The following is a 144,179-nucleotide window of genomic DNA, read 5'->3' as shown; positions in this document are numbered from 1 at the left end:
ATTTATTTTGTGTACTGTAGTGGCTTCCTAAAAAAATATGATTTAAGATGTACAATGGGAGGGAAATATACAGAATACAGTCACTGTAAGGCTGTCAGATTGGGGATTTTGATTCACAAATGTAAAAGGATGAACAAAAGAGAAAACATGGAAGTAAAACATTTATGCATATAACTCATATTTTATATTTTATATACAATTAATATAATTATAATTAGCATAATTTATATACTTTATAAAATATAATAATTAATATAATTATATGTAAAAATATATAATTTTTATCACAGTTAAAATATTTAATGGCAAAATTAGAGTTGCTGTAAGGGTGAATCCTAGAGCAGGTGTCACTTGTCTCTGAAAGAATAAAAATTATATTTGACATCTCAGAGAACTCCTGAAGGATGAATAACTGTACAGCAGACATCAACAGTGATCCATTCTAAAAACTAAAAGCAAAACCGATCTTTACCAGCCCTTATTTAGGCCACTCTGTAAATATTTTTGCATAAAGGAACAACCTTTATGAGCCACAAAGTAGTGTTAAGACAGATTTCACAGCAATTTTAAGTTTAAGACATAATCTTTATTTTTTTGGACCTTAAAAATAGTTAACTACTGATCTCGTTACATTTCACAAATACCTTCGTTAATATGACACATTAACCTGAATAACTGTGTACTTCCTGTACACAGATACCTAATAACACTTGTGAAGAATACCATATATATCCATATATATGGATGCATATTTTTGAATTACATAATTTTATATTTAATATTTATATTAAATATGTACTATTTATATATTTATATACCATATAAATATATATTACTTTATATATAATATTTGTATACATATATAATATTATATAAATATATTACAATATTATTTATATAAATATATAGTACAATATTATATATAATATGTACATATTTATATACTATATAAATATATATTACAATATTTTATACATATATTTACATATTCATATAATACTATATGAATATATATTACAATATGTATTCATATAATATATAATGTAATGTAAATTACATATCAAGAACAAATAAATAAATGTTATATAAATATAAATATATAATATTTATATATAGATACTAATATAAATGCTATATACTATAATACATGTTTAAATACTATATGCTTATACTATAAATACTATAAATATTTATAGTATATAAAAACATGCATTTTATATATTTATGTATATATGCATACATTTTATATATATTAAATATTATACATAATATGTTTATATAATACTTTGTATGATACATACTATATACTATATATAATATATATCCTTATATATTAAATATATATTTTAATGCATCTAATATATAATATATATGAATAAATATATCTTTTATTTAATGTATGTAAAATACAACATATTTTATATTTTAAAATTATATACAAAATAATATATAAATTTATATACAATGTAATATATATAAATTTATACACAATACAATATAATATTATTTGTTATATATATAAATGTATAACCTGTACTGACTCTGTGGGGTAAAAGCAAACTGCCATGTCTATGAATTCTTTTGCGGGAAGGGGAAGTGAAGAGAAAAGGCACAGGAATTTCAGGGACTCTGTATTCCATACCATAGCAAAGTAAGCAAAGACTGTTTGTGCCAGAGAATGCCTCTGGGAACTCCCGTGGCCTCACATGTTCTTCTTAACGGGGCCTGCTCCTTTCTTCTCTGCCCGAGAGTCTAACTTTTCCATCGGTGGCGCTGTTGGCAGGCAGCACACCTCATTAGCTGGTGGGAGGCAGCTCGTTCTCATTAATTCAGTTCTCACATCATTTGCTCTGCACACATTCATAATTAGCTTCCAAATAACTTAGGTAACATCCATAGATTTATGACTACAATTTTACTCTACATTTGCTTTTTTTTTAAACTCCCTTTTTTGCGTTTTTGATATTCCATAGAAGTTAAAATTTACAAGGACAGAGCCACTTTAGGGAGTGATGGGATGTTACCATTTTTGGCATTCAGTTGTCTTTTATGATTATATATACATCTTATATTTTAGTAATTTTCCTACCTTGGAAACTCTAATGAAAAGTCAGACCATTGATTTTCTTAAATATCTGTTGAAAAACCAATTACAAATTCAAACCAAAAAAATATCCAAGCCTCGGACCATTTCAGAATCCTGCATTTATTGCTTCAACCTATATACAACATGTTGATGTTATGTTTTGGAAATGCTGTTTACATATGGGACTTATACTACACCAACAAAATCAAGGCCAGGAGTTGGTACTGATGTTGTGATAGATTCGAAACAAATAAACAAAAATAATTACAGTAATTTGCAGCTCCTTCCATATAGAGGTAGTATCTCCTTCTCTTTCTCCTGATCTGAGCTCAGCCGTGTGATTTCTTTGGCCAAAGATCCTTAGCTAACACTGGACACAAAGAAACACAAAGACACAAAAAATTCTTCTGGAGTGTGTCCTTTCCTGTGCTTTAGACAAAGTGTCCTTTCCTGAGAAGAGTCCAGGCTGGCCTCCTACAGGGTAAAGATATATGACCCAGTCACTTTGGCCACCAAGCCAACTGCCACACTTATGAGCAATGCCATCTGGCACCAAGCAGATCCCAGCTGACCTGCTGGTTGACCACAGCCATGGAAGTAAACTCAGGCCAGATCATCAAAAGAACTGGACAGTTGACCCCAGCCCAAATTGTCAACCCACTATTGATAGTTTTAAAACCAAGTTTGGGAGTCATCTATACCACAGCCAAACCTACTGACACAGTTGATATTTTTAAAGCATCAAAATAAAAGTCATGTCCTCTGCTTAATAATGACCATAATTTTAGAATGAATTAATCTATGAAAAATGTAATTAAAATACCCATGCCAACTGCCCTATGATACAACTTGAATGAACTCACCCCAAAGCAACTAAAATATATTCATTAGATGCCAAATAACACATAACATGGTAAATATAGTAAGAAATGGGGGGTCAGTAAATAACCAATGTAGCTGCTGTGCTTAAGAAGTTTACACTGCGAAACCTCGCTTTTACAGGAAAAGGCCACCAAGAAATCTTACAGCTCATCAATAAGAAACAAAAGGGAACAGTACGTTTGACATTGTAAACTCCATTCAGTAACGCTCCTTCTCTTTACCTGTAGGTAAGTCTCCAGGTCTTCACAAGAGCTTACTGAGTCTACATTTATGCATAACTCTAACAAATTAGATCTTTTGGTTTCCAAGAAAAAATATCTACTGAAGACACCACATTAGAAAGAACAGTTCCTATAGACAGGCATGGTGACACCAAACAGAAGAGCTGCTACAAACAAAGGAATTAATAGGAAACAAATAAATAACACATTCAATAAGCCAGGTTTTTGAGACCACTGGAAAGTATCATCCTTCTCAGGGGTTCCCAGTGCATCGTACACAGAGTGCATCATAGACACACTACATTGTACACACAGTGCACATACACACAGTGCATATACACACATACACACACAGTGCATCATAAACACACTGCATTACACATACAGTGTAGGTGCACACAGTGCATCATAGACACACTGCATTGTACACTCAGTGCAGGTGCACACAGTGCAAATACACACAGTGCATCATTAGTTCATGTTCCCTGTGATGACTTAGCCTTCAAAAACCTTTTGGGTACTTGCTGTTTAAAAGGTCCTTCCCCAAAACAACAAGAACAAATCCAATTCAAAAACAAGCAAAAGACTTGAATAGACATTTCTTCAAAGAAGATATAAAAATGTTCAAGAAGCATATAAAAGATACTCACCAGCATTCTCATTAGGGAAGTGCCAATCAAAACCACAATGTGCTACCACGTCATATGCATTAGGATGGCTGTGACCAAAAAGCAGAGAAGAACAAGTGTTGTCAAGGACCCAAAGAAGCTGAAAGCACACATTTTGCTGGTGGGAGTGTAAACAGTGCAGCAATGGTGGAGGACACAATAAATTAAGCATAGCATGATCCACATTCCACTTCTGGCTTACACACAAAAGATTTGACAGCAGGGAGTCAAACAGTTACCTGAACACATATGTGTATAGCTGCACTGTCCACAATAGCCGAAAGGTGTAAACAACCCAACTGTCCATCAGCAGACGAATAGATGAACAAAATATGGTCTACACGCAAAGGGAATATTATTCAGCCTTAAAAAAGGAGTGGAATTCTGCCCTATGCTACAACATGGATGAACCTTGAGGACATTATGCTGAGAGAAATAAGCCAGTCACAAAAGTACAAGTGTGGCATGATTCCACTTACATTTAGGGACTTAAAATAGTCAGATGCACAGGGAAAGAAAGTGGAATGGTCGTCAGGGGCTGAAGGAGGGAGGCATAGGGAGTTATTGCCTAAAGGGTTCAGAATTTCAGTTTGGGAAGATGATATCTTTCAGGAGATGGATGATGTGATGGTTGCCTAGCAATGTGCATGTACTTAACGCCACTGAATTGCCCACTCAAAATGACAAGCTTTGTTACGGATATTTTACCATAATATTAAAAAGGTCAGGGGTCCGTTAGTTATCAGATGCATAAAGACCACTGGCAAAGGAGGACTAGAGACATCATTTTTGGGGCACGTTTTCAGATAACTTGGATTGGAAGCTTCAAGGGCAAAGAAAAAGCTGGGTGGTTCCTGAGGGCTGGGTGGGGAATGTGGGGTTCAAAGACCAGTAGGAGGTCCCAGAGAGAGCCAAAGAGGGCCCCAGTCCCAAGGCGTCTGCCTGCGCCCTAATCACTCACGTCCTGGAGACACATACCAGAAAACACAAAGAACAGTCCTCTCCCAACGTGCAATTATTGTAGCCCAGCTAACAATTCTGTGGGGCTTTTTTCTTCCTATTTATTTATTTTGATGGTTCCCTATTAACCTTACAGAGAAACATAGGTCAAAAACACATCTGTGTAAGCATGGCTTCTTTCTACAGTGCTCACAGTTTATTCTGTTTTTAGTAATTTAGAAAGCATGGCTTTTAATGCATTTAACATTTATGTGTTACCAGCCAGGATACTTGGACTCTCCAATCGGTAGAATTTGATGAGAGGCCAGATGGACCTTGAGTTATGACCTAACAAACCCCCTCCCAAACAAATCCCTCAAGGGTACCAGACCACCTACTTCCCCCTAAAGATAAACAGTACCTTCACCAGGCGCACAAACACACACCCTTAAATAATGATCGGCTAACATCTGGAAACCTTCAACACAGCCCCCTTCTTTAAAGCACATAGATGGTCAGGCCCTTCCTTATAAAAGGCTCCAAGAATCTGCCCTCGGGGCACACGGACACCTCCCGTCCAACTGCCTGCTGTTGCCTGTAGCAGCGTTTCTAATGAACTTTTGTTTCTAGTAAATCCTTTTACTGCCTGCGCTGCGGCCTGCCTGGTCCCACAACAAGGAAGATGCAGGCTTGTTGAGGATGAGGGCAAACATAGGTAGAGGGGCCAGAGCAAACACGCCAGCAGAAATCCTCCTTCCTGGAGTGAAGCCAACACACCAGGGGGCAGCTACGGGTGGGGAAAATGATCCTGTTGTAAGGAACCATCTAAGCAAGGAAAGAAATTCAGACATGATATAATTGTAGTATTTCTCAACCTGCAGGAGTTCGCTTCTGTTGATGAGGGGAATGATGTGATGTTTAGGGGAAATAATTCTTGCAAGAAGTTGCCCATCCAGTGGAAGGGGGGAGATCTGCTGACAGATGCCCACGAGGTGGTATCCAGTAATTCTCACGTGAAGTGACTCTATGCCAAAGAGGACTTATGGTGTTAGAAGAGCAAGAGAAATGAAAAGTTTAAAAGGTATTTCAAAGGGAAATAATGGAGTTGGAGATTCACTGGAGTTCAAAATAAACACTAAAAGAAAAAAAAAAAAGACACAAGTGAGCTTATTTACAAATCAGAAACAGACTCACAGACATAGAAAACAAACCTATGGTTACCAGGAGGGAAAGGGGGGTGGGAAGGGGTAAACTGGGAGTTTGAGGTCTGCAGGTACTAACTACTATATATAAAATAGATAAACAACAAAGTCTTACTGTACAGCACAGGGAACTGTATTCAATATTTTATAGTAACTTGTAATAAAAAAGAATATGAAAAGGAATCTAGGTATGTATATGTATGACTGAAATATGATGCTGTGCACCAGAGATTGACACATTGTAACTGACTATATCAACTAAACAAATAAAAATACAAATACATAGATCTTATCCCACCTTATTGTCAGTGCCAAGTCTAAATATAGAATTAAGAATTGAAAACAGTATAATGAGAAGCCTGGAACACTGGGGAGGAAAAAAGACCATAGATCAGAATTTAAAGCCAAGACTTTGCTGTTGGTGAGACCCGCGTCGCAAGAAGGAAGAAAAACTCCCAGCAACCAGACGCGGGGAGCCCCCAGTCTCAGTCCCTAACAACCAACAACAGGGCTTTCTTTTTTCCTCCACCCTTTACAGGCGACAAAACCGAGACTAAAGAAAATCAGGGACTTGTTGGTCATCCTTCAATCAGCGGGGAGGAAAGCATGCTGCTGCTTCAGGAATGAAAGCGTGCAAGTGAAATAAACCGCGCTTCCAAAAGACATTTTCGGTCAAGAATGGAAATTTTTCTCGGCGACCAAGCCCCAGACTGCTCCAGAATAGAATGAATTCTAAATTCAGTCTGTGAATACGGACTCGCAGCCTCCGGCGGTGCGCGCACGGTGTCCGCCGTCTGAGGCGCGGGGAGCTCTAAGGTGAGGTGACCAGCGCGCAGGGCGTCGTCCAGTCCTGCGCACGGCGCACCCGAGTCGACCGCGCTGCAGGTCCTTGCTGCGTCTCACAATGAGTCAGCAAAACATAGAACTGTACTCCCAACCTCACTAGCAAAGCAAGTCGCCTGATCTCTGAATCTGTAACCTTACGTTCCGAAACTGAAAGTGCAATCTGGAGAACCAGTCGAGAGGCTGCGTTTTAATAGCGTCGACCAATTGCTTCTCAGCGACACCGTCTCCCTCATCCGTCATCTAATCATGACACTCATTCATATGCACGAAGTCAGTTCAGAAGTCTTACGATGAACCCAGACTGTGGAAACAAAATTGTATTTGTGAGTATCAGTCAGATATATATGTTTTTGTTGGCTTGAATTAGATGCACGCTTCTTTTAAAGAAGATAATCATGGTGATTTTGAAGCTCTGGAGATAAGGATGACGTGGCTGTCCTCAGACCGCACCAGCCTGTGAAGAGAGAAGAAGCTGCATTAACAGGTACCCTGCAGTGGGGAGGGCATAGCTCAAGTGACAAAGCGTGTGCTTAGTATGTGTGAGGTCGTGGGTTCAATCCCCAGTGCCTCCTCCAAAAAAAAAAAAATAATAATTACCTTCTCCGGCCAAATAAATAAAGTTTACTATTTAAAAAAGAGTAGACATGCCAAGCTCACTGGGTCCCTGTCCCTACTGAGTCGTGGAGGAAGGACTCCGGTCCTCAGAAGGGTGCCCTGCCCATGCATTTCGGGGCATCCGGGGCATCCCTGAGGAAGAAACACTGAATCTACTGCGTTGTCCACTCCAGACTGTCCCTTCTAGGGGTTGCCTTCCTGAACGGAGCCCTCTAGCCATTGCTCCCTGTGCCCTAGGAGATGTCTGTACCCCGTCAAGGTGCCACCTCCCTGTGTCCCCAAAGCGGTCAGTTTCCGAGGAGTAAGAGTGATGAGCGTTTGCTGTCTGAGGCTGGAAAGAAGTCCCTCACACCCTCTGTGCAGTGATGGATGTCCTTGTCATGTCCCTCATACATGTCGTCCCACTTCTCAAGAAAGCAGCTCCTTCAGTTTTTCCCCCCATACCTCGCTCTATTTGGGCTCAAAAAATCCAAACAGGCTGCAGCCATCACACTCCCACCATCAGACCCATTTCCCCACCCCACCCCAGGTGCTCCTGCAATTAAAAAACTTCTTTCTGGCTTAGCATAAAACAAAGTCTCTTAAGCGTATCGATCCGTGCTAATAGATGTCCTTATGAGTCACAGCTCTCGGGCTCAGCAAACGGTAAGATGCTTCCTTCCAACTGGCCCACAGCTAGGATCCACTTTAAATGGTCATGGACGGGAAATATTTTCATAATTTCAATGGAGCAAAACAAATACTCAAACCAGAAGTAGAATATCATTATAAAACATTGGGTGCATGCCAGCACCCAGATATTAAGTATAAGCCAGGAATACTTCTCTGTTGATTTAGCCATTCCTATAACTTAAGGAAAATGAACGCCTGTCTGGAGTCACCTGAAGGAGGGCCACTGGCTGTCTCAAAAGCATGGTCTCCAAGTGAGAAGCTGACATATTGAAGAAACTTTTTTATTCCCTGAATTTGGAATTCACCTCCCCGCTTGATTAGCTGGTCTCCTATAAATCCTCTTTTCTTTGGATTTGCTTCCTGAGTAAATTCTGGCTCCTTCGTGTGTGAATCTGAAAGCTTTTAGCTGTGCTTTGGGGATAAAATATTAAAAAGTCATTATTTCCTTTAAATTCTTTTTTTTATAAAAAAGACTATGGTAATTTGTTTAAAATAGAAAGTGGTATTTTACCATGAGGCAAATGACAAAATTATTGAAGTGAGTTGTACTGTGAGTGTGCATATAGGCATGTGTAGTAACAACTAAATAAAAGCCTAAAATATAACTTTCTCAAAAAAAATTGGTAGCTTTCTTCCTATAGGTTGTAACGGTATATATATACACATATAGGTACATATATACATGTACATATGTATTTATATATTCAAAATCAGGGGTAAGAGAAGGTTTTCTTGAATGGCTGTACTTCAGCAGTAGGGTTTACACAGAATTCTAAAATGAAAGATATTAGTCACCTTTTCTCATTTGGGTTAATGGACTCAACTTCAGTAAATTCAAATATGCAGCATTTTTCATTAATTGGGTCCTTTCAAGTATCTAAATGTATGTTTGCTACTTACAGGTTTAATAATCTGTCCTCCAAATAAAAACCGTTATAATGGCATCTATAAAGTAATAAAATATTCTTCTAGGAAAAAATAGAGGTTTTTTAAAAGAAAAAAATTAATAATAAGGTTCAAGATATTCATCATGCAACAAAATAAGACTGTGGACCTATTTTATTGGAGATGAGTTTCAAGGAATTGGGAAAAAAAAGATTTTTTGAGTCCAAAATTCTAGAACCAAAAGGAAATAGAGCTTGCAGTCAGACGCTCATCAAAACTGACTAATATGCTGCATTAAAAATAAAAAGTATTTCAAGGGAACAGTCCATTAAGGAGTTTCCTATTGGAGATAGAAGTCGAAACACTGTTTAAGGCACTGGAATAGACACCTGATTAGACAGTGAACTTGTGGTTAAGAAAAAATTAAAAATTAAAGAAATTTTCAATGTGCTTAAAATACAGATTCTCCTGAAAATCCTGAGCCAAAAGACAAAGAGAAAGTGTTTGGGGAAAGTGACAGAAAGGCCCCACCTGTCCTAACCCAGGAACGAGAGGTGACACATCGTGGGGCTGCCCGGGGCAGAGGCAGCCGTAGACAAAGCTTCCTCTATCACCAGTGACTCCCAGACAAGCGCGAAATAATTACTCCCATTCCCCTGGGGAAGCCAGTTGAGATGACCAACAAGTAAAAGGTAATGAAAAGTATGCCAGTCTCTACTCAGTCTCCCCAAAGAAAGGCCCAAGGCTGACCTACTTTCCTAACTCACATCAAATCACCTTTAACGGTTCGCCACTGGCCCCATCCATCCTCTTCCAATGGACAGCGCTCACTTCCTGAACCCTTCTCTTTCCTCCCTGTGCTTCCAACCCTCCACATCCCCAAAACCTTCCAAAAGGGGCCCTCACCTCCTCAACCCCCTCCACACCATGCCCTCCGTCCTGACACCGTGCCAGCCCATCTCATTCCCGGGCATGAGCACAGGGATTCTCACTGGGAACCAGCGGGCCCAGAACTGCCAGGGAGAGCTGGACCTCTCTCTCCCGCCCCTCGTACCACCCCCAGGTGCCCCTGGGAGGAAGCTCAGAGAAGCCCCGCGGGTAGAGTTGTTCTCTTCCTGTGACTGCCTTCCCTGGGGAAAAGTGTCACGAAGAATGCTTGCGGATTAAATTTCTTGTCTCATCTCAGAATCAGACATCTGCACTGAATTATAAAAGAAGTGCTCAAAAGGAACCACCATGGGAGGGTGGATATGGCTCAGTGGCAGAGCGCATGCGTCACATGCACAAGGTCCCAGGTTCAATCCCCAGCACCTGTTTTAAAACAATAATAATAATAAATAATTCTAAATTACGCCCCCTACTATAAAAAAAAAAGTAAAAATAAATAAGTTTTTAAAAATTAAATAAAAAGAAGAAACCACCAGCATTCAGTTGCAGGGAACTCCTCTCCCCACTTTTATAGGGTAGAGTGCAGGAGAAAGTTATGTCACAAAAAAAGCCTAATTAATGTTACACACCTCAAAGGAAGAAAAGTCTCTACTGAAGTGGGAAGGGATTCAGAAGTGGGTCACTGGAGAGCAGGAAACAGTCTGCTGCAGGATGCATAACCCTGTCTAAAAACCTGCATGTTACCTGGAATATCTCTAGAGAAAAAGAAGCCGTTTCAAGACGTTTCCTGTTAGATTCAGCTGGACATGCATAGAACGCCATTTGAATGATTGATGAAGATTCATTGTTGCTATTTTTAAACACAGACCTTCTCCGAGAAAGCAGCTAGCTTTTAAAAGAATCTGTTCATCAAAATACCATCTTATTTATACACACACACACACACACACACATACACACACACACACACCCCCCTACTCATTGTGTTTAATCATGTCTAAATCTTTTTAAGGTTCAGATCCCCCTTGGGGATGGGGGTGGAAGGTGGCGTGTAGATCCAGATGAAGATAAATGAACAACTGGGGCTGAAAGACACATTGTTGTCACACACCTACCCATAAATTTCATAGTGACTACATGAATACATATGTACCCTTCTGAATTATTCAATGAGCAGTTGATATTTTAAAGAATTGTCAGTACATGTGCTTTTTTTTTCTTGTATGGAAAGCTCTTCAAAAAAATGAAAAAAGAAAAAAAAAGTTCAACTATTTATCAGTCATGTAAAAAAGCATAACCCTTAGTTACAGAGCATTCTAATAAAACCTGAAGGCACAGCCACAGGAATAAAAAGATTGTAGTTCCCAGGGGTCTGGGGAGAGGGAGGGAGGGAGGGACGCATAGATGGAGCACAAGGGACTTTTAGGGCAATGAAGTTATGCTGTGTGATGCTATAGTGGCGGCTACATGTCATTATGCATTTGTCAAAACCCATAGAATGTACAACATCAAGAGTGAGCCCTAATGTAAACTATGGACTTTGGTTGGTAATAATGTGCTCATGTTGGTTCATTGATTGTACCAAATATGCCGCACTGATGAGGGAGGCTGAGGGTGGGGGAGTGTATTGGGGGGGGCGGCTGCGTGCGAACTCTGCATTTTCTGCTCAATTCTGCTGTAAATCTGAAACTGCTGTAAAAAAATAAAGTCTATTTAAAAAAAAAAAAACCCGAATGATGCTTCTAAGAATACTAAATCTAAGATTTCACCTCTGTGAGGCCCATCTAAATATTCCTTCTAGCACAGCGGTCGTCAGTCTGGGGAGATTTTGCCTCACCAGGGATGCTTTAGTTTGTCACACTCGGAGAATCCTCCTAGCATGTATCAGGTAGAGGCCCGGAATGCTGTTACACATCCCACGGTGCACAGCACAGCCCCTGCAAGAATTATCTGGGCCAAAATGTCATCGGTATTGATTCTGAGAAACCTTCTTCTAGGACAATAAATGCAGGATGAGTTGTGAATATTCTTTCTTTTTCCCTCCCCATTTTCCCATCTTACTCTAAATCCTGTCAGAAATCTTCATTCAGAATGTTATCGTCTGCACAATCGAACATGATTGCTTTGCATGATTTCAGTTTGCAGGGTCATTTTTATGGTCCAAATCTCCCACACAAAGGGAAACTGCTGGGTCTCAAATTTCAGGCCATCTATGTCGGGCAGGGTGAGTGGGTGGATCTGTGCAAAGAGAAAAAGCAAAGATTTCAAGAAGCCAGACACAACTTGCCAGGATCTCATTCTCAAGGAACAATCAAACTCGTTTTAAAATACTGAGCTGGAGTACAAATTAACCAAAAGCAAAAGTCAAGAATAGACTTACCCTAAGACCCAGCAATCCCACTCCTGGGCATATATCCAAAGGAAGCTCTAATTTGAAAATATACATGAACCCCAATGTTCACAGCAGCACTATTTACAATAACTAGGACATGGAAACAACCTATGTGTCCGTCGACAGATGACTGGATAAAGAAACTGTGGTAGATTTATACAATGGAATACTACTCAGCCATAAAAAAGAATAAAATAGTGCCACTTGTAACAACATGGATGGACCTGGAGATCATAACTTAAGTGAAGTCAGCCAGAAAGAGAAAGAAAAATACCATATGCTATCACTCATATGTGGAATCTAAAAAAAAGAAAAATGTAATTATTTACAAAACAGAAACAGACTCACACAGATAGAAAACAAACTTATGGTTACTGGCAGAAAAGGTGGTGGGAAGGGATAAACTGGGAGTTCAAGATTTGCAGATACTAACTACTATATATAAAATAGATAAACAATACATTTCTCCTGTATAGCACAGGGAATTTTCAATATCTTGTAGTCACTTATAATGAAAAAGAATATGAAAAGGGTTGTATATATGTATAAATATGACTGAAACATGATGCTGTACACCAGAAATTGATACAACATTGTAAACTGACTATACTTCAATTTAAAAAAGCAAAGGTCTGTATTAAGCTTTGTTTTAATGGAAATTTTTAGAGCAGTTTTAAATTCACCACAAAATTGAGAGGAAGGTACAGAGATTTCCCATATTCCCCTGTCCCCACAAATAATCACCGCCACTAGTATCATCGTCCCCTACAAGATGGTACATTTGTTACAACTGATGAACCTGCACTGATACATCATTGTCGCTCAGAGTCCATAGTTTACATCAGGGCTTACTCTTGGTGTTGTATGTTCTATGGGTTTGGACAAAATTTAGTGGCATTGGTACACCACCACTGTAGCATCAAACAGAGTATTTTCACTTCCCAAAAAATCCTCTGTCCTCCACACCTATTCCTCCCACCCCATCAAACTCCAGGCAACCATTGATCTTTTTATTGTCTCCATAGTTTTGCCTTTTCTAGAATGTCATATAGTTGAAATCATAGACTATGTAGCCATCCAGACTGGCTTCATTCACTCAGTAATGTACATTTAAGTTTCCTCCATGTCTTTTCATGACTCAATAGTTCAGTTCCATTGTCCACTGAATAATATTCCATTTCTAGGATATACTGAGACAGGAGGGAAGGGGTCAGGTCACAGTCATAAAAAGAACGACACAGCCATTGAGGATATAACATCAACTGGTTAGAACCAGTGGGGCCCAAGACAATGGAAAATTCAACTTCCAGTAGACCTTGAGCCCCATTATACACTCATTACAATAAAATTAGCCTTTCAGATTAGAAGTACTCATTATGACACTTTCAATCAAGACTAAATAAGGACAAAAATCCCTCCTCCCTTAGGAAGGTGGACTTAGAATGAAAATCAGGGAATGCAACCCAAAACCCCTCCCTCCCCAATGAATATTCTTCCCATTCATTTTTTTAAAACATTTTTTATTGAGTTATAGTCATTTTACAATGTTGTGTCAAATTCCAGTGTAGAGCACAATTTTTTAGTTATACATGAACATATACATATTCATCGCCATATTTTTTTCTCTGTGAGCCACCATAAGACCTTGTATATATTTCCCTGAGCTATACAGTGTAATCTTGTTTATCTATTATGCATATGCCTGTCAGTGTCTACAAATTTTGAACTCCCAGTCTGTCCCTTCCCACTCCCACCCCCTTGGCAACCACAAGTTTGTATTCTATGTCTGTGAGTCTGTTCCTGTTTTGTATTTATGTTCTTTTTCTTTAGATTCCACATATGAGCGATCTCATGTGGTATTTTTCTTTCTCTTTCTGGCTTACTTCACTTAGAGTGACATTCTCTAGGGACATCCAAGTTGCTGCAAATGGCATTATGATGTTGGTTTTTATGGCTGAGTAGTATTCCATTGTATAAATATACATCTTCTTTATCCAGTCATCTGTTGATGGACATTTAGGCTGTTTCTATGTCTTGGCTATTGTAAATAGTGCTGCTATGAACACTGGGGTGCAGGTGTCATCCTGAAGTAGGGTTCCTTGTGGATATATGCCCAGGAGCGGGATTCCTGGGTCATATGGTAAGTCTATTCCTAGTCTTTTGAGGAACCTCCATACTGTTTTCCACAGTGGCTGCAGCAAACTGCACTCCCAGCTATGTAGGACGGTTGCCTTTTCTCCACAGCCTCTCCAGCATTTGCCACTTGTGGACCTTTAATGATGGCCATTCTGACTGGTGTGAGGTGATACCTCATTGTAGTTTGATTTGCATTTCTCTGATAATTAGTGATACTGGAGCATTTTTCATGTGCCTATTGATCATTTGTATGTCTTCCTTGGAGAATTGCTTGTTTAGGTCTTCTGTCCGTTTTTGGATTGGGGTTGTTTGTTTTTTTCTTATTAAGTTGTATGCTGCCCATTCATTTTTACACCCTATGTAACCAACTTGCCAAAGACACTCAGGGCAGCCGCTCACCTGAGCCTGCCCACCTCCTTTTGAGAGTGTGCTCTCCATCCCTTAATAAATCCTCACTTTACTTTCTTGACCTCTGTGTCTTGTCTGAATTCTTCCTGTGACAAGAACATACCCTCCAGTAACAATACTGCTGTTTATCTATTCACCTCTTAAAGGACATCATGGCTGGGTTGCTTCCAAATTTTGACAATTATGAATTTTAACATTTGACTTTTGAAAACAACATATTAATACAAAGTCCTTGAGAAAGAACAGTCATTAGAAGTTCAGTAGAAGGAAACATGTGGTCTTATTTTGTCAAAGAATTTATCAAGGACTCTGGCACTGGTGTACTTTCTTTTGTCTCCCCATCTGAGCTATAGCGTACAGGAACCACATAATATCTGTTTTTGTATCCCTAACATGTAATACGGTGCATGCACATAGTAAGAAACCATTGGATGAACAGATAAATTAGGACTGAATGATCAGGGGGCAGATGGTGAGTCCTAATTTAGCACCACTCGGCTGTGTGACCTGCGGCAGGTGAGGTCTTCTGTCTGAGTTTGTTTCCTCTACTGAAAATAACTAGATCTGATGAATGCTATTTTAAAATGCATTAAGTCATTTAGAATTGGCAATTCATTTGCTAGGAATGAAAGACAAAGGTACTAATCTCCTCCCCATTCTAATTGAGAATATTCTCCCAGCCGCATCAGTAAACCAAGTCCACAGAAAAACTTCACATCAAAAGTTAAATTAATTTTATATCATGCCAAGCGTAAAAGGAGGCTTGGTTAGAATACACACTGAGAAGGTGAGGAAAATCCTGCAAAAGTCTAGAGAAAGAAATGAATATTTTATTAAGCTTTTATTTATTGCCAGACGCCGTACTGGGACAAACAAAAGATGAATAGGGCACCATCTTCTTGATATGCAACCCACACAAGCAAACCAAGGGACCACCGGGATGAGGTGAGCCGGCTTTTCTCAAGGAGCGAGTGGACTGGAGGAAATAAGGACCACCACATCCTCCACCCTCTGTTCCTCTTTTATTTTTAACACCTTTATTGTGGTATGATTCCTGTGCAGTAAGCTACACATATTTCAGAGGTACAACTGGATGAATTTTGATAGATGTCTACACCTGTGTAACCACCACCACAATCTAGATAGCTCACATTTCCATCACTCCCCAAGAGGTGCAAATTTCAAATTCCTAATTTATCCCTTCCCACCTCCTTTACCCACCAGTAACCATAACTTTGTTCTCTCTGTCTGTGAGTCTGTTTCTCTTTTGTAGATGAGTTCATTTGTGTCCTTTTTTTTTTTTTTTTCCAGACTCCACATGTAAGGGGTATCACATGGTGTTTTTCTTTCTCTCTCTGGCTGCACCCTCCTCTCTTCACTCTCCCCTCCAGTTTCTCCTCGTCAGATGATGGCCACACTAGGCCACTCACTGAGGGTGCAGGCCGTGTTCCTTGGAACCAGGTCAGGCTTGTTAACAGGCTGAGAACCATTACTAGATTGAGCTGGAGAAAAGAACCAAGTAAACAATGGACAACTTCTTTTTTCCATTTAACAAGATGCTGTTGGAATAAAGGAATGATATTTCTCAGAGCACTATAAATCATACCCTACCTACAAACAGATTTTAAGACTTAAGGCTGTGGTGGTTTTTAAAACGTGGTTCTCACACTTGGGTCTGTATCAGAATCCCTTGGAAAAAGTGCAAAGGCCCAGGGCTTGCCTTACCTGTCAAAGTAAAAATGTACTGGTTATTTTTTAAAAATAATAATATGATTTTCTTTGGGCCACTGCCGTAGAGGAGAGAGATTTCAGTATAGGAATGGGCTCAAGTCTGCTGAGACAGAAGGTGAGAGGGGTTTTTAAGCATTAGGATGAGCCGATGGAAAATTACTGAAAGGTGTTCAGGAGGGAAGTTGATCAAGGTGGTTACAGCATCTGTGTGCTAATTGTCTGTTGCTGAAGGTGGACCACCCCCTCAACACACACACACACACACACACACACAGGGGCTGGGAGGAGGGGCATCAGTTCCTTCTATGATTATATTTCAAAGGGATGACTCCCAGGTCATTGGGAAGACATTGTTATGAAACTGGCAAGAGGACTGGAGAAGTTTTACATCTCAAAGGAGCAGAGAAAAAATTTGCAATTGCAAGTTTTCAAACACAAATCCTCCAAGAAAGAGGAGATCAGGGACTTAGGGTCAAGAAGAAGCCTGATTTAAGTTTAGTTAAGCTGAGGGGAAACATAAAGTCTGTCTTGATCATACCTCGATGACTTTTATTAGTTTTCCAGGTAAAAATCTAATAGGGACTCAGGCTTGAAATATTTTGAAAAATTCTGAAAACTTCCCAAAACTAACTTAGATGGAATTGTTACCGACTTGGTGGACCAGACTCACACCCAGGTCCTAGCCTGGGCCGAGACCCTTCATCTCAGCTGGCGAGGTTCCTTTTCCACTCAGATTCACGGAGCCGATAAAGACCCTGACACTGACAGCGTACCAGCATGGGCTTTATTCAATGGCCAAAGAACGGAGGAACAAGAACTTAGTTCACAAATTAACTTCTCAACCCAATTCAGACAAAGACACCACATGCACAAGGAGGGTCGAGGAAAAGGGAGGGGATTGGAAAAAGTGGGAGGCATATTCATGAGTCATCTGAGAACAGGATGTGGACTGGGAACTGATGCAAGTCTCCTTTTCTGTCCTTGTGTGGGCTTTCCAGCTGTTGTCATGGCAACTGTAAACTGTCATGGCGCTGGTGGGTGTGCAGTTCAGCAGCTGATACATTACAATGAGTGCTTAACGAGGCTCAAGGTTCCCTGGAGGTCAGATCCTCTGCCATCTTGGGCTTTGGTGGTTCTAACTTGTTCTTATTCTTCCCTCTGCAGCTTCCTCCTGAAACTTAGATGAGAATATTGGCTTCCATTCATGAAATGGGCAAAGGTATGATTCTGGAGCAACAGCCCTGGTGACAGAATGTTGGCAAAATAACATAATGATATCAATTTGACTTAATATTTGTGCTATGTTCGTGAATTCTCCCTTTACTGTCTGTGACAGGAAATAAATGTAACTTCTACGTGAGATTTAAAAAACAGAACTCAAATGCAGGATCTCCAGATAAAACACAAAGCACACAGCACGTGCTTGTTTTCTGAAATTCACAAGTAACTGGGCATCGTGTGTTTCTGTCCCTAAATCCGACCACCCTGTGATGGAGATGGTGCCTGTCTGTCTCCCTCACAGCACACAGAAAGCTCCTAATTAAAAATCTTAAGGCTACTGCTGCAGTGTTTTCAAAGAGAAGAATTTTTTCAATGAGCCAAGGAAGACAGGAATCTGAGCCTGTAAGCACAGTCACCTTTCAGGAATTGCCCGTTCCTGAACATCCTTCCCCACAACTTAACTGCCTGAACCAGGCAGCCTGCGTTGTGCCTGCAGCCAGGAGTTTCCCGGTCACTGTTTGGCAGATAACCTCTGCCCCCTGGGGTGCCTTGATTTGTGGAAGCCATTTATCCTCTTTTAAATGAGAGGAGCCCAGCAGGTCGAAATATAAACATTCTTTTCTCAGCCAGGTTCAAAGAACATGAGCAATCTACAAAGGACATAATCAAATACCGTCCAGATTGCCAAGCTGTAGGTTCTGGACCCCACCGGATTTCAGTTTTGTGAATATTCTATCAAGCATCTGAACAATAGGGAGCAGCTGACCTGCTTGGCTGAGTTATCAAAGGGATCTGTTGTTCTCCTGTAATGACAAAAGTGGGTCTGCATGACAATTTAACAGCAAAAGCCATTTCCTTCCATTTTATCCTTTAAAAATCTGCCAGGTGATTAACTTCCCAGCAGTTTTGTTGGCCAAGTAATACTACAGATAAAATGAGGCATTCATTAATAACCAACTGTGAATACTGTAGTTAAATACTGTTGAGCTTAATGTAATCACTAACAGAAGACAGAAGAATGACAGGAGACTCTGGAAAATAGCAGTAATCACAGGAATGTTCGCTCTCCCAAGGGCTAAAATAGGAAAGCATTGTGAGATCAAAAACAAAGGGTGGTGGGGTAGAGCTCAGTGGCAGAGCACATGCTTGGCGTGTGCAAGGTCCTGGGTTCAATCCCCAGTGCCGCTGTCAGGGGAAAAATAAAAAAAAAAAAACAAATAAAGAGGGAAAAGCATTATTTACATGATTTACAATTATTTACAATATTTTTATATATTTATGAGCTAACCAATTGATTATAGTGTTCAAAAGCCCACATAAAGTCTTCTTTAAAAGACACTTACTCACTGGCTCAGAAGTCTTTCGCTTGCGTGAAGACTCAAATAAGTAATAGAGCCCACAGGCGGGTTAGCTAACCCAAAGCCCATCACTGCACGGAATGAAACACCCAGTTAAGTCAGGGATAACTGTTCACTCAAAACGAGCACTTAATTTCCACTTTAAGGCTTGTATCTTGCTCATTTTACCGTCCTTTAACTATGTGCTTTTGACAAGGATGCTTTCCAGTTCCAGGGTGACCGTCCCCGCCTGTACACAACCTTCTAAATAACTTGGGCCAAAAAAAAATGATGAGTTCAAAGGAATCTTGGATAAATAAAACCTTTCATCTACAAAGTATCTGTAAGTCCTTTTATGCAGAAAACGAAAAGCAAAGAAAACAAATTTCTCGCCTGCTCGAATGGAGGCGTATTTCCACTTCAGTATCTAGGTTACCCAGGTACTCAGAGCCAAATCAGAAAGAGAGCGTGGAGAGGCGTACCTCACGCTAAAGGTCGTTTCGTAGTGTTTACGCTTGTATGTTGTTAAAATGATGCACATTCACATCATGTTGATCTGAAGATCGCTAAATACCATCAAGTCTTTCCTACTGATAATTAAGCGTCTTTGAGGAATAAATAGTAATTAAACATCTATTTTTTTTGTTGCAGAGAGACCCAGGTACTGAACTTGCTACTAAATTGCTATGGGCAACGCTCAGAAACAGAAAATAAAGTTTTCATTTTTGTTAACCTGTTCTGAGTAGCAGACCACATTATATCCTTGGGAATTATTTTTAATAAGTTCTTTAAAAGGAAAAAGCAATGATATTGCAGAAAAGGGACACAGGGCAAGGATATAGTCATAAACAAAAATCTCCATTACAAAAGACTTCTGCTGCATCTATGGTGACATTAGGACGTCAACAATCTGTTTTGAGCTGGCCCATAATTTCTGGTGCAATTCAGGAATAACTGCTAATGTGCCTTTTAACTTGCAATTTTCAGAGCCATAAACCTTAAAATTCGCTCTGAAAACACTGGGACTCTGTATTTTAAAATTTGAGAAAGGAAATGCCGGATGTCTTTTCCGTGAGTTCTTGTTCAAAGACAAACCACTCTCTGGATCTTTCAGAAGAAGGTCTGATTTGGCCCATTCACAAAGAACCAAGGAAGGGAAAAAAAACAGACAAGTACTTGGCTGCCATTCCTCAAATTAATACACACACACACATTTGCTTTTCTGATTCAGGTATTTTAATCACCCTTGATTCGTAAGTGACAAGAACAATAAATAATTGCTTTAAGTCAGGTATAGCCCAGTTATTTGGCTTTAAGATGAAACAAATCATCTTATTCTTTAAGCCAAAACATAATTTATCAAAGAAGATTTCAGGTGAATAGCTTAATGCCCAAATTCTAGGAAAGAAAATTATGATGGATAGTTTGTAAGGTTTATTTTAAAGAACACTAATAATATACATTATTGCATATTGTTTTCACTATTTAACTAACGACGCTATTTTCACAAATCTAAGCAATTTTGGCCATGATTATGCCATCTTATACATAAGCTTAGAAAGTTTACACTGATTAAATTTAAAATAAATTTCTAAAATAGATACTAAAAAAAAAGTAAAATATTTTGCAAATGACCAACTATCCATTTCCGGTCCAATCAGTTGTCATTAACGCAAATGGCCTGACTTCAGCAAACTGTTACATCCCTGGCCTCAACCACGAGTACAGCCAGTTACCTCCCTGGGGATCCAAGCCTCCTTCCACTTCTAGGCTGGCTGATGGCTGACAGGCGGGGGGGGGGGGGGGGGGGGGCACCTCCTTCCCACTTCCGGTCCTCCCGCTACAGCTGCGCCCCGGGAGCATGCCCGGAGGTGCCTCCTGTTATAACCACCCCCAGTCTGAGACCCCCACCTCCAGACACCTACCCACTCACCCACACACACAGACACACAAACAACACACGGACACACAAACACACAGACACACAAACACACATAGACACACACACTCACAGACACACAGACACACACACACTCACATACAGACACACAAAAACACAGACGCACAAACACCAAATCACACACACACACAAACACATAGACACACAAATACACAAACACAGAAACACCAACTGACACACAGACACACAAACATATATGGACATACAAAGACATAAACACAAATGCACACCCTCACACACACACACACGGACACACAAACACACACACAGGTTCCTGTGCTTCCATCGCTGTACAAGACACAAGTACACTTCCTGCCTCTCCTGCTATGAACTTTTCACATTAGAATGAAGAATCTGGGGTTTTATGATCAATATATTCAGTTAAATGCAAGCCCCGCAAACGCCAGGCTCTCCCTGCTGAGTCTGCCCTGCCCCCTGCCCCCTGCCCCCTGCCCCGCGTCCGCACACATCTCCCTCCAGGCAGGCCCCGACACGTGTCTGTAACCAGACTCTCACATGCCGACGGGTTCTTGGACGTGCCCGCTGCCTTGTGTAGAGGGCTCCGGCTTTACCATTTTGACAGTGTAAGAGTCTGTAAAAATATTTCCCTTAGCTTGTAAATGATTCTCTTGAAAAATGCTTTATCTCTAAATATTGCTCTACTTTGAATCATTATCTCCCTTGCTTCATCAAGGCTGAATAATGTCACTATTTAACAAGTATGATTCAAATTATTGTTTCCAAAATAACTTAAAAAACTCCTTAACCTTAGCTACACATTATTTCAGATTACAAGTGAATCCTACAAATCAGTTTCTTCCTAGAAAATCTATTACACATGTTAGTGATTCTAAAACTTAGCTTTTCCTACAGACGTATGAACTTATGTGCTAAACTCAAATACCATCCCAAGGAAAAGGAAATAGCTCAGTGGTAGAGTGTGTGTGCGTGTAGCATGCATGAGGTCATGGGTTCAATCCCCAGTACCTTCATTAAAGAAAATTTAAGGTGAAAAAAAAAATCCTTTGCAGCCTTTTAGATACAACTGGATAATAGTTTATGCACTGATTTCCACAAAAGATGATACATTTCTTGAAAATTTTCATGTGATTAATATAATTCATAGAACAGATTTTTCCATTCCATGGAATTAAAGTTTGAGATGTATTTTACATCAAATTATTGAAATTAATTTTGAGCTATCACTGGGTTCAATAGACCAAGTTTCTAAATTCATGTATTTATTTCCCACCATAATAGGCTTCCCAATAGGCTACAATTTTTTTAAGTTAGATACAATGTTATGTAACAAAGGAAGGACTGATGAATATTTTTAGGGCCTTCCTTAAGCCATTTTTTAACTTGCCCAGGAAACAGACAACTGATCTTGGTGGCTGGGTCAGGATTAAAGGATAAAAATGAAAGAGAGTAATTCCTATTTCCTCACCTGTCCAGAGTTCTATGTAACTCACCTGCACGAGGCTCAATTGTAAAACTAGGCTACCTCCCTAAAGGCTTAATAAAAAATCATTTTGTTTGGTTTCTGTAAAAAATACTGTGGCCTGATGAGCATACTAAGTATTTTAACAGGAACTGCATGTCGTGTGTTCACAAACAAATATGCACTAGGGGACCACACTGTATTTATTTCTGCATCCTCCATACCTACAGCGTTTATTTATCATTGTCAATGACCACAATGTGAGTCTTGTAGATTGCCAACTGTCAAACTTGTCAACTGTCTACAAGTCTTACATTACCAATTACAGAGACGTCCAATGCCAGGACTATGCGAAATTCTCAGAAACATCTCCCTCCCGTCCTGAGGCCAATGTAACTACTAATTTCACCCTAAGTAGAGCAGCTGCTGCTCCCCTCCCCACCCATCACCCACAACAGATACCAGCAGCCAAGGAGAGACCCAGCAGGCCCACGGCCACCTCATGGAACAGAACCCCAGAAGAAGAGACAGCTATCGGATCCAAAAAAAAAAAAAAATTACGCAGACAGAAGAAACTGGAAATTCATCATGACAGTAATAAACAACACAGTTTTCAAATTAAAACTTCAGTAAATGAATTTAAGAAAAGAATGGACATTTTTACAAAATCTCTTGGGCCACTAATTCAGGTCCCCAAAGGACAAGTACCTGAAAATCTTCAGGGAGAAGAAAAGGGAACTCAAGTGCAGATCACAAAGGCTAGGTGGTTCAGAGAGGTAATGACATGGGTAAGTACACAGATAACAGATAAAACTGCTCCGAGCGGAAGAAAAACTTGAGTCCCTGAATTAAAAGGGCTCACCAAATTCCAAAAATGTTTGACGTATACTTACCCACATCCTGGTAAAATGACTGATTTTTCAAGAATGAAGGGGAAAAAAATCTTACAATGTTCTAGGCAAAGAATACATGATCTTATACAATATAAAGTAAAGCTCACTCAACTCAGATCAGCACTTCAAGGCAGAGCAGAGGAAACAATAGAAAAGGAAAAATATAACAATATATAACATAACAGTATAATAAATGTAACAATAATATAATTTATAGGACAATATTACATGATGTTATATAATAACAACATATAACAATATAGTAATTAACTTGAGAGATAGCAGTAAGTCACTGAAATTGCTAAGCATTCTCGTTAAAACTTACCAGTGAGGTCTGTAATGTGCAAGTCCAGTTGTCCCTTGAGCAATGTGGGAATGGGCCACCCATCCCCATGCAGTCTCGAAATTCCAAGTATGACTTTCCAGTCAGCAGTCCACATCCATGATTCTGCATCCCAGGATTCAACCAACCACAGATCTGCATGTATTTATTGAAAAAATCCATGTATAAGGGAACCTGTGCAGTTCAAACCCACGTTGTTCACAGGTCAACTGCACATGCTTTCTAAAACACATGGCATGGTGGCGCTGGGTTCCACCGAATTCAAAGACTTACGACAATACTAGTATAATCTAATTCATCATTTAGCTTTGGGATTGTATGTGCTGGACCACTGGCCTTTGAAGAATCTAGAGGTATTGATTCGATGCTAAGATGACGGTCAGTGAAAGAAAGACAAACCTCAGCTTCTATCCATCCTCTGAGACTTAGACCCAGGGCATCCCTTCCTTGGTCTGCACTGAAGTTCTCACTAGTATACACACTGTATTATTATTGTTGACTATTTGGAGCATCTGTCGGCCCTAGGTATGTCACTCATTCTTAAAGACAAGGAATAAACAGGAATGAATACAAACATTTGGTAACATAAAATAAAAAGGTGAGCATGTCACATGAAACAGAAGTCTGTCTCTTTATGGCCTCGTTTTTTTTTTTAATGGCAATAACTGCAAAAAGAGAGGCGATCAAAGCTGAACTGATAAGAAAACAATCTGAACTGCAAGGCTATCTTGCTGAGCAGTAGAGAAACTGGATGAGATAAAGAAAGATTTGAAAGACATAAAACCCTAGTCATTGAATTTAAATTGAAGGTCTTAGAAGCACTGAAGATCAGAATCAACAGTGCAGAAAATCTAATTGGAAAAAGGCTTTAGAATTTTACCTATTCTGCAGAAAGAATAATTAAAAGAAAAGAGTAGATTGGTAGGAAAGTGATTCACCATTACGTATAATTGGAGCTACTAAAAAGGGGGAAAGAACAAATGGACCCAAAATAGTATGGAAAGTTATTGTATAAGAAAACTTTCCTGAGCTTAGAAAATACATATGGATCTAGGTATTAAAAAGAACTTACCATAATTAAAGCAAAAATAATGAAAATAGGCACCATCTGAACATACCTTGGTAACTGTTATCTATTTTAAAAATAAATAATAATCCATACGTACCCATGAGGAAAAAGAATAGATATGAAAAAAAGGTAAAGGAAAATCAAGCTATCCTCATTAAAGAGTAAGACATAATGGAGCAGGATCTACAGAATTTTGAGTGAAAAAAAATTGAACCCAGAAGCCTGTGCTTAATCCTGCCGATATTGATGTATGAAATCAACAGAAATATATTCTTCAGATACACTGTGGACTCAGGAAATACTCTACCATATACACTAAAATCAAGTTCCAGTATGTTCAAAAGTCAAAAGAACAGCAATGAAATCAGAAAGTGCCGAAAGAAAATGTTCATTTCTGTTATTCTGATCCCCTGATAAGGAAGACTTCTTAAGTGTAAACACAGAAGCAGAAAACATAATGAAAGAGGTTGACAGAATTTACTTGCAAAAATTAACTTGTACCTTTAACAATCAAGAACCCAAAGCAAATAAATTGAAAACATTAAGCCCGTGTATAAGCCAGCTGGGGGGCTTGATATTATACTTAATATAACAGATTTCTCACAGTAGTGTGAAAAAGAAAAATTCAATTAAAATGGGTAAAAAATATAATCAAATAAGTCACTAACAGAAAAATGTAAGGGCACTAAACATGAAAAATAATCAACCTTGCTTTCAAGCAAAAAAAAAATGAGGGTGTGGGAAGAGATAAATTTGGGAGTTTAAGATTTGCAAGTGTTAACCATGATATATATATATATATAAATAGATAAAAAACCAAATATCTTCTGAATAGCACAGGAAACTATATTCAATATCTTGTAATAGCCTTTAATAAAAAAGAATATGCAAATGAATATATGAGTATACATATGCATGACTGGGACCTTGTCCTGTACACCAGAAACTGACACATTGTAACTGACTACACTTCAATAAATATACACACAAGAATTAAGACTAATGGAAATTTTTTTTATTGACAATGTTGACTAAAGAACAGGGAAATGGATACCTTCATAGACCATTTCATGCAAAATCACTTCACACCACTTCCCTGGAAAGTTTTTGGTGACATATACTATTATCTTCATTATTATCTGCATTATCTTTAAAATATGTACACACTTAACAGAGTAATTCCAATCTCAGAAGATCCCCCAGCATTGTTTATAGTGACCCAAAGTGGCGTCACCGGAGAAGACCACCAGTACCTGATTGCTTGAACAGACCACCAGGTCTCCAGAAAATGGTGCACCATGCAGCCACTAAAAATGGGGCAGAACAGTTAAACCCCTGAGGATTTTCAATAAATATTTATAAATGAGTGAATAAATGATGAATTGATTCAGTGAAAAACAATAAAATACAGTGCATCATGTTACTAATTTCATTTAAATTGCCGATATATGTGCAGAATAGGCACTGAAAAAATACTTGAACAGTCTATGCCGAAGTATTTATCATGACTGTCGCTGAGTGATGGAGGTTTCGGTGAGTTTTGTGATCCTCACTATACTTTCATGAAATTTCCAGTGTGCATTAGCTGATGTAATAGGGGGAAAGGTGCACAGATTTTATTTGAAGTACTGAGTACAGAATAATAAATAAATAAATTGCTGCTATTTGAAAGTATTAATGTCAAAATGAAGTAATTATTTCGCTCTTTATGAAAAGCAGCTTATCCGAGCTGAAGACAAAGACAGCTAATACTACAATTAACATTTACAGAGCACCTCTTTGTTATATTGAACCTCATGATATTACTTTAGTGTCCTTTCCATCTTGCATAGAATTAGTACATTATATATGAAAATTATTAGTGCCCAGTATTTGAAACCACCCTTCCAGATTCTTCAGTCAAGTGCTTGGATGCCAGTTCCTTTACTGGGATATACTCAGGGCAGAATATAGTACCACTGGGTCAGAAGACATAGGGGTGTTCAATACACGTTATTTTAAGTGAACTGATCTGCTGAATGAAATTTACCCCAGTCATGTGATGGCACGGGAATTGATTTTTCACATAAAATATCACCTTAAAACAAAACAGATGAAGCTTTAAGAATTTTTTGAAGCTATCAACCCAAGATTAAAGAGGATGGAGTAGGGGGAACTTCCCTGGTCTCCGTGAACCCTTAAAACTCAGGCTTTCTGTGCACTGAGAGCATTTCTTCCTTGTGCCCAAACTATTTGTTTTCTAAAGGTGAGCTTGCAGTCCCATTATTCCTGGGGAGTTCTGCAGTTGTAATCCAACTTCCTTGGCAGATCTGGTATAAAAATAATTAGTTTTACAGAGCAAAGAAGATCGAGTATTAAAATGTGGTGTATTTATACAATAGAATACTACTCAGCGATAAAAAAAAAAAAGAATGAAATAATGCCATTTGCAGCAACATGGTTGGACCTGGAGATTGTCATTCTAAGTGAAGTCAGCCAGAAAGAGAAAGAAAAAATACCATATGGTATCACTGATATGTGAAATCTAAAAAAAAAAAGAAAAAGAAAAAAGAGGCCACTAATGAACTCATCTACAAAACAGAAAAAGACTTGCAGACATAGTAAACAATCTTATGGTTACCATGGGGAGAGGGGTGGGAAGGGATATATTTGGTAGGTTGAGATTTGCAAATGTTGACCACTATACATAAAAATAGATTAAAAAACAAATTTTTTCTGCAGAGCACAGGGAACTATATTCAATACCTTGTAATAACCTTTAATGAAAAAGAATATGAAAACGAATATATATATATGTATACACCTGACTGGGACATTGTGCTGTACACCAGAAACTGACACATTGTAACTGACTATACTTCATTAAAAAACATTTAAAAATTATATGGTGGTAATAATAGCAATCAGAGTGATCACAAAAGCAAGAATACATCAGACACAACATACAACATAAAATCAGCCACTATCTTGACAGATGTATCTAGACTTCCCAGACAAGACAAATGACAAGGAAGTGTAAGGGAAAGCTGTTAGGAAAAACTGCATATCCATCAAGGGGAAATATCTGGAAAGAGGTACAAGCGGTTAAAATAAGCAGGTAATTGTCTTTCAGTACCACAGAAACATCCTTTATCTTCCTTATCCGTGAGCTCATTCCGTTACATCGAAACTGATATAATCTGTGTTCTGCCATCCAAGGTTGAAGTCTGTACTTCCTGTACCGTGAGCCTGGAGACATCGTAGGAACCGGGGGTTTGCCAGAGAGGATGAATATGCCTGTCAAGAAAGAAAGAAAAATCCGTTTCTCCCCATCTCTTGGGCTTTAAAGTAAGTGGATTTCTTCTTTCAGTGTGCTTAAGACACCTCTGTGTAGGTACTGCGTTATCCTATGAAGCGTATGTTTACAGATTAAACGCTCAGATCAGTTACAACCTCTACCTTGGATGACGACATCCAAACACACAAAATTCTTAAAAATAACAATCAAAATGTCAATCTGTGTGGGCACATCAGATAGAAACATTTACATGCATTTCTCTACTATAAATTAAGAATTGTGATCCTTTTATGAAAACATAAGCCTGATGACTAATATTTTTGAATAAATCCAAGATATTTTAAAGTACTTTCACTTTATTTACACTAAGCAAAGCAATTTTATTAAGTGTAACTTAGGGGTTACTCTCCCTCACTTAATTTTTAGATAAACATTAATATTACTGTAATATATTGTCCCTTTTCTGTGTACCCTAAATGAGCTAGTTTTCCAAATGACATATCCTTGTCCAACACAGGAAGTTTGGTATTTGTATAACCTTTTCTGCAATTATATATAAATCACCAAATGTTAAGAACATTAGAATTTCAACAGTGCAATATATAAAAATAAGTATCATTCAATTAAAAACTAGAAGAAAATTGCTCCAACTCTAGTTATTAGTATGTTATTAAGAGTAATGGAGCCATAGTTGGTTTGTTCTCTTTTCCAAACTTAATTTGGTGTCAGCTTACTGTTTTTGAGTAACAATAATGATGGCAATAAAAAATTTTTAAATATATATAAGAAAATGAATATATGCATGTATATGCATGACTAGGACATTGTGCTGCACACCAGAAATTGACACATTGTAATTGACTATACTTCAATTAAAAATAATAATAATGATGGCAGTAATAATAATAATAGTTCAAGTAAGAGGGAGGGTATAGCTCAGTGGTGGAGTGTGTGCTTAGTATGCACGAGGTCCTGGGTTCAATCCCTAGTAGCTCCATTAAATTAAATAAATAAAACTAATTACTCCCCTCCCCCAAAAAATTTTTAGAAGAATAATAGTTCAAGTAATTTTGAACAATGTAAGGTGACAAAATAAATCACTAACACAGTTGAAAAGAGTCCCAAAATGCATCTAACTCAAAACAAAGAAGATAAACTTTGAAGCAGTGCAGTCTGAGAATATTTCAACCAATACAACAACGTAGGAAATAGAAATGAGTGGTGTGATTACTGTAAAGATAAATCCTCGCTGTGTTTCAGAAGTTCCAGCCAATGCAACGTAATTGGAAACTCTTTGCTTTTGAAAAGGACAAAATGATCACTATTTTTACATATTTTGGAAAATATATGTGAATTAACTGAAAGAGTAACTCAAAAAATAAACTACGTTAGACAAATATACAAAATCCAACAGCTTTCACATGTTCTTGCAATAACTAATTAGAAAACAAGATAGAAAAAGATCCCACTTGCACGACGTCCTGGGCTCAATCCCCAGTACCTCCATTAAAATAAATAAATAAATAAATAAACCTAATTACCCCCTCCCCCCCAAAAAAAAAATTTTTAAAAAAAGATCCCACTAACATAATGAAATAGAAAACCCTTAAGGAATCTCCAGGATCTACATAAAGAAAACTGCAAAACTATATTGGGAGAAACAGATGAGGCTTGGACAAATAGACCTACGTACCCATGTTCTTGAATGAAAAAGTGAATATTACAAAGATTTTCAAATCTCCCAAAATTAATATGTAAACTTAGAACCTAACAAAATGATTTTAAGGTTTAGCTGAAAGATTAAAAGACCCAGAAAAAAAAGAATCGTGATTGCTCCAGTTGCTGTGTGGAAGGTGGACAGAGGTCGTCAGGGTGAGAGATGAGATGTGTGTTCCAGGGAAGGGATGTTGGCAGGTTTTATAAGGGCACCTCTTGTGTGGGAAGCTGGGAAGGGAGACGGTACCAGCTACTAAGTGGAAATAGAGCAGACCTGAGGGATGGAACTCAGGAGTTCAGGCCTGAACATGTGATATGTGAGATGCTTGTGAGAAATATGAAAAGTACAGAAAGTGTAATTTAAGCATTAGGAGCATGGAACCCTAGACTGAGCTGGAGATAGGAATCTGAGATGTTTGCCTAAGAAAGGTACTGAAAGCCATGCAAATGCATGAGATTACAAAGGAAGTGTGCAGCCAAAGAGAGAAAGAAGGCTATGACAGAGCCTTGGGGACCTCAGCATTAGAAGTCAGTAGGCAAATAACCAGTTCTACCTAACTAGTCCCAGAGGACACCCCTCAGGGACCTGGAGGTCGTCATTCTAAGTGAGGTAAGTCAGAAAGAGAAAGAAAAATACCACATGATATCATTCACATGTGGAATCAAAAAAAATGACACAAATGAACTTACCTACAAAGCAGAAACAGACTCACAGACACAGAGAACAAACTTATGGTTACCAAGGGGGAAAGAAGGGGGGAAAGGATAAATTGGGAGTTCGAGATTTGCACCTCTTGGGGAGTGATGGAAATGTGAGCTGTCTTGACTGTGGTGGTGGTTTCATGGGTGTATATACATCTATCCAAATTCATCCAATTGTACATCTGAAATACGTGTAATTTACTGTACAGAAATCACACCATAATAAAGGGTTTGTTTTTAAAAAAAAAAAAACCCTCTTTCTGATCTGTCTAGCTTACCTGTATTCTCTTATATGTGACCTTTCTATCTCAAGACATCTTTGGCCACCTTTTAGCAAATATTCCATTTAGAATGTTCAGAATCCGGTCACCTATTATTTTCGGCATTGAGTTTCCATCCTGACTCCTAGAAAACAAGACCCTACCCATTAAACAAACCCTTTGTTATAGATGATATTATCCCCACTTTCCAAACACGCCCAAAGAGAGTGGCCTGCCCCAGGCACAGAGGGACAGAATTTGATCTGCTCATGAGAGGCAGTGAGATCTGTCCCAAGTCCAGTTGAAATCCCAAGTCGTTCCAATCACACCGCAGTGATCCACATTTAAGAAATGAAGCCAGATGGAATATAATTTAGAACGTACTCTCCCTATTAATAAATTCGTTAGTTAATTTGCATATAACAAAGTAAAGGAGTAAGGGGGTTGGGGTGTTTGTTTTGCGAGGGAGAGGCACGGATTAGAACCACTTTTTAAAACTGTGGATTATCAAAACCCCAATCCCAGAACTCTGATTCAAAAGTTGGCGACAGTATTTGTTCATCTACATCAATCTTCATTTTTTAACGTGGAAGTTCCTGGGTTTAAACTTTCAGCTTTTATGAAGTATGTTCTTCACAATTGTCTAGGGCTTTTAGTGAATAAGCTTGTTAAGAAGTCTGTTAACCTCAGAACGAAAGCAGAAGAGGGACATTTGTTTAAGAGAGAATGGAGAAGGAAATTATATCATTGGAGTGTACATCACTCAGGCACACAAAGAATAAGGAGGGCTCCTTCCGTGAGCAAATTACAAAACCAGCACAGAGGCATCAAAGCAGTGATTATAGACTTAAACCAACCTGACATCTGCCCGAATTCTGCATGAGTGTGATCAGAGTATGGCGACGGTAAACCCCTCATTTGTCCTGCTCGTGATTTCCTCGCTTCAAAAGCAAAGGAACAAACAGCAGGATTCTTATTTAAAATGGTGCTTGTTAACGCCCCCTAATACCATCTCTCTTTATCTTTTCACGAAAGTACTTATAAAGGCACAGAAAAAGGCGAAAACACACCACCACCCAAAATGAAGACGGGCAGACACTTACACCAATGTCTGGAAAGGCTTTCCACAAGCACAGGAGAGTTGAGTTCAGTTTGCCCTGAAATGGAAGCCCGAGTCCTTTCTTTTCTCAGCCTGTCCTCCCAGAGTGACTCTGCGAAGGGATTTGGTCATGACGCAAGTGAAATATGTACAAGATCTTGTGGTAGCTCACAGCGAAAAAGAATGCAGCAATGCGTAAGTGTATGTTCACGTATAACTGAAAAATTGTGCTCTACACTGGAAATTGACACAACATTGTAAAATGACTGGAACACAATAAAAAATAAAGTAAAATAAATTTTAAAAAGAGACAGGAAAAGGCAATCCAGCAACTCGTCTATTGAAAACTGTAGCCTGGATACATAACGTCTCTTTCACAAGATGAATAAAGTGGAAAACAACCAACAAGAAACCTGCAAAATGTTATTTCTTAATAAAGTCATTTAGGGTCATGAATGTGGTATTTTTCTGAATACGAATATATCCTCACCCCACAAGTTTTGATATGTACTTTCATTACTGTTTCGTTCTAAAAAGTTTGTTATCCAGGAGTTATTTGGGAACTTGTTTTCAAACGCATCTTTTATTGGTCATTTCTAATCAGATTATTTTCACATACAGGAAAGTGTTCCACATGACATCTATTTTTTGAAATTTGTTGAGACGACTTGTGAATCAATACCTGGTCAATGTATACTTTAAAAGAATATGTTTTACCTTGTGTGTATGTGTGTGTGTGTGTTTTGTGATTTATCTTAGATCAATATTATTGACCCACACCCAGTCTGGAGATACATAAAGCAGAAAAGTTACAAAATCTCACACTACTAATCACCAACAGGAAAGTTCGGGACCACAGTCCAGACAAACTTGGTTTCCAGACAGAGAGTGAGGCTATTGGGTGACTACAGGCTGGGTAAGGGGACCAGTGTTTATGATCTTCTAAGTCCCACAGATGTCCCCAATAACTGAAATCCTCTCCTGCAATACAATTAGATTGGCTTCTAAAAATTAAAACCACGTGTGTTACCTTTTCTAATAGATGTTAATATTTTATATCTGGTCCAATGAAGATATACAAATGGCCAACAGGCACATGAAAAAATGCTCAATATCACTAATTTTTGGAGAAATGCAAATCAAACCTACGATGAGGTATCACCTCACACCAGTCGGAATAGCCATCATTCAAAAGTCCACAAACGATAAATGCTGGAGAGGCTGTGGAGAAAAGGGAACCCTCCTACACTGTTGATGGGAATGCAGTTTGGTGCAGTCATTGTGAAAAACAGTATGGAGATTCCTTAAAAAAACTAAAAGTAGACTTACCATATGATCTAGCAATCCTATTCCTGGGCATACATCCAGAAAGAACTCTAATTCAAAAAGATAAATGCACCCCAATGTTCACAGCAGCACTATTTACAACAGCCACGACATGGAAGCAACACAAGTGTCCATCAATAGATGACCGGATAAAGAAGCTGTGGTATATTTATACAATGGAATACTACTCAGCTATACAAGTGAATGAAATAATGCTATTTGCAACAACATGGATGGACCTAGAGATTATCATATTAATATAATATATAATAAGTGAAGTCAGAAAAAGACAAATAGCACATGGTAACACTTGTATGTGGAATCTTAAAAAATGATACAAATGGACTTAGTTACAAAACAGAAATAGACTCATAAACAGAGAAAGCAAACTTACTGTTGCCGGAGGGGAAAGGGAGGGGAGGGACAAATTGGGAGTTTGGGATTTGCAGATACAAACTACTATACATAAAATAGATAAACAACAAGGACCTACTGTATGGTGTAGCACAGGGAATAATATGCAGTGTCTTATAATAAGCTTTAGTGGAAAACAATCTGAAAATGAATGTCTAGCTATCTATCAATATACATACATATATATATATATATGTATGTAATCACTTTGCTGTACACCAGAAACTAACTCAACATTGTAAGCTAACTACACTTCAATAAAAAAGGTTAAAAAAAAAAAAGAATGTCCTTAAAATTTTCAGCTTTTAGTGGGGAGGGTGTAGCTCAGTGGTAGAGTGTGTGCTTGGCATGCATGAGGTCCTGGGTTCAATCCCCAGTACCTCCATTAAAATAAACAAATAAATAAAATAAAACTAATCACCCCAGCAAAAAAAATTTTTTCAGCTTTTATGAAAACCTCATATTAACCAACATATTTCCAATCATACTTCCAGACAGATTAGCATTTGTAGCAGGAACTGTTCTCAATTTTTATTAAAAACCTCATTTGCCAGCAGCCTCACATATTCTTTAAATGTCTGGCCTAATTTCTCCAAATCTGCATAAATCAAATCGCATACTTTTCTTGTCTATAATTAGCCACTAAGATTTATTAGCACTGGAGTAGCTCTGAGAAAGTCTAAATGACAAGTCAACATTGATTTTTGTTGTTATGTTTTTCTTGATTCTCCGTATTAGATTCTTTTCCTGGAATAAGCCACCACATTTATTTTCCTCTTTTTACCCCTTGAAGACTAGCTGTTATTATTAGAAGGGAGCAGTAGTATAAATTCGTAAAGTAACACATCAGAAGGATCCATCTGGGTTTAAGCAGTCTCTCAGTTCTGACTCCAGTGCAGCAAAACTTCCAAACATCAAGAGAAAAGCAACTTAAAACAATCTTACTGGGGGAAAGGGGGTGGGAAGGGATAAATTTGGGAGTTTGAGATTTGCAGATGTTAGCCACTATATATAAAAATAGATAAAGAACGCATTTCTTCTCTATAGCGCAGGGGACTCTGTTCAATATCTTGTCGTAACCTTTAATGGAAAAGAATATGAAAATGAGTATCTGTATGTACGTGCGTGACTGGGACATTGTGCTGTGCACCAGAAATTGACACATTGTAACTGACTATACTGCAATTTAAAAAAAAATAAAACTCTTTACCAGCTGCTACATGGGAGGAGGTGGATCAATAACCCTAACTCACTACTTTTCATATGAAATTCAAGCAGTCTGAAGTTGCTTTTTTCTAGAATATCTGTTTTCTCCACCTCAAAGGACTACGTGCTGCAGAGCGAGGAGAGATGGTAGACACACACACACACACACACACGCGCGCGCGCAAGGCCTCCTCTTCTCTTTAAACCGCTCCACCGCGCAGTTCTGGGCTCCTGGCCATGATAAAAGGCCCAGGGCTCTGACTGTTTACCCGCCAATGGGGAGGGCAGAGGAGCGCATGAACCACGGCACAAGCTTCGGGGTCAAGTGCGGCTGGCTCCAGCCGCCACTCTGCCGCCTCCCGGTCTTGTGTGCGACCTTGACCAAGTTACTGAACCCCCTGAGTGCCTTCCTTCCTCATCTGTAAAATTCATATTCTAATACTATTTCTCATTCTTGGCTGGTAGGAGAATTACGTGAAGTATATCCACTGTGAAGTCCTTAACCCCAAACTTGAGTTAATCAGGTGAGTGATAGGGTTGTATTGGCACTGATAAAGATTTGGAGGATGGAGTAAATAGAGGCAGAAGCAGAAGGCACACATGAGGTTGCTGAAGGGTAGACAGGAAGCGATGGTGGGAAAGGCAAACTGACTAATTTGTCTTTCTCTTTCCTAAGTGCTTCGGCCACACAAACCCTCCCGTCCTGGTAGCCGCACAACCCACAGACCTTTATGGCATCAGGATCCACTGCCTTTCAATCCAAGGTCGCAGACAAGAGTCAGGGAGAAGCACTTCCCTGGGCCTGAAGTCCCCGTCACCCCCGTGGATGCCCAGGGTCACAGATGCGCTGCGCCGTGGCTGACACGCGCTCTTACAGACTCTCTTCCCTCGGGTTTGTGATGCAGGCCCTCCCCGGCCGGGGCCCCTCTGCCCAGCCTCTTAGGGCCACCTTGCTCAGCACCTCGGTTACTGCTGTTTCCTCCGAGAGAAACTGATTCGAGTGTGCGCCTAAGTTCCGGTGTGTTTCACGGGGAGAACCGTCTCCAACGCGGACAGCCGCCTGCCTTTCTGTTAATAACTATGCAGCAGATTCGGTTGCCTGTAAGGACACGGCTGCTGTGGGCGGAGACCCCAGTGTCTACACCCGCAGCTCCAGCCTAGGACGCAGACCCGCCCGGGCTCGCGGGACACACACGGGGCCTGGGGACATGCCCCTCACCCGCAGCCTCTTGCCCGGTGGGCGGGAGTCCTGGGCCCGGAGCAGCTGGGCGGGCAGTGTTCCCCGAGTGGCCCCGGACCCCCTGGGCGCCTGGCTGCTGAGGTGTTGCAGCCCCTCCTCCAGGCAGACCGCCGGGATTAGGAAGCAGGCGCTGAGGGCGAGACCTGGCCAGGAGAGGGCTTCTTGGAAAGACACGACGTCCACCCAAAAGTGGTGTTAGTTACTATTCTGGTTGATTTCATTATGAAGACACATGTAAGATGACGCAGAGTGGAAATGTTAAAACTTTGGAAGATCACGTAATTGGAAGCAACATATTGAGCAATAATTGGAAATTAAGTGAAAATATACAGATGCATCGTTGGGTTCTGGAACATTCGTGGAAGACGTTTTCTTGATGTGGAAACACAGATACAGCAGTAAAATCAGCAGTCCGAAGGAAAGGATACCCACCCCAGGTCTAAACAATTGAAACTAACCCTGTGAGATAGGTCGGCACCAAGATGTATATTTAATGAAGGAAACAAGAGTCCACCACGATTGAAGCCTGAAATTAAGAGGAAAGTGGTATGGAAATGTCACTGTGGTAAGAGTCAGGCTCCTGTCTCCTGCTTCCAAACCCGCTTGGCCTTAAAGGATGCATTTTGTTGAGTGGTGATGAAGACAGTGACAGGATGAATAAAAGAAAACATTATTTCCTGGACTGGATGATTCAACGTGCCCTCCCCCAGCACCAGCCCCTGGAAAAATAGAAGCATCACTAACTGGAAACACCTGCAGAATAGAGCGTGAACGATGATGCATTCCAGCAGATCGAGGGTTAAACACAGTTCCGTTACCAAGGACAGCAAAAAGACGGACCGACTGCTTGGATGAGTCTATCACCAACAGACCTCTGAAGTGTCATAAGGGGAGAGGGTACAGCTCAATGGTAGAGTGTGTGCTTAGTATGCAGGAGGGCCTGGCTTCAATTCCCAGTCACTCTGTTAAAAATTAACAAATAAAAAATACAAATGAACTTATATATAAAACAGAAAGAGACTCACAGACATCGAATACAGACTTGTGTTTGCCAGTGGGGAGTGGGGTGGGAAAGGATAAACTGGGAGTTCGAGATTTGCAGATACTGACTGGTATATATAAAATAGATAAACAAGTTTATACTGCATAGCACAGGGAACTATATTCAATATCTTGTAGTAGCTTACAGTGGAAAAGAATGTGAAAATGAATACGTGTATATTCATGTATGACTGAAGCATTGTGCTGTACACCAGAAATTGACACAACATTGTGAACTGACTATAACTCAATTAAAAATTATATAAATAAATAAACAATAAAATAAAATAAAATAAATAAGCCTAATTACCTCCTATAAATAAATAAATAAATAAATAAATAAATAAATAGCAATTAAAAAAATTAAGTGTCATAAATTATCTCACGGAATGTTAGCTGATCTTATGTCTTAAAGCTGGAAGATCCTTTGAAGTAACTTCTAAACTGAGGAGGTGGGTGGACCACTAGGAACACTCTTCTGGCTGTTAATACAGTGTGCAATTTTTTTTGGTGGAAATTTTTCTCAAGATACAGAAGAACCAAGAAATGATCCTGTGCGTATTTCTTTAAATACCTCTGGTCTAACTAAATCTGAATGATGTAATGTCTGAAAATGACCAGCAGTGTTTCTACGGACGGTACCAGCAGTTTATAAAGGCTGAGAATAAGCCTGCGAAGAATAAGTTTGGAATCATTACACAGGAATAAATAAGTTCACAATTCTGGAAGAGCAGCATATGATTTGAATTTTTCAAACTGGCCTTCCTTGATCTTCTGGCAAGTATGCTGTTTGAAATAATCATGACGAACATTTATACAGGGAATAGCGTTTCTAATTTTTCTGTGAAAATTCCCTTTGAAGACGCCCATAGCAGATGCGTTGCCTGTAAAGGGTGCATCAAAGGAAGGTATGTGTGTGAAAAGAAAACAAAATTGGAAATGCGTCTTTTGAATCTGAAACATAACTGAAATGAACCAGAATTCCAGTGTTTTGATGAGGAAGAACCAAGAGAGAGCCACACCATTTCCATTGGTCCCAGGAAAAAATCTGACAGTCTATCCAGCACCTCCAACTAAGGGAAGCATCTATTATTAATAAGGACATGCACAGCCTCATCGTTTGAAAAAAAAATGTGCAAGAATTTCTTAATGGTATTATCACAGATTTTGATTTGAAGTAAGTCCATTTTCACCAAGCTTTCAGCAAGTCTTTAGCTTTCTTTCATATCGTATATACAGCTGAGCCTTGAACAATGAGGGATTCCGCACAGTCAAAAACCCACATAGAACTTTTCAAGCTGCCCTGCGTCTCACCTGCCCTGCATCCGAGGGCTCAGCCACCACAGATCGTGTAATACCGCAGCACACAGTTGTTGGGGAAAGTCCATGCATAAGTGGACCCACAAGGTTCAAACCCACCTTGTTCAAAGGTCAACTGAATTTCTTCCTGTGTCTACTGTAATCTCTAGTTTATTAATGTTGCTCCCAAGTAACTTTCAGCTTTTAACCTTGATTGTCTCATTTGTGAAAAAGGGGATGATAATAGAACCTTCTTAGTGTAAAGCTGGGATGATTTCGCTCCTGCAAAGAGCTTAGAACACTGCACAGCCCAGATTCAAGAAGAGGGAAATAGATTTTTTTTTCTCTCAATGGAGAAATCACGTTGTAAAAGAGCAGGGAGAATGGGAGATGTTATGGCTGTCTTCTGAAACACAGTCTGCCACAGAAAGAATCCACAAGAAATTTATGAAAGTAATTAACAGAAATGGACGAACACAGGGATGAAACGGGAGAGTATGTAGAGAAAAGGGAACCCTCCTTCACTGCTAGTGGGAATGTAGTTTGGTGCAGCCATTATGGAAAAGAGTATGGAGGCTCTTCAAAAAACTAAAAATAGACTTACTATATGATCCAGTATTCGCACTCCTAGGCATATATCTGGAGGGAACTCTAATTCAAGAAGATACATGCACCCCAATGTTCATAGCAGCACTATTTACAACAGCCAAGACATGGAAACAACCTAAATGTCCATCGACAGACAACTGGATAAAGAAGATGTGGTTTATTTATACAGTGGAATACTACTCTGTGATTAAAAAAAAGAAAAATTAATGCCATTTGCAGCAACCTGAATGGACCTGGAGATCATCATTCTAAGTGAAGTAAGCCAGAAAAAGAAAGAAAAAATACCATATGATATCACTTACATGTGGAATCTAAAAAAAAAAAGAAAAAAGATAGAAAAAAGAGGATACTAACGAACTCATCCACAAAACAGAAAAAAACTCACAGACATAGTCAACAGCCTTGTGGTTACTGGGGAAAGAGAGCGGGAAAGGATAAATTCAGGAGCTTGAAATTTGCAAATGTTAACCATTATATATATATACACAGATTTTAAAAATAAATTTCTTCTGTATAGCACAGGGAACTATATTCAATATTTTGTAATAACATTTAATAAAAAATATGAAAATGAGCACATGTATATACATGCATGACTGGGACAGTGTGCTGTACACCAGAAATTGACACATTGTAACTGACTATACTTCAGTTTAAAAAAAGACAATGGTGGAAAAATATGTAACTTTTATACACTTTTTAAAATTTTTTGAGTCAACTTAAAAAACTGGCTTAAAGAAGTCAAATTTTCTTTTTAAAAATTGAAACAAATATTGATTAAATGGGCTAATTTTTCCTTGGGTCCATTGGCTGCATTATTTATGCTCCCTAATCTCCAGGCCCAGAGAACATGTCACTGCATCTTCAGGCTTATGTTTGCCAACTCTATGGCTGAAAATCGACCAACTCATCTTTGTAAGTTTAGTCCATTCCTTCAGAAACACACCATACATCAACTGTTATGGTCATCCTAATATACTTAGCATATTTTGTAAATGTAAATTGAGGTGAGAATTTAGAAGCCTTTAATCATCTTCTTTATAAATGTGTCATATAAATTTTTATAGTGTCATATTTTTAGATATTATTAAAATACTGGCATGCTTAAATCAAATGTATTCAAAAACAAACACACTGCCACGTATCTGAGAAGATTATGCCTCGCTGGCTTTACTCAGACAAAATTGTGAAAAAGATGCCCATTTTACATCTGAAGAGTTTCTACTAACACGCATGCTTCAATTCTGCAGAGCTCAGGCAACACTTGGTCCTTGCAGGTAACGGAACAGCCGAGCCTGCTCATTCTCCCTGGATCGCACTGACTTCCACTCTCCTAAAGTGGCTTAATTCTGCCTAGTTCTAGAATCCACCACTGTGTCTCTTCCAGTGCTGCCCCCAGGCTCTGCTGCCTGTAACCAAGCAGGACCCTATTGTCATCACTGCTGACTTCTGATTCCTGCAATGGCATTTGTAACTGCAGATACAGGATTAGCTCCAGGAAGATCGATTTACAATGAAAACCCACTTTGGCTCTTTTAATAAGGTTTGAAGACACACACGTGCATTCCTGACTCAAATGACATCATTATCTCAGAGCAGCACGACTTTAGTATATTAAATGGGAATAAAGCCTTCCAGGGACAGTAGCCTCTAAAAATATAGACCATGTCAATCAGCATGATGAGGAAGAGATTTTTTTGGTTTTGGGGGGTTTTGGTTTTTTGCCCATTAAGGCTGCTCTCTCAACACATGCAAAGTGTGACCATTCCACAAGGAAAATAATATCAGTGTAGGAGACCTGGGGCCTGGGACCCTGGGCTGCAGTGTTGGCACTGGAAAAAATGTCTCCTAGAGCAACAGAATACAAAGGAACTATAGGGACTAAAAATAACTGTGCATGTGCAGTTGGGGCCAGTCACGAACAAGATACAAAAAAGCCAAAAGCCCAGTTGTCGCTTCTGAGGTGTTGGGAGCAAAAGCAGGGGACAGTGCATGATCCCTGCACACAGCCCCACGAAGGGGGTGGGCACACCACCTCAGCCACCCCTCTGGCCCTACTCTCGGACCTGCCCCTGCCCTTGCACCCCATTCAAGGACCAGCTCACCCCCACTCAGGGAGTGAACAATCTGTTACTTATTTTTATTCCCTCGTGCCGCAGCACGAGGCCCAGTAAAGCCTCGCCTGAATTCCTCTCTGGCCTCATATCAATTTCTATTAAGGAGTCCAAGAACTCAGGTTGGTATTGTATGTGGCCAAAGCAATCTCATGCTTCACTTCGTGAAGCTGCCATCCCTTCTGTAGTATCTCTCTGTTTTAATACTTGCTGTAAAGGAAGTCTCATTATGTCCAGTACCTTGGCCAGATCAACCATTGCAGTGCATAGTAATTTTCCCATGTTTTTCTGACAGATGCATTTTACAATTGCACATACCGCATCTCCCGTTCAGTTACAGCATCTGATAACCTAACAATCTTTACACCACAGTCCAAACCAATCTAGACGCCTAGTGGCTTTTTAGATACACGTTGTTGCAAGATCACAACGTCTCAATAAGCTCATACAGTAATTTCCTCCCTTCTCTTCATTTCTTCTTTTCTTTTAAATAATAATAAGCCTCAAAGTTAAACCTTGTCCCCCCAAAAAATCATCAAAGTTCTAGAAAAAGAGGCATGTTATCAACCATGTTAGTTCTAAAGAATATGTCTCTATTACCCTCCTCGTCTGGAGAATAGACCCTTTAATAAAGACAAGAGGAAAAAATAAATAGGTTAACCAAGAAAGGCCATGCCTTGTCTGATGTAACACAGTCTGATCACCCAAAGTGAGTGACTCTGTAAATGAATCCATACCCACAACTCTTTTTTTTTAGCATGAAATGGTTTTACTTCTGTCACTGACAACATGCACGACAATGCAACTGTGTCATTACTTTGTTTGGTTTCCCTTAAATATTACTTAAGTATGCATTTAAAAATACACGTTTACATTTAAGAAATGTAAGACATTAAAAAAAGTCCTCTGTAAGCACAACCCCATCTCAATATATTTTCTTGCTCTGTTTCATACGTAACATAATCTACAAAGTCATAAACAAAACTGTTAACTCTTATGACCTAAGAGTATATACAAATTTTAGAATTTGACAAGAGTGTTCTCTTTATGATTTTATGTCACTAACAGCATGTAGTATTTGCAATTTTTTTAATCAAATGGGTGACTCACAATCCAGGTTTTATTGCCTCCCAAACAGCTCCCCCAATAATAGACTTTCAGTGCACTGGGTAAAGATGCATGAATTTAAAAAGTCAAAATGGTTAAAAAAAAAAAAACTAGATTTTTAAAACAGAACAGAAGGTTCACCATTTCATATGACTAAGCCTTATTAAAATCACTTCAGTTTGTCTGAAGAACAAAAAATGATGCCAAAGAGTATATGCTTGTTCTGTCATTTAAATGGAAGCTAACGTCTTTAAAAAAAAAAAAAAACAGATTAGATTCATATGAGTCTTGGGGAAAATATTCCATCGAGATTCTGCTACAGGAACAGAATCAAGGTTATCCTATGTTTCCTAAAATTTATTTTGAACCATCACTTCGATTAGTTAAGAGTTTCAGCACACCCATGACGCCCAAAGACTGATAACTTGGGACTGGCTGCATCCTGTTGTCCTGTTAACACGGTAGCTTCCACTTTCTAAGGTCATTCGAGTACTTGAATCCTTGTGGTTCTCTCAGGAAAGCCAGGAAGTTCAGTAGTCTTGTATTTTGGGGTACAGGGAGGTTTTTCATTCTTTTTTATTTTTTCTTTCCTTCAAAAAAAAAAAATAGCTGTGAAAATGCAAGTGTTAAATAAGAATGACTTAACAAGATTTTGTAGCTTGGCGTATCTCCAATACCTTTGCCTCCCTTCTGGAAGTAAAATCAAGGGAAATTATTTCCCCTACAGTGATTAATCAATCCACATCTTTCTCTCTTTTTTACAGTTTCTCCCTCTCTCTCTTTCTTTCTGTGCCCCCCCTTTGAAAAAACTAACACACTTGGCCTCTGACCCAGTGAAACAGAGCTAATGCAAAGGCTGCACGGGTTCTTCGGGGCCACTCAGCACTTCCTCCTCAAATGAAACAGTACAAGAAAAAGAGACCAGAAATGGAGAAAAGATAAAAATCCCCTCGCCCTCTGCTAATCTTTTCCCATCCATCTTGTTCTGATCTTTTTCAGAACCACCCCTCTTTCCTACCATTGTTACGAACATCACCACCCCAGCAATTATTTAGCTTGGAGAAACTAAAATTTAAGACAGTGCAGTCACCTTAGTCCAACCTAATAACCCTGAGCTCTCTCTTTATGTAGCTCAAGTCTTTATTTATATGACTTCGCTACATCTCCAGTGTTCCCTTCACCGCCACCCTCCTCCTCTTCAGGGTGGCACCAGGTGAGTGGGGAGGGGTGTGGCATCAAAGCTTCAGAGGCTGGGGAAAAGAGTCTGAATCCACAGCAGTCTCTGCGGAGCACCTGGTCTGTACCTTCTACTCAGGTCAATATCTGGTCAGGCTCATCTTCATTTTTGGTGGGAGGCATGCTTGGCTGGCGCTCAGCACTGAAGTCCTTGAACTCACCCATTCACCTGCAGGCATGCAGATGGGAATGCTGCTGCCTTTGCAATCCCCCCGCCCACTGTCTCCACCCTCCACACTTCCCCCAAGACACACAGACGCTTCCATGGCCCTTCAGTCACCAGCTCATTGAAACTGGTCTATTGAACGAACCCAATGTGATGAAAATGCGTTTTAAAAAAAATCCCTGTTACTTTCAACATTGTTTAGATTAAGAAAATATTTTTCTCTTTCACTTGAGTCTTTAAAACACTTATAAGCAATCTTTACATCATGACAGCTCACAAAATAGTCTAACTAGGTCAACTCATCTCTTCCATGTGATCATCAAAGCTCAAAGTGAGCCTTTCCTGTCTCATCTCCTCCCTGTTGCGGGGGCCTGAGCTGGCCCCTTGCAGAGGGAAAGGAGGGACAGACTCCTGTCTCTTTGGGGGCTTAATTCTACTGCTTTTCTTCTACTAGTTTAGGAAGCAAGATTTAGAACTCTCCCAGGTCCGGGCCAGAGGGGTAAAGGATTAAGGGAAAGGGCCGAGCAATGGCAGGAGCCATTGTTGTCTGGTCAGGGAGTCTCCTGGGCAAGGCATTCAGCAGTGGTACCCCTCACATGGGGCTTCATCAATGTCCTTGGAGACCATTTCAGCCCTGTTGATGGTCAGTAGTCCATCCTGCATCCCTGACTTTGACAGCGGCTCACTCAGTTTGGACTCTCACTATTTTTTTTAATTGAAGTATATTTGGTTTACAATGTTGTGTTAGTTTCTGGTGTACAGCATAGTGATTCAGTTATACATATATATTCCTTTTTATATTCTTTTTCATTATAGGTTATTACAAGCCATTGAATAGAGTTCCCTGTGCTGTACAGTAGGACCTTGTTATTTATCTATTTTATATACAGTAGTTAGTAGCTACTAATCCTAAATTCCTAATTGGTCCCTTCCCGCCACTTGCTCTTTGGTAACCACAAGTTTGTTTTCTGTGTCTGTGAGTCTGTTTCTGGTTTGTGAACAAGTTCACTTGTATCATTTTTTTTTACAACTCCACATATAAGTGATATATATTTGTCTTTCTCTGACTTACTTCACTTAGTAAGATCATCTCTGGGTCCATCCTTGTTGCTGCAAATGGCATTATTTCATTCTTTTTTATGGCTGAGTAGTGTTCCATTGTATATATTATATATCACATCTTCTTTATCCAGTCATCTGTCAGTGGACATCAGGTTGCTTCTGTTGGACTCTCTGTTAAAAGACCCTCATCCTCCCAATGCTGGGCAAGGTCCCTGTCCCAGAGGGGCCACTGTGGGAGCCACTCACACACCCTCTGTCCACTAGGAGTGTCTGCCAATCCTCACACCACCCGCGTTCCCGCTGTCACAGACAGGCATGTTTCTCTGTTGCCCAAGGGCAGAGAGTGCATTTCAGTCTCCCTGAATCATCCCCTTGAAGCCTCCTCCCAGACTCAGCCTGGAATGAAGGGAAGAGAAACACCTCCCTACCCACTTTCTCTGCCTTTTTATAGCCTGGATGTAAATGAAGGACCCCGAGATGAGAGGCCCAAGCGGTGTCAACTTTGGTAATTTCCACCCCTTGTAAATTCAATAAATGATCATCGAGCATCTCACTTGGGAACTTCCCATGGTGTGAGTCCCCAAACTTGAACTTCAACTTCCTGCTACCTGCCTAACTTTTCTTTTCTTTGACTCACACATCCCTCAGTTGTTGTGCTAAGCTGAGGCTCTGAGATGAAGGCTAGTTTTCCCCTGACTCCTGCAGTCTTCCTAAAGAGTCCAGAGAAATAGGCCACATACTTCAAGGTCCCTGGGCTGCTCCCTACAACTATCTGGTTGCCCCAAAGTAGAGCTCCTCCACATTGAAGTGTAATGGAGGGGGGTTAGACCCCCTCCCCCTGACCACCTGCCCACCATCCACCAGGACCAGAAAGGGTGGGCTTCCCTCTAGTTCATCTCCTGAGGGCTTTGTCTCCTCCACCTTCTCATGAAGTCTGCCAGGCTCTTGTCTGGGAACCTGGGAACAAAGTCCTCTATTACATGTATTGAGACTGTCATTGCCTGAAATTCTGTCCTCCTGAAAACATGAAGTTGTTATTCTTTTTCTCCCTTTCCATTGCTAAGTTGGAACTCTATCCATGACCTTTATATTTAAATCCAAATATGGCTTATTACCAGAATCACATCACTGCCAAAACATGGCCTCCATACCCCGCTAACTGAATTGAGATTGGAGGACAGAGTTTTGGATGAAGTAGAAAAGGCAGCTTTATTTCTTTGCCAGGCAAAGAAGGTCACAGTGGGCTAATGCCTCTAAGACTGTGAGCCTGCTGGGGAGAGAAGGCAGGGGATTTTATAATAAAAGTTCAAGGGGCAGAGCTAGTTTCCATAGAGATCGCATACAGGTATCAAATTGTTGTAAAGTTGTCCTTGTTTTTGAAGATGCAGTGGTCCCCTTCCCTCTGCTGGGTATAAGGTTCACTTCCGGCTTTGGGACACTCTGTATTCTTGTACCTACAACAAAGGATGCACAGGAAGGGGCTCCATGGAAGAGAGCTCTAGAGAAGAACTTGTGCAGTTTATAGTCAGGTTGATAAATGATTTTAAACTTTTAAGCAGGCTGAGGCCTGGGACTTCCTGCTGCAGGCTGAAGCTTGCAGCTCAAACAACAGGATACAAGGAAACCACAAAGAGCCAAAAAGAAACTGCAGACATGTGCAGTTGGGATGAGTTAGGAATAACAAGGTGTTGGGGTCAAGAGAAGGGCACTGAGGTCAAAAGCAGAGCACTGAGCATGATCCCTGCACACAGCATCAGGAGGGGACTGGGCGGACCACCTAAACCTCCTTCGTCTTCAGCCTAACCCTGGACAGCGGGAGCATGAGAGAGGAAAAAAAAAAAAAAAACAAAAAAACCTTTAAACCATTTTACAGTTAAGCAATTACAAACACCATTACAGACAGCAGATGGTCACTGATGACCACATGGGGAGGTGTTTAAACCACTGATTCCTGCCCTCCCAACCAGCCCCAGCAGATGACTGGATCAGAATTCCTGAGGGTGGGGCCGGGGTCTTGTTCCCCACCCACTATGCATGACAACCACATTTTTTTAGCATCAGATTGAAAAGCCTCCACAGAGACTATAAACTACAAAGAAATGTTAGGTGTAGACAATAAGAATCCTCTATAAGACTCTCAATTTTAATTTCCTCTATATTCCCAGAAATTTCCACAATATGAAGATGCATGGACATTTCTAGGGTTTTGCTACTGATCAGTCATCACTAGAAGCCTATAACCTAAGCTTTAGTCTCTGGAAAGTCAAACACACCCTCCTGTTGTACAGTAGTTGACTCAGCACCTTCATGGCAATAATTTGAATTGACTCGGGGGAACGCTTTTTGTTGTCTTACCTTCATCTGGAGGAAGGTCATGGAAAGTACTAGTAGATTTTGATACAAAATTTTGAAAATGCTGAAGGAACCAAAGTGGAATAGGACTTTGAAAAAAAAAAATAGATGCAGTTCTCAGACTATGAAAGAATTCAAAATCTGCTTGATGCCCGAGGAATATAAAGCATGTGAATGGAATGCATCCAACATTTTAATGCCTTAGCCTCACAAGAGAAGTCAGAAAGAAGAGCATGCTATTATCAAAAAGCTTTAGAGGATGAGATAGAGTCTCCATTGTACCTAGCCCCAAATACACTTGCTGATTTCACACGACACAAAAGGAGACTTCGGATGAAAATTTAACAGACGTCTGTCTTAAGAAGTTATGCCTCCTGATGCTAGCTTCTTTTGTACAAATAAACTTGAATAGTTCAGATGCATCTCAAAAATTCTAAAATAATATCTGAAGATAGTTTTAACATCGATTGTTCCTGCAAATAACATCAGGCGGGGGTTGGGGGGGTGCTTTTTGGTGTCTCTACAATATTCAGCTACTGCTTATTTAATATGTGAGCAAGTAAACACATATAAACATATTTGAGGAGTTCATGCTAAAAATATTTTACCGATGGATGCTTTATTAAAATATTTTATAGACCTTTGATCTACAAAAATGACTCAGAGGGTGGTGGATACAGCTCAGCAGTAGAGCTCTTGCTTAGCATGCACAAGGTCCTGGGTTCAATCTCCAGTACCCCCAATAAAAATTAAAATTAAAATCAAAAATAATAAATCAAGGACCCCCTCCAAGCAAAACAAATAAAAATAAATAAATTTAAAAACAAAAAAAAAAAGACAAAAATGGCAGAAAGTAGAGATATATTAGAAAACATCAAGTAACCAGAAATGAGGTATGCATACTGTTGGGTTATCCATGCTTATTCTGAACACGTATGCTTTGTGTTTTGGGAATACACACAAAGCAAAAAAACAATAGTAAATCCCATACCGAAGATATGACTTAGAGCTTAAAAGTTCTAAATATCCCTTTTCCCTTCTTCAACACATTTCTTCATTCCCCGATTTGGGTTGAGTAAGGAATTGCTCTTGAGATCCCAGAAAAATGGCAACTTCAGTTGCAATACGATTAGGTGTTCCTGGCTGTTTCTGCTTTAAAGGAAGCCAGGGTTATTTAAAACTAGATTAAATTATGCCCTGAAGAACTAAGGAAGTATTAGCAAGAAAATGCCTCTGTACTAGATTTACTGGCCATGCTGGAAATTATGGTCCCGTCCATAATACAGAGGGGCAGAAGGTGGCAGGTGGGTAGGGAGGGAGTTCTCACTAAAATTAGCAACTTCAAGGAATACCGAGCTAACGGCTGCATCACCTGTGAGCAGAAGAAAAGACAGAACTTTACTTGTTTGTGTTAAAAAGACGGTTTAAGTTAAACAGGATGGTTTGACAGAAAGACCAAACACTAACTCTAGAAACAGCAAAAAAACAAAACCAAAAACTCCTTGTGATTATAACAAAATCCGAAAACAAGACACCTGTCAGCCACTTACACCATCTTATCCTTTTATGGAGGTTTAAATATTCTCCATGAGTTGACCTTTCCACTTTACTATGAGTTTCCCTAAGGGTAAATCTTGAGTAGAAATAATTTGATGGAGGGCTCCTACTCAAAAACCGAAGAGAACTTCCCTTGCATGTGAAAGCTATCTTTTCTTGTCTCCTCTAATTTTAAAAGGTATTTTAAAACCATTCCTGGGATCAGACTTTATGGGCAGCATGTCACAAGACAGTGAATATTTATGATCAAACTGCTCTTGGAAAATGTATCATAAAATCAGGTTTATAGTAATGTTCTTCAGACCATTAGCTACCATAATTCTCTAGTCCTTTCCCTAGCTGTTTTATTAATAGTGTACAATCCTCATTACTACTAACTGTTACTTGTTAAATACAGACTCGTCCACCCTAAGCCAGATTCTCCTCCTGCTGCTTGTTTGCCAAGATATATGTAAATAGCCTCAACCCCCACCTCTGTCTGGGACTCTTGAGGGCCCCCCCACTCCTAGAAAAAGGGGAAAGCAGCTCAATGGCTCCTTCTGGACATTTCCGTTACTAGAACTTCAGTAAGGCTCAAAAGTCAGCCTGGAATTGTAACTCACCTGGTGATTTTTTTTAATTACTAATCTCCCAATAACTTGCTGTGCAGAAGAAAAAAGGACATTGACATTGAGAAGATGTAGACAAAGAACAGAAGAGGAAAACCCCAGAAACAGAAGAGAAGTCCTTTGTTTCTTCCATGATTGCTTTGATGTCAGCATCACCTTATACAGTCCACTTAGGTAAAGCGATAGCCGTGGGTATCACCTTCAGGCTCTGTCGTGTTGTTACCGAGTCAAAACTCATTCTGCTCACCACATGACAGGCCAGTCAATTGGGAGATGAAATGTTGGGGCAAAGAATAGCAACTTTATTTAGAAAGCAGGCGGACTGAGAAGATGGTGGCCTCGTGTCCCAAAGAAGCATTTTCCCCAAGTCAGAATTCAGGCTCCTTTTATACTGAAAAGGGGAAGGGTTGTGGGTGGTTGTTGCAAACTGCTTGGTGTTGGAATCCTTTGTTCTTGCAGCCGTCCAGATAGGTCAGGTCATGGTGTTCCTGCAAACTTCCAATAAGACAAATGTTATTCTCTGTTCTGCAACTTTTTACCTCTATATGAATGAAAAGTGTTACACCCTTAAAGGTCAGAGCCTTGAGAATGGGCTCTCCTGTATAGTTCAGGCTCTAGGCAACATTCTTTTACAAAAGGTGCAGAACCAGCAAGACTCAGCACAGGAAACAGAGCACAGGGTTAGAGACAAAGGAACAGATCTAATATGGAGTCAGATTTGTTCTTTTCTACCACACATGCTACCAGGAGTAATGGAGACACCTTCCAGAGGTCCCTGACAGTCCCAGAAGAAATCTTCCTGCTTCCTCGCTGAAGCCCAGTGGGCCAGATTGCTTCTAAGATGAGAACGGACAGCAGGCAGAGAGAGAAGCCATTCTACGGAGTCGATAGTAAATCATCAAAGAGAAAGACGGCTGTAATGCCAAGGACTCCAGGGACACCATCTGAAGCAAAGTGACATTGATGTCAACATCTGGGAAATGAGAGAGGCAGAGAAATGGCTCCGGCAACAACAAAAAAGACACAGGATGACCCAGTTTAAGTAAAAAGTAATTTGCTAATCACAAAGCAGAGAAATAACACAATGGGCTCTCTCTCCACCAACACACAGCAGGTAGGGCCATTACCCTGATAGAACCGAGGAGAGAAAAGAGAGCAGCCCTGGGAGAAGGGTATAGCTCAGTGGCTCAGCGGTAGAGCTCATGCTCAGCATGCACGAGGTCCCGGGTTCAATCCCCAGTACCTCCACCAAAAAAAAAAAAAAAAAAAAAAATCATTAAAAATAGAAGTTGAAAAAATACAAATAGAAAAGAGGTTTTAAAAAAAGAGAGAGAGCTTCTCCACTGTGATGGGTGCTCAAAGCACGGAGGGCTCCTTTCAAACCAGAGCACACCCAAAACCCCTGCAAAGGAAAGGTGTATCTTCTGCAGGCACCAACTCTCCAAAGCCGACAGGCTGCTGCATTCTGCTGAACAGATCGAACAACTTTCAAGTGGTCTAAAAAAAAGGGGGGGGGGGGGAGTCTGAAGTTGACTGTCCGGCAGCGATCCAATCAAGTTGAGAAGGTCAGGAGCCTGTGGCCACATCTATACCAGGAAAAAAGGCTCCCAGCCTCTGAGTTAAGTGCAAATGAGAAAATGTCATGGTGGATTTTGTTTCTTTGTGTGTTTGAAATTGGTTGTTTTGGGTTTTTTTTCCTGGTGCTTGTATGTTGTGATGTTTTGAAAGATGCAAAATTGCCCGCTGTGATTTCCATATATGGAGAAAAGCAGGAACAGAACATCTTTTTTGCTGGAACACAGAGCAAGTGTATCACTGCCTCCTGGATTTTTTTTTTCCTCTGGGGTTTGATCCCAACTGGAACTGCCTTTCCCTCCTCTGGGCTCCATGCTCAAGCCCTGCCTTCTCCATGAATCTCCCCAGAAGGAATCCAGCCCTCACGGATCTCTCCTCTCTCTCAACTGGTAATTCACTTGTTGCTTGAATTCAATGTGGAGCTTAATTAAACATCACCTTACCTTCTAATTGCTTCCTATGGGTAAATTTCACCTCCCAGGCAAGACGACAAGATTCTTGAGAGCAGGCTGAATATTCATACAGAGCGTGTGTGTGTGTGTGTGTGTGGGTGTGGGTGTGTGTGTGTGGGTGTGTGGGTGTTCTTGTCGTCTGGTTTACCCCACACACACAGTATAGTCAGACATATTTTCTCTCCTCTGCATCCACAACCGCTGTCTCAGCTCAGCCTCTGGTCAAGCTACTCTGGATGCTGTCAGTCGCCTCCCACCAGGTCTCCACCCCATCTCAGTCCCTCCAGTCCCTCTGCCACACTGCCACCATGAATCTGAAAAAATCCCTTATGGTTCACCAACACCAACAAAGTCAAATTCACCTTCTTTCTCAGGGCATGTGTGCTCTTTTATGATCTGACCATTCAACTCTCTAGCCGCAGCTGGGCTGCCACCCCTCCAGCATCCATAGTCCTGGCATTCCAAACGAGGTCAGCTCCTTGGAACACACCGTGTTCTTCCATCCCTTCTTGCCTCCCTCCAAAGCTACAGCCGCTACCCAGAAAGTCCTGTCTCTCCTCTGATACCCCAGTCCTAATAAAAGGCGAAAATACTTTTCACCTTCCAAGACCCAGATGAAGCGTCAGCCCTTCTGGAACCCTCCCCTGTGCTTCTTACGTGAGCATCTCCTGCAGTAGGAAGCTCGTACCAAGTATGTTACAAATACAGTGACTGATACCTGCTTTAATTGTTTGTATCTCTTTTTGATATGTCTTCACTAGCTGGTGGAACCCTGGAAGCCGGGGACAATATCTAATTCTTCACATTTTTAGTGCTCACCTTGTAACAGACACGTTATAAATGTTGGATAAATGAACTATTGGATGGATAAATGGACAGATGGGGGATTTCTGATTATTTGCCTATATGAGCACAATTCAGATCGTTAAAAGAAATTTTCCAATAGAAGAGATCTATGGGGAAACACATTTTCTTAATCCTGGTTCATCTTGTGCTTTAATTGCTTCTTTTTATTTTTTATTGAAGTACAGTCAATTACAATGTGTCAATTTCCAGTGTACAGCACAATTAACTGCTTCTTTTTAAACACACACACACACACACACACACACACACACACAGACATGAAATTGCCTTCAAAAAGGTCAAACTGGGATCTAAAACCTTGTATTCTGGACCTGAAGGAACTGCTTTTATCCACTGCTAGGATGAAATCATCAAAATTTACAGTGGGCAAAACAATGATATGGAACATGACTGTCTCATTAATTATGATGTCAATGGTGTCACTATTTTCTTGGACACATTCAAGGCAGGATTTACTCAACAGCTCCACCATGAGTACAGCAGGGAGGCAAGAGCACAACTGGTCAATAGGAAAATTCATTTTTTAAAACCACACGGTTTACGCCACCCTACTTATAGTTTGTTGTTTGTTTTTTTTTTAAAGAGACGAGTTTGCCAACAATAATCTGTAATTATTTCTACAATGAATATGAATAAGACAGCAATGTTTCTGTTTCAAGCCATGTTCTCTAAATTGTTTCCAAACAATCCCAAAACACTGCTAGCAGGTTAGAGAACAGAATTCTCAGTAAATATTGTCATAACTGTTTCTAGTTTTAAGAAATGATTTCTGGGTTTTTTTCCTCCCTAATGAGAATGAAGAATACAATTAAATTGGAGCTTGCCTACACTGTGGAAACCCTTCTGTGCAGAGTCAGTTGGCACAGTGGTCTCTCACATGACTGCTTAGAATATTGATGAATTCTAGAAGCTCAAAGTAAGAAGGAATACATACACTTTCCTCTAAGGACACTGTGGTCGGCTGCCTCAAGGTGGCCCCCAGGGACCCCTGCCTCCTGGTGTTCACACCCTCATGTGCTTCCGTCCACCCTCAGGGTTGGTCTGTGGGACCCACCCAATAGAGAAGTTACGATATGTGACTTACAAGGCTTGATCATAAAAGACACTTTGATTCTTAAAGCACAGGGAACTATATTCAATTTCTTGTAATAACATACAATGAAAAAGACTCTGAAAAGAAAATAAACAAAAATATATATATGTATATGTGTGTATGTACAAGTGTCACTGAATTACTTTGCTGTACAACTGAAATTAACACTGGAAATTTACTACACATCAATAACTTTTTTTTTTAAAGACATTTTGATTCCTCTCTTTCTCTCCCTCACTCCCTCTGGGAGCTAACCTCCCTGACCTGAGGCCAGCCCAGCTGCCTCTCCGGAGCCCTATGGAAAGGTCCACGTGGGAGCAACCAAGATGTCCAGTCAACAGCCTTTCCAGAACGTGGTGGACGGGATCCTCCAGCCCACCCCGCCACCTAACTCCCACCTGCTGACCTCCCATCTTGAGACCTTGACTGCAACCCCGTGAGAGATCCTGAGCCAGAGTCACCCAGCTTAGCTGCTCCTTAAACCTGCCTCTCAGAATTTGCCTGAGATAATCAGTGTTTGTTGCTTTCAGCCGCTAAGTTTGGGGGGCTTTGTCACCCAACAACTGATGCATGATAAATACACTACCCTGAGGTCACACACAGCACTTCTGCTGGAATCCCACTGCCCCAGAGTGTAGCTTTCCATCCACAATCTCAGGAGGGTAGGAAAAGTCATCTTTATTCTAGATGGCCATGTATCCTGTTTAAAATCAGGGCTTTTTTACTGGGGGAAAGGGCAGAGGTGGACGGATACTAGGAGCTATACACCGGCCTGAGGGATGCTCTGATGTGTGCAGCCCCCAAGGAGCCCCACCCCTCAGGATCCACGGCCACCTGACTTGCCTTGGCCAATGGGGTACCAGCCAGCATGACCTAAGCAAATGCTTGCACGTGGGTCTTACCCTCTTGGCTCACTCCCTCTTCAGGCATAGCTGCCACTCTGGGGGGAAGTCCCAGCCATCCTGCCCCAGAGAGTCCCTGCGAAGAATCGGAGTCCGCGCCAAACTCCCAGCTGGTGCAGCCACAGGGGCGATCCCAGCCAACACCAGATTCAGCAAAAGAATCACCACAGAACCACAAGAGAGTCAGCGTTGTTAAAGCCATCAGATTGGGGGCCATTTTGTTACGTAGACTAGATAACTGAAACAACCTTAGCACAAACAAAACAACCAACCCGGAAACTCTGCAAATTATAAACTATAAACTTTTTTTAACATAAAGGCATTTTTTATTGTCATGCAACTGAGTAACTTGACTTCAATCAGATGAGACGACTGACTTCCACGCTGAGTTATACAATTCAGGGTTCTTAAGATGGAAAGGGTTCCTCTTACAGATCATGGAAGTTCGCTTTTCCCATAATAAATCTAATGCTTGGTTTTCTTCTAAAACATTATGTAATAGAGAGGAACTGGTCTGACTCCATATCAGATCTGTTCCTTTAGTTTTGACCACTGTGCCCTCTTTTCTAGGCTTAGCCTTGCCAGCTCTGCACCTTTTGGGAAATGATGTTGCCTTTAGCCTGAAATAGACAGGAGAGCCTGTTCTCAGGGCTCTGACCTTCAAGGATGTCAGCCTTCTGCACTTATGTGGAGATTGGCAAGTTGCAAAATAGAGAATAGGTTGCAAGACCGAAGAATTCCTGCAGCAAGAAATTTGCAACAACCAGCCACACCCCCTCCCTTGTTTTTTGTATAAAAGGAGCCTTTATTCTGACTAGAGTGGGATGGTTCTCCAGGACATTAGTCTGCCATCCTCTCGGTCTGCCGGCTTTCTGAATAAAGTAGCTATTCCTTTCCCCAACACCTCGTATCCCAATTTATTGGCCTGTCATGCAGCGAGCAGAACAAGTTTGGACTCGGCAACAATTATTTTTCAAAGTGTGGCGTGAAGCCCATGGACTGACTTCTGGGACCACATAAAACAGATGCCAATTTTTTAATTTAATTTTTTCTAGATGCTTTGAAACATGAGTTTGTGATGAATATCCCATTCATAGCACATTAAGTTATTAAAGCATCGCTGACTTCTGATAACATAGAAGAGCAGAACACGATCTGCACCGTACATGGTCAGTTAATTTTTACCCCTCAGTTTCCCTGATCAGATATACAGAATAATTTTCCTTTGTAAATATTACTGAGACCCTAAACTGGCATTATGTTTATGGACACATGATTTTTACAAACTTGTTGTCAAGAATTCAGCTATAAAATGCCAAAGAAATTAAAGATAAAATGTCTATATTTTAAGATTTTACTTCTATAATTGAAGATAAATTCAAAATAAAAGTCTCAGTGCTTTAGGAGTTAAAAGATATTTTCCAGTAAAAATATGAAGCCAAAAAAATTCAAAGCAATAGCTTATGTCTGTCCTTGATACACTAGACAATGTGAATCTTGGTGAAAAGGAAAAGAGGTTTGGAAAGGCTGGGATTTTACTCACTCTTGGATTTGCCCCAACATGAAAGTCTTGTCCTGAAGCATTTGAAAAGAAGCCACACATGACTGAAAAGATCTCATTGAAATCATGAGTTCGGTTTAGAGACTTGGAGCAGAAATAGGATGAGGAAGCAGCGACTTTGTCAAACCACGTCCCTGAGTCCACGAAGCAGGTCACGAGTTATACAGGTAGCTACGGCCGTTTGCCTGCACCTGAGTGAAACCCCCCGAGGTCTCAGTGTGGCCAAAAATCTCGGGTTCTTACAGTAATATGCACTGATTTGTTCTCTGGGGTACTGTAAAGGCAATCTTCAAAATAGCAAAATATTTCTTTATCAGTGAAATATGTGACTTGGGAAAAAATCACGGTCATCTCTCAGGGATGCTGAGTCACAGAACTAAGTGTTGTTTGTTGGAAAAAGCAGATCGCAGCTCCACACATCACGGGGATGAATAGCTTCCCAGAGCATCACAGCCTGGCATCAAAGACTCTGCCAGCTGCCCTGAAGAGGTTCACAGGCATGTCTCTGAAAGTCATTAAACTGGCCAGAGTCAAGGCTTACACTCACTGACGCTGGAGAGGATGTGGTGTAAAAAGCCAGCAGGACTGAATTTCAAGCCCAGATCGTTCACTCACTGGTAGGGTGATGTGAACAACCTCTAACTCCTATGCAACGAGAGTTTTCCCATCTGCAAAGTGCTAATGCCTCCTCTAAAAGTGCATGCTAAGGATTAAACGTGGTACTGTGTAAATGGATCTAGCCAGGTGCCTGGTCTTCGGTGAAATTTTGGATGCTTTAAACTGAATAAAGATCTCAAAACATCTCTTGTTCCTTCTGAGGATCCCACTCTAAGTTTTTCAGTGGGGGGACGGTTGAGAGGGGAGCTTTTTCCCTTAAGCCTCATCACCGTTTCCTGCGGAGCTTCCAGGATTGGCAACCAGTCTGGGCGAGCCTCTGAACAGAGGGCCCTTTCCTCAAGGTGAGCCAGCGGCTGCCCCAACCAGGCTACAGGTGTGACAGCCTCTCTCCCTGCTCCTCTCCGGGAGCTGTTCCCCTCAACCTTCCATTCCCCCCACCCCTCTGTTCCCCCCACCATCGATGCTTCTAGCTGCTCTCTCCGGGCGTATAAGAAAGCTCATGAGCAGGAGGCTTCAGCGTGACATCTGTCATTTCCATTTTTATTCAGTTAACATCTGACATCCACTAATCTAATCATCCTCTGTGCATATGGATATTGGGTTAAGACAGCAAATGACAAATGCAATACTCAAGTGAGGCCTTAATTTACTGCAGTGAGTGTTTTAAGGCAATTCATCACACCATCTGTAGATTTTACAACTCACCATTTGACAATCGTGTAATTTCTATTATTTTTAACTAACATTTATTGTTTTACATTTCACCAAACGCTTTTGGATATCTGTTTGATCTTCACAAGAATCCTGTGTCGTAGGTAAGCCAGTCCCACTTTTTTATGATGAGGGAGAAAGAAGTTAAGTCAGCTGGCTAAAGCTTCTTGGCTAATCCATTGTCAGATAAACTAGATCTTAGGTCTTCTGGTTTAAAGTCGTGCCTTCCCCACAATAGTCTGCCGTCCCCTGGTGCCTTGTCTCTTACCTACGCGGTGATAGAGGTAGTCAAAACACAAGGAAGCCTCTGCAGTTAGCATCAGATTACCCGCATCAAACCGAGTGATTAAAGAAAGCAAAGCTGTACCAAGAAATGCTCTCTTTGATTTGTATTCAAACTGATATATTCCTTATGAAAGCAAAATGTAAAACCAAATTGTTTTTCAGGTTATAAAAATTCCAGATGGTAATTATAGAAAATGTAAATGAGAAATCATCACCTGGATGCTGTTTCGAGTGTGTTGGATATTTATTGTGCATTTTGAGTATGGGGAGGATGTGAGCTGGTTTATGCTTTAAGCTATCCCTGCGGCTGTTCTGTGAAGAGTAGTAAGAGTCCAAGAGGCAGAAGAGAGACCACTTGGAGGGGGGCAGCTGGGGGCGGGGGAGGCTTGGACCAGATGGAAGTACTGTAGGTGCTAAGATGTCACGTCCAGAAGTGAGGTACACTTTAAAGATGCAGGTGATGGAGTGACTGTGGGCTTCCGTAAGCAAAAGAGGGACAGCAGGAATAACCCAAGACTTTGGCCTGAGAAACAGGTGGATAATGGGTGTCATTTGGTTCAATAGGAAAGAGAAGGGGAGGAGCAGAATTTTCAGGAAGAAAAGGAGAATTCTGTTTTGGATCTGTTATGCATGAAGTAACTGTTGTCACTCATGGGGACTATCCAGTGGTCAGTTGGATATATGAGCCTAAAAAACAGGGGAGAGCCAGGGTGGGAGATAGAAGCGTGGATGTATTATTGACACCACCCCGGCTCATTGCACTAATACAGTCTGATATTTGTCACCAACGACGCCTATAAATGAATAAATCCACCCAGCCTTGCGAGGCTGCGAACCACGTTTCTGCTTTACCAGCTGAGTCCACTGACAGGGGGCGCTGGGGAGGCATAGCAGGAGGAGGAGGAAGGGTCTCCCTTCTTCCTGTTGGCCTGTGAGCTCCTGGAGCACCATCCAAAAGTGCTTTTTCACCCCAGCAGGGGTGGTTTGTTCTGGAAGGTGTAGTTGAGTCCAGTGTGGAGAGAATCCAATACTCCCCCAACCAGCCCCGGGCACCCCCTCAGGGACCCCATACCAATGCCTGGTCTCCTTCTGAGGGGCCTGGGTCCCAGAACCATCTGGGCTACAGCGCCTCCAACATCTGAGTGTCAGGTTTCTAAATGTTCATTGTTCCAACCTCTTTCCTTTCTTTCTCCAGCTCTTAGAAGCAGCAGCAGCCTCCTGCAATCTCTGCCTTTGTGATAATGTGGAATTCTGTTCCCCCTTTACATCCCTTGTGAATAATTTTATACTTGGTTAACAGTTTTTCATATGAAATTCTCTCTAGTAAAATATCTGATATGACGTTTTTCTCCTAAATACATAGTTATGGCCACATTCCCAGAAATAGGCATGCATTACATCTATTTGTTCCATTTTGCATACAGACTTTAACATGTTCATTTGAGATAGGAGGGAAGAGGGCAGGGTACAACCATTAAAAGCATGACACAGCCATTGAGAAAAACAAGATAGGACATAAACTGGTTAGAACCAACCAGACCCAAGATGGTGGAAGACTCAATTCCCAGTGGACCTTGAGCTTCAATAGACAATGAAATACAACAGCTGCTGAATGGCACTCCCACAGGCGCCATGGCAGTTTCAAGGCTGACCATCAAAGGTCAAAACTGGGTGATGGCCCAGGTCCTGGGAATCCCAGCCCCTTCCCCAAAATAGTTGAAATAATCCTCCCACTTATTAGCATATGAAGTTATCGAGCTCATAAAAACTAAAAACCCAGCAATTCATAACCTTTCTCTTGCTTTCTGAGATGGCCCACATTCTATCTACAGAGGGTGCATCTCTCTAAATAAATCTACATTTACTTGACTATGACTCACTCTTGAATTCTTTCCTGAGTGAAGCCAAGGACCCTCACTTGAAGGGGTGTGTCCCAGGAACTCTCCTGGGACCTGGGACAGGGCCATCCTCTCTGGCCCCATTTTTCCTGTATCACATTGATACACCAAAACTCATCGAGTGGTATGTATGAAATCCATGAACCCAAGATCAGGACTCTAGAGGTCTCACGCAGGACATACTCGGTAATGGTTCTCAGAAAACAATCTGAAAGTGCCCTGAGTTCCGGGCTGTCTCACTAAGTCCACACAGTCTTAATCAATAAATGCATTTAGCCATGTCATATGCTGTTTCCTGAAAGGTGGTCTTGGCATTTCAAGTGAGAGTCCACATTAGAAGCCTATAAATCCACCAGTTAGAAATGGTTAACAATCGTGATTGCGAAGGAAAATTTTATGGTCTCCAGGAGATTCTTTTTGATCATAGCCCCTTCTCCAAATAGTTTTACAGAACTGATTTTTTTTAAGTCTATACTTATAATATTTTTCAAGATACAAAACCACCTTTATTTTGGCAGGTCCCCATGAATCAAGTTCCCTTGAGTGTAAGTAGACTCAAGATAAAAGTTGATATTAAGATTTCTAGAAAATTGTAAGGCTGGTGTCATGTGAGAAGTGTCATCTTTTTCCTTTAATAAAGAGAACTCCAAGATGTGAGGCAGATTCCCCAAGAAGTGGGCAAGATTGTCTCTTGAGGCACAGAAAGAAGTTCTAAAGCTTCTATTTCTAGCCATAGTTTATCTTGTGCTTTTAAAATGTCTATTTCTGTGCATGTTTCATAAGGTACATAATTTATTGATTTGATTTAAAAATGTAAAAATTTTGTGAATAAAAATAAATCAAATTCTTAAAGCTTTTTTTTTTTAATAAGAGGAGTCCACTTTCAGAAAATTTGGGAGACCATCGCCCTATGGACAAAAAACTGTATGTCTGGTATTTTTCTTTCTCTTTCTGCCTTACTTCACTTATGTCACTCATATGTGGAATCTTAAAAAAAGAGAAAGAAGACACTAATGAACTCATCTACAAAACAGAAACAGACTTGCAACATAGTAAACAATCTTATGGTTACCGGAGGAAAGGGGGTGGGAAGGGATAAATTTGGGAGTTTGAGATTTACAAATGTTAGCCACTATATATAAAAATAAATTTAAAAAACCAAATTTCTTCTGTAGGGCACAGGGAACTACATTCAATATCTTGTAATAACCCTTAATGAAAAAGAATATGAAAACGAATCTATGTATGTATGTGCATGACTGGGACATTGTGCTGTACACCAGAAATTGACACACTGTAACTGACTGTACTTCAATTTAAAAAAAAAAAAAAAAGAACAATGTGTCTGAAGCAGGGATCAGCAAATGTGAGCAGAGATTGTCTTCTCTCTTCGTTAATGAGATGAGCACAGATGAGGAGGGAGGGAGGGTGCAGGTTCGCAGGTCATGCTCATGGAGCAGCTGCAGGTGTGACAGACATCAACGTAATCGTCTGAACAGGGGTGACAAGTCAAGAGCAAAGGGGCAATGGTGAAGGCAGTGATGACTTCCTGAAGGATGATGATGGCTCTTGAAGGGGACCTGTGACACTGTCCTGGAGGGTCTCACAAATTATCATAATGACTGATGCTCAACGGGTGATTCTCAATCATCAAAATTAGGATAAATTATTTTCAGTATCCTCTCATTAAGGAGAGAGGAATACATTTTAGGAACATTTCTACCAGAGGAAATGGCTGAAATAAAAAATCCTGAACTCAACAGTTTAATTCACATCCAAGAAAGTAGGCTACACAGAATGACTGGATACCCAGTTGGCCAAGTCTTGATAACATAAAGATGGAAACAAAAGCTTAAAGCCAGAATGCTGAGAGCCAATTCATTGACAGTGCCCCACAGTATCTGCTAAGGAAGAAGAGGAAATTAAAATATAAGGGAAGTAGGCTACCTAGCTGAGACGCAGTAACTTTCCAGAGGGCCTCGTTAAGTGTGATGTGTTCATTCTGTTCCATTTTCGAGCTCCCCAAATCCGCTGTTCACGGTGTCTAAGAATCCGGAGGCTGGGAAATATATCTGTCCTCTGACCACTGGATCAAGCAGAATTAACCTTTTCAAATTTAAATATAAATGTCTAATACAAAGTGTGCAGCCAGCCGAGTCTGTGACTGCCAGGAAGGGAAGTTTCTGTTGCCCCCGGAGGCACAGGATGACACTGTGAATGGCTTAAACACAGAGGCACAGCACAGCCAGTCCACACCAGGCTTCATTCCCTCTTCTCACTGTCTAACAGAATTTCATTTTTATTGGGGACGACTGTAGACTTAACTAAACATGTCCACTCTCCCCACTGAGAGTGTCCCATGTCACCCAGAGCAACCAATTGGCATGTGGATGTGGCCCTGCGAAGAGCAACCCCTCCAGAGCAGAGATGCAGAACTCGCACAGGGAGGGCTTCCTGGGATGCAGGCTCAGACCCAGAGGATGCGCTGCCCAGGGACCACCCTCCAGGGCAGCGCCCTGAGGAGGCGGCGCGAGCCTGTCCCGGCAGCGTGGTTCAGGGTGGAGCTGAATCCGTCCTAAACCCCCTCTGCCCTTGTTGTCCCGAAAGAAAACTCCTTATTTATTTAAGCTACTGTTGGTCAAGAATTCCGTCACACGCAGCTTCGTGTAGCCCTAACTCATCCGATGTGTTTCTATTGTGCTAAGTATCGTGCTGGTGCTTGAAACACACTAATTTAATTTTCTCAGTAGCTCTGGGACGGGGGGGGAGAATGACCATTCCCCCTCATTTGACAAGGAAGTTAAACAGCTCACCAAGACAACTCAACTAGCAAGGAGCAGAACTCAAACTTGAATCCCAATCTGATGGTCTCCGCGGCATCTCCCAGGATGCTAGACCCGGGGCACTGCAGGCAGGTCATTGCTCCAAAAACAGCTTTGCTCCCAGAGGCTTACATCATGGGCAGCCAAGGAAGCTGCAGAGAGTATCACTGTCTTGGGCAAAGAGCAGACTTATTCACTCACTCCAGGGTGATAGAGCCTGCCCGCTTTCCTCAGAGAAGACATGCTTGCATTCCGAGCTAAGAAAAATAACATCTTCAGGTAAAAAATAGCGGACAGGTTTGCCAGCATCTTGTTATAAACTTAGGGTTTCCTGAGCTTGGGGAGGGGGAGTCTCAGCAGTCACACTGTCCCCCGCGTGCACAGTATCCAACCGGATTTGCACCGGTACCACCCCTGGGACTGGAGACAAGGGAACCTGATGTAAGCATGACGTTCCGATGTGTGAACTGTCTGCCTACATGAGGGCGCATTGTCTCTTTATGGAAGGAAGATGTGGGAAGGGGCCAGCCCACAGAGCAAGCACTTAGGATCCACCCGACCGCTTGACCACGGACCGAAGGGGTTTAGGATCCAGCTGAGACACCTTTTTGTGGTCCCACAGGATGATGTGGAAAGAATCGAGATCCTACCCTTCAAGAGCACCGCACTTTTCTTTTAAGATGTGATTATCCCAGAAGAGTGGTTCTCAGCCTTTTGGAATTAGTCACACTCTTGCATTCTAGAGTTTTGGCAGCATCCTTGAAGGAATTGAATAACCCAAAGCATCCTCCTCAAAGTCACTAAGAAGAACACAGAAATCACTATTACAATATGATAACATCAAGAAGTTTCCACGAAAGCTTCCTTACTGCTGGCTTTATCCGTTCCCTTTCTCCAAGGCTGTCTGTGGGGCTGCGACCAGAGCTGTCTGCTGCCCTGACTTTATCCTCACATCTTCATGGTGCAAAATCCCTCCCACGCTCCAATAAGCAGATGCGCTTTCTTTAATGCCCCGTTATATATTCACGAAACTGTGTCACGCCCATTCAGCGTTACCTCTCACAGGGCTTTCAGTGACAGTAGGAAGTCAACAGCAAAGACAAAAACATTATGCTCTGATGAAAACGTTCCGCCGTGCGATTTGACGAGGGAACACGGGGCACCTCTGCACCCAGCACACCCAGTGAAAACCACTGTGAGCATTACATCAGTGTTTACTGAACCCCCATGGCCCCCAGAAAGTAATACTCCAGGCACGGGGGGGGGGGGGGCTGGGGGGGATGGTGACAGAGTGGTCCCTGCCACCAAAGACATAATATACTTTGGAAAGCGGGATATAGGTGTGTTATCCAAAGAACACATGGACACATGATATCATTACGAGGACCAACTAACACTGTGGGTATAAAGCTCAGGCTGCAATCCAGGCGCACAGAAAACACTGAAGTTTTGAATCGGTTTTAAAGAAGCTTAAATCCAACACCAAATACCCAGCCTACTGAAACGCCCAGCACTCTTGTTCTGGAGGAGCGCAGGGAACACCCTGCTGTGCCCCACACCTCTCCCCTCCCTTCTCAGGAGAAGACCCTCTCTCTCCTGCCTTCCCTCTTTCTCTCTCTCCTTCTCTTTCTTCTTGGACGCCTAGCATCCTCTCATTAACTACAATTATACAACTATGATACAACACAACGAAAACTAATAGATGGTGGTCCTCCTGTGCCAGGCGCTGCTCTTGTGTTTTATTGTTTTTACTCATCTGTCCTGATGAGACAGGAGAGAAGGGGGCAGGTCACAACCATTCAAAGAAGGACACAGCCATTAGCACCAAGATGGCGGGAGATTCAACTCCCAGTGGACCTTGAGCTTCAACAGATGCTCACTGAAATACAATAACTGCTAAGTGGTCCTCCTGTGGGTGCCATGACAGTTCCAAGGCTGACCATCAAAGGTCAAAATCCTGGCCCAGTTCCTGGGAATCCCAGCCCTTTCCCCAAAGCAGCATATGAAGTTACAGAGCCCACAAAACTAATAACTCCCATGCCTCGTGGCCAGTCTCATTTTTCCTAGCCAACCCCATGATCCAAGGCCACTGCTCCCCCTTCTGAGTAGGACGGCCCACATTCTGCCTTTGGAATAGAATGGATCTCGCTCTGTCACTCTGGCCTTCGTATTCTAAGGTGATGGCGGGAAAGTTCATTACTGCTTGATTCTGCTCCAAAAGACCATTCCTAGTAACCTGGTTGTCTCATCTGAGTCAGCCTGCACTCTGTCCATGGAGGGTGCATCTCTCTGAATAAATCTACCTTCACTCTACTGTGGCTCACTCTTGAATTCTTTCCTGCACAAAGCCAAGGACCTTCCCGTGATGAGGCGAGTCCCAGGGACTCACCTTTGATCTGGGACACAGCCATCCTCTCGCCCCACTTTTCCTGTATCACTTATTCAGCTTTCTGCAATAACGCTATTATTATCTTCATTCCCAGCTGAGAAAACCAAGTCATAGAAAGGGGCTTTGTCCAAAGTCAGATAATTGGAAAAATCAGCTGACTCTTAGTTTGGGCGTTTAGCCCTCAAGAAGCTTCTGTGTTCCATATGAAAAGGAATCTCTGGATGTATACGTATGACTGAAATATGATGCTGGACACCGGAAATTGACACATTGTAACTGACTGCACTTCAATGAAAAACAAAACAAAGCAAAATAAAATAAAATAGAAAGAAGCTTCTGTTTTCCAACACCCCCCTGTTGGCACAGTGCTGTGGAAGGTTCGTCACAGAAAACGTGAGCCACAGACAAGACTAGGACACGAGTATGTTCTCGTTTTCTCCTTCTTTTTTTTAACCATAAATTAAGCTCAGCCCTATTTTAAACACCAGTAGAAAAACCTTACAGATTTGGAGTTTCCTTATGATAGTCTTTTTTAACAGAGTAGGTTTGGATTTGAATTGCATTGCCCGGCATGGAAGGTTGAGCTCGCTTGTCCACCAAGAAACATTCACTTTTGTGAATTTATTACTCAATTTCATCTGGATGCTGGACAGCTGGAAGCCATCCCGTGGTGGTGAGTTCCAGCAATATTAATCTGTGGCTTTATGGGAAGCAGGGTCAAGGATGTTTAGATCACGAATCTTCAGCCTTGACCCTGAGGGTTTTCAGAGCCACGGGAAATTTCAAATAACATCCAAGTGAAAAGCAGTGTCCTGGACTCCAGAAAGTACTCCGTGGAGGGCTCCTGCCCTTCCAGGGCAGAGGAAGCTGGAAATAATGAACACCCTCTCCCTCTCTCTTGGTTCTCTCTCTCTGTGTCTTTCTCAGCAACTCTAAACGCTAAGGCCAAATCAGTACACTCTTGGCACTATATTTCCAGGAAAGTCAGATTTCTGGGGCCTCTAGAAGTTGTTCCCACCTCAGTGAACGTTGTGAAAACTCAAGATATTTTTTCCCCTGATAATTCATCCAACATGATCAAATGTGAAATGATATAAATTTCTCATGTTATGTTTTTTTACTCCCAATAATCATTATGATGAAACAGCCTTCATTTTTACCATTGGCTCTTCTTTTCATTAAAAAAAAAATTGAGGGTGGGGGTAATTAGGGTTTTTTTTTTATTATTTTTATGTTAATGAAAGTACTGGGGATTGAACCCAGGACCTTGTGCATGATAAGCATGTGCTCAGCCACTGAGCTACGCCCTCCTGCCTCAGCCTTCATTTCTAAAGGGTACATACAAGGTCTGAAAGGTATTTTGGAAGAAAACGCAACAACTGAATGCGTCAAAGCCTGTCGTGTAACAGCTGAGCCCTGGCACCACCCCCACCAAATAGCAAATGTGCCAAAGACAGCAAGATGCGTTAGGGAGAGAAGGCGTGGCGCTGAAGCCGAAGCCCCCACCGGACGGATGAGGGAGGGCATGACCCGTGCATGAAGAAGGGGGATGCTGGAGGGGACCACACGGCGCTGGGCAGTAACCAGAACATCGATTTCATTCCAGACCTCAGACAGGGCAGCTGCCATGTGTCCTCTGATGCAGGCACTTGGAGCCAAGTCCTCGGTCGCGTTAGGCCCTTTAACTGCCACTTGGCCGTGCCGAGAAATCTTCTGCAACAAAGATCAATTTCAGTGATCCCCAAATAAAGGGGAAGTAAAAAGCTAAGCAAACACAACAGTAACACAAGGCAAAACTCTAACCCGCCACTGACACACCTCCCTTCAGTGCCGTCACACGTGATTTGGGCTCCATCTGAAAACCTAACGCAGATTACAGAATAGCTTGGCAGCTCCCCCTTCTCGCATTGCTGGGTGAGTTCCTCGTGGCTGAAGCCAGCTTCCCTACAAGTAAACCCTGAACGTCATCTTTTAAACTCAAATTAAGAATTTGGTGGCGGGATTCTCAGTTCCCAGGTGTAAGGGGGGCAGAATGTGTTTGAATCCATCTCTAATCAATCACCAACCAGAAAGCTTCCCAGAAAAGATGCTCAGAGTTTAGAGTGGAGGGAAGGTCTTATCCCAGGGAAGATTACTTATCACAAAAGCTCCATCTCTTCCTCCACGGCGGCCTTGTCTCACTCTTCTAGACAAGGGAGCAGAGAAGAGAGAGAAATAAACAAAACCTGAGATAAAACAAGGGTGAAGTGATGGCTGTGAATGCATCCTCTGCCAGCTAAAAGCAAGAAAATGCTGATTATTTAACAATTAGCACAGTCGCCCCCTTAATTAGAAGCATATCACATTAATGGAAGTTTTACCAAATAATTTCCACTTCAGCTGAAATGATTATTCACCCTAGAACTAAGAACCACTGGGGCAAACCTAATGCCATCCACTCTCGATATCCCCGGATTCCCGTTCAGTAGGTTTTACCAATCATGGAATGAAAATATTCAGGAGGTGAAAAAAAAAATCCAGAAAGCTCCAAAAAACAAACTATGAATTTGCCATGCTCGGGCCACTATTTACACAGCCTTTACATAGAATTTACAACTATTTACAAGCATTGACACTGTATTGACGACTATTTACACGGCTATTACATGTATTCACAACTATTTACACAGCATTTACATTGTATCCGGTATTAAATTAACCTAGAGATGATTTAAAGTGTACAGGAGGAGGTAGGCTGTACGAAACACTGCCCCATTTTATACAAGGCACTGAGCATCCAAGGATGTCGATGTGATGGGAGGGGTCCTTGGAGCCCCCAAGGGGTGATAGAACATTCTGGATCCTTGTTATTAGGGCTTCTGTGACTTTGTATCACTCAGGACAGCAGTCTCAAAAGTGTGATCTACAGACACACTAGGAGTCCTCAAGCTCCGTCCAGAGGGAACGTCAGGTCAAAACACTTTCCACAATAATAAGCAGAAGTTTTTGCCCTTCTCACTGGGCCAATATCGCATTTACAAGGCAAAGCAATAGTGAGCTGGTGAGTGGAACATCTGGTACCTTAGCCTGATCCATCCCTCGTCTCTCTGAACCTAGGAGTTGAAGTAGGGAAGCTGTTTGACCCAAGTGTGTCCTTGATGAATCAGTTAAGAGTATTAATTGTATTAAGTCTTAATACTTCAGTTCACGCCTTTTTTTTAGCATTTCATGTGACAAAATATACACAAAGCCCTTCTTCTCTGTGCCAAAGTAGAGTGTTGTCTCAAGGAAAGGCACCAATGCGATTCTTTGAGTCACGAGCTGGCCAGACATTTCAATCCACAGAGCATGATAAACGATTCGCTCATCCAACTAGTGTGTCTTAGTCTGGACGGAGGGTCTCCTGGCGGTCCAGCGGCTCCCGCTGAGGACTGCACCCCTCAAGGGGCTGCTGGAAACTGGGATGCAGCCCCCACTGAATGGAGAGGAATAACCGCTGAGTGGCCTTACACTGTTCTCCCACAGACTCCTAACCAGAAAAGAGAAACAAGGTTGACAGAATTAAACAGAAGAAGAAAGAAGAAGAAAAAAAAAGTAAAATTTCAGGGGATGGTTATTATAGATTTTAAAAAGCAGAATAGTGGGGAAGGTATAGCTCAGTGGTAAAGTGCGTGCTTAGCTTGCAGGAGGTCCTGGGTTCAATCCCCAGTGCCTCCATTAAAACAAATAAGTAAACCTAATTCCATCCCTAAATAAGTAAATAAGTAGGAAAAGATTTAAAAAGCAGAATAAAACTGACTTACTGGACATGTTTCAACTGTTATCACACACATACCAACGCAGTGCGTTGGACCGGGTTAGATGACAAATCGGTTTACCAAATCATGAACCAGAACACACGCAACACGGGCTTTAATGCTGGCTTTAAACATTTGGGGGTGGGGGGAGGGTGAGAAAAAAAAACCCTAGGTGGTAGTTTATTATGTTAGAAACTTCTGGTAGCTTTTCCTGATATAAACTAGAAAGTAACACGGTGCTAATTATCGGGAGACAGTTAATGCGTGGACTGATCAGTAATACGTATAAAATGAGGTTTCCACTACCAAGAAAACAGGTGTCTGCTTGATGGAGAGGCAAAGTTAGACAGTACAACCGCCAGTAATTTCACAGTCTGTGATTCTTCATGAAACTTTTAAAGATCAATTATGTCCTATCAGTGTCAGACCCAAGCCAAACTAAGTGATTTATGTACGAATCCCCTCACAGATGAAGTAATTGTTGAGTGAGCAACTTATCTTTATTAAATATGAACTCAAGAGATTAGAAACTGGGAAGCAATTTACACTTAGGACTTTCTCTATGCTTTTTAATTCACCTCCGCTTTCTGTTTTAAAAATATACCCTTTAAATAATGAGAGGACAAGAGAGATTGCTTTTATTTTAGAATGAAATTAAACACGGTAGTTTAATGCGGTGATTCAGCTGTGTCCATAAAATTTAGGTGATATTACATTTAATCCAGGTTTTCAAAGTAAGAGCTTTCAGTGGCACTGCATGGCAACACAAATTCCAGTCCCCAAGAGTTGGCTTCATTTATAGGTTATGCAAACATGCCTGCAGTGTCCACTACAACCCTGAAGACAGAGTGTTAGGCACAGATGAGCAAAGCACACTCTCTGATCTCAAGGAGCTCATGGTCTAATGGTGGGAGGAAACTTCCCATCAACACATCGTCATAAAAATAGGATGGAAAGGAGGGAGGGTATAGCTTAATGGTAGGGTTCCTGCTAAGCATTCATTAGGTCCTGGGTTCAATCCCCAGTACCTCCATTAAAAAAAAATAAATGAATATAAAACGGGATGGAAAGATACAGTGGCAGAAATGTGCAATTGACAGGCACATAACCCAGGGGTAACGAGGAAACACCCCGGGCCACCTGCTTGCTGTCAGCCAGTGTTGAGGAGCGCTTGCTGCGAGAGTTGGTGACTGAGGACCTCGTGCACACTGAGCATGCGCTCTGCTGCTGCGCTACACCCTCCCCGCCCTCCCTTTTGTTTTAACGTTACCCCTTTTGATAGATCCAATCCACTAAAACAGTCAATGTTTGGAGTCAGTTTAACACTTTGCCCAATTTTTATTGCTCTTTTTTTTTTTATAACTGTATCCTGAGAGGGTCTATATTTAAATGTTCGGTCAAAGAGAATCCTAGGTCTTCTTTTGCTATGCTTCTTAACAATCTTAGATTAAACCCTGCTAAAGAAAAACCCCTTTGAAATAATATTAAATCTCCAGAAGAATTGGGGAAAGGGCCACACGTAGCCTAACACACCAATAGCGTTACTAAATCTTTTATCAGCCCCCAGCTCTCACGTTACCATGAGCCATAAATGAGTTGAAGTATTTCTGCAAAGTCCGCCCTGTGAGACAGCCAGGTTACTAGGAATGATCTTTTGGAGCAGAATCAAGCAGTAATCAACTTCCCCACCGTCACCCTAGAATATGTAGAACTTAAAGGAAAGCGTCACATAGTAACTGGATTCAACATCCTATCATGAAAAATAGCGATCATGGATTATATAACCAGCTTATGAATAAATGTATAAAGAGAATAAGTGAAATTAACACACCACCCTCTTATTATTTATATTCCCAATAACCCAGGGAGGACGAAAAAGGAAATCATACCACTATTCAGTATTTTCTTCATTAAAGTGTAATGTACAGCATTAAGAACAATGTAGGCATGAATATAAAGCAATTACACTTTGCAAAACCTCAGAACGCTTTCAGTCCCCTCAGCCCCTCTGCAGAAGATATGCGAGGCAAGCCGGACTGTCTAAATCTTCAGGTGCAACTCATTCATCAGAATGTATTTTAAGAAAGAAAAGCCTAAAGATAGTTTTTAAAAAATGAATTCTCTGTACTGAGATGTAAGCCGCAGGCCAGTGTGCTCTCAGCAAGCCGAAGCCTACATTTCACAGTTGCATTTACATTCACTAAATCAATCAGCCGTGCAAAAATCCAGTCTTTTGCGAAAGCTGAAATGAGTCATTAAGGATCACGTAGAGACGGAGCCTTAGATATAAAACTAGCAAATTTCATTTTGCTTATTCAGCATCCACCAAAAAAAAAAAATGATCATCTCTTCTGTGCAGACATTGAACAGGTTCCTGGGGATACAAAATACCATGGCAAACAGGTTGTAAGGGAAATGTGGCCAAGTAATGGGGAGATGTGGAGACATCTTCACAGAAAAATCTAAGCCCTGAAGGTTGAAATTCATCATCAAAGATGGAAAGGAAGAAATGCCAGGCCCAGGGGCCCCACCGAGGCACCAAGGCATGGCAGGACAAGGAAGCGCGGGGGGAGTTCTGTCTAGCTCATGCCACCAGGATGTGAGCATGTTAGGCAGTTAGATAAGTGGGGGCAGGTAAGGTGGAGGAGAGAGGGGATGCTCCAGAAGATGGCGGTATACCTGCCTTCAGCACAGAGGGGCCTCACTCCCTCTAAATGAGTGCCAGTAAGAAACCGGTTAGAACCTGAAGGCGACAAGGACTCAACTGGACATGACGCAGTGCTCACTGTAATATAATTAGCATTCCAATTTAGCCCCCCCATGGGTTTCTCTGTGTGCATCATGGGTAAGGACATGTGCAAAGGGGACAGGCGTGACTCAGCACTCCAAGGGCAAGAGTCATCAATCCATCAAGAGGCCACCTCTCAGTGAGAGCGTAAGAGAGGGAACAAAGACCATTGCTGTCCACCCTTGGCTCAGCCCACCTCCGCTTCTTGGAGGTGTCCTTTTGCTTTGTTAATAAATTTAAAATCTTTCACTACACAACGCTTCCATCTCCCGTCTGAATTCTTCTATCTCAGGCAAGACAAGATCTGAAGTTTTTTTCCCTTCCCTTTTGGAGCAGCAAGGACGTCAGTGAAAATGGCAGGAGATGGGACAGCTGTCAGGGCCACACAGCAGGGACATCACAGGCTACACTGGAAATAAGCAGCAGAACCAGGTGCAGGAAGACGCAGATAGAAGGAGAGTCTGCAGCCTTGTGATAACCCGGAGGCACAGACGCAACGAAGATGCTGGCCCTCCTGTGCAGGCGAGAACTGCTGGGGGAGAGAGAGAGAAGGAAACGGACCTGAGAGCCTCAACAGAGGCAGAGTAATCAGGAACTGGCAACTGAATGGATACGGAGAGGGTGGCAGACTCACTGACACGCGGGCTTGGGATAATGCTATTTAATAGAGAAAGGGGACCCAGAAGAGCAGGTTTACAGGGAGAGATAATGAAGTCAGTAACTTTCCATGGTGGGTAGGCAGCGCCTACAGGTCTTCCAAGCAGAGATGCACGGTGCACGATTCGGGGCTGGGACAGCAGAGGGGAGGAGCTGGATGTAAGTGATTGTCAAATTTGCAAGACGCAAAGGTGTTTGAGACCAATGTCTTTGCTTCCTTCTCCTTGTCCCTGGTGCTTTGCACGCTGTCTGGCATAGAGTAGACACTCCATGAACTTTTACTATTTAATTATACTTCTGAAGGAATGAGCATAAAAGGAAAAGACGAGGCTTTAAAAATAGAACCTTATACGTATAGTTTGGGGCACAACTAATGTTTAAGGGCAGTCAAAAATACAGATTCCAAACACGAAAATAAGAAAGTATCAGAGAAAAGGGAGAAACCCAGGAAAGAGAGATGCCTTAGAGGCCAAGAGAAGACACAGTAGTGTGTGGAGAACAAAATGAGAGAGTCCCAGTGCCAGTAGTGAATTACAAAGAAGGAAGCTAACACTGAAATGCAAATTAATTCATTTCTGGAGCATATTTAACCAATGTGGGCAGATCATCGGCTAGGAGCTAGCTTTAGGGAAGCAGAATTTTAATCCAGTAATTACTTAACATTCATATGTGCAAATTCCTCAAGAATATTCTTTATATTTAGTACTAATTATGTAAAGACAGTTTCTCATTTAGCTAATACGGTACATGGGGCCGAGAGACGTGTAACTTGCTGGAGTTTCCACAAAATTGAAAATGCTGCTGTTCAACTATTTGTGTCACATTCACTCATTACATCATTTTTCAGTGACAAGAGTCTTTGGTCCTAAGCTCTTTGCAGAAGCCTGTCAGAGAAGCAGTCTGCTCCCTCTCAACGGAGTTCCCCGAGGGTTTCCCACCACCTCCTCCTCTGGGGCTGCCATTGGGGTTCTTTCTTCTCGCATCTACTCTTCCTACGTGAAAATACTGCTCCAAAATGCAGTGTCTTTGGCCAGAAACTAAATGTAATCAAATAAGTATCTAGAGAAAAAAGGAGACACTTAGCAGACATCTACAAGGAATGTTAGCTCCAAGAATCACAGAAACCATGGTTTGAACATCGTTGTTTTTTTTTTAAATAGAGGTACTGGGGATTGAACCCAGGACCTTGTGCATGCTAAGCATGTGTTCTACCACTGAGCTCTACACTCTCCCCCAAAAAATCTTTAACGATCATTTAGTCCCAGAGCTCTCAAGTCTTACTGCTTATCAGAATCACCTGGGGAATTATTTATAAATCAGGGCTTCTCAACTTTTTCCTACAACACTTGCATCAGACCCTAACACATGCCAAAGGGACTGCTCATGCCTGTGGTACCTGGCCTCGGGGCACCGGCCTCCTGAGGGCCGAAGGGGCTGGTCGATATCTCAGACCACACCGGTAGCCCTGTGCCGTGAAGGGTCAACTCCGCAGCTCGGGTTACTCACACACTGAGCATCGCAAAGAGAGGACTGGTCCTTGACGTGCACCTATGTGGTATTTTTAGACAGGGACATGACAGTAGAGCAGAGTCATGAAGTTGCTGGGGTGATCTCTACCCGCCAGAACAGCAAGGAACCCCTTTATTAAAGCCTGTGAAGGGCGGGGTGGGACCAAGGTTGGAGCTGGCCAGAGGAGCTTTCTCCCTGTAGACTGCCCAGTGACATCAGGGCTGCAGAGGAGCGAGTGGTTATACTGGGGGAATGTGATGGCTCCTGGCACGCTCTGTGAACTGTGCTCTCATAATGCGGTTTTTTTTACTTGTAGTCAGAAATGTATGCTGCATTATACGATCAGAAGCCATATTATTAAGGTTTAGATGGAAGGACTCAAAAATGAAAGCTCTGAGCCCTTGGAATTACCTTACTGGTAAGAGTGAGGTCTTGGACCACGCTGTATCACTCAGGCGCTGATGCCTGACTGATGCCCTCCCTTCCCAGTTAAAACCCTGGACACCAAGGTGTGAGGGCGTTTACCTGATGACAGTGCTTTGCACATGTTGCCACATGTCATTGCTGAGATAATTCGGTTCATCCCTGTCTAACTCCACTGAGCAGACGATGGCCCCCGGGTTCTCCTAGACTTTGCCCTTTACATCTTTCTCATTTCTTGATACTAATCTGTGTCCTTTCACAACAGACCTTAACCACAAGTAAGACAGCTTTCCTGAATCCTCTGGGTCCTAGTGATCGTGAGTGGTCTTGGGGGACCTCTAGTCATAGCGAACTCGGGTTTGGCAGCTCACCATTTGAAAGCCAATACTCTAGAGACAAGTGTGGGTCAGAAAGGAAAGGTTACTTTATTCAGAAGGACTGTAACCTGGGGAGGAGGCAGACTCATGTCCAAAAGCGAACTCCAAGGATTCTGCTCAACCATGAGTTTTTAAAGGGAAAAGGGGGAAACCAGTTTTGCACAGTGGCAGTATTATAGCCAGTGAGGTTTATCCCAGGGGTGACTATTGCTAGTTGAAAACTTTTCCCAATACCCCTCTATGACAACTTGAACTATAGTCGGCGATAAAAAAAGAAGAAGAAGAAGAAGGAGGAGGAGGAGGAGGAGAGAAGGAGGAGGAGAAGAGAAGAAGGAGGGGAAGAAGGAGAGGGAGAAGGAGAGGGAGAGGGAGAAGAAGAAGGAGAAGGAGAAGGAGAGGGAGAAGAAGAAGGAGAAGAAGAAGGAGAAGAAGAAGAAGGAGAAGGAGAAGGAGAAGAAGGAGAAGAAGGAGAAGAAGGAGAAGAAGAGGAAGAGGAAGAGGAAGAGGAAGAGGAAGAGGAAGAGGAAGAGGAAGAGGAAGAAGAAGAGGAAGAAGAAGAAGAAGAAGAAGAAGAAGAAGAAGAAGAAGAAGAAGAAGAAGAAGAAGAAGAAGAAGAAGAAGAAGAAGAAGAAGAAGAAGAAGAAGAAGAAGAAGAAGAAGAAAACCGTCTCAGTTAATCTTTAGGGTGGGGGTTTGATTCTCCATCATGTTCCATTGCTTGCAGACTTACTGACTCCTGTGATTTTTCTCTAGACGTTATCTTGCCCACGTGGTCCACCTGCAAAATGGCTAAAGAGAAAGCTGGGGGAACAGATCTAGTCATCCATTAACCACTTATTCTTGTTTCCTACTAAAGGTTCGGGTTTAAACTATAGCGAGGCTCCAAGGCCAAGGGGCTGCCTCCACTCCCACAAGCTCATTCATGACACACTGTTCAATGCCATTGGGAAGCTCTGACCTGCATTATGAGGCTCTCCCAAAGCTCAACGCACCAGTGTCCATCCAGAAGTCTTTGTGTTTTACACAATCTCTGGGTTCATCTGAAACAGCCAGTGAGCCACTAGTTTTAAAACATTCTTAGACAAATGCGTCATTTCATGTAGCCACCACTATAGCATCACACAGCATAACTTCATTGCCCTAAAAATCCCCTGTGCTCCATCTATGCGTCCATCCCTCCCTCTCTCTCCCCAAACATGTCGTTATGCATTTGTCAAAACCCGTAGAATGTATAACATCGAGAGTGGACCCTAATGTAAACTATGGGCTTTGGCTGATAATAATGTGTCCATGTTGGTTCATCAATTGTACCAATATGCCACCCTGATGAGGGTGGGGGAGTATATGTGTGTGGGGGGGGCTGTGTGCGAACTCTGTATTTTCTGCTCAATTCTGCTGTGAACCTGAAACTGCTCTAAAAAAATTAAGTCTATTAATAAAAATAAACAAACAAACAAAGAAAAGAAACAAATAAACCAGACTTTTAGGAGCTTCTGATCTAGCCAACCAGCCATGTGTTGCTTAAAATAACCTTTTAAAAAATCCCTTTTATTTGATTTGTAAATTTCTAGAGATCGGAAATTCACAAGCTCCCAAGACAGCCCTCTTCAGTATTTAAGCGAGTCACACTGTTGGAAAACTTTTTCCTTATGTATGTAAAATATCTCCACATGACTTCTGGCCTTTGCTCTTAGTTATAAACAGTTGAGGCCATTCAGAGTAAGTCTCACGTGCCTTCCACAGAACAATCCAAACACCGCAGTTTTCTTGTTCCTACCCAGTCTTCTCTTGTCTTATCACGTGGAGTCTCTTCAGTAGATCTCAGTCAGGCTGATGGAAACGATGTCTCCAGCCATCATCTGCATCAAGACCCTCAGGACAGTAACCACAGTGAGCATGAGGGTAGAATATATCTGTGGGTCTGGGAGAGAAATCACAATTTTTAAGTAATACCATCTTTATTCTAATGCTTTATTTTTATGATTGTAAGACTGTATCAAAGAAAAACCAGTTTCACAAGAAGAAACCCTCGCCATATATCCATTCAATGTGTATAGACCCCAATATCACAGAAATGTACCAATTTAAAGAAAGATAAATGATGTTATTGTTCACTTGGGTTGTGCAGAAGCCAAGAGTCCATTAAAAATAGAATAAACCCTGGTAAGTATCAGGCAGGTGGATGAGGGAGAGGGTATATTTCTGAGGGAGAGGGTATATTTCCGAGGAAGAAGAAATGGCTTTTCTTTTTTTTTTTTCGGAGGAGGGGGTAAACTAGGTTTATTTATTTGCTTATTTTTTGAGTGGCAGTACTGGGGAGTGAACCTTGAACCTCATGGATGCCAAGCACACACACTACCACTGAGCTATACCCTCCCCCTAGAAATGACTTTCTCAACTTGTGAACTTTGGAGAAAGCGCTAAGCCAGCGTGGTACAGCACCTCGGGGCTCTCTTTCCTAGCTGCCTGCCTGCAGACAAGGAGCACCCTGTCTGCCCTCTGCCATGTGAGACCCTGTCCCTGTGGAGTGTGGCCTGTGGTTGTCCAGCTCTTCCCGTAAGCGGCAGCTAATTCTGCCTACGTCAGCGGCACAGTACTGAAATGCACTGTGCGACCACACATCCCTCACGTCCTCCGACTGACTTTCCATCAGTAATAAAGCTCTTATTCTCCCAAAGGGTCTGGCTCCTATTTTTTTCTCCTCACATATTTGAGTTTGAAAGGGTGAAAAAAAGGGTTACTTGGTGGCCCCCTTTCCAAGACTGTGAGTACAACACACGAGTATAAACTGATTCTCCAAAGTCCAATCCAGATCCAACCCCAGCTTCTCAAAGGGGTCCTGACCCCTCTAGACTAGACAGGAGTAAATTTCCTCTGTTACTTGTTTGGAACCTTCAGTTCACTCCGTGATCAAGCTTCTTTCCATCTCATATACATACATGTATTCCTCCCACGTGACTCTGATCTCGGGGTCTGTGTTATTACTCCTCCTTTCTGCCCCTCGGCTGCTTCCTGAGCGCCATCCATACTAGTGGATGGCCGAGAAACCCTCCCAAGCCTCTCAGACGCCCAGGACAGACATGCTTTGTGAGTCATGTGACTCTCACAGTCTACAAATAACCAACCTCTCCTCTTTTCCAATTTGATCCGTGGCAGGAGAGGAAGCTTACTGCGTGACTTCCTGCCTCTCTGCCGGGCGGTCCCTACTGTAGTCAGGCACCAGTGTGCCCTTGAAACACTTCTTTTGTTCATTTCGCAGACCATTACAGCCCTCCAAAGTCACCACATACCGCGGGCCCTGGCATCCTGGTGTCATTCGTTCTCATTGCGCTATTGGCCAAGCGTCATCGAATTCGGAGAAGCCTGGCATGAGTGCCTACGGAAGGTCTCAGTTTCCAAACCTCTTGACTAAAGATCATTTGGTGTGAAATAAAGCAAGCAGGTGTGGCAATGGCTCTTTTCTAAAAGGAGGTCCAAATGTCACACTGATGCCATAAATAGAGCAAATTTTGCTTTGGTGACCTTTGCATTCTTTAAAAGCTGAGCTCTCTTCTCTGCTATAAAATCTGATAGAAAATTGCCTCTTGAAGCCAACTATAAAAACCAAATGTTTCAGTGCAGCGGGGAGCCTCGGAGGGAGGTGTTAAATAACCCCAACTTTCTTATTCCTCCTAATATGTTCCTAATATTCTTCTTTTGTTCAAGGAGGGCAGTTGGGCCTAGAAACTTCCAGCTAAGCTGGAAAGGCATTCGGATACGGTGTATAATTTAAGACACTCAACAGAGCTGACAAGCACTAATGGAGACGGGGTTAAACAAGTTGATGGGGTCGGAAATGTCAGGATATAGATGCAAAGGAGACATTCAAGGTCAGTCAGCAAGTTGAGGACGATACAGGACACAGTCCACCGGCCACCAAGAAGCCGGAATAATCAGAGGCCTGGGTCGGAGAGGACGAAGTCTCTCCCTGGGGCTCAGAGCCTGGAACGGAAAAAAAAACCAGCAGGAATGCCCCCCCCCTCACCTTCACCCTTAGCTAGTTAGAGCCAGCCGGAAATACCAACACCAACATTCACACAGCAGCGCTTCTCCGACGTTTGCTGTCAACAGGAATCGTGCTGAAATTCAGATTCGGATTCTGTGGGTCAGCGACGGGGCCTAGGAAGCGGCACTTGCAGCACGTGGGTGCTGGGCGCTCGGAACAGCACCACGAGCCGGATACCCCCTGCGCGCCTCCCACGTGTTCACTCCCGAAGCCCTCCTGGCGGGCAGCAGCGGCGGCGTCTCCCTCACCTCAGAGGGGTTACAAACGTGCCCCATTCTCATCACTCTCGAACGGCAGAGCGCGATTTGAACCCGGGTAGCCTGACCCCAGCGCCGGTGCGGGAATAACGGCCAGGCTGCCCCGCTCGCCCAGGGCCAGCCGGGGTCCTTACTGCGCCGCTGCCCTCCGCGGACACACCCAGTGCCGGGCGCGCCCAGGCTGGCGCGGCCGAGCTGATCCCGGCCACCGTCCCTCCGGGGTCCGGCTGCATCCGACAGGACGAGGAAGTGGCTCTAGCCGCCACTCTGTGGAGTAAGTCACTCGATCTGCCGTGGATGGGTCTGCAGTGGCCGCTGCAGCGGTGAGTTTGCAGAGTGTCTTCTTCCCCCTCGTACGTGCCATGTCGTTCCTACCTGCATCTGTCCCTGAGACCTGAGGCCCGCAGCAGACCAGCGCAACGAACAACGCGCATGCTCTGGCGCTCATCTTTGCCCCCACAAGGGAATCCGGCTCCATCGTCTCCTCAAGACTTTGTATCTCATCCGCCTTTGTGTTTTTACAGTCTTGTTTGTCTTTGCGCGGCAGAAAAACGCTGGCATCTCCGTGGATGAAAACAGCAGTAAAAGTCCTGATGTGAAAGGGCCTCTGGGCCTGCTGCCCAGCCGCTCCAGGCAGCCCTGCGCACCCAGAGGGGCGGCCTCAGCCAGACGTGCGCAGGCGCAAAGGGAGCAGCGACCTGCCTGCCCATCACCCGGACAGGGAGAATGCGAAACGAATAACACATTGCCTTGTAAACAGGGAGGAAACAAAACTTGCTCTCCTGGCCCCCCACCTCCCATGAGAATGCTTCCCTTCTTTAATATTTATGGATTTTTTTTTTCCGATAAATTTCCATCTTGGGTGCAAAGTTAAGAACATGCAAAAATAGGCAGGAAGCTTAAGGGTGGAAAATGCCATGTGACTTCAGTCAGTGTTCACCACGGGCAAATATGTAGTGTTGCCTTTTTCTGTGATGCTATCAATTGCAGGGAAAGGAAAGCAACTTTCCCATAATGATATATATTTTCAAAGACGTGTTTGGATTTTTGAGGTCAACGAAACTATTACGTGTGTATAAAGTCAGCCTGTGAAGTATATTATTATAAAGCTTAGAGAAAGTCCAATTTACAGCTCTGCCAAATGTTGAGATAAAGTGTTCTTACTTATTACAACCGGTTCTTTCAGCGTAAGTGGATGTAAATATATATGTGCATGTTTGGATAATACAAATATTTTCCAATTAGCTGAGGGTTTGAAATGCAATAAAAAGTTTGCATGGTTTTCTTTTTAGATTTTCTTTTAATTTTAATTCATTAGGCAGAGTAGCAGGATAGCAAATATTTAACTCACAAATCAATTCAGATGTGCAGAGGAAATGTAATTCCTCAATTTGTCTGTAATTAATCAGCTCTCCTCTCAAGCTGGTTAGCAAGAAAAAAACAACCCACATGTCCAATCTGTTGATTTGAGGTCTGATCCTATAGCTTAAATAGTACCTTTAAATATTATTCAGTTTCTCTGGGTAAAACTGCTTCTCAGCTTTGAATTTGCTTATAGGTCCTTGAGGGCGAAAGGAGCTTGGGACCTCTTGACTTTGGGGCTAATTGTGGTCTTCGGATCCACATGGAGTCTTTGCATCACATCTTACTCTGGTGCCTCTGGTATCAAGGACCATATGCCTTGTCTGACCGGGGATGTTTGGCCCTTCTGTCATTTCAAGCTGACTCTCTGGCAGATGTAAGTTGCCATTTATTTTCTCCAGGTCAGGGCCCAGGAGTGTTCCTGGGTAATTCAGCCTCCCCTCGGTTGGCACTGGTTGGGTAGACTCCTTTGAGGTGTCAACTGGATTTCCCAGGCAATATGCTGAGTCACAGAAAGACAAATACCGCATGAATCCACTGATATGAGGTTATCGAAAATAGTCAAACTCAGAGAAGCAGAGAACACGATAGTGGTTGCCAGGGGTGGGGGAGTGGGGAAGTTGTTATTCAATAGATAAGAAGTTTCAGTTGTGCAGGTTCAAAAGATCTGGTCTACAACATGGTGCCTGTAGTTAACAGTACCGCATTGTACACTTACAGTTTGTTAAAAGGGTAGATCTCATATTAAGTGTTCTTACCACAAAAAAAGAAGGAGGAGGAGGAAAGGAAGAGGAAAAGGAAGAAGGAGAAGGAGAAAGCAAAGAGACACTCGGAAACTTTTAAACTTCTGGAGGTGAGGACTGTATTTATTACCTTGATTGCAGCTTTGGTGTACACATATGTCCAAACTCATCAAATGGTATACATTAAATCATGCAGTTTTTGAATATCAATTCTATCTCAGTAAAAGTTTTTTAATTAAAATGAAGAAGTCAACTGGAACTCCCATTTAGCCTTAGCTTAGGTGGTCCGCTCCACAGCCCTCCTTGCCCCGACACATTTCTGAGCGACACTCTCAGCTATTTCAGTATCCAAGGATGCCGAAGTAACACCAGGAGAAAGATGGGAAGTCGAAAATTGAGAAATTGAAATCTCCGGAGTCCAGACCGAAAAACCCAGAGGGGAGAAATAAAGGCACATGCCTGACCAATTCCCATATTTCTCTCACTTTCCCACAAATCCCCCGAAGTTTTGCTTTGAGGACAGTTCCCCTAGCCTCAGCCCACTGCCATCAAGCCACAAGACTTGTGTTAAAAACACAAGCTATCTTTGATGAACATGGTGAACGATGACAGAATTCTATACACAAAGATCTTTCATTTTTGGTTATTAGACATTTTATAACAAGTGCTAAATGCATTTTTTTAAAGTAGTTTCTCCCTGGATCTCAAGACTTACTTGAAAATCCCATTTTGCATATTAAAAGTTGAGCATCACCTCATTCTTTCTCTTTGCCTTATCTCTGTAACAAATACTACACTCGCCACATGAGCCACCTGGCCTTAGGGGAGGTCCGGCCTCAGAACAGTACAAGAAAAGAGGATGTTAATAAGAGGTTTTTTAAAACCCAGTTAATGGCATAAGACAAACTTAGATTGCATTTGAAAATCCTTGGGCTTATATCTCTGCTGTCTTATGTGATTACTATTAGCTTAAGAAATTGAAAACACATTTATTACCAGCCACTTGATGGAGAATGATGTAGCTAAAAGACAGATTAAAAGAAACGAAAGTTCTTTTCAGAGAAATTAAGTGTAAGCTTTGTCTTTTGGGACTTACCTACTATATGGAATAAAAATAATATAAACAGGGGTCTTCCAACCCTATCCAAAGAGCACAAGAGGGAAGGATGCTGAGAACCCACCTCCTTCCCCTTGGCCTCTGCTACAGACTGAGCGTTCGTGTGCCACCTCCAGACTCATTAGTTGAAATCCTACCCCCCCACTGCCCCGATTATGATGGAATTAGTAAACAGTACCTTTGGGGAGTGATTGGGTCATGAAGGTGAAGCCTTCATGAATAAGATTCATGCTCTTTTTTTTTTATTGAAATATAGTCAATTTACAATATTACATTAGTTTCAGTTCAGCATAGTGGTTCAATATTTTCATAGATTATTCCATTTAAAGTTATTATAAAATAATGGCTATATTTCCCTGTGCTGTACAATATATCCTTGTTGCTTGTTTATTATATGTATAGTAGTTTGCATTTCCTAATCCCAGATCTCTGTTTTACCCCTCCCCTCTTCCCTCTCCCTACTGGTAACCACTACTTTGTTCTATATATCTGTGAGTCTGTTTCTATTTTGTTGTATACTTTTATTTGTTTTTTTTTTTATTTTATGTGTAAGTAATAATATACAACATGCTTTTTTCTCTGTCTGATTTATTTCACTAAGCATAATACTCTCTAGGTCCATCCACACTGTTGTAAATGGCAGAATTTTATTCTTTTTATGGCTGAGCAATATTCTACCGCACATACATACACACACGGACATATATACATACTACATCTTCTTTATCCCTTCATCTAGTGTTCCCATTTCTCCACATCCTCACCAACATTTGTTATTTGTAGACTTTTTGATGATAGCCATTCTGACAGGCATGAAGTGATATCTCATTGTGATTTTGATTTGCATTTGTCTGACGATTAGTGATGCTGAGCATCTTTTCATGTTCCTGTTGGCATTCTTTGGAGAAATGTCTATTCAGATCTTCTGCCCATTTTTTAATTCGGTTGTTTGTTTTTTTGTTTTTGTTTTTGTTTGGTTTTGTTTTGTTTGTTTGTTTTTTTTGATGTTGAGTTGTAGGATCTGTTAATATAGCTTGGGTATATGATAAAGCCATTATCAGTTGTATCATTTGCAAATATTTTCTCTCATTCAGTAGGTCGTCTTTTCATTTTGTCTATGGTTTCCTTTGCTGTGCAAATCTTGTAAGTTTAATTAGGGTCTGTTTGCTTATTTTTACTTTGGTTTCTTTTTCCTTGGGAGACTGATCCAAAAAATATTGTTGTGATTTATGTCAATGAGTGTTCTACCTATGTTTTCTTCTAGGAATTTTTGGTTTCTGGTCTTACATTTAGGTCTTTAATCCATTTTGTGTTTATTTTTTAAATGGTGTGAGAAAACGTTCTAATTTCATTCTTTTAAAAGAAGCTGTCCAGTTTTCCCAGCACCACTTATTGAGGAAACTATCTTTATTCCACTCTATCTTCTTGCTTCCTTTGTCATAGATTAATTGACCATAAGGGCATGGGTTTATTTCTGGGCACTCTATTCTGTTCCAATAGTTGTGTCTGTTTTTTGTGTTGGTACCATGCTGTTTTGATTACTGTAGCTTTGTAGTGTAGTCTGAGGTCAAGGAGCATGCTAACCATCAGCTTTTTTCTTTTTTGTCAAGATTGCTTGGCAATTTGGCGTCTTTTGTGGTTCCATACAAATTTTAGGATTATTTGTTCCAGTTCTCTGAAAACTGTCATGAGTATTTTGGTAGGAATTGCATTAAATCTGTAGGTTGCTTTGGGTAATATGGGCACTTTAACAGTATTAATTCGGTGAATCCATAAACATGGTATGTCTTTCCAGCTGCTTCTGTCTTCTTCAATCTCCTTCATTAACGTTTTATAGTTTTTGGAGTACAGGTCTTTCACTGCCTGGGTTAACTTTATTCCTAGGTATTTTATTCTTTTTGATGAGATTTTAAATGGGAAGTTTTCTCTTTCTCATGGTTCATTATTAGTGTATAGAAAAGCAACAGATTTCCATATATTAATCTTGTATCCTGCAACTTTACTGAATACATTTATCAGCCTAATAGTTTTTTGATGGAGACTTTAGGCTTTTCTATACATAATATCATGTCATCTGCAAACAGTGACAGTTACTTCTTCCCTTCCAACCTGGATGCCTTTTGTTTCTTTTTCTTATCTGATTCCTCTTATAAGAGACTCTAGAAAGCTCACTCCCCACTTCTGCCCTCTGAAAACACAGTGAAAAGACAGTTGTCTCTGAACCAGGAAGTTCATCCTCACTGGACACTAAATCTCCCAGTGCCTTAATCTTGGACTTCCTAGCCTCCAGAACTCCAAAAAATACATTTCTCTAGTTTATAAGCCAGCCAGTCTATGGCATTCTGCTATAGAAGCTCCAAAGGACTCGACAGCCTCCTCAGGTTGAGTCTCTGATCAAAGCTTTGACTTTGGAAGTTCCTCTCCTCCACATCCAACCGGAGTGGACTGAGGCAGCACGCATCTGCTCTCTCTTAATTGCAGGCAACTTTCCTCCAGTTCTATGAAACATCAGGACCAAGATCATGAAAGCGATGAAATTCTCAATGTACATTTTTTATTCTTACTCAATGTACTCTTTTCTAGAGATTTGTCATTGTAGTGGTTTTTCAAACAAAAACCACAGTAGAGAAGAAATACAACTTTAAATAATCTGCTATCCTAGCCATAAAATTGAATCATTCAATTCTACATACAAGTGATATCATATAGCATTTTTCTTTCTTTCTGGCTTACTTCACTTAGAATGATGATCTAAATCTTTAAAAAAAGAACAAAATGAACTTACCTACAAAACAGAAACAGACTCACACATAGAGAACAAACTTATGGTTACTAGTAAAGGGGGTGGGAAGGGATAAATTGGGAATTTGAAAATTGCACCTCTTGGGGAGTGATGGAAATGTGAGTTGTCTTGATGGCGGTGGTGGTTTCACGGGTGTAGACATCTATCAAAATTCATCAGAGTGTACATCTGAGATATGTGTAGGTAACTGTACAGGAACCAGACCACAACAAAGGGTCTTTTTAGTTGAATTATTAGAAGCTTCTGGTTTTCCTGGAAGAGCCCCTTCACATTAAACTCTTGAAGGTGCAGCAGAGGCTGCTGGAAGCCGTAATGTCCTGTTCTTCTCTTCTGGCCACCCAGGTAGCCTACATTTCAGTTCTCCTGCAGTTTGGCTGAGACCGTGAGACTCATTTCTGGCCAACAGAACAAGTGGGAGAAATACATGCTACTCCTATGTTTGAATCATAAATACATCCCTCACAAGACTGCTCCAGGGTCAACAAACTACCTGGGAGCTAAACCCAGCTCACCCTATGTTTTTGTAAATAAAGTTTTATTGAAACAAAGGTACAGTTACAGCCGCTTTTCTGTTACAATGCCAGATTTGAGTAATTGCAGCAAAACCATGCAGCTCACAAAACACATAATATTAATGATCTAACCCTTTACAGAAAAAGTTTGCCACCTCTGCCCTGGTCCCTCTCTCTTCCTGTTACTCTATAACCTTAGAGACCGCATTTGAACATGTTGGCCCCACGGCATGAAAGAAGTCTGGATTCTTGAATTATGGCACTTAACAAGGTTCCTTCTACCCCACTGGACTTCATGTGAGTGAAAAATGAGCTTTAATTGTGCAACGTCACAGAGATTTTAGGATTGTCTGTTACAACAGCTAGCATCACTCCCTGGAAGACCCAAAGGTCACTATGAATATGCCTGTGTGCTTCTGCTTAATCATTCTGACTCTTTAAGTGGCCTGCAAACTGAAACTATGTCACATTATGATGGAATCACTCTGAAAATATCTTCGTCATCTATGCCCATGACAGTAGACAAAAATCTCATAAATTTTAACTGCACTGGATCCAAATTAGCAGGCGACTCTAGAAAACATATAGTGCTCTCTGTGTTCTCGATCCCTGCAAAAGTCAAGAATTCTGCTGGCTTGGGATAGGACTGAGCGGGCAGGTGACTCTTGGATTCTCGAGTTCCCATGCATTGAACAGGACTGTGGAGGTGCATTACCCCAGCAGGAGCACTTCACAGCACATTTAGCAAAAGAGCTGTTGTCCCGGAAGGCCGTGTGGGAAAGATGCCGAGGGCGGCTAGCACCGTCTCCCGCACAAGACTCAGACGTGATCGATGAGGACAGGGCCTCTGAGCTGCTGTCCCTGGCTCTCCCCAGTCAAAACAACACCTGTTCCCCTGCAACGAGGCATAAATTTCCAAGCTTTTCAGTCCTATCGTCTGATATGCACTTTAAAACTGCAATTTGGATCCTAAGGGTAGAGGAGAGAGCACCTTAACCAAGACCCAGCGATTTCTTGACTCGGAGAACATGGAAAAGTAACCATGAAGTGACTCTGAGACCTTCATTACCTCATCTCTGTGCAGCAGCTGTAGCCAGAAAAAGCACCAGATCGCTTTCCACGGAGCAAAGTCACTCTTCTGACAGCGGGACACCACTGAGAGGTTAGCCTTGACAATGAGTTCTCAGTAGGACCAGTGTGTCTGGATGATGAGAATAAACTTCCTTCTGTAATCTGGTGCCAGCAAAGTCAGGAGGGTGACACAAAGCAGTCCGGAGGATGAGCACATTTCAGATCTTAAGTTTTTCTTATTGGGAGCTTTTGGGAAAAAAAAAAAAAAAAAGGAAAGATGGCAAAACAAATCTGAAATTGTGCATCCAAAAAAGAAAGCGATTCCAGATGCTCCACAGTCTACTGAAGACTATTAAATTATTTACAAACTCTCCCAGGCTTTGGTTTTCAGCTGGCTAGTACACATCATTATCTATGAATTGCAGCATAAATGCTAATCTAAGCATATCGCTTTTTAACCAGAATTGTTCTTGGAAAAGGACCTATGAACATTAATTCTGTGGGAAAGTCTCCTATAGAAAAATCTCTTTAAAATGTATTTCTTTTTCCAAAACATATATTGAGAAAAGTAATATTTCACCCAGGCAGGATTTTTGTGGTAGTGATCATCAGAAGGAATCATTTATTGTCTTTTAATCTTTAAAAAAACTGTATTGAGGTCTAACTGACATATAGCACTATATTGGTATCAGGTGTACAACGTAACAATATATACATATCATTGTGGATATGATATACGTATATATGATATTTTAGGTATATAAATGGTGAAATGATCACAGTAAGTCTAGCTATTATCTTTTAATCTAACTAGGAGACGGGTCATAAAATCATGACAATGCAAAAAACAGAGAAATAGCCAGTGCTTTATGTTAAAGTATACTGTCATTGCCCACCTCTCCCCTGGTAAGCATCAGCCCCCTCTGTTACATGTGGAGAGAAGAGGTGGGTTTTCTGTAAGCCCTTCCCATATTGCCAGCTCCCCAGCCTCTGTCACCATCAGGGGCTGCCCCTGACTCTTAGAGCCCCAGAGGGAACCTGCCCTGTGCTCCGCCAGACCCTTGAGACTGAGGTCATTCCTGTGTCATAACTCTGAGAGCTGGTGCAAGTCACATGTCTGAACAATGACCACACACGGGCATACAGGAGTACCCAGTTTTACTCGAGTCTTGGAGATGTTAAAGAGGATTATGCACTGGAGAAAACTGAAACTATCTGAGAGTACAAAGGAAAAACATCCAGAGAAATAAGCCTTCCCGGGACTCCTTGCTCAGACACATCCTGCTCACAACTGCCCTCTCCTGTCCCGAGCTCAGCACTTTCCTCCCTCCTTCTTTCCATGCCACTCCCAACCCCACGCGTGGCTGGGGACCCACTTCACGGCAGATCTCACTGTATGCCCTCAGGCACTGTTTTCAAACCAGATTCATTTCTTTCTCCCAAGCAGTGCATATCACCAAATCAGATTAGTTCCATTTAGAATTAAGTCTTGGGGGAGGGGGGGGCTCAGCCATGGAGTGAGTAGTGGCATTTGGCATCCTGCCTTGATACGCCACAGAGTCCTCCAGGACAGAGCAGACACTTCGAGGCTGGTGCCCTTCCAAATTTCTCCACTTGGTAACATTCACATTTTTTTTATTTTCCTAACCATTGAAAACACTTGCTCACCTACACACACACACACAAATACATGTAATCACAAAAATCACAAATATACATAGACTTTTTCATAAGATAAGCATTAATTTTAAAAATTTGCCTCCTGGATGTCAGATTGTGTCTGCTCAGATCTGCTAAGAATATAAAGAGGCCATGGCTTAGCTAGCCTTCTTTTAATAGCTGTTGTAACAGAATTTAAATAAAGAATAACAAGGAATTCCCCGGTTTGGAAAACAATTTATCTGTAAGTAGAAAGCAAATGAATGGGTTTAAGAAATGATTAGTGCCAGAGTGATGTCTAAAGCATTTCCATTTGTAGGGACGAGAGGTAAGGAAAGGCTTCCAGCCACCCCTAATTTAAACATTTGAAGGCTTCAGTTACATCCCAGACACTGAGAGCGGCCCCCCACCACCCCAGCTCTACAAGCAGGCTCCTTACCCAAAGAAGCCACCATATCAGTGTCTCCTTGTAACCGTACAGAGGACCACAGCCCCCAGCAGTATGATACAGCGCAGTGGAGCAGCACACCCTCAGCTGGGACACCAAGAGTACAGCTCTGGTGGTCAGAAACCACGATTCAGCGCATCACTGGACAACTGAGATGGAGATCATTAACACTAGCATCAGAGAGATATGAGTTCTAGTCCTGACTCTTCAGTTTATTACCTATGTGACCTTGGGGAAATGATTTAAGCTTCTTGATCCTATCTCTCTCTCTCTCTCTCTCTCTCTCTCTCTCTCTTTTTATTTTTTTTTTATTTTTTTATTTTTTTGCAAAATGAGAATAATACCTTGTATGATTGTTTGAGACTGAAATAAGTTAAGTTAAGAACTTGTCACAGTGTCCAGCACATGGTAAGCATTTAATAAATGGTATTCAAGAGCAGATGGAATAATGAAATCATTCAGCACGCAGGGCTGGGAGCCTGAGCTTGGATTCCAGCTAGGTGTGGTTAGGCTCAGCTAGGTCGGACTAAGTTCTGGCCGGTAGCGCATGCGCAGAAGTGATGCGAGCACATTTGGACCATGTATTTAAAGGGAAGCCCTCCTCATTCCCTTTTCCTTTCTGCTGGACGAAATACAGACATAGTAGTGAGCTATTTGGGGCCACCCCCTAGAGACAGTGAACCAGCACGTCCTCCATCCTCCTGCTCCAACTTGCATCACTTATCCTCTAGACCTGATCCACAGCCTGCATTTCTCTCTCTAGTTGGTTCCTTCTGTCCCCAGATGTCAGGTCCTTCTCTTTATTTCATTCCATCATTTTGCATCATTAAAGAAGATTACACGGAAGGTTCACCTTCTGTGTCTCTGCATGTCTGAAAATGTAGTTTCTCTTCATGTCGAGTGATAGTTTGGCTAGGTATAGAAGTCTTGGTTGAAATTCCTTTTCTGTTAGATTTTTAACATTATACTCCACTGATTTCCAGTATCTACTGTTTCCCATAAGAAGTCTGATATATTTATTTCATTTAGCATTCAATAGCCCTCTTCCATTTGAAGACTCATGTCATTCTTTAGCTGTAAGAAACTAGATGCTTTCACTCCTACTATAACTTTCTCTGTTGAGTCTTTCTGTTCTCTCTTTCCAGAAGGCCTATTATCATATGCTGAAATTTCTGAAATTATTCTCTACATCTCTCAACTTTAGCTCATGTTTTCCCTTTATTGTCTTCTTATTTTATACTATGATATTTCCTGAACTTTTTCTTTCAATTCTTGTATCAAAATTTTATATTGATCAGCATAACTGTATTTACCTTTATTTTCTGTAAGGATTCTTTTTCATCACATGCTGTTCTCATTTATGGGTGCAATCCTTTCTTAAATGCAAATTGTGCAAAACTTTATCTGGATTACCTTATCACTTCCTGCAATCACTCTGGAACAAGGAACAGTTATTACTGATATACACTTAAAAAAAATAAGCTTAGCAAAATTACATTTATGTCTTAAGATTGTAAAAGAAGTAAACCTAAGTGACAGAATTACAATCACCCCTCAAGTAGTCTGACTTCAAAATTAACAATTTTAATGACTACATCACAATACCTTCATTTTCTTCAGATAGATTTTAGTACACTGAATAACGAGTTCCCAAAGATTTCCACATCCTAATCCCAGAACCTTTGAATATGTTACCTTACATGCCAAAAGGGACTTTGTAGATGTGATTAAGTTGGGGATCTTGAGATGGGGAGATTATCCTGGACTATTCAGGTGAGTCCAATGTAATCATAATCCTTAAAAGTTGGAAGAGGGAGGGAGAAGAGTCTGGGAAGAAGCAGAGGTCAAAGTGATGTGAATGTTGGCTTTGAAAGAGGAAGGGGCCATAAGCAAAGGAGCGCAGGCAGCCTCGAGGAGCTGGAAAAGGCAATGACATGTATTCTCCTTTAGAGCCCCCAGAAAGAATGCAGCCCTGTGAACCTATTTGAATTCCTGACCTCCAAAATTACAAGACAATACATTAGTGTTGCATTAAGACACTAACTTTGTTGTAATTTGTTACAGCAACATAGGAAACTAATACATAGATTTTGCATATTTTGGCTAGATTTATTCCTGGATGTTCTAAGCTTTTTGCCTGTTTTAAAGGATATCCTTTCATTAATTACATTTCCAAATACCATTTCTAAATGGAAACATCTCCATTTAGTATAGCAATTTTTGTATGTCAATTGATTGAAAAGCCACCTTCCTTAATTCTTTTAGAAACTCTAATAATTTGGGGATTAAATTTGTGATAGAAAATCACATCTGAAATTACTCATAATTTTTCCTTTATTTTTCTCATTTTTTTGCTTCTTTGTATCTTTGATCTATTTGATTATTTCTCGTTCTATTCTTTGACTAGGATCACCTGTACAATATTAACAGTGATAATTTCTCACTTTAATGGCAGTCCTCATGATATTTCACATTTAAGTATATTTGATGGACTTGACTTGCTAACACATTATTAAAGCTATTTGTGTTTATGTTTAGAAATAAAACAGGTCTGTAATTTTCCCTTTTTGTTGTATACTCACTCCAGTTTTCTTATTATTCATATACAAGTCTTGTAGAAATTCTCCAAGATCTATATGTTGAAAACTTTCACCTTTTTTTTTTTTTTTTTTTTTGCCGTATCTACAAACTCTGTCATGATTTCCTTGACTGGCTCCATCATAAATCCCATGAAGTCATGCACAGCATCTGAACACAGTTTTCTCCAGGAGGAATTTATTGTTTCAGGCTTGATGGCTTTCACAGCTTTTTCTGTAACAACAATGGCATCTTCATCCAGACTTTCATGATGTTCTCTCTACTGGGGTTCTCATCCACAGCATTGACAATCCTTTCTATACAGTGTCATGTGAGATGAGCCTAAAAGGTCCTTACGGCCTCCTGACCTAGTGGCTGAATTGGAGACATTGTGTCTGGGGACAAGCAGACCACTTTAACTCATGGGGTTCTTGGTGGCCAGGGGCATTGTCTCAATGTCAAAAGAACTTTAAATGCAGTCCATTACTGGCAAGGTGCTTCCTCACTTCAGGGACAAAGCATCAATGGTACCAACCCAGAAAAAAGGTCCTCACTGTCCACCCAAAAGACTGGCAGCTGGTTCTTCTCATCTCCCTTCAAGGCTGAAGTGTTAGTAGCTTTACAGATAAGAGCAGTCCTGATCATAAACCTGACCGCTTTTGCACAAAACAGTAGAGTTAGCCTCTCACTTCCTGCCTTAAGTCCTGGTACTCACTTCTCTTCCTTACTAATAAATGTCCTTTTTGTGGCATTTTTTTTTCCAGAATAGGGCACTTTGATCTGCATTTTAAAAAACCTGTTCAGACAGATATCTCTTCTCCTCAGTGATTCTCTTAACACTGTCTGGGAACTCGCCTGCTGCCTCATGGTCAGCAGAAGCTGCTTCTCCTGTTATCTTGACATTTTTTTTAAGCCAAACCTCTTTCTAAAACCATCAAACCATCCTTTGATGGCATTAAAATCTCCAGCTTTAGATCCTTCACATTCCTTTTGCTTTAAAGGGTTCTATAATGATTTCAGTTTTTTCTTGAATCTTATTAGAGTCTTTAGGTATACCTTTCTTAAAGCAATCCTGTACTCATGCAAAAGCTGCAGTTTTGGTATGAGGTTAAAAAGCTATTTAGCAAAAAGTGCCAAGTTCTCATGCTTGCTGGTGTAGCTGCAGCAACGGCTTCATAAATCTCCTTTTCTTTTTTGTTTATTACCATAGTCCTTACACTGGATTCATTTATCTTGAAATGGCAGCAACCACAGCTGCAGACCTCAACCTACCGTATGTTATCAAGCAATTCAAGTTTTTCTTGTAATGTCATGACTTGGCTTCTTGGCCCATCTAGCGTCACTAGTGACACATCGTGGGTCCAATGGTGTTATTCAGGGTTGATGGTGTGACACCAAACACGATGAAAAGAATGCAAGAACCACAAGAGATCATTTTTTACCGTGATGCACAATTTAGCGGAGAGACAAACTGCTCACGGGAAGATGATGAGCATCACACGGCAGTTTAAGCAGCAGCAGCAACAGGAGGTGGCTACAAAGTTACTACAGTAAGACGGTGTGTGCTCCGGCTAATTCATTCTGGTACAATTTTCCCCCCAGTTTTATTGAGATATTATTGACATACAGCATTGCTCAAGTTTAAGATGCACAGCACAATGATCCGACCCACATATATTGTGAAATGATTACTCATTCTGGTACGATTTAATACTGACTCTTTACATTTATTTACATTTCTCTCAACTATGAGTGGTGTCATGGACATTCATAAGTGTTGACATGTGTAAATGTTGATAAATTTTAACTTTCTACAATAGATTAGTGTATATTTACAGTAGACCAAATGGACTAGTATCTACATGTATTTTATGTATTCACAACATACCTTTTTCTTAATTTTTTCAATATTTGTAGGCTGCAGGGTTCATCTGCAAATTTTTCAACTTGTTGCAAAGCTCCAAAAAAATTTCCAGTGTATTTACTGAAAAAAATATGTGTATAAGTGGACCTGTGCAGTTCCAACCTGTGTTGTTCAAGGTCCAACTGTAATATAAATGAACTACCTTCTTACATTTAGTAGAAATTGCTCTTAGTTTCTTCTGAGGCAGGTACTTTTTAAATGGATTAAATTTTTACTACCTTATCAATATCTCTATCAAGAAATATTTCTAACAAGAATTATCGGTTCTTATAATGTCCATTAGGTAGCATATTTTTGTAGAAAATATTCCATTTCATATAGATTTTCGTATTTCTTGGCATAGCATTGTACATAATGGTGGTTGATTAGCTCCAGGAAAAGAAACCAACATTTGATTTCAATATGATTCAAAATTTATCAGTTTAGAGATGGTTGGATGTCAGGAGCAGATTTAGATGGGTGGGGATCTTGGGCGGGAGAAAGTGGGATAGCTCAAGATTTCATCATGCTACTCGGAACATTTCAAGTTCAGAGACTGGGTCTTACTCATCTCTGTAGTTGAAGGCCTTGCATGATGCATAATATACAGAGGTGATGCAGTAAGTGTCTGCTGTTGAATACTGTTAACTCTTTTTTTTAACACCTTTCTTGTGGCCTGATCCCTGTACAGTGAACTACACATATCTCAGATGTACAACTGGATGAATTTTGATAGATGTCTACACCCATGAAACCACCACCATGGTCAAGATAGCTCACATTTCCATCACTCCCCAAGAGGAGCAAATCTCAAACTCCCAATTTGTCCCTTCCTACCTGCTTTCCGCCTGGTATAACCATAAGTTTGTTCTCTATGTCTGTGAGTCTGTTTCTGTTTTGTAGATAAGTTCATTTGTATCTTTTTTTTTTTTTTTAGATTCCACATATAAGTGATATCCTATGGTATTTTTCTTTCTCTTCCTGACTGAATTCACTTAGAATGACAGTCTCCCAGTCCATCCATGTTGCTGCATGTGGCATTATTTTATTCTTTTTTAAGGCTGAGTAATTGAATACTGTTAACTCTTATGTATGTGTAATGGGCTGGGGAAAGGGGTATCACTCGAAGTTACCATGAAAACAAAGCAGCCGTCTCCTCTGAAATGTCTGGGGATAGATTACTTCTGGTTTCATTAGGCACCGTCCGCCGCAGTGGGGCTCCACATTGACGCTCACTAGGGCTGCTAGGCAGGGAGGGGGAGCCAGAGGAGGGGAGTGAGTCCTGGAACCAGGCAACCCCAGGGGAGGTGGGGTGGAACATACCTGGGGAGGGCCTGGGTCTACCTACACCCGACAGTACCAGCTCCGGGGAGTGGGTGTAGCTCAGCAGTAGAGGGCGTGCTCAGAGTCCACGGTCCCAGCACCTCCCTTAAGGGAAAAACAAACAAACATCAGCACCTGAAACCACATGACTCCTCTCTTCCCAATCCCCACCATCTCCAACAAAAGTCAGCCGCTGCCTAATTTCTGAACTTCCCCGGGGAGGTAAGACTTTCCTTAATTCCACCGCACCTCAGTTCCTGCAAAAGCGTGTCAGAGCTGCCTGTGTAGAAGATGAGGAGCTGTCCTTCATCTTCTGAGCACCCCCCTTATTTTAAAAATTAAACATTAAAAACCTGTCTCAGTATCAAGAAGGTGATCCAAGACAAGATCAGTAACAGGCATTGATGAGGGGGAGAGCCGGGCTTGCCACTGGCTCCTTTCTGAGTTGTAACTCATCACGTGATGGGAGGTCAGCCTCAGCACGCGGTCAGCTGTGACCTGAGAGGGACTGCAATGGCCTCAGTACAGAAAGGATCACACAAGGGCCTTCCCATGCCATGCTAAATCCACACACACACATTCTCTCATAGCTCCCCGTCTTAGCCTGCTCAGGCTGACATGCAAAGTTCCACAGCCTGGGCAGCTTGAACAACAGGAATGCATTTCTGTGGCTCTGGAGGCTGGAAGGCCACGATCTAGGTACTGCGGTCTCACTGTGGACTCACATGACTTCTTTGTGTGCTGAATGGGAGAGAGACAGAGAGACAGAGAGAGCACGAGCTTCTGGTGTCTCTTCTTACCAGGGCGCTAATCCCAGCATGAAGTGTCCACCCCACCGACCTCCTCGAAGCCTGATTACTCCCAAAGGCACCGTCTCCAAATGCCTTTCCACTGAGGGCTAGACTTTCGCATATGAATTCTGAACACAAACATTCAGCCCATGACAGCCCCCAATTCACAATACATAGCACCCAATGCCTTGCATGCCTCGAGCTCTGCGAACCATGCATTCTTGCCTGGAAAGCACCGTCAGTAGCGGTAACACATCCTCTATGGTTGTACAGAAAAAGACAGCCCATTATCCATAGCTCTTTGTATGCCATAGGCTGTCTTCCTTCCAACCACTACTGCTTGTCAGACTTGTCACACGGACACACACAGGGCTGTTTCCTTCCAAACAACACCCCTCCTGGTTTCTAGTCCCCACCTCGTCCATCTACAGCTGTTCACAACTACCAGTGCGTCGGTGCAAAGGATGCCTCAGTGGCTATTTCCATTCTGAAAAAAAGAAGCCAAGTATTTGCACACACTCTTCGTGGAGATGTATAAAAAGTCCACCTGAGGTGGGGCGCCTCCTTATCCTATTAGACAAATTGCGTGGTACTCTTCGCCATTAAAACGGAAGATGTCAAATCACCCTTACACGAAAGAAAATTGATGTTTACAGAAATTCTACAGGGAACGTATTTTGATGGCAGCTTTAAATTCCCTGACGTAAGAAAAGTAAATTTTTTTTGTTTGGTTTATTTTCAGAAACAGGAAAAAGAAATTTTTTTCTTAACTCCTGTAACCAATTTAGAAGAGACAAGATGGAAAGGAAGTTGGTGAAAACAGGGGAGAACAGAAGTGCAGCCCCTTTGAACTAAGCAGAGGAACAAATCCTACAGGACCGCGACATAGAAAGAAAACTCCATCGTTGACAACAGAGACTGAGGATGCTGGTCTCCTTTGAAAGTCTGGAGAAGCAGCGCGGAATAGCAACACTGGCCATCGCGATGACTGCAATTTGTGCATTACAAATGGTGTGTTTTTAATAAGTTCTTACACTGGTCTATCCCTTTGTTCCAAAGATCCGAAGCCTCCCCAGGTCATTTTTCTTCTTTCTGATCAGAGCCTCCTTTTTCTAGCAAAACCGCAATGCCAATATTAATGGTATAAAATGGATCCGAGTGAAAAACCAACTGTGTAACGTTGCTGTAATACCTCCATCCCTGTGAAGCGAACGGCAGTGACCGAGGAGGGAAGGTTGGGTGTCATGCCCTGAAGGATGCTCATCTGAGCTGGAACATGACGACTGTGGGAGTGGCAACACCCCGAGGGAGATGGAAGGAAGGACAGCTGTGTGTTCCACTGGTACGGATGCTGGGCAATTCAGGGTCCCGACAGAACCACCGGCCTTGCAAGATAGTCATGTCCCCTTGACAGCAAACCGTCCCTGCTGCACGAGGAAATTCACCATCTTTATCTCCAGAAGCTTAGCAACTAGAAGTCACGGTTGAAAAAAAGCAAAGCATGGAAAATGAGAGATCCTTTCTTACCCTTTCAGACATTGAAGATATGAGATTAGGAGGCTGATCCCTGAGTTTCTTCATAAATAATTCCCTCTATTTCACTTAAGGGAATATTCAGAAAAACTTTAATTCAGAAAAACAGTGCCGATTCAAGTTCCGAGTTAGTACACTTCAGCTCCAAGTCTTCTGAAACTCAGCGAATGCATGTGTTCACTTACTCCACAATTATTTCCTGACAGGCACTGCGCATATAACGTGATGCTAAGTAACAGAAATTCAGAGATGGATGAGATACGGTACAGTTCCACAATGGCCTCAAAGCACACAGCTGCTGTCCTGTTCACAAGTCTTAGCACCGCCTCACAGAGGTATCTGCCACCGCCAGGTCAAATTGTCCCCCCAAACACGTATTTTTCCATGTAATAAATCCATTTCATAGTGGTAGGGGAACGGTCATGTGAACTATTGGCTTAAGGTCAGTGTGGTGTCCCAGTTGTGTGAAAAATAAATAATTAGGGGACTCAGGGGACTGTAAGCTTCTCTACAGCAGTCGAGGGGGTATGTCTTTGAAGAACCAGACTTCTGTGTCCTCGTCTTTAAAGCTGACATAACACCACGTACCCAAATATCTCGGGAGATGGTTGCATGGTACCTCTCATCTTTCCTATGCTACATGATCACCCTACAATATTCCAATTATAGACACTTACATAACTTATCTCCTTCTCTCATAAGCCTCAATAATCATGGCTTTCATTATTATGTCGTAGCTTGGCTGTCCCAGTTCAAGAAAGTTTCCAAAAGGGAAGATTAAGGTTTCAGCCTTGTGCCTGTCCACATTAGCTGTCCTGGCCCACTTATATTTTAATTCTGCATCTGAATTCCAATATTACATGTCTTTTGTGCATTAGATTTCAATTTCCAGATGGCAGGAATTTGATTAATTAAAATACAGCTACAGTGCCTGTACCTAGAAGGCTTAACCTATATTAAATAATAATCATTTCAATATCAGGACAGACTAAGGGAAAGTCCAAACTATTAACATTGTACCTCAGGATAAATTCTCTCTGTAAAAACATTGCACTCACCCGTCTCCCGTGTATATCTTCAAAGTGGTCCTTACTCGTCTCCAAAATTAGAATGTTTAGAGAATTCGTTTTGGGAGACCTCCACTGCTGGTCAAGATGAGGTAATTTCCTGCCTGACAATAACAAGACAGTAACAACAACAAACCCCAAACAAGTCAATGAAGCAAAGTTGCAAGACACTGGACAGGAGGAATAAAGGGCCGTGGCCCCCGAGAGACAGGAAGTAAATGAAGTAAGCCTGAGCCCTGCCCCAGCTTACTCCTTGAAGGAGCACCCAGGCCTCTGTACAGAGACGGGGAGCCCAGGCTGAGCCTGGCCAGTGCTCTGAGTTGAGGAGACAAGGCTAAGGGTCCAGGGAGACCAAAGAGGCTGCTGGGACCAGAAATCCGATGGGAGGGAGCCACCCGGAAACCTGCAGAGGGTTCCCTTGAGGACTCAACTGAGTGTTGATCAGCACCTGTGTGTGAGCTGGGGAAAGAACCACCTGGAACAATTGTTGGGAAGAGTGCCAGTCGTTCACACAGGCCTGGGAATAGGGCCTGTTCCCAACAGCCAGACCCCGAAACCTCATAGTCCACGGGCATGAGGTAGACTATTTAGGAAGGTCTTTCCTCAGTGGTGAGGAATAATTAGTTCTAGACTGGAAATTAGTCCACCTAACAAACCATCAAAATGAGACCCAGAAGGATCAAACTAATTCTACATAAATTAACTGCATCCCAGAACAAAGCTCTAGAAGATTTAGAGGAACACAAAAATATCCAACACTCAACAAGATAAAATTCACAATGGCTGGCGTCCAATCTGAGATTATCAGCCAGACAAAGAAGCAGGAACATACAATCCATAATAAGAAGAATCCACTGACTCAGAATTGACACAGACGTTAGAACGATTAGACCAGGACACTGGAACACTTATTATCGCTGTATTCCACACGTTCCAAAACTTACACAGAGATGTGGAAGATATAAAATAAGATCTACGTCAGACTTCCAATGACAAAACCCATAATGCTGGAGTTGAAAAATACACTGAATGGCATTACAAGCAGATTTACGCTGCAGAAGAAAACATCAGTGAACTTCAAGTCATGACAACAGAAAATTTACGAAATGTAATACAGAGAGAAAAAATCGTTTTAAAAAATGAAAAGCGAATCAGTGACCCTGGGACAATTTCAGGTGTCCTAACAAATGTGTGACTGGAGTCCCCGAAGAATGAGGGGAAAACAGAAAATACATTTGAAGAAATAATGGCTGAAATTTTCCCAAATTTGATGGAAATATAGATCCACAGATTTGAGATCTCAACAAGCCCTAAGCACAAGAAACATTAAAAAAAAAAAAAACTACAGTAAGTTACATCATAATCAAATCATTCAAAATCATGAGAAAGAGGGAATCTTAAAAGCAACTAAAAGAAAAATACACCCTATTTATAGGGGTACAAAAATAATGATAATAGGAGATTTCTCATCTAAGAAAGACACAAGAAAATAAAAGTACAAACTAGAAACTGGGATAAATTATTTGCAAAGCCTATATCTGATAAAGGGCTTGTAGCCACAATATTTTTTTTTTAAACTCTCAAAACTGGCTAATAAGAAAACAATCCAATTTTAAAAGGCAAAATCATTTTGGGGGAACATACACTTCATCAAAGAAGATATATGGATGGCAAAAAAGACACGCAAAGATGCTCTGTGTCATTAGTCACAGGGGAATGTAAATTAAGATTACAACTGGGTAGCACCACCCACCTATTAGAACACCGAAAATTAAAAAGACTGACCATAACAAGCGTCGGCAAACATGTGGAGGAACTGGAACTCACTACTACCACACTGCTAGTGGTCACGTAAAATTTGAAGTTTGTCACTTTATTAGAAAGTTAAATACACCCACATCACATGGCTCAGCCATTTTTCTCCCAGGCATTCGCTCAAGAGAAAAGAAAGTATACACCCACACAAATACTTGTGCACAAATGTTCGTAACAGCTTTATCTGTAATTGCCAACAACTGGAAACGACCCAAGTTTCCATCAACAGGCGAGTGGGTAAACAAACTATGGTACATCCATTCCCTGGAACATTCCTCAGCAATAAAAAAGAAATGAAACGCTGATAAATTCAACGACATGGATGATTGTCAAAATAATTACCCTGAGTGAAAGATGATAAAAGATCACATACTATGTGATTTCACTTATATAAACTTAAGAAAATGCCAGCTTATATACAGTGACAGAAAGAATGGTGGTGGTCTGGGGACTGGTATTAGGTGGGAGAGGAGGGGGGATTTCAAAGGGGCATAAGGAAAATTTTGGAGGGAATAGAAATGTTCATTATTCAGATTATGTCGCTACTTCCACTGGTGTATATGTTTGTCAAAAGTTACCAAAATGTATACTACAAATACATGCTGTTTATCATACGTCCATCATATCGCAAAAAAAAATGTGATTTTTAATGTAAAAACAAGGATAAATAAAAGAAAATGAGGTTTTAAAAATAGGTTGTCTTTTTTAGAGTAGGTTTAGGGTCATAGCAATATTGAACCGAGGTGCACACACCCCACTCCCCACACATGTACAGCCTCCTCATTTACATCCACAGCCCCCACCAGAGTGGTGCACTTGTTGCAGTCGATGAACCCACACTGACACATCATCTTCACTCAAACTCCAGAGCTGACATTATGCGTCGCTCTTGGTGTCGTATCCATCATTACGGTATCATACAGAATAATTTTGCTGCCCTAAGAATCTTCTGTTCCCCATCTAGAAAATGAAATTTTTATTTAACTTCTCTTAATACTTTCATTTTTACGTGTATCTTATGTGATAATGATTATAAAATTACATTTGTATCTTTTTGACGAACTCAACTACCTTTTGGAAAATGAGTAAATGGTCAAAGAACATATAACTTGGACCACTGGGAAAATTCACCTTTAAGTGATATTTGTTCAAGTACATTATAGGTAAAACTTTCTACACAAGCGTTCAGGAGTTCATGCTTCTTTTAAGAATTGTGTCATTGCCTGGCTGATCTCCTGCGTGTGTTAGGCTTTTTGACTGAGTGTTGAAATGATTCTTGATGTGAAAAGATTTCATACTGAGACTCCCTGGTGAACACAGTAATGAAGGTTGTTGAGTTGATATGGTTTTTTGTTCCAACTTTGCCAGTACACTGACCCCCAAGTATTAAATCTCAGCATGAAGTTGTGTCTACATTATATTTATACAACACAGTCACACATAACACTTCAGGGATTTTATATCGTAGTGCCAAGGTCATCTTCTCTTAGTTTTGCAAAATCACTTGGGCCCTAAAATTATGGCCGCTGCTTATCAAAACAGTATTTTTAAAGATTTTTCTTATCAAGGTCATGTTTGACATGAATATCAGGGCAAAATTTCCCTGTGCCATTACAAAGTTCCTTTATCACCTTATTTTTTAGTGACTAGTTGAATGTCTACACATGATGTGTCATAAGTTCAAGGAATTTTTCCAATATAACATTCACTGATTAGAGAATTTCAGAAAAAAAAAAAACTTTAGAAAAAAATGTTCCTCTGATTTTTTCCATTGTATTTTCGTCAATATATTGCCAAACTACTTTAAATATTGGATTTTATCACACCACTGATAAGTGTTCAACGATGATTCTTCATAATCCACCACCTACAGTGGAAAAAAAGGAAATTTTTGTATAAGTACAAACCACATTAAAATTCAGAGAATCCTAGGCTAACACTCAAAAATAGGAAATCACATTTATAATGCATTTGATTTCTTGTTTCAAATAAGACAACACATGTTTTCAGGAGCCCTAAAAATTGTTTTGATGTCTTGTCTCAGTGTCCTTGGAATGACACTATTTTTCAAAGGTTTGGTACAGGTCACAGAAGGTAAATAAATTCATGTCTTTTATTCTTTTTAGGGGAGGGTGGGGAGGGGGAGGCTATTCAAATGTTGGTAAAATTAGACTTACCATCACAAGAAGGCCCAGTGTTGAAGACTGTTTCAGTGACATTAGTTTATTCCTACTATGAGGACCCTGTAGTTTATACACTGAGATTTCATTCAGCAAGCCAAAGAATGAACTCTAACAGGAAAGTCCTATCTCACCTTCCAGTGAAGCCACGATGGGCCAAATGCATGTACACACTTCTAAGGGGAAGTCCAAAGAGTCCTTGGCCCACAATTAACTGAGAAACAGCACAATGGACTGATACCGCTCTTACGCAGGCCCAACTGTGTATCAAATCTTTGGCATTTTCAACTGTGATCATAAGATGTCCTGGTGATGTTGGACTCCTAACGGTACAAACAGAGGCCCCACGTATGGCCTGAAAGTATAACAGTCAGTAGCACAAAGTAAAAGGGAAATTAGTTAAACTTCATTGTGTGGAAATCTAGAAGTCAAAAGTAACTACAAAAATTTACCTCTGAACGTGCTCAGTAGGCTAAATAACCAACAGTGGTGTGTGGGGGACACTTTGTAGCACACAGACACCTAGGATGGTCAGGAGAGAAGAGGTTTTCTCTGGATGCTGGAAACAGCCACACCCTCGGGGGGTTAAAGGCTGGAGCAGAAAATGTTTGGGAAATAGACGCCATAATAGAGAAACACAAATTATAACTGAAATGACATACCATAGGTTTTATCAACTTCTTAGAGCCTGGGGTTGTTAGTACGTTGCTGTACAAGTAGAAATCTCTGCGCTTTCTCAGGGAAAGCAATTCGGCAACGTGTGTCAGAACTGTAAGCGCCCGCGCCCTCTCACACAGCCATCCCGCGTCCGGTAACTTTGCCTACAAACGCGCTCACGCATGCGCAAAATGACCCGTGCACTTAAGAAGTATACCTAGTGAGCGCCAACTGCATACCAGCTACCATTCTAGGTGCTGGGGACAGAGCAGCAAACAGTAGGGTCTCACGGAGCTCCTACTGGTCAGGGGAATAGGCTGTAAATGAATCCGTGCATAACGGGTCAAGTGGCGGCATGAAGACAGAGTAAGAGGGGTGGGAAGGAAGGAGGCGGTTTACAGAAGGCAGCTGAGGGGGTGACGTTTCAACAGGGATCTGGCGAGATGAAGAAAATGCTAAGCAAGGAGCTATGGGACGAGGGCTCTAAATACACAGAATCGTTCCCAAAAGTTAAAGGCAACCTAAAGACATCAACAGGAGTCTGATTAAATAGCCCGTAGGTGGGGGCTGGGTAGACAGGTAGCGAGTATATAAAAAAATGCGTGCGTTATACAATATATGTCTAAACATAAAGACGAAAATGATCTGGCGGCCACAGAGGCGTGCTGGGCGTCTGGGGTGCCGACATTTCTAACAGACTCTCTCTTCGTACCTTGCGAATGATGTACCACACGCATGCGCGCTCACACACAAAACACCACGTGATGCGGTTCATGTTAAATAAATGTGCAGATTTGACCGAGGTAAAAATATCTATCTTGCTTAAACTCTGTCTGGGAGTTCTGAACATCCCAAATGATAAGAGTCTGAAGCCTACAATGCCTGGAGAAGTTTCTGTACAAATACACACCATGTGTGCTACGCTATTTCTGGACTTTCTGGTAAAGACAGGGCCCACAGCAAGAAAAAAATTGTACCTTTGGAAAAGAGCCATTCGAGCAATACATCATTATCATCTGTGTCACTCTGCAGGACTGAATGTCACAGATCCAGTCTCATGCCGAGTTTTTAGGAATTCACACACACACACACAAAGATTTTATATTTTTCCCTTCTAGATTTTAATGGAAATGGTCCTAAAGCAAAAGCCTGTAATTCAAAACAAATTCAAACCAAAAACTAGCACAAGTCCGAAGAAACACACAAACACTGAACTCGGGGTCCACATGAAAACGCACAGAAAACACCTTCGATTTCCCCGTCTTTGCCTTGATTTCCCGGAGCAATGTGACCTTGTGGAGAAGTCACAGGTTCGCTGTGGGCAGAGACGACAGGACAGAAGACAGCGTTCGTTGGAGGACAGGTTTCCAGTGTTTAACTGACCCGCTCCCTGACGGGGGCACACATCCCGGGAGCGGTGGCCAGTCCCCAGCTGGTCTCAGCAACACTGTACACGAGGTGGGGATGGCCCTGTGGGCGGGGCCGCCCCGGGAGCGCCGGTGCCCGTGAACCTGGGCTGCCCTCCCGGCGCCCTTCACTGGGCTCGGGCTGCACCCTCCCCCACTGCTGGCAACTCCCGCTGTTATCCCACTGAGCAGCCTTGGTAAGCAGAATTCCTGGGGTTCTATTCATCTTATTTACTTATTTTCAAGGCTGAGGTTTAAAAAGTATAAACGTTACAGAGGACGTTGAAGCTAGGGAGGTGGTGGCCAGGGCAGGGATCACTCTCCCCACGTGTGCTTCTGCGGGCGGGGTACCACTGTCCCTGAGCTGTTCCTTGGTAGCGCTCAACGGTGCTCTGAACTTTGGACTCAGGAGACAAGCATTTGCAGACACGCTGAGAGCTTCCCACGTCTACTTTTAGGTCCTTGTTAATGTGCGCGTTCATCTCACCTGATGTTTTCGTTGGATAAAGCATCCCCACTGCATCTTCGAATGAAGACGATGACACCTACACTGTAGCTCCCTTCCAGGTGGTCCCCTCCCTGCTCATCCTCCAGAACATTCTTGTCGTCCTTCAGTCACATCCAGCCCTGCTGAAATCAACCACCGAAATCTCAGAGATACCTTAAAATCACATCCTTTCTATCTGTGATTCAGAGCTCAAAGTATAGTTACAGGATGGTATTTTCCATGACCCGGTAGCCATCGAGTCCCACCGCGGGAGTGGTATGAGGTCAGGGAAACCAATGAGTCATGAATAGCATGTCTGGCTGTCAAAGTGTACATGTCATAAACACTCATTCATAAAAGCATTAAGTGAATCTGCTGTAATAGTTTTATTTGATTGCATTACTATGTACATAGATAGCAATACAGGATTTCTCTGTGAAGAGAGGAGGGGGAAGGCGAAGCTGAAAACTGACAGTAATGGGGAGGAGGTTGCCTAGAAGCAAACAGCTAAAGATTTAAAAGGCTCTTCTAAAAGCATCCCTCTGGCATTCTGACAGTTTCAAGGATGAAATCAACATCCTGTTGAACATTTTCACCCTCACATTTTCTTCCCACCTCTACAGCCCAGCCAGCAGATCTGCACACAAGGGAGCAAAGACAGCGGGCCCCGGGTCTAGCTCACTGCTCCTAGAAATGACAGCAGGAACAACAGACCTGGCTGGATGGAGAAAGCACTGCTGCTTGCACGGAGCCCCATGAGCAGTTCCAGGACTTGGAAGCCGGTGCTGTACTGGGCTTTTTAGTTTCCTGCACAGATGTAGGTGCACACAGTGAATAACAATAATCCCCATGCTGTAAAAAAAGCCATAGCTTTTTTGAGACTGCAATCTGTTTCCAAGGCAATTGAAATTTGAAACCTTAGAACTGAAGAACAGTGTAGTAGAATCTTATTGACGGAGATTTCATCTTGTGTGCAACCTTGGAGGTCCTTAAAAGTGATGTAAGATGCTATCAATAAAAGATCAGAATAAGCTTGTTGGATACAATTGGAATATAGTTGTGGTAAGATCTAAGTATGCTCTCTGTTTCTAACAAAGAATTTATCGTGGTGATCCAGGAGAGGATAATTAAGAAAAAAGGATGTGGAACTCTTTCAATGACAGATAACTCTGGCTACTGGTGAGCTAGCCAGGTATGTGGCTGCTGTGAATCAAAAACGCCAGACGAAACAGACACAGCTGCTCTCACTAAAAATCAAGTGCTTGCACCATTTACAATAGCCAACCTAAATGTCCATCAACAGAGGACTGGATAAAGAAGCCGTGGTGTATAGATATACAATGGAATACTACTCAGCCAGAAAAAAGAATAAAGTAATGTCATTGGCAGCAACATGGATGGAACTGGAGATCATCATTCTAAATGAAGTCAGCCAGAAAAAGAAAGAAAAATACTATATGATATCATTCATATGTGGAATCTAAAAAAAAAAAAAAAAAAAAAAAGGACACCAATGAACTTATCTACAAAACAGAAACAGACTCCCAGACACAGTAAACAAACATGGGTATGGAGAGGAAAGGGGGTAGGGAACGATAAATTGAGAGTTCGAGATTTGCAAATATTAACTAGTATTGCATAAAAAACAGATAAAAAACAAAGTTCTTCTGTAGAGCATGGGGAACTGTATTCAATACCTTGTAGTAACCTATAATGAGAAAGAATCTGAAAAGGAATCTATGTGTGCATGTGCATGACTGAAACATGATGCTGTACACCAGAAATTGACACATGGTAACTGACTATACTTCAATTAAATAAACAAATATAAATAAACACTGCTTGCAAAGAATGCAATGGAAACTAATTGTGCTGGGTCCAAATGTGTCACGGCAAATTCAACAGCCAGCCTTCACCAAGCAAAGGTAACACGAGGCTGTGGGCAGAGAGGGAGGCATAGGGCCTGTGTTTGAACCCAGCGGTACAAGCCTGTCATCAATTTAAAATCAGCTTCTCACGAGGGGAGGGTAGAGCACAGGTTTAGCATGCATGAGGTCCGGGGTTCGAGCCCGAGCCCCTCCATTATATTAGTAAATAAAATAAAAAGTAAATGATTAAGATAGGTTCAAATCTTCCTTTTATAAAAAAAGACACATCTGACCACATTAAAAATAAATAAAATCAACTTGTTTTTCTGTGATTAAAAACACTTTAGAACTTTTTTAACACTTGGGATTCAGCTTAAACTGAGGTGTCTGGAGATGTGAGTTCATAAATTGAGAGATTCTTGTCTTATTAGTACCTCGTTATAGGAAACGTAGCATCCGCTTTTCTGAGTTATGAAACCTGGTTTGTGCCAGATTCGACTCCAAAATATCTTGCGAGTAATCAACAATGTCAATTACTTTACCTTCCCAAAGGACTGGTTTGAGTTTCAAAATGATGTTTACCCGCCCTTACTAGTTCACACGAGGCCATTTCCGCTTCCAGATTTTTCTGGACAGAGGAGCAAAGCAAAGCGTCTGCAGACAAGAGGAACCTTACCGTCCCCCCAACACATTCCCCAGGCTTCTCACTTTCCCGCCCCTGAGAAGTTTTCACTGATCTGTCACTGAGCGCTCCCTGGAGCTCCACAAAAGCACGGAAAACGTGACCAGACGTTTCAGCCGTGCCCTCGGTGGGGGAGCTGCAGACACCGCCCTCATCCGGCTGTCAAGATTCTTTAGGACATCTTATGTCTCAGAGACAGAAGTTATTTTAGAGTGATTGACGGAGGCAGGGCTTCTGGAATTAGAACAGGTGTGATTTGCGTCCACATCTGTTTGGCCATAAAATATTGGCAAGTAAGTGGGATATCCAGGTTCACAGCTGCTTTCCCAAAGCTCCACGCTGCAGTTAATACCCTCCTCAGACAGCAAGAGCAGGGAGTGAAATATTCTCTCAAAAATGAGATTATCCATGCTGTGTTTACAATTTAGCCCATGTTTCTGAATATTTAATAAAATTAAGTCATCTGCATTCGTTGATTCTAATACATCCCTTTGTTTTAAGATGCCTGCTTTCTTTTCTTACTCCATGTGTTTCCATCATTCCCTTGGAATAAACCTCTGAGGCATAAGTACAATATCCCCCCTTAAGAGGGGAGAGTGTAGCTCAGTGGTAGAGTGCATGCTTAGCATGCATGAGGTCCCCAGCACCTCCATTTAAAAAAATGATTTTAAAATAGATACATTTCCTCTTAAGAGGGAAGAGCACCCCCAGAGAACACACGTGCACACCCTTAGACCCAGTTAGGCCGTTTCACTGATGCTCGTTTCTTTTCTGTTGTAAAGATACATTTAATAAGTATTGACCGATTTTGAGATGGAGGTTTTCAGGACTACTTGATTAATATTTTCAGACAGCCAGGCCTTTGCATTTTAGTAGTACTATATTAACCCATGCTCAGAGAAAATAAATTTTTGCTTCTGTAATTCCACAAAATACTGTCCCAGGCTGGGAAACAAATGACCAGAGGGAAAAAATCATCCTGACTTTCACACCAAGATGTAAGTTCCCCTTAGTTTCTCTCTCCACAAGGCCAGTATGTCTACTGAGATAGGTTGCTTGTGGCAAGATTTTATATTCATTAGAAAATCATGTCTTGTGGGGGAAATGGGGTGGGAAGGGATAAATTTGGGAGTCTGAGATTTGCAAAGGTTAACCACTATATATCAAAATAGATTGTTTAAAAAAAACAAATTTCTTCTGTATAGCATGGGGAACTATATTCAATATCTTATAACCTTTAATGAAAAAGAATATGAAAATGAATATATGTATATATATGCATGGCTAGGACATGATGCTGTACACCAGAAATTGACACGTTGTAACTGACTCTACTTCAATAAAAAAAGAAAACAAAAGAAAATCATGTCTTGGAGGTTATTTTCATCGGCAGCTGCAAGGGAACTCGACACAAAAGCCATTTGATTTTAAGTCGCTTAAGGCAAAGAAAAACACCTGTCCATCACTAGATTCCTCAAAGGACCTACTATAAATGTGCATTCCCCAACTGTCATCCAACTCCCTAGTGACTATCAGGGCCCTCACTGAAATTACCAGGTGTTTCACGTAGCAATTCCCTAGCACTTCTGAAACGTACATGAAGTTCTGAGCACAGTAAACCTATATTGAGTGGAGCCTAGCAGACTGTGGGCCGGACAAAATGTGAAAGAAAGTTCCTCTTTGCCCTCTTCCAAGGGCAGCCTCTGCCTGCTGCCAGAGAGAAGGCGGGGGGTGGGGGTGGGGGGCTTCCAAATCTCGCGGGTGAGAAGGCAGGGATCTGAAGGCTGGAGACAAGCTGTCTGTCTAAAGACCCAGCTCCAGCCTCAGATGATGTAAGAATCAAGAACCCTGAACTATATATAAAAATAGGTAAAAAATAAATTTCTTATGTGTAGCACAGGGAACTGTATTCAATATCTTCTAATAACCTTTAATGAAAAAGAATATTAAAATGAATATATGTATATATATATATTATATATATATATATATATGCATAACTGGGATATATATATATATATATATATATATATATATATATATATATGCATAACTGGGACATTATACTGTACACCAGAAATTGACACATTGTAACTGACTTTACTTCAATTCAGAAAAAGAAGAACCCTGGGGAGGTCGGGTCAGGTACCAAGACTCTCTCCCTTGGCCATTCCCACAGGTCCTATCAGCATTCTCAGCAGGACCACATTAAATCCACTCTCCATGCTGTTACAATTCCTGCCCATTTTTTTATTTTGTTTTTGAGTTGTTGTTGTTGTTTGGGGGGAGTAATTTTATTTACTTACTTACTTACTTACTTACTTAATTTATTATTTATTTATTTATTTATTTTAACAGAGGTGTCAGGGACCTCGTGCATGCTAAGCACATGCTCTACCACTGAGCTCTACACTTCCCCCCATCTTTTAATAAACAGCTCATTCAACATAAACGGGGGGGGCAGTCTTCCTGCCTATTCCTGGCTTTGTTAACCTTCGCTTTCCTACACCACTCATTTTGACCATTTATCTATTATCATCCATTCCTAGATAGATGTGTACACATAGAACAGAGCAGGTGGCTTGACAAACACTTACAGAAGAATGAACAAAGGCGCCAGCATGCAGTTTGATTGTCCGTGGGGTGAAAAGCTGAGAAGCGGTCAGCACAGGAGTCCAAGCTGAGCCAGGGGTCCCTGATCCTTGTCGACTCTTCAGTTGCCATTGCTAAATGCCCAGTTGGCGCCAAGTTTTTATGTAAAATTACTTCTCAGAAAAAAACGTGAGAATAATTGTATTACTGAAGCATCCATTTCCATCGAACATGTCTGGGGGAAAAAACTAACTTTGGCTTAGGTATAGCAGGATTTTATTTCCTGATATTATATATAGAGAGAGAGAGAAAGGAAATAATATATTAAAATTTTGTGTAGCCAAAATAGAAATCCCAGAAGGACAGGAGATCCAGGGATCATTTTGTTAAATGCCTTTTCACATCAAAAATGAAAATGCCCAGTGTTCATGGGCAACAATGTGTAGTCAAATCATCAAGATATGCAAATAGAAAAATAGAAAAGTCAGTAATATCTGTAAAATATGAACTCTTTTAAACTCTACAGTCATTTGAGAATTATCTAATTAACAAGATAGAGCTTAATTTAAAAAAAAAAATGTGGTACTGTGTACCAGACCCAGTGCTACAAAGTGTGCTCATTTAGTCTTCTCGATAAATCTATGCATTAGAGACCATCGTCATTTCCATGTTTCACTTGGGGAAACTGAAGCCCAGGGCTGAGAAACTCGCCTGAAACCACCCAGCCAGTAGGGGGCAGAGCAGGCTGCGGCCCCAGCAGTGCAGCTGCACCTGGGAACACACCCTGGGTCAGCTTCCTCGTCCACGCAGGTGGGGCTAATGATCACGTGTGTGGCATCGCCATCTGTGGTGGGGACAGGGCTGGAAGATGAAGTCTGGCTCAACTCAGAGGAACAGGAAAAATTCCGGACATTTTCAACATACTGAATCTTGGCTAGAATCCTCTTTAAAAACTCTCTTGCTTTATTGTTCGTTTCATTATTGTTATCACCTTATTCAATAGCTCTAATGGACTTCCAACCACCTCACCGGTTTATGAAGAACTAGGTCAAGAAATAGAAAGTGTCCCTACCGATATTTTAATCCCTGCTGAAATGGGAGAGAAAAATAGCAGATCTAAAAAGCAGACAAACAAAATCCTTGAAAGCTCTGTTCTTGCGGGTAAAGTGTAACACAATGAGCTTCCTCATGCCAGCAGCCTGGAAAGAAAGTTTTCAAGTATTTAGAGGAAGATAGTTGATGTTCAGTGGCTGCATAAAGCTCACAGCAATGGAATCTTACACACATTGGAGTGTGACCTTCGGGGAGTTAATTTATTCATGGGTTTATGTCTTCATCTGTCAAGTAAAAAGACAGATGGCTTCTACTGACATCATTTATTCCTTAATGTACTTATATCCTTACATGTGCTTTAAATGATACAGAATTTGAAATAATTGTATGATCTATAAATATTCCTGTCTATCTAAATGATCATTTAATAGCTTGATGGTGAATTTTGTTGTCTTTCATTCCTCTAGTTTTTTTACTTTGACAAATTGCAAAGCTATGAGAAATTGAAAGAAAAGTTCAGTGAACACCGTACACCCCCTGCCTAGACTCACGAGGTATCAAACATCTTTCTACATTTGCTGTGTCCACCCACTGCCCGTCTCTCTCACACACGCAGATGTGACACCACACATATGATGACACGTCCTCATTAGTTACTCCCTATATATCTCTTCAGAACAAGAACTTTCTCTTACATAAACACACCATTACCATACCCCCAGAAATTTGACATAGGCACCACATTGTTTAATATAGAGTCCGTATTCAAATTTCTCTGATTATCTACAAAAATGTCCTTTCTAGCTGTGTTTTTTTAAACCCTAGATCCAATCAAGGATTATGCATTTCATGTAACTGTCATGTCGCTTTAGTTCCCTTGAACTTAGATAGTATCCTGCCTTTTTGTTTGTTGTTTATGACTGATGATTTTTGAAGAATCCAGGTCAATAGTAAAACCGAGCAGGACCCTGTGGGGCCGTCCCAGGGACAGACTGCCCCCACTCCGTGTTCCCTGCCTCTTGTTTGTAAAAAAGCTTTAGCCTCCTAGGCCCTCCCTAAGTTCCAAAGAACAGATGTAATCAGAGAAGTTTAAAAATAGAGAAACAAAGAAAAACAGTCACACAAGACAAAATAATAATAGTTTAACCATAAAACAAAGTCAAAACCTTTAGCTCCTCCTCAAGGGCTATAGATAATATCCTGGGCCAGATCCTTGAGTTGTTCTGCAGGCACTAAAACCCCACCAGGTGGAGGAAGTTGACCAAATGCTGACCGTGAACACGTAGACCCCAGACCGGTTGGAACCAGAAGGCTGTTGATTGACATTTCTGAGATAGCACTCTCTTATCTGATCACCAGCCAATCAGAAAATTGTACACCAGCTGATCACACATCTGTGACCCTCTCCCTCACTCTGTCTTTAAAAACAAGACTGAAAATATTCTGAATTTTGTCAATATTGAGTATTCTTTCTTTTTAATTGAGATATGGTCAGTTACAACGTGTCAGCTTCTGGTGTACAGCATAATGGTTCAGTCATACTATACATATATTTATTTTCATATTCTTTTTCATTATAGGATTTCATTATAAGATATTGAATATAGTTCCCTGTGCTATACAGGAGAAATTTGTTTTTTATCTATTTTATATATAGTAGTGAGTATTTTCACATCTCGGACTCCCAATTTATCCCTTCCTATCCCCATCCCCCTGGTAACCATAAGTTTGTTTACTATGTCTGCGAGTCTGTTTCTGTTTTGCAGATAATTTCATTAGCGTCTTCTTTTTTCTTTTCTTTTTCTTTTTTTTTAGATTCCAGATATGAGTAATATCACATGGTATTTTTCTTTCTCTTTCTGGCTTACTTCACTTAGAATGATCTCCAGGTCCATCCATGTTGCTGCAAATGCCATTACTTTATTCTTTTTATTGCTGAGTAGTATTTCATCACATAAGTATACCACAACTTCTTTATCCAGTCATCTGTCGATGGACACTTGCTTCCATGTCTTGGCTGTTGTAAATAGTGCTGCTATGCACACGGGTGCATGTATCTTTTCAAAGTTGAGTTCCCTCCAGATATATGCCTAGGAGTGAGATGGCTGGATCATATGGTAAGTCTATTTTTAGTTTTTTGAGGAATCCCCATACTGTTTTCCATAATGGTTGCACCAAACTGCATTCCCACCAACAGTGTAGGGGGGTTCCCTTTGCTCCACACCCTCTCCAGCATTTATCATTTGTGGACTTTTGAATGGTGGCCCTTCTGACTGGTGTGAGGTGATGCCTCATTGTAGTTTTGATCTGCATTTCTCCGAGAATTTGTGATATTGAGCATTTTTTCATGTGTCTATTGGCCATTTGCATGTCTTTACTGGAGAATTGCTTTTTTAGCTCTTCTGCCCATTTTTGGATTGGGTTGATTTTATTTTTGTTATTAAGTGGTATGAGCTGTTTATATATTCATGCATTTCTTTATATTTTTTTGCTACAAGTGTAAAAAATGTATATATTGCTAAGTAGTAGTCAGTACTGTTTGCAGGTTTATAAACCTTATAGGAATGGTATTATATCATATGCATTCCTCTGCAGTTTATACTTTTCATTGAAAATGATGTTGTAAGAATCACCTGGGTGGATATAGATTACTCTAGTTCCTTAATTTTCACTGAAAAATACCATTCTATGATTTGATTACACCACAATTTACTTATACATTCTTCTCTTATTAAACATTTAGGTTGCCTCTAATTTCTACTAATACAAATTCTATCATGTAAGTGCATTCGGTGCGCCTGAGTGAGAGCTCCCCTAAGGTGTGAATGTAGAAATAAATTCCTAATTCGAAGGATGTTGTATCTTAAAGTTGCTCAGTTATTGCCATTTTATTGTCCAAAGTAGTTATTCCATTTTATTCTCCCATTGCGGGTTCTGTTATTCTGATAATGGGTGCTATGATCTGAGTGTTTGTGTCCCCCACCAAATACATACACTGAAATCCTAACCCCCAAAGGTGACAGTATTAGTAGGTGGAGCCTCTGGGAGGTGCTTAAATCATGAGGGTGGAGCCCTCACCAATGGAATTAGTGCCCTTTTTAGGGAGGCTCCAGGGAGCTTCCACACCACCTCCACCACTCAAGGGCACAACGAGAAGGCTGAGACCTGGACGAGGGCCCTCACCTGACCATGTTGCACCCTGACCTTGGACTTCCAGCCACCAAGACCAGCGAGCAATAAACGTCTGCTGTTTATAAGCCACCCAGTCTGGGATATTTTGTTACAACAGCCCAAACAGACTGAGACAACAGGTATCTTCTGATTTGTCATTTTTGCCCATCTGACAGATACTTCATTATGGTTTTATGTTGTAATTTCCCAATCACTAGTGAAGTTAAGCATTTTTTCCCCCATCTGTCAGCTATGTATGGTTCCTCTTTGGCACATTGCATTTTTCTCTCCATTTTTCTGTTGGACTGTTTTGGCCTTTTCCAACTAATATGAAGGAATCCTTTTACGTTTTTTTCCCCCGGAGTCCAGTTTGAGACAGACACATGCTTTTTGTTTTTTGGGTTTTTTTCCCTCCCTTTTGTACCAGATGGCAATTTCCAGCACACTCTTTTCTCACTGAAGATCTACCCCAAGGAACTGCTTTATTCAGAAGTGTCAGCCCCAGCTCCCCATGTGCACAGGCCCTCGCCTTGCCCCCTATCCCCTACTTCCAATCGCGGCTGTAGACAGATAGCCTCAGAGCATTCTTGGGCTTAACATTCGAGTTTTCCAACTCTTCTTTCTTTTGGGCCCCTGTGAATATTTCTTACTTTCTTGCAAGTTAATCTGTGCCTTCAAATGCTTGAATGTTTGTTATATTTCATCCTGCAAATGGCTTTTCATGATATCTGCTTTTATTTTGCTGGAAGTTCAAGCCCTCCCTTTTATATTGTGAACGTACCATGATATGGTTAACCATGTCCCTGCTGACGCACATTTAGATCATTTTTATTTTATTTTATTTTTAGTGATCCAGGTGGGAGAATTTTACTTTTGTGGGCATTATTTTAATTCAGACCGAAAATGTTTTTTCCCTGGAGAGATTGCCATCTCTGAATGTGTGCTTCCAAAGAAGTAATTTTTTCCTGCTTTGAGCTGTGCCCTTCCCACATCTAAGCCGAAGCTTAATTTCTGCCAGAGGCCTGTCAACCCTGCCCTTCAGCCTGGGACTTTCCTGGGGGCCCCAGCCAAATACAGCTCTCATGGGAAACTCACCATTGAAATTAGATCATTTTTAATGTTTCAGGACAAACAGAAAAGTCTCAGTAAAGACTCCTGTGAACTTGTTATTGTGCCTACATGAAAGTACTTCTATTGCATGAACTTCTAGAAGTAGACTTGTTGTTTCCAAAGGTATGTGATTTTTAGTTTGCTCATCAAAAATTTGCATAAACTCCCCATTTCCATGAATGTCAGCTGGCAGTGACCAAGGTTCCCGTTGCCTCAACAATACTAAATCTTACCCATCCTTGTCAGGCATTAATTTCTTCTTTCTCTTCTGAATTGGCTATTATATTTTGTCTGTTTTGGGCTATAATGTTTTGCATTATAATATATTTTAACACAATAAACATAATATGTTTTGCATTATATGTGTTCTGTTCTCTTATTACTTTGAAAAGATGGTTTTATCATTCAGACAGTAATTCTTTTCTATATGATCCAAATATTTTCTGCAGTCTGTCCTTCAAGTTTATTCATAATAAACACCTTTTACAAACAAGTTTTAATTTATGTCAATTCAAATATGACATTTTTCCTTTGTTTCTTTTTATTTCCCATGATTATAGAAATATCACACTGTATCACACACATTGAAAGAAATTTTAATATTTTTCAGGCTTTCAGAAACCCAGCTGGGAATTATCCTTATACGATAAGAAGCAAATATTAAAGTTTTTTTCATCAGTGCTAATTTCTCCAATATTATTTAATTGTCCATGCTTCCCTCATTAACTTGATATTATATAGATGTGAGTGTGTCTGTGTGTGATATAAAATTTTTCACACTACTCCTTTAATCTGTTGGCCCTTTTCTAAGCCAATACCATGCTGTTTTGATTACTGTGACTTTATAAATGTTTTGATATTAGTGGGATAAAACACTATTCAAAAAAAGGAGCCTCCAGAACCCTCTGGCTATTACTATACCTGTCCAGATGAATTTTGAATTCATTATTTTGTCACAGTCCTCCAAAGGGATTTCATTTTCTTACTTTCTAAACACACAAACACTTTCCTTCACCAAATTGGGTACTTAAAGGATCCTTTATGAGTCAATTAGAAGTCCTGAAAATTGAGTTCTAGGGAAGAAATAAAACATAACAACAACAAAAACACCCCTCACCATCACTTTTCCTTTGAATGCTTAATAAGCACGATCTCATTTCTTCCTCTTAACAACCCTGTGAGGGATGTTTCGTTGAACTCATTTTAACAGTGAAGACACTGAAGTTTGGGAAGCTTCATCAGCTGAGAGTCCACCCAGCTGGAAAGGTGGTGAAACAGAGCTGCTAGCTCACTCTCAGACTAGAACGCGCAACCCCTTCAGTTTCCCTTATCTCTAGAGCCATGGTTCGCACGGTGCCGGACCCGGAGCATCAGAATCACCCGGGAATTTATGGGAAACGCAAATTCCCTGGCCCTGCCCCAGAAGGACCAAGTTAGAAACTCTGAGCATGAAAGTCCAGCCACCAAACTTATAAAAGGTGTCCTGCGGCAGGTGACGTTTGAGAACCACTGGTCTAGACTCTAAAGACTGAGGAGGGTACGAGACATTGTGTGGGGGTGAAAAAAACAGAAGAGAACAGCTTTCACTGAAATGAGCAAGAAGAAATACTGCAGACATTCCAGCTTTTTATCAAATGACTGTTGTGTGGATGATAAAAATCACTATGTGGCTCAGAGGATAACAAAACAGAAAGCGCTAAGCTCAAGCAGTCCCCTTCTACTTTCCAGGTCAGAAACCTGAGAAACCACGAACGGGAGCGTAGAAACCTCGAAGATGCATCAGCCCAGCTCTCTGAGATCTGCACTCCAGAAACACATTCGTTACCCTTTGCTGAGACACGAATCCCCGTCCGTGTGAATTTCATCTCCCCTAGAGGCCAGGATCGGATCTGAAACCTGAGTGAGGAAGTTTGGGAGAAAGAATTCTGGTAAAGAACAGAAAATCAGGGGAGACGGCTGATAAAGACCAGCGTCAGGGAGCCGTGCAGCCAAGGCCGGGAGGAGGGGTGAGGGTGGGGAAGGGGTGGAGGCCACCTGGGTGGACATCAGAGAGGACCAGCCGCAGCATCACCTGGGGTGACCAGGTGAGCCATGCGCCCGGCGTATCTGGGGCCTTCCACAGCCATCTCTGTGATTTAAAAGGGAACCAAAAAATAACTTTTTCGTTATTATTTTTGAATGGGATACACTGACCATTATTTGCAACCACATACAGTCCGGCCAAAGTCTCATTTCGTGAAATTAGGGTTTGGAGCCAGCTGGATTTCCTCATGCAAAGAGGACTCAGTGGGTTCAGGTGTCCAGCCTCTTAGTAAGAATTACCTATTAATTAAGTGATTAAAGATAATCAGCCTTTCAGCTGGGCTTCCTGACAAGAGGAGGGATCGATCTTGGAGAAGCACAGGCTTGGACTAAATACATTTAAAATATTCCCTGGGTCTTTTATTCCGAAGTGAGGTGCCTGCTTGTCTTAGAAAAATTCAGCACACAATTTCAAAACGACCTACACACAGGCAGACCATGACTGTAAGCGTGTCTTCACCACCCTCTTGGAATTTCAAGCAGCATTTTCATGGTTTATTATTTGTATTGGTTTTAATAGGATTCTTTTATGAACCAGTTTAATGAGGAGTATTCAATTATTGCTTCTGAAACCACTGCTGTAATATCAGACTCCGTGCTGCGAGGCCTTTTTCAGGAAAAGTGTGTGTGATCTGAATGGAAAAATAAAAGAACTATTAAATAGCCATTCGTTTGCTTTACTGTATCAAACTTTCTGTTTGCCTGTGTTGGTGAACAGTGGATGTATGCAAATACTCCATCTTTCTCGCTTGGTAAAGCCACTGCATTTTAAAAGAAAATGTATTCAAATCTTGAAGCTCCTATGATGTGACCCTTATCCGATAAGGAGTTTTTCAGAATGAGACCATCTCTATTTCCTTGGACGAATCAGGAAGCACTGGGCAGATTTCTAAACATAGAGAAGATGCCTCAGGCACAACTCAAGAATCCAAAACCAAACAAGCACATTTACTATGTAAAGCTCAATCTGGAGTTTTAAATTGGACCAAGCCCCTTGGAGCCTGTGCCCCAAGGCAAGGCTCAGAGACGGATACCCCAGAAGGAAGAAACTCAAACCGTTAATCCACTTTTAATCACTCATCAGGAGAACTTTTGCAAATGCCTGATAAAACAAGCCAGCATGCCACTTGAGCTGAAAGTGTGACTTGCCTTTTATGTATATTTCACTCCAGCTATGAAAGCTCCCAAGAGCTCATGTACATAGGAGATGATGTTTCACTCTCAGGAATGATGACTGGGAATGTTTGAAGCTGGTTTAGAAGGTTCTAGAATCAGGCCATCACTGATGTAATGACCATGATGATTGCGGCGGGGAGAACAGACTGATCCTGACCAAAGAAAGACCATGCTCTTCCTCCCCTGAGTACCAACGGGCAGTACTCAAACTCTGAACCTGCGTATAGACAGGAGTATTAACCCCTTGTCACTCAGACATCCGATGCCTGATAGCAGACCACTTCACGTATGATGTGAAAAAATTTTTATTAACTGCCACAGAGACCCTCCTTTAGCGTTTCAGTCTTACACAGGTTGGCATCATCCTATGAGATAATGACATGAAACAGAAATTATAGGACCAATAACAAAAACTACACAGGAATGTTGCCTGCCGTAGGCATACTGGTATGAATAAATTATTTGGAGTTCTGAAAAGGCAAAAAGCACCAAGCACCAGCCACCAACAAGAAGCAGCTTGTGGGGAGTGAAGAGAGGGACTGAGGCAGCTGGACACCCCCTCCTCACCTCCGGGACCCCTCCTGCCCTACATGCTCCCTCCAGTCTCTGATTTTACAGGACCCCTCCTCTCCCCACCTGCTCCTCCAGTCTCTGCCATTTTCTCCATCTTAGGCAAAGAGCTTGTGAGTGGAACCTCAAGACAAGTCTCCCAGCCTCCCCACCTCCTTCCAACTAGACTGCCACCCTCTCCTCCTACAGGGGACTCCTGGCTCTGGGATCGTATAAATGGTAAATACTATTGGGTTGTCACTATTATTGTTGTTACTATGATCATTAAGTTCCCAGGTGAGACTGGGGACTCACAGAACTTCCTGTGATAACCTTCTCCCTCCTACTGAGCTGGAGATTACACCAAGTTTCTGTTGATCACCCAAGGGACACCCAAGTGTGGGGGTATTTTGTGACAATATTCTTCGTAACAGTCTGACGATTTGGTTACTATGATGATCCTACTTAATTGAAGTGGGGGAAACACTGAGGCGAAGACAGGCCATGCACTCCCCTAAAGTTAACATCATTGGAACTTACATGCCCTGACTTTCTCGCTAGTAGTCGAGCCAGTTATAAAATCAAAAAACACTGCCATCCAAGGAAGTGTTTACCCTGGGGGAAGGCAAATTAATATAAATGAACTTACCTTGCTAGTTTCCCAGAATACTGATCCTTAGCACTCATTCATCAGCTATTAGACAATCCCATTGCTATTGAAAAATCTTAACAGGAAGAGAAATGTCCCACTGTGAATAATGTGGCCCAATTTAACTAGCCTTTACTGAGTACACACCTGTGAAAAGGTACCACACCAGGGCCTTAGATTTTCAAAGATAAGCCAAGCTTGGCCCTATCTGCAGAGCCTCCAATATGGCCCCATGTTTTGTTCATCCCATCATTGGAGCAATTCCAGCCTGTTGACACCTGGCACAAACACCACTTCAGATACTAGGTTCTGGGATTCATATAATCCACTCCTCAGCCTCCAGCACACCCACGTGTATCAAATTCCAATCCCTGAACTCATCCTTTTCTTTCCTCTCATCATCCAGTGACACCACAGGAGCAGCCAGCCCATCTCACGAGACCCACTGATTTGCCAAAAACGTTCGAAATATACATACACAATCACCTAGATCCTTGATTCCTAGAAATGGTTGGTTAAGAGCATCCAGTGGTGACATTTTTCATATGTCTACTGCCAGATCAAGGCTCAGACTGTCAGTGATCTCTTAACTACCAGAAATCATCATTAACATCTTTAAAACTAATCAGATTAGAGTCAATTTTCAGAACCAATTCAGAAAACTCATCCTTCAAAGTCTGTTCCTCTAGAAATACTCTTGGTACCAAAATTGTATTAAGCAAGATTCTCCAGAAAACAGAACCAACAGGAGATGAGAGGTAGATTAGATAGATAGGTAGATAGATAGACAGACAGACAGACAGACAGACAGACAGATTGATAATAGACAGACAGGATGTATGGATAGATGGATGGATGGATAGATAGATAGATAGATAGACAGACAGACAGACAGACAGATAGGATGGATGGATGGATGAATGGATAGCTCTCTTACTTCGCTTTTGTTCTAGTTAAGCCTTCAAGGGATTGAACAAGGCCCATCCACCTTGGGGAAGGTCATCTACATGTAGTACAGGCTACCAATCCAAAGGTTAATCTTACCCAGAAACACGCTTAACAAACACAGTCTGAATAATGTCCAAACAAATATCTGGGTCCCCCACGGCCTAGTTAAGTTGACACATAAAATTTAACTCTCACAAAAATTTTAGGTTAATCCAAGTTAGAAATTACCAGTTTCTGCCATCTCTGTGTTCTCTTCTCCAAAGACCAGCACAGCAGGAAGTCCCCAAATGTTAATATTACTAAAATAATTTCAGGTTGAATTAAAATCAGGTCAAGCAATAATTCTGAATGCCAAATGTGCAGTATGTGGGGTCAGGAGCCAACACTTATGTGCTGATAAAATTCTACAACAAAAACAAACATGGTGGCATTTTCCCTTGAACCTGAGGTTTTACACCATCTCTGCTCAACTATATATAACACTTTAATATGGCATCAAGAGGTGCGTCTCTCAGGGAGACTGTGCTGCCCGGTTTCACTGCAAATGAGTCTTTGCTTTGCCTTTTCTGATGGCTGATTCTCTTCCTCACCATTCTAGAAGCTCCTTGAGTACCTTACTCAGTTTTAATCACCTTTAAATTCGCAATATCCTAACCAGAGCCTGGCACACACTAAATGCAAAATTAAACCATTTCACAGCTCTTATGTATATAAAATGTATGTGCATAAATATACACACATGTATACATATATATATAATTAAAACAGTTTTTTACCTGTGGCACGTACCATCTGCCTTATGCGTTATGGACGTGCCCTTATACATGGTGTTAGATTACACACTGCCTCGTCATTGGCTTCCCAGTTATCGTTAAGGATTTCCTGTCTCTCACATGAGTAAGTTCTTCAAATGTCAAGGATCACGACTTCCTCTTTTTGAATCATGTTTATGAGCTAAAACGATACAAAAATGAATCTATGCATGTATACGCATGACTGGGACATGATGCTGTACACCAGAAATTGACACATTGTAACTGACTGTACCTCAATAAAAAATTAAACACATGAGCTGAAACGGAAACTGCTCAATAAAAGCTGATGAGTCATACACCTTTGTATTCCCGCTTGAATAAATGAAAGACAAAATTGACTGCCAAGCCCTCCGATGTACTCAGTGTCTGGTTTCCCTAAGGGAGGGGTGGGAGGGGCATCTCCTGACTAGCAATAAAGTTACTCCACATCAAGAAGCCGAAACACTCATCTGGTCTCTTCTTCATTTTACATTTTAGATCAACATAAACAACAGCGTTCTTGGAAATGGTATTCTTTAAAGCACTGCTCACTCAAAGCAACTCTCAGTTATTCAGAAACTAATTATTCAGGGGGTGTAACCCAAGAATGTGATATTTATCTCACTGAGGGGGATCAAATGCAAGGGCACTAGAGAGATGCCACCCTTGTAGCCTTCTTGAAAAAATTATTTGAAGACAAACAGAGAGAAGAAGTATAATTAACAACTCAAGAACAGGAAAGTAGGCATCAGAGGAGAGGCAGTGGATGTGGAGAACAGCTAAAATGAGATATCTGAGTAGCTGTAAATCTGGTTATAAAACTAGAGACAGGGGGAGGGTACAGCTCACTGGTAAAGTGTATGCTTAGCATGCACGAGGTCCTGGCTTCAATCCCCAGTGCCTCTGTCAAAATAAATAAATAAATATAAATAAGTAAACCTAATTACCTTCAAAAAAAGGTAATAAAGTTAAAAATGTTAAAATATATATGTATTTTTTAAACTAGAAGCAAATGTCAAAATGAGACGTTTTCTTGGTGAAAAAGTCTTAATAATAAGATAGATCTGAACTGATTTTATTAACCAACGCTGGGTAATGAGGAAAAAAATGGAAATCCTCTTAAATAAAGAGTGTTTACCATTTTATTGTTCATTTTGACAGTTATGGAACATGTTCATGGCACTTTAGAAAAAAAAAATTTTAAATAATCATATATAAGATGAAAAGCAAGATACACAGTTTCCAAAACACTGAAGAAGATTAAAGTAAAGAAACAGTTTATTTATTCACTTATTAGATATCTTTGGAGTGTTCAGGCTTGCTGGCTCTGCTCTGGTTTGAGGGTTTACAGTATAGGGCTTTGCAGTCAAGAGACCAAGTGGTAGGTGATGTCTCTCAAATTGGGTCTAAAAATGAGTTAGAAAAAATATGGACAGGAGCTTTGGCAGAGCCCAGAGGAAAGGTGATTAGGATCTGGCTGTGAAAATGGGGGGGGGGGGGGGGAGAAAAAAAAAGAGGCAGATATTTTTAAATGTTATCCAAGAATAGATGCTTGCTCTCTGCACCTTCTGCATTTAGATTCATAGAGATACAAAAAGGTCACAGGACTGGTACCCAATAGCAACAAGACTGTATCTCCATTTTTCTGTTTCCATTCTAAGTTTAAGGAAAGGAATCAGTGAATATAAGATCAGGAACATTTTTGCATTCCATCAGACTCACAGGGACGGTATTTCTATTTTTTTTTTTTCCCAAACTGGGCTCCTTTATTTTAATAGTCTTGACAGACTGGAGTGTCCTTTATAAGTAGGCACACTTAGGGGGTGGGAAGGGATAAGTTTGGAAGTTTGAGATTTGCAAAAGTTGACCACTATATATAAAAATAGATTAAAAATCAAGTTTCTTCTGTAGAGCACAGGGACCGATATTCAATATCTTGTAATAACTTTTAATGAAAAAGAATATGAAAACAAATCTATGTACGTGTATGCATGACTGGGACATTGTGCCGTACACCAGAAATTGACACATTGTAACACACTGTAACTGACTACATGTCAATTTAAAAAAAAAAAAAAAAGTAGATACTCTTGATCCTCTTCGGCTCCATTCAGCCTTTGTTTTCCAACACAGATGCCAAATTGAAACGGTTTTTATAGACGTTAATTATTTCTGCCATGTATCAAAGGTTACAGGCTTCCTTGGAAGGGATAGTTTAGGGACATGTTATTTGTCTCCAAGGTAATTTTTTTAGCTTCAGCAGAATGTCCAGGCAATCTGTACTATATTCTAATAAGCCATCTAGGACACTTGTCAAGTCCTTTTCTTTCTGAGACATAACTTTTAAAGGCAAATATCTGACCCCGTTTACATACAGCACCCCAATTTTTTAAATATTTCAGCTCTTTTTTTTTTTTTTTTTTTTTTTTTTTGTCCCAGTCTGCCCTCACGCCCAACAATATGAAGAATCTGCACAACAGGTGGCTGGCTTATTGATGTGCCCTGGAAGTTTAAATGCCTGCTTTGGTTCTCCAGAAAGAAACAACGAGCTATCTTTCTGAAAGACAACAGAACACATAAAAGAAACTAATGAAAAGAACACGATGGTGCCCCAGAGGTGCCTAATACATCGCGAATTCTGTTATAAATACAATCTGATCATTTTTTGTTTCTTTCAGACGCATCCACCAAGCTTGTCTCTCATTTTGCTGCAGGAAATTCTTTACTGACAATGAATTGGAGAAGTGATTCTTTTCCCCAAATGATGGCTTTGTGTTTCTGGAAAGATGACTTTCAACATGCAAATTGGATGCATCAGAAATCATTCTGATGCAAGACCAGAGCTTCTCAACTCTTTACAATTTCAACATGAGTCTGTTGCCCAAAGGAAAACATCAAACACAGCAAAGCTGGAGAAAGAGAGCAAGTGCTCTAAACAGCTTAGAAATTCCTCCCTGCCCAATGAACTGTTTTTATTAAAGACATTTTTTTTTCCAATTTTGAATAGATGTTTCTAAAAACGATGAAAGCTGAGAAGGCAAGTGGAAAGAAGTTGACACACTTGTAACCACTGTGGTATCCAGACTCGGACAACAGAATGGAAACAATGAATCAGGAAAGATACTGCTGACAGAATCATGATAGCAAGTAATTACACGGTGTTTACTGTGTACCAGCCACTACTGTAAGCCCTTTAGGTATAGCAACTCATTTAATCTTCACAAGAGGAAGTCTCATTTCCATTTTACAGATGAAGAAGTTGAGCCACAAAAAAAGATTGGATAAGTTGCCCAAGTAAGGGAGTCAGGATTTAAACACAGGCAGCTCTGGCTCCAGATTCCAGGGTCTATCTGTCACCATGCAACTCTGCCTAAAACAGCCAGCTTAGGGTCACTAAAGATGTCCCGTGGGTCTGAAAGAAATCACTGGACTGTTTTCTCCAGACAACAAGAGGGAGGAGAGACTACATCCTTCCTTACCTTTCAGATGTCTTCACAGTTTCTTACGGGAGTGAAAGAAATGTTTCCCAGGGTAACTGGTGCCAAGGAAGTGATTAAAAACAGCGACACTGACTACAGCTCCACAAATCATCTTCCAGGAATTCCATAACAAAGCACAGCAGTGGTCTGTTTCAACCATCCCTCCTACCATGTTAATAGACCAAGCTGTTGAGATACATTCCGTGCAAGCTTTTACTGCAAAATTAGGTTTACAGTCAATGTGTCTGGGGGAGAAAAGCCAACAGAGAACATCCCTGTGTTTTGGTGATAAATGTATTTTGTTATGATATGTTAGCGGGTAGAGAGCTCTCCAAACTGGAAAGCCCACCAAAAGTGTGGGTCCTTGCCTGCCTTTTGAGAAAGAATTCTCAGCAGAGGCAGAGGCGGAGGGGCAAAGTGAAAGGCACAATGCTTTATTGTTCGAAAGAGGAAAAGGAAAGAAAGGTGCTTGACGGGGGAGCAGTCAGCCAAGAGAGTCAGTCAACACAGCTCCAGTCCCCGATCGGGCCATGTGGGTTTCTGCCATCATGTCCTCATTCTCTATCATCTTTATCACCAGCTGCTTAAACCTGCTCTTTTATGACTCAGGGAGGCCTGGGAGACTTCTGAGCCCAGCATCACACCAGACTTATCACTCATAAGGTAATTTTGTTCTCACAAAGATAGCTTGCCTGTTGTTCTCAGCTTGCATTCAGGAAGAGACACACAGGTAGCCATCACCTTTCCCAAGCTCATGAGGTGGTTAAGTATCAAACTGAAGTCCAGCCCATGGTCCTCTGACAGCATCGCCCAAGTTCTTTCCACCCCAGGACCTGCCTCCCTTTACCCCTCCCCGGACACAGAAACCAGCTGGCAGTTCCCTTCCTGGGGCCCAGGTGAGATGGAGGCTACAAAGATGCTGGCAGGCGGAGGCGGTCTGGGCACCGGCATCAAGCACTGTGTGGCACCAGGGCTGCACCGCTCTGCTCCACGCTGTTTGTACCCAAGGAAGGAGTGAGGTTTTGTATTGGCGGTAATTGGATTACTGTTCAGAAGTATTCAGCATCTTCCCCTACTTTCGGGGAGGCGGAGGGGGCTGTTCAGCTTAACTAATGTTCAGTTTGGTCGTGTGACTCCCTTTGGTCAACTTCCATCGTTAGCAGACTTGATATTAGTGGATTTGACACAATTAGAGATCTCGGGTGTCCTCACATGGTTGGGTTCGTTCTGTGTGGCTTCCATCATCACCCTGAGAAGAATATGGTCCAGCCTGGAGATGAGAGACACGTGGACCCCCTAGGGTGTAGCCAGGATCAAGAGTGAACCATGTTATTTTGAGCTACTGAGATTTGGGGGTGGTTTTTATGCAGTAACAGCTGAGTGACTCACCATTTTGGACCAAGAGTCTAACTCACAGATTTACCCCAAAAACTTGCCTTTAACTCCAGCCATTTCATAAAACCAGATTTCCCATTGTAGGCTGATGGTCTAAGGCTCTGGGCCACTTTTCTCACATACTAACCTTGCCATAGAGGTTATTTAAAATAAAGATTAAATTAGATAGATAGATAGATAGATAGACAGACAGACAGACAGACACAATAAAGTTGGAGGCGAGGTGGTAGTGAGCTTTGTGTATATGCTTATGTGTGTGTGGTTTTAACAAAAACTGCAGCGTCTACACAAAGTCTGCCTTGTTTTTGTGAATAACACCCTTCACTTGACCAGTTTTAGGAACCACACTTGCTGACACTGAATATATTGATGATATTTCTGGGAAGAAATGTTTAATTGACATAGAGCTTTCCTGAACTTAAAAAACACATTGAAAATGATAATAGCTAGTGAATTTTTATTCCTTGCATCTACAGAACACCTTCCCAACAGAGAGCTCGGGTGGTTTTTTAGTTCCCTCTTGGTCCTTAGATGGACTTTAAAATAGAAAGTCATTTTCGAGTCGAGGCCAATACATGATGTAGGAATATCCAGGGAACCTGTGGGACAATTACTTTCCTGTTTGCCTCTTTTTATGATTCTTTGCCAATCTGATGTTATTTCTCCAAAAAAGCTAGAGAAAAATCTACTTCCTTCACATAACGGTAAACAGGCTGAACCTCACAGTGTGTTTATTTTTCCTTTTACTGCAGTTCCACCAGACTCATCTATGTCTTCAATCCATGTTACAAATTTTAAAATCACTGACTAAGGACTGTCATTACTCAGTCTCCCCTCCCTCTCCCTTTTGGATGGAGAACTTACTAAAGTGTCATCTACAGGGAATTTTCATGGTTGGAGAACATTCTTGTGATGAAGAAGAATATTTTAAAACCATTTAGGAAAAATCTATTCCAATCACGGCTGTGTTTGTTCTCAGATATGCAAATATTGCATCTTGTCATATTTGTGGGATGAACAGGTGAAACAAAGGAAGCAAAAACTTGATGAAGGTAATGCTGGCCTGGCCCTCTTCTCAGCCAGGTGCCAGCTGCTACCCACTGAACAGTGACCCGTCTCCTTCATTCGTTATTTCTTGCCATCCATCCTTCTGTAATTGCCAATATTTCACTCCAGGCTTTCAGCTGGGCCAGACAACATCTGTCAGTGTTTTACATTGTACACAGGCAGCTCAAAAAAAAATTAATCTGATTTTTACAGAGCTAACACCATAGCAGTTACAGGGGTAACTGCATATCATTTATGCCACAGCAAATTTATGTTTTCTTAAAACTATGGGTTTAAACTACAGGGCAAAAAAGTCCTCAAAACATTTCTTTCTTATTCTTTACTTTTATCTCACACAGAGCAATAGTGATCCTATTTAAAGTACAATGACCAGTTCATCATGAAAGCATTGTTTAAAGACTTGAAAGATTTTTTGAATTAATTTATTTTTAACACCTTTATTGTGGTATGACTCCTGTACAGTAAACTACATATATCTCAGATGTACAACTGGATGGATTTTGATAGATGTCTACATCCATGAAACCACCACCACAGTCAAGACAGCTCACATTTCCATCACTCCCCAAGAGGTGCAAATTTTGAATTTCCAACTTACCCTTACCCATCCCCATCACCCACTGGAAACCATAAATTTGTTCTGTATGCTGCAGGTCAGTTTCTGTTTTGTAGATGAGTTCACTTGTGTCTTTTTTTAGATTCCACGTATAAGTGATATGGTGATTTCTCTTTCTGGCTGACATCACTTAGAATGATGATCTCCAGGTCCATTCATACTGCTGCAAATGGCATTATTTTATTCTTTTTTGTGGCTGAGTAGTATTCATGTGTGTGTGTGTGTGTGTGTGTGTGTGTGTGTGTGTGTGTGTGTGTGTGTATGTGTATACACCACATCTTATTTATCCAGTCACCAGTCAATGGACATTTGGGTTGTTTCCATGTCTTGGCTATTGTAAATAGTACTGTGAACATTGGGGTCCATGTGTCTTTTTAAATTATATTTTCCTCCAGATATATGCTCAGGAGTGAGATTGCTGGAGTATATGATAAGTCTATTTCTAGTTTTTCCCGCCATAGTGGCTGTACCAATTTACATTCCCACCAGCAGTGTAGGAGGGTTCCCTTTTCTCCATACCTTCTTCAGCATTTATCATTTGTGGACTTTTTAATGTTGGCCATTCTGATCGGTATGAGGTGATACCTCACTGTAGTTTTGATTTGCATCACTCTAACAATTAGTGATGTTGAGCATCTTTTTGTGTGCTTGTTGGCCATCTGGATGTTAAAGGCATAAAGATTTTTAAAGGTTTGTTTAAAAGTTTCTCTACAATATTTCTTTTAAAAAAAATAGCTGCTCTTTCTAAGAAGACAGTGTGTCACTATGATGAAATGTAAAGGATACTTGCTCCAAGGTCAAAAGACTTCAGCTGCTATCCTTGGTCGGCTCAAAGTTTTGATTTGGGGTAAGGTGCTACCTTTTCTAAATGTCGGTTTCCTCTTTTATAATATAAAAGTAATATTACTATGTCATCAAAATAAAATTGTAGGGAGTATGAAATGATAGAATGCCCAGGACTCATCTAATTTATGTTCAAATGGCATCAGAAGTTTTTAAACGTCAGTTTAAAAATAAAGAATGAGGCGGGAGGGTATAGCTCAGTGGTAGAGCCCATGCTTAGCATGGACAAAGTCCTGGGTTCCGTCCCCAGTACCTCCATAAATAAATAAACAAACAAATAAACCGAATTACCTCCTCCCCCCAAAATAAAAATAAAGAATGAAAAAAGATAATGATTAACTTAAAATTAGCGATACTCAGTGCTCAGATATACCATCCCATTTTAAGGACAGTTTAATAAAAGTACTGGGTCTCCGAATAGAATTTTGGAGTTCATTGTTTGAGAAATCCTTATTGGGGCGTGGTAAGCTGAGAAATGACCCCCTCCTCAAAAAAATAAAAAAAGATATCCATGTTCTAAGTTTTGCAACTTACGAATGTTACCTTATATGAACCAAAATTGGCCTTTGCAGATCTGATTAAGCTGAAGATCTCATGATGGGGAGATTACCCTGGATCACCAGGATGGGCCTTGAATGCAGCCACAAGCACCCCTGTTAGGGGGAGGCAGAGGAGGGTCTGTGAGGCAGTGTGACACGGGGACAGCTGGAACTAACTCAGCCCCAAGCCAAGGGGTGCTGGCAGCCACCAGGAGCTGGGAGAGGCCAGGAAAAGGAAGTCCTCCCTGGGGACCCCCGAGGAAGCGCAGCTCTGCTGACACTGCGGTCTTGGTGGGTGAAACTGATTCCAGACTGAGAAGAGAATACGTTTCTGTTGTTTTCAGCCCCTCCATTTGTGGTGATTTGCTGTAGTGGACTCAGGAAACGCACACAGACGCTCGAGCCCTGCACCTACTACAGCTCTTTGTATAGAAGGCAGGACAGATCTGCTTAATACAAAATGTCGCTTCTTAATCAGTAAGTCATGCAAAGCGACAGGCAGAGGGCAGGTGCATGTTAAGTGTAAGTCTTTGCTCTTAAATTCTGTGAAAAGGTGGCAGAACAAGGTTCTGTCAAATGGCTACTTTGTACTGAGGGTCCAGCAGATTCCAACTCCTGTTTTACATGTTTTATTGGCATTAACTTGATGTCATCTTCATATTAATGCTCTCATCCCATTTTTCCAATAAGGACATCCAGACTCAGAGAGGTTATGTAACTTGCCCCGGCCACACAGTAATTCACAAATCCGGAACTCTCATCCAGAGGCCACTTTTTATCCCTCATACAACACTGGGTCCCAGTGTAACAAAGCAAGACACAAAGGCAATTCTCAAGGGAGTTGCAGGCACGACGCATCAAGATAGAAACTATGTGGCTACATTATCGACTTATGTATTATGTAATACCCGTGGGTTTCTGCCCAGAAAAGATCACATGTACTCAGGTTCCTCTTAGGCGCTCATTCAGCACAGAGCTACGTGGATAACGGTGCAGCCCCACCTCTCCCAAGGAGTCCAGACGCAGAGACACGGGATCTGTCCAGAGCCCCATATTTTAAAGCCTTAACCAAAGTGGCCTGAAACTCGTCCCTTGTCAGTGTAGTTGACAGTGTCTTTCACTCATCCAATCAACAGATGGTTATGGAGCGCTGATTACATGAAGAGTGAGGTCTCGGAGCTCCTACAGGTGGTGCAAAGGTGAACAATACACACCTCCTGCCCTGAAGGAACTGACAGAGTGGCAAGCCACGCGGGCTGCAATTCTGTGCTCACAAAGCACCTAATGATCGTGCGTCTAAAATCCACTGGGCTCTCCCTGCTTACCGGAGACCGTGGTGAGATCAGTTTTACTTGGTGCCATTGGAGATACTTTTATTTTTAAGCCTTGCTGGAGGTCTCATTTCCATCATAAACAGAGTTTTCCCTTGGAATATTTAGAACGGTATTTTAAGGACAGCTGCTCTAAGGTACGCTGGTCCTATCGTGCATTCTGCCTACGGGCGCTGAGCTGTGAAAGTGACCGGGCGAAATCACGAATGCGCGTCCTCCTGTTCACAAACCGGTTCAGATCCTGTGTTCCTCCTGGAAGAGCTGGGACATGAGCAGCATCTAAAGCAGAGTCCTCTCCTGCACTGCCTGGGAGTCTTCAGATCTTGAGATAATAAAGAGAAGCTTCCTGTACTGTTCCCATGTAAAAGAGAGAGGGCTGACATCTCAATTTTTTTTTTCATGACAGTCTGATTCCTCTTTCTCAGAGCCATGCCAGAAAACCTTGACCTGTTTTTCTGAAACAGGTTGCATCCGTTAAGATCTTGTTTTACTTAAAATGTGGAAACAGTCCATCCTAAGCCTGGAGGGAAGGAAAATGCACTTGACCTCCAGAGGTCATCTTTTACCCAACTTTAGAAACTTTACTCCCCATGTTCCAAAATATTCTTAAGAGAAACTAAGACAATGATTGCGTGCAATTTTTATGTAATTGGAGAATCTCATCTCTGAAGTGTGATTCCAATTTTCAAGATATTAAAGCGTATCAATTAATGAACACCAACACAAACATTTTCTTCTCTCGAATTCTGCATGCCCACGCAGAGGGATTTTTAACTGAGAGACTTTTTGTGACCTTGCGTCCTGAACAAGTCTAGCAGCAGCAGCCTTTCTTGATGGACCACCATGAGTTTCTCTTATTTAAGGTCAAGGATTCACAGCTGTCTGTTATATGCCTTGAAAAGATGTATCAATATGTGGGAAACGAATAACGTACAATCTTTGCACCTGCCCACAAAAAATAACTGTGAACACTGCATTATATGAGGACACTGTGCTCAATGCCTTCAATATGTAGCCTTTTTCCAAACTCCTACTATGTGCCAGGTACTGTTTTATGTGCTTTAAATGTATTGTTTCCAACTCCCCCTCAGACATGACTGAGAGAGAGAGATACTATGGTCCCCGGTTTATAGATGGGATTCTGAGAGGTCCCATGATCAGTATGTTGCAAGGTTTAAACTCCGTCCTGTGACTCCAGCGCTCCTGCTGTCTCCCCAGGTGGTGAGCGGCACCAGGCAGAAGTGCCACATGAACCCATCTGGGAGTTTTTCCCAAGCCCATCGGGGGAAGTCCTGCAAATCCGAATGAAATTTACCGAGCGTGGACGGAAGGAAAACGTTTCCTTTGTCTCTCGTAAGGTCTCTGACTGGTTCTGAAAATTAAACTGACGAAGACAGACTCCTGGGAGGAAGACAGACAGATGTATGGAATATAGGTTTTACATGATAAGGAAATTACGTAAGAAAATGAAGACCTGAAAAGACAGACCTGAATATTTTTATGCTGGATTTGAGGGGCTCAGTCATGGGAGAATGTGACAGGTTAAGGAGTTGGAGGTAATGTAGTGGGGAAGGGGGAACTTAGCAAGGCTTGTTTGTAAGGATTCTTCTGGGTGTCCCTTTGTCTTCAGAGACAAGGATGCTCCCTCCCTCCAGGTACAGGGAGGGCACCTCTCACAGGAGGGCTGTCTGACCAGGACAGAAGGGCAGAGTGACCTTCCTGCTTCTACTGTTTTCTCAGCCTCCTGTAGCTTAAAATATTCCATATGCCGAGATGCCATATTTGAGGGGAAGCGTGCCCGAACCCCACCACATGGAAGGTAAATCAGTGGAAGTATACCAATTGCAGAGATACAGTAAATTAAAAAAATAATAATAATAAAAAGGAGGTCGACCAGATGCTGTCTATACTTAGGCAACGTGAGACATTTGTGGAAGTCAATGCAGTCCATTGGCCAGAACTCTCCAAAACCAACTGGAAAGTTCATGCATCCATCCACGCATGCCCACTCATACATCCACCCACGCACGTGCCTGTATCACACACGTATATTTACAACCCATCCTTCCCATCCTTAATCGCTAGTCACAGAGATGGAAGGAAACACATGAAATGGACCACAGTTAGCTCTCCCCACCCCCACCCGCACGCCCACACCCAGGCTGTGTATCTTGGCAGAATCCCCTGGGCCCTCGAACACAGAGGTGCAGAAGTCCTGAGCTCCTAGGTCGCCGCAAAGATCTACCCTAGAAATGGCACTGGCTTTTTTCAGGACCAGTGGAGGGGCCCCTGGTGACTCTTCTCATCGGAATGACATGGAAGTGTTCAGTCTCAGGTCCATCCATGCACTCACTTGACCTTCTCTCATCTCCAAGTGAGATTGTTAACGCCTGGGGACAAACATGAGCCTTCACTGAGGTGCTGAGGTACGTAAACGTGACAAGCCCCGTGTCTCGGCCAGGAGGGACGCGCAATAAATTAAAACAAAGTACCTGCAAGGACGCTGCAGTTCTTCCAAGTGATCCTCAGAATTTCTGGGGGTTTTTTGGGTTTTTTTTTTTCAGTGGAGGTGCTGGAGATTGAACCCAGGACCTCCTGCGTGCTAAGCATGCGCTCTACCCCTGAGCTATAGAATTTCTACTAACTCCAAAGCTTAATCAGCCTTAGGAGAAAGCAGCAGGTTAGTTCAAGATAATTTTGGAGGTGCTGGAAAGGCTCCCCACCTCCCACGATCTCCCCCATTGCCTTTAATCCCTCCTAAAGGCTCATCCCTTTGAGTTCTAAAGCCTTTGGGGTCTTTAGAAGACTCCTATTAAGACACGTCTGCCTCTGGGAACTCTGCGGGCCGACGTGTGGAGACAATGCCTACCAGCGGGCGTTTCTGCTGTGACGGTCAGCAAAAACTATCCCTCTCCAGGAACAAGCGCAGGACTTGTGCCCCGGGGTGACCGGGGAGCCTGGCGCTGAGCGGTGTGCAGAGAGAGGAACAGAGACCAACCTCGCGGATTTCACGGTATTGCCCGAGGCCAGCCCTGCTAAGGTGCTGTCATAAAGACACCTCGCTGACAACGTCAGAGCCCGCGGCAGGCTGCGGTGCGCCTGGCACCGCCGTCGGGCGGCGAGTCAGTTACCGCCTCAGCGCGCGGAATGCTGCCCCGCAGAGGGAAGGACGGACGGCAATTCCCTCTGCTGGCTGTGAGGAGCACAGCTCACGCCAAAGGAGCTGTCTTACACCCTCGTGCAGTCTGACTCTGTAATGTCTGCCTTTTACTGGTGCACTGGAAGCTGAATCTTAAGTCACGGTATTTCTCCTATGGGTCCCCCAAAAGACGCAGGTTCTAACATTTTTATAACAACTGTCAATTTCCTATTCTAACCAGGCATTTTACCCAAATGCTTTCAAATTCTAACAAAAACTTGCAAGCTAAGTATTATTACACCTAGTTTGCAGTTGACATTGAGGGTAGAAACATACATGTCCAGATCACAAAAATGCCAAGGAACAGAGCTTGAATTTGATGACAGGTCCAGGCACATCCCAACACACACCCTCTCCCACCGCCAAGGGGGATCCTGCATTCTTATTATTTATCCTGCTGATCATCTTCGCCATCGTCGTCAGACCAGAACGGAGGGTCTACAGGTCGTCAAGAAACCACAGCCCAGAGAAGTAGCTCCTCAGAGGAGACACGGGCTGAATAGATATCATGACAAGACGACTCACAGTTCAAGACCACACGTGTTACTGCTTAAGGGACAACACCAACAATAATGGCTCCAGAACTTTTTGGTCAATAACATCTCTGAAGATCAGAATAAAGGAAATAAAGACAATCTTCTTAGCACCCATTAAAATGTTGTAGAAGGTTCTTAACCTAGACACTATTCATGCCTTGGGTTGCGTAATTCTTTGTTGGGGGCTGGGGAGTGTCTGTCCTGTGTATTGAAAGACGTTTAGTGTGTCCCGAGCCTTGACCCATTCAATGCCAGGAGCAGCCCCCATTTGTGACAATCAAAACTGTCCCAGGCCATTGTCAAATGTCCCCCGGGAGAGCAAAATCACTCTAGTTGAAAACCTGCTGTACAAAAATACTTAGAAACACAAAAAGTTTTATAGTATATTATTTTTAAGGGAAATAGCTACAAAATAAAATGCAATATATAATCTAGCTTCATTTTTTTGAAAAAATATAAATATATACAAAAATACGGAACTTTAAGAGCATCAAAATGTTGAAGTGGTCAGCTGGCGGTAGAATAATAGGCTATTTTTGTTTTATTTTTTGTGTATTTTCTGGATTTTCCACATTCACTACAACGTACAAAAGTGTCTTTTGCAGCAGATTCTGACAGCACAGGAATTGTAGGCATGCATTTTACATCTGCATTGTAAGACAACAGGGAAACTTGTCTAACTCTGAACTCAAGACAAAAGGAAAGGGAGAAAAAAGTATCCCCTGATACATTTAAACTCCAGATTTGTAAGTCACACAATTTTTTAATTTTTTTAAATTGAAGTATAGTTAGTTACAACGTGTCCATTTCTGGTGCATAGCACAGTGTCCCAGTCATGCATATACATACATATGTTTGCTTTCGTATTCTTTTTCATTAAAGGTTATTACCAGGTATTGGATATAGTTACTTTTGTGGTCTGGGGAACTCTAAACTGAGAAATTCCCACAAAAATCAGTCTTGGATCTGTGCTGCCCCTGGGTCATATAGTACCTGGAATTGCAGAACTGCCCTGGAGGAATTCTCCTGCATCTCAGGCTGCCATGGGAGATTTCCACCAAAAAAGAAAAGCAACAAACAAATCTCCCCTAAAGGGAGTCACAATCATTTGGAGACAAACCCACCATGGGGAAGAGTCAGTAGACGCAAACAAGAGGTTGGATCCGCAAGACCAAGAAGTCCCTGAAGGACCCTCTGACAGAGGATGTGAAAACAACGTGTGTAAGACAAGATAAGACAAGAAATTAACCACCCTGCCTCAGAAGGTAACATTGTGGAAATAAATACGTAATCAGTAACTGTCCAGAAAAAATCAAAGGGAGCTTCAGGAAACAAAATCTACAGCTGAAAAGGAAATTAGAGAGCTGAAGAGACAGGTCTGAAAAAAGTACTGCAGCCCAGAGGTGGAGATCATAAAAGACAAGCTGAAAATCATGGAAAACTAACTAAGAAAGTCCAATATTTTTTAAGTAGGAGCTTCCAGAAGAAGAGAATTGAATGAAAGGGAGAGAGGCAATATTTAAAGAGCTGAGAATTTTCCAGACTTGACTACATCTATGAATTCTCAGGTTCAAGAAGCTCTAAATGAAGAAGGTAAAAATCCACAGCCATACACACAGCAGTGAACTGATGAAACATGAAAGATGTAACAGAAACTAGATTGATGGCCAGTTTCACAAAAGCAACCGTAGACTTTGGAAGGCAATGGGGAAATAACTTCAAAATGTTATGAAAAATAACTGTCAGCCAAGTATTTTATTTCTGGATAAATATTATTCAACAGGGAACACACACACACAAAAATTGAGGTGAAGACTTAAGAGAATTCATCAAGTCACAACTAGAGAAAGACAAATATCATATTACTTACACATGGAATCTAAAAAAATGACACAAATGAACTTATTTACAAAACAGAAGGTGACTCCCAGATACAGAAAACAAACTTGTGTTTACCAAAAGGGGAAGAAGAGGAAGGATAAACTAGGAGTTTGGGATTAGCCAATACACACTACTGTATATAAAATAAGTAAACAACAAGGACCTACTGTAGAGCACAGGGAACCACATTCAGTATCTTGTAATAATCCATAACGGAAAAGAATCTGAAAAAGAATGTATATATTTACAACTGAATCACTATTCTGTGCACCAGAAAAGAACACAACATTGTAAATCAACTATACTTCAATTTTAAAAATAAAATAAAATAAATTTTTAAAAAGTCACAACCATCCACATTTACTGAAAGGACTACTTAAAAAAATGTCATTTTAAAAGAAGGGAACTGAAGCCAAAGTGCAAAGTGCAAGAAAGAGCAGTGAAATTGGTGGATGTGTTTTTGTGTAAACAACAATAATCGCTAACAAGGGAATGAAAGTAAGATAGAACCACAATAGTGCACCATTTCTCTAAAGAGAACATGCACAATTATTGACCCTTAAAATGATACCATGTCTCAAGCTTGCTTCAAAATGTCCAATGAGGAGGGAGGGTATAGCTCAGCAGTAGAGCGTGTGCTTAGCATGCATGAAGTCCTGGGTTCAATCTCCAGTATCTCCATCTAAAAAAAAATTCAAATAAAATAAGATGTCCAGTGACAAGTGGGAGGGATGGGGAGATGAAGAGATACAGATGGAACAGAATGGGAGTAATTCAATAATTACTGAAGCCGCGTGAAGCGCACATGGAATTTATTACACATTTCTCTATGCTTTTGCGAATATGTGGAAATTCCATTTTGAAAATAATTAGGAAATTGAAATATGAGGTGAAAAAGGGAAAACTCCACTCTTTGTCTAATTAGGTAATAAAACAAGAGAGTCTGGATTAGGGAAACACTGACTAGTAGCCCAAATGTGACCACTTGTCACTCTAAGTGACTTACTCAAAAGAAGTAAATATATAAAATTCCATCATAGTTTTATACATAACAGAAAAGTCAGCTTAGCAGTTAGCACAATCAATGGGGGATATGTGGGTAAAGAAAATGTATACAAAGCTGGCATATTTAAGCTAGTTTTCTCATCACATATACTTGAAGAATTTATTTAACTTTTGTCGACCAAGTTGATTATTTTAATTGGACAGCTTAGTTTTAAAAGCTGGTCAAATACTTGGATTAACTTGCTGTTCACATTGAATTTCTTAGGCTTCCTTTTTCTCTCTTGTTTCAAACTCTAAACACTGAATAAACCAAATTGGCAGCCTTGTAGGTGGGCAAAACATTAATCTTTATACGAGACCGACACAGAATGTATGACTTACATTTGCCGACATTCTCTACTGACTTTCTAAATCAGCTATGCATGTGCATTTTGAGGGAATCTCATATTACAGTCTCTCTTTTTATACCACGTAACTGCCCAAAAGCTTGCATGTCCCATCAAATAACATCCTTCATAAAAACTCAATTTCATCGAAAAACAATACAAAGCCTTCAGCAACTGTCTCTCTTAGACTTTTGTCAGAATAAGAACTTGGCCCTAAAAGCCAGTTGTATGTTTCTGCTGAAACTCGACTAATGTACAAATCATATTTTTCTGTTCTGTAAAAGCAATAATCCAGCTAGAACACTGGGAAAAAGCAAGAGTTACTACTTTAGCAAGGCCAGCAGCTGCGTTAGAACAAAGCTTGCCAGGCGAAGTGAAATGCTGTTTGTTTGTTGTTGAATATGCGTGGAAAAAAAATTGTCAGGGAATAATCACATTTTCTAATAGTTTTGATTTGCATTTGCATTTATAACTCAATAACAGCTCCTGGATATGTTTCAATATTGTGCTGGTAAGATTTTTTTTTTAAAAAAAAACCCTTCAAAATTACCAGAGAAATTTGTACTTGGCATTCAAGTCTCATTTCTCCTGTCTCATTAAGCAAAAATCAATAGGCTTTTGCCCAAAGTTTCTCCTTTACCCTTAAATTCTCCAGTGAATACAAACATGCTTTTTACTGGATAAAGGAGATGTTAATGAAATTTTTCCAGCTTTGCAATCTATTGAAATCCCTGCAATTCATTTTATGGTCTAAAACCATACTGCTGTGGTTTCTGTAAACGAGAAGCAGAGAACATATTTTTTTTAACACAATAGCACTTTAACCTAGAATGACATATTTAAAGCGTGTCCCTTATTTGGGGTATTAAGAGAAAACGGAGAGGGGAGGGAAAGGAATCATTTTCAGTTACTTGAATACATCTATTTGTAAAGAATAAAATAAGGCATTTAGCTGAGACTCATTTATAGAAGCTTAATACTCTTTCCACTTCTGTTCCTTCATCTCGCTCTTATTTCCCCTGATTGAGAATTGGGTTAAGTTACAAGGAGATCAGCCAATATTTGGCCATGAAATTAGGTTCAGGGTGAGGGAAATTTTCTCTGAGCTAGAAAAGATTCTCTACAAGTTGTTGGACAGACACACACAATGGAACAGCTAGAAAAAGTATGTTGTTTATGACGGGAATCAAATGAGGAGACGTGTATTGTATAAACTAGGGTTAAGCAAAATTTTACACATAAAAAACACAGTTGGAAGAACTTACTGAATCATAGCAATCCCACTTCTGGGTATATATCTGGGAACTCTAATTTGAAAAGATACATGCACCCCAATGTTCATAGCAGCACTATATACAATAACCAAGAAATGGAAGCAACCAAAATGTCCATCGACAGATGACTGGATAAAGAAGCTGTGGTATATTTACACAATGGAATACTACACAGCCATAAAAAATAAAATAATGCCATTTGCAGCAACATGGATGGACCTAGAGATCGTCATTCTAAATGAGGTAAGCCAGAAAGAGAAAGAAACACACCATATGATATCACTCATATGTGGAATCTAAAAAGAAGAAAAAAAGGACACTATGAACTCATCTACAAAACAGAAACAGACTCACAGACATAGTAAACAATCTTATGGTTACCGGGGAAAGTGGGTGCGAAGGAATAAATTGGGAGTTTGAAATTTGCAAATGTTGGTCACTATATATAAAAATAGAGTTTTATAAAAAGCTTTTTCTGTATAGTACAGGGAAATATGTTCAATATCTTATAAGAAACTTTAATGAAAAAATATGAAAACAAATATCTGTATGTATATGCATGACTGGGACATGATGCTGTGCACCAGAATTTGACACATTGTAACTGACTATACTTCAATTAAAAAGAAAAAAAGAAGAATTTACTGAATCCACAGTTTACAGTCTGGTGGCATCAGGCTGTCACCTGCAGGGATAACCAAGACCGCAGGCTGGTGACGCACAAGAGGGCTGGGATTTTGTATTTCTCACCAAGCACCCCAGGGAATGATGGCACTGACCAACGTCGGAGAGCTGCTGTGCTGTGATATCTCGAACTGGTCACTAATGTCCCATAAAGTGAGTGTTCTTTCCAACATGATTTGAAACACTTAAAGGAGAAAAGAACCTCATATTCTTCTTCCCCCATACCCTTCCACCCCATTAATTATGAATACTGGAATCCTCTTGTATCGGTTCTTTGCAATTCCATGATTCTTGATAAATTAAGTTAGGGGGTCTGTTTCTGTTTTGTAGATAAGTTCATTTGTGTCCTTCAGGGGTTAAAGGAGGTGGGAAGTGATAAATTAGGAATTTGAAAATTGCACCTCTTGGATTTCCAGTCAAGATGGCGGAGTGGTAGGACCACGAGCTCACCTCTCCTTGCAACTACAGCAAAACCACAACTGAATGCTAAACAATCATCGAAAAAAGACTGGAAGCCAGCAAAAAAGATCTTCTGCAACTGGAAACATAAAGAGAGAACCACAGCAGGACGGTAGGAGGGGCGTGCTTGTGATATAATTGGGCCCCATGCCCCCTGGTGGGCGACCCACAAGCTGAAGATTTGTTAAGCCTCAGAGGCACTCCCACAGGAGTGAGAGCTCTAAGCCCATGTCAGGCTCCCCAGCTTGGGTCCCAGCATTGATAAGAGAAGGAGACCCCAGGACGTCTGGTTCTGTAGCTCAGGGGGGCTTGGTTCTGGAAGCCTCACAGGACTGAGGGAAATGGAGGCTCCATTCACTCGGGAAGCGTACACGGAAACTCACATGCACCAGGTCCAAGGGCAGAGGCAGCGATCTCATAAGAACCTGGGCCAGACCTGCCTGCTGGATTTGGAAGGTCTTCTGGGGCTGTGGGGGACGGATGAGGCTCACTCAGGGGACATAAAAGCTAGTGGCGGACATTCCGGGTGTGTTCATCTACATGAGATTTCCTGCAGGCTGACATCTTGATTGGATCATTAGCACCAAGACCCAGCCCCACCCAATAGCCTGTAGAGAAGCCTCAGGCCAAACAAATAGAGGGTGGGAACACAGCCCCACCCATCAGCAGACTTCTTGAGCCACAGAGGCCTCTAGACACAGCCCTGCCCACCAGAAGTCCAGGAACAAGCCTCACCCAGCAGTGGGCAGGCACCGGCTCCTCCTGCCAGGAAGCCTGCATAAGCCTCTAATACAGCCCCATCCACCAGGGCAGATACTAGAAATAAGAAAACAACAATCCCAAAGCCTGTGAAAGGAGTCCGCAAACACATAGAAAGACGGACGATATGAGGCGGCAGAGGAGTATCTCCCAGGCCAAGGCACAAGGTAAAATCCCAGAAGAAGAAATACGTGATGAGGAGATAGGCAATTTATCTGAGAAAGAGTTTAAAGTAATGATAGCCAAGACGTTCAGAGAACTCAAGAGGAGTGTAGATGCACAGGGCGAAGTTTTTAGCAAAGAGTTGGAAAAGATAAAGAATACCCAAACTGAGTTGAAGAATAAAATCACTGAAATGAATAACACACTAGAAGGAACCAAGAACAGACTAAAAGAGGCAGAAGAACAGTGAGCTGGAAGACAGATGAGTGGAAATCACTACTTCAGAACAGAAAAAAAAGGAAAAAGAATGAAAAGGAATGAGGATAGTCTAAGAGAACTCTGGGACAACGTGAAGCACTCTAATATTCACATTATAGGAGCCCCAGAAAGAGAAGAGAGAGAGAGAGGACTTGAGAAATTTTGGGAGAGATAATAACTGAAAACATCCCCAACTTGGGAAAGGAAACAGTCACCCACGTCCTGGAAGCACGGAGAGTCCCACACAGAATCAGCCCAAAGAGGAACACACCAAGGCACATAGTCATCAAACTGACAATTAAGGATAAGGAGAAAATATTAAAATTAGCAAGAGAAAAGCAATGAATAACATACAAGGCAGCTCCCATAAAGTCATCAGCTGATTTTTCAGCAGAAACTCTACAGGCCAGAAGGGAGGGACACAATATATTTAAAGTGATGCAAGGGGGAAACTTATCATCAAGAATACTCTATCCAGCAAGGCTCTCGTTCAGACTTGATGGAGAAATCAAAAGCTTCACAGATAAACAAGAGCTAAAAGATTTCAGCACCACCAAACCAGCTTTACAACAAGTATTAAAGGAACTTCTCTAGTCATCAAACCATAAGAAAAGAGAACGAAAAGAAGAAAGAGGGGAAAAAAAGAGAGAGAGAGAGACCTACAAAAGATTGCTGTGGCTGTTCAGGGTCTTTTGTGGTTCCTTTTAAATTGTGAAATTGTTTGTTCTAGCTCTGTGAGGAATGTCTTGAGTGTTTTGATGGGAGTTGCATTGGATCTGTGGGTTGCTCTGGGCAGTGTGGCCATTTCGATAGTGTGGATTCCTCCAATCTAGGAGCACAAGAAATCTTTCCATTTCTTTGTGTCATTTCGGTTTTCAGAGTATAGGTAACCTCCTTTGGTTAAGTTTATTTCTGGGTGTTTTGTTGTTTTTGATGTAATGGAAATGTCTCTGTCAGTTATAAAATTCTGGTTTTTGAGGTGAAAAAAAAGTAAATGAAAGGCCACAAATGGCAAAATATCCTTCTTTTTTATGGGTGAGTTGTATTCCATTTCATATATATATATATATATATATATATATATATATATATATATATATATATATACTGCATCTCCATTATCTATTCAACTATTGATGGGCACTTAGGATGCTTCCATATCGTGGCAATTGTAAATAATGTTGTTGTTAATAGCAGGGTGTATGTATCTTTTAGCGTTAATTCTTATTTTGTAGTTGACTATTCCTTTGATAACTATTTAAGTTTAAAAAGCTAAATCTCTAAACATTCTTAGAAACAATGAACAGTACACATATATAAATTTAAAGATACATGTGCAGTTAAAAAAAATCTATTAAGCCATGAAAGACATAGAAGAAACTTAAAAGACATATTACTAAATGAAAGAAGCCAGTCTGAAAAGGCTACAATCTGTACGATTCCAACGAAATGACATTCTGGAAAAAGCGCAGCTACAAAAGCAATAAAAAGATCGTGGTTCCCAGGGGTCTGGGGAGAGGGAGGGAGGGAGAGATGAACAGATGGAGCACAAGGGACTTTTAGGGCAATGAAGTTATTCTGTGTGATGCTATAGTGGCGGCTGCATGTCATCATGCAAATGTCAAAACCCATAGAATGTATAACATCAAGAGTGAACTCTAATGTAAACTATGGGGGGGGGAAAAAAGAACTAATTTCTGAGTCAAACTAATGCTAAAGGGTTTGGAAGAAAAGTAGAAACCGTCAGGGGAGGCACAGAAGGAAAGGGCAGTCAGTTCATAAAAAAAAAAAGCCAACAACAAAAACAATTATAAAAATGGAAGAATGTATTGAACTGGAATCTGTATCATGGAAGCATTTCAAAGAGAAAGAGAGTGACTGTGTCAAATGAAGCCGATAAAGAAAAGTGTGGAATGAGAAATCTTTTTTTGCTGTGATAGAATTGTTCTAAAATGGGGTTGTGAGGGAGACACGACTCTGCACATTACATACACAAAACCCAAACAATTTTGTATTTAAATGAGTGAATTTATGGCACATAAATTATACCTCAAGAAATCTCTTTCAAAACGAAGGAGTATTTAGCACATATCCACCCAACAGAGCTGCTCCCAGGTAATTAGCTCACAGGGTAAATGAAAACAGATATTTAGAAAAAAGATGCATGCATATATACACAAAAATATGTATTAATAATAACCCACACTTGAACTAACCCAAATGTCCATTATTAAGAGAATGGATTAATATTTTGTGATATAATCTTACAAGGTCAAATTATTCAGCCCTACAAACAGAACGAATGGCATATTCAAATGAAAACATGTAGCTCTAAAAACATTACTTAAAGCAAAAGAGACAGATGTCAAAGTATACATTGTGATTTTTTTCATTTTTATCAAGTTCGGCCACCATCAAACTGATGGGTACATGTCGTGAGAGTGTGTGTATTTCAATTGAAATGTGACAAAAGGTATATATTCTGTGTTAACGGATGTGATTCAAACATACGGTTCATACACTGACTTTTCCGATACTGTTGAGGGTTAGGAATTTGAAAGATTCGTGAAATCGTAAACTTTACATCGACATATTTCACTTTTTTTTTTTATTGTATACAGATATAAACACAAAAAGAAAGAGGTGAGAAAAAATTACCGTGAGACAATGATGGAGAAAATGACATTTTAGTCACAACCCTCTCCTCTGACAACCCCCCTTCCCCCCACCGACACTGACCTGGTAACTGACCAATCCAGGATGTCAGATGCTGGCTGGGTTCCAGGTGGAATGTTGGGGTGTCCCCTGGGGATTGTTGTGGCTGGTGGCTCCACGGTAACTGGGCAGAGCCCTGGGTGGGCCAGTGCCGTGGAGGGGCTGCTGTCCTCCGTGGAGCTTGGCTTTGGGCTGATCCTGAGGATGCTGAGTGCGGTCCTGGCTTCGCTGCTGTCCAAAGGCCTGTGTTCCCAGCTCATGTTGCAGAGCCTCCCCTGGGAGAAGGTGTTGAGTCCGCCTGTCCTTGCCTTATCGGTGGGTCTGTTATTCACTTTCAGACTTATTCAGTCTGTTAGAAGTCAGCTTAATAGAAGACATGAAAAGCAACTGGCAAAAACACTGACTGCAAAGATCCAAGGGAAGTGCCACCTCATCGACCAGCTTTGTGTGGCTAAGCAGGAGTGTGCCAGGATGGAGACAACTCTACAGAACACCAGGCTAGAGAAGGAGCCGGTCAACATACCCAGCCCCGCTGACACCTACAGAAAGCTGATGACCCTCAACCTGAGTTCGAGGAAGGAGATCAGTCTTCTCATCCAAGACCTGAAGAGAGAGAGACCCCTGCAGTCTGTATGGGAAGAGATGGCGGAGATGCTAAAGGTGCTTAAGTCCCTGGAGGAGGTCACGAGAATCAGCACAGCACAAGGGGCTTTCACACACCAGCCAGGGGGCCGAGCGCCAAGTCCTGATGGCCCCTTTCCCAGGAGTGGGCCCTCGTGTTAAAGCTGTACTGGTCCCTCCCCTCCACTCAGGCCTCCCAAGCTGCCGGCTGCATTCACTCCCTCAGTCAGTCAGATCCCTGCTGAGCTGCCCTGAGGCCAGTGGACGGAGGGCAATCCCCTCCTTCGGACCAGAGTTCCTCCAACTTTACCCGTGAGCACAGCAGTGAACTCCTTCATGGTCAACATCTCTCATCCAAATTCCCAGAACACACCACGAAGCATGGGACTTTTTTATAGTCAGCAAATGTCTGGATTATCTCTTATTAGTTGTGAAAGAAATGTTGTAATTGAGACTAAACTTCTACTTAATTTGAACCTCATTTCTCAAGACAGTTTGGGTAACTTTTATGTATCAGCAATGTAAGTGAAGTGTATACGTAGTTATTCGGTGTACAAATACTGCATTATAATTTGAAAGTGTATGCAGTTTATCAATATAAACTTTTAGA

The 144,179-nt window shown here is 41.4% G+C and overlaps 1 long non-coding RNA gene, 1 other non-coding gene and 1 pseudogene across 3 annotated transcripts; 2 read left to right on the top strand and 1 right to left on the bottom strand.

Moving 5' to 3' along the window:
- The first annotated feature begins 33,941 nt into the window (after positions 1–33,941).
- Positions 33,942–34,014, top strand: TRNAA-GGC (transfer RNA alanine (anticodon GGC)). The gene has a single exon. It is a non-coding gene; the product is annotated as a tRNA-Ala (tRNA).
- A 40,068-nt stretch (positions 34,015–74,082) lies between these two features.
- Positions 74,083–74,196, top strand: LOC123613960 (U4 spliceosomal RNA; annotated as a pseudogene).
- A 1,099-nt stretch (positions 74,197–75,295) lies between these two features.
- LOC141574257 (uncharacterized) lies at positions 75,296–143,793 on the bottom strand. Of its 2 annotated transcripts, none has more exons than XR_012501176.1 (3): positions 142,973–143,793; positions 93,750–93,854; positions 75,296–75,850 (listed from the first exon to the last, which is right to left on the bottom strand). It is a non-coding gene; the product is annotated as an uncharacterized LOC141574257 (long non-coding RNA). The 2 variants fall into 2 exon arrangements; XR_012501175.1 differs by lacking the exon at positions 75,296–75,850 and adding an exon at positions 79,939–86,085.
- Between the last annotated feature and the right edge of the window lie 386 nt (positions 143,794–144,179).

The sequence above is a fragment of the Camelus bactrianus genome, chromosome 20 (genome assembly GCF_048773025.1).
Source record: "Camelus bactrianus isolate YW-2024 breed Bactrian camel chromosome 20, ASM4877302v1, whole genome shotgun sequence".
NCBI lineage: Eukaryota > Metazoa > Chordata > Mammalia > Artiodactyla > Camelidae > Camelus > Camelus bactrianus.
Note: the sequence above shows the minus strand (reverse complement) of the source record. Positions and strands in the feature narration are given on the sequence as shown.